The sequence below is a fragment of the Hemitrygon akajei genome, chromosome 6 (genome assembly GCF_048418815.1).
Source record: "Hemitrygon akajei chromosome 6, sHemAka1.3, whole genome shotgun sequence".
Classification (NCBI taxonomy): domain Eukaryota; kingdom Metazoa; phylum Chordata; class Chondrichthyes; order Myliobatiformes; family Dasyatidae; genus Hemitrygon; species Hemitrygon akajei.
In genome coordinates, this window is record NC_133129.1 from 100596483 (window position 1) to 100740661 (window position 144179).

Genomic DNA, 144179 nt, shown 5'->3' on the forward strand with positions numbered 1-144179 from the left:
CCCACACACACACACTGACCCTCACTGGGGGATGGTCCCACACTCACACACACTGACCCTCACTGGGGGACGGTCCCACACACTGACCCTCACTGGGGGACGGCCCCACACACACACTGACCCTCACTGGGGGACGGTCCCACACACACACTGACCCTCACTGGGGGACGGTCCCACACACACACACTGACCCTCACTGGGGGACGGTCACACACACACACTGACCCTCACTGGGGGACGGTCCCACACACACACACTGACCCTCACTGGGGGACGGTCCCACACACACTCACACACACACACACACACACACACACACACACACACACACACACACACACACACACACATTGACCCTCACTGGGGGACAGTCCCAGACACAGACCCTCACAGGGGGATGGTCCCACACACACACACACTGACCCTCACTGGGGGATGGTCCCACACACACTGACCCTCACTGGGGGACAGTCCCACACACTCACACACTGACCCTCACTGGGGGACGGTCCTACACACACACTGACCCTCACTAGGGACAGTCCCACACACTCACTCACTGACCCTCACTGGGGGACAGTCCCAGACACAGACCCTCACAGGGGGACGGTCCCACACACACACACACTGACCCTCACTGGGGGACGGTCCCACTCACACACTGACCCTCACTGGGGGATGGTCACACACACACACACACTGACCCTCACTGGGGGACGGTCCCACACACACACACACTGACCCTCACTGGGGGACGGTCCCACACACACACACTGACCCTCACTGGGGGACGGTCACACTCACACACTGACCCTCACTGGGGAACAGTCCCACACACACTGACCCTCACTGGGGGACGGTCCCACACACACACACTGACCCTCACTGGGGGACAGTCCCACACACACACACACTGACCCTCACTGGGGGACGGTCACACACTCACACACTGACCCTCACTGGGGGACGGTCCCACACACACACTGACCCTCACTGAGGGACAGTCCCACACACACACGACCCTCACTGGGGGACGGTCACACTCACACACTGACCCTCACTGGGGAACAGTCCCACACACACTGACCCTCACTGGGGGACGGTCCCACACACACACACTGACCCTCACTGGGGAACAGTCCCACACACACTGACCCTCACTGGGGGACGGTCCCACACACACACACTGACCCTCACTGGGGGACAGTCACACACACACACACTGACCCTCACTGGGGGACGGTCCCACACACACTGACCCTCACTGGTGGACGGTCCCACACACACTGACCCTCACTGGGGGACGGTCCCACACACACACTGACCCTCACTGGGGGACGGTCACACTCACACACTGACCCTCACTGGGGGACGGTCCCACACACACACACACTGACCCTCACTGGGGAACAGTCCAACACACACTGACCCTCACTGGGGGACGGTCCCACACACACACACACAGACCCTCACTGGGGGACGGTCCCACACACACACACACTGACCCTCACTGGGGGACGGTCCCACACACACACACACTGACCCTCACTGGGGAACAGTCCAACACACACTGACCCTCACTGGGGGACGGTCCCACACACACACACACAGACCCTCACTGGGGGACGGTCCCACACACACACTGACCCTCACTGGGGGACGGTCCCACACACACTGACCCTCACTGGGGGACAGTCCCACACACTGACCCTCACTGGGGGACGGTCCCACACACACACACTGACCCTCACTGGGGGACGGTCACACACACACTGACCCTCACTGGGGGACGGTCCCACACTCACACACACACTGACCCTCACTGGGGGACGGTCCCACACTCACACACTGACCCTCACTGGGGGACAGTCCAACACACACTGACCCTCACTGGGGGACGGTCCCACACACACACACACACACACACTGACCCTCACTTGGGGACGGTCCCACACTCACACACTGAACCTCACTGGGGGACAGTCCCACACACACTGACCCTCACTGGGGGACGGTCCCACACACACACACACACACACACTGACCCTCACTGGGGGACGGTCCCACACACACTGACCCTCACTGGGGGACGGTCACACTCACACACACTGACCCTCACTGGGGGACAGTCCCACACACACACACACTGACCCTCACAGGGGGACGGTCCCACACACACACTGTCACTCACTGGGGGACGGTCCCACACACACACTGACCCTCACTGGGGGACGGTCCCACACACACACACACTGACCCTCACTGGGGGACGGTCCCACACACACACTGACCCTCACTGGGGAACAGTCCTACACACATACTGACCCACAATGGGGGACGGTCCCACTCACACACTGACCCTCACTGGGGGACGGTCCCACACACACACACACACTGACCCTCACTGGGGGACAGTCCCACACACACTGACCCTCACTGGTGGACGGTCACACTCACACACTGACCCTCACTGGGGGACGGTCCCACACACACACTGACCCTCACTGGGGGACGGTCCCACTCACACTGACCTCACTGGGGGACAGTCCCAGACACAGACCCTCACTGGGGGACGGTCCCACACACACACTGACACTCACTGGGCATCGGTCCCACACACACACTGACCGTCACTGGGGGACAGTCACACTCACACACTGACCCTCACTGGGGGACAGTCCCACACACACACTGACCCTCACTGGGGGACGGTCCCACACACACACTGACCCTCACTGGGGGACGGTCCCACACACACACTGAACCTCACTGGGGGACGGTCCCACACACACACACACTGACCCTCACGGGGGGACGGTCCCACACACACTGACCCTCACTGGGGGATGGTCCCACTCACACATTGACCCTCACTGGGGGACGGTCCCACCCACACACACTGACCCTCACTGGGGGACGGTCCCACACACACACTGACCCTCACTGGGGGACGGTCACACTCACACACTGACCGTCACTGGGGAACAGTCCCACACACACACTGACCCTCACTGGGGAACAGTACCACACACACACACTGACCCTCACTGGGGGACAGTCCCACTCACACTGACCCTCACTGGTGGACGGTCCCACACACACTGACCCTCACTGGGGGACGGTCACACACACACACACACTGACCCTCACTGGGGGACGGTCCCACACACACACTGACCCTCACTGGGGGACGGTCCCACACACACACTGACCCTCACTGGGGGACGGTCCCACACACACACTGACCCTCACTGAGGGACGGTCCCACACACACACTGACCCTCACTGGGGGACGGTCCCACACACACACACTGACCCTCACTGAGGGACGGTCCCACACACACACTGACCCTCACTGGGGGACGGTCCCACACACACACACTGACCCTCACTGGGGGACGGTCACACACACACACACTGACCCTCACTGAGGGACGGTCCCACACACACACTGACCCTCACTGGGGGACGGTCCCACACACACACACTGACCCTTACTGAGGGACGGTCCCACACACACACTGACCCTCACTGGGGGACGGTCCCACTCACACACTGACCCTCACTGGGGGACAGTCCCACACACACACTGACCCTCACTGGGGGACGGTCCCACACACACACTGACCCTCACTGGGGGATGGTCCCACACTCACACACACTGACCCTCACTGGGGGACGGTCCCACACACTGACCCCCATTGGGGGACGGTCCCACACACACACTGACCCTCACTGGGGGACGGTCCCACACACACACTGACCCTCACTGGGGAACAGTCCCACACACACACTGATCCTCACTGGGGGATGTTCCCACACACACACTGACCCTCACTGGGGGACGGTCCCACACTCACACACTGACCCTCACTGGGGAACAGTCCAACACACACACTGACCCTCACTGGGGGACGGTCCCACACACACACTGACCCTCACTGGGGGACAGTCCCACACACACACACACTGACCCTCACTGGGGGACGGTCCCACACACACACTGACCCTCACTGGGGGACGGTCACACACACACACACTGACCCTCACTGAGGGACAGTCCCACACACACACTGACCCTCACTGGGGGACGGTCCCACACACACACTGACCCTCACTGGGGAACAGTCCCACACACACACTGACCCTCACTGGGGGACGGTCCCACACACACACTGGCCCTCACTGGGGGACGGTCCCACTCACACACTGACCCTCACTGGGGGACGGTCCCACAAACACTAACCCTCACTGGGGGACGGTCCCACACACACACACTGACCCTCACTGGGGGACGGTCACACACACACACACTGACCCTCACTGAGGGACGGTCCCACACACACACTGACCCTCACTGGGGGACGGTCCCACACACACACTGACCCTCACTGGGGGACGGTCACACACACACACAATGACCCTCACTGAGGGACGGTCCCACACACACACTGACCTCACTGGGGGACGGTCCCACACACACACACTGACCCTCACTGGGGGACGGTCCCACACACACACTGACCTCACTGGGGGACGGTCCCACACACACACACTGACCCTCACTGGGGGACGGTCCCACACACACACTGACCCTCACTGGGGGACGGTCCCACACACACACACTAACCCTCACTGGGGGACGGTCCCACACACACACACACACACACACACACACACACTGACCCTCACTGGGGGACAGTCCCACACACACACTGACCCTCACTGAGGGACGGTCACACTCACACACTGACCCTCACTGGTGGACGGTCACACACACACACTGACCCTCACTGGGGGACGGTCACACACACACACTGACCCTCACTGGGCGACAGTCCCACACACACACACTGACCCTCACTGGGGGACAGTCCCACACACTCACACACTGACCCTCACTGGGGGACAGTCCCACACACACACACACTGACCCTCACTGGGGGACGGTCCTACACACACACTGACCCTCACTGGGGGACGGTCACACACACACACACTGACCCTCACTGAGGGACAGTCCCACACACACACTGACCCTCACTGGGGAACAGTCCCACACACACACTGACCCTCACTGGGGGACGGTCCCACACACACACACACTGACCCTCACTGAGGGACGGTCCCACACACACACTGACCCTCACTGGGGGACGGTCCCACACACACACACTGACCCTCACTGGGGGACGGTCACACACACACACACTGACCCTCACTGAGGGACGGTCCCACACACACACTGACCCTCACTGGGGGACAGTCCCACTCACACACTGACCCTCACTGGGGGACAGTCCCACACACACACTGACCCTCACTGGGGGATGGTCCCACACTCACACACACTGACCCTCACTGGGGGACGGTCCCACACACACACTGACCCTCACTGGGGGACAGTCCCACAAACACACTGACCCTCACTGGGGGATGGTCCCACACTCACACACACTGACCCTCACTGGGGGACGGTCCCACACACTGACCCCCATTGGGGGACGGTCCCACACACACACTGACCTCACTGGGGGACGGTCCCACACACACACTGACCCTCACTGGGGGACGGTCCCACACACACACTGACCCTCACTGGGGGACGGTCACACTCACACACACACTGACCCTCACTGGGGGACGGTCCCACACACACACACACTGACCCTCACTGGGGGACGGTCCCACACTCACACACTGACCCTCACTGGGGAACAGTCCAACACACGCACTGACCCTCACTGGGGGACGGTCCCACACACACACACACACACACACTGACCCTCACTGGGGAACAGTCCAACACACACACTGACCCTCACTGGGGGACGGTCACACTCACACACACACTGACCCTCACAGGGGGACGGTCCCACACACACACACACTGACCCTCACTGGGGGACGGTCCCACACACACACACACTGACCCTCACTGGGGAACAGTCCAACACACACACTGACCCTCACTGGGGGACGGTCACACTCACACACTGACCCTCACTGGGGGACAGTCCCACACACACACACTGACCCTCACTGGGGGACAGTCCCACACACACACACACTGACCCTCACGGGGGGACGGTCCTACACACACACTGACCCTCACTGGGGGACAGTCCCACACACACACACACTGACCCTCACTGGGGGACGGTCACACACACACACACTGACCCTCACTGAGGGACAGTCCCACACACACACTGACCCTCACTGGGGAACAGTCCCACACACACACTGACCCTCACTGGGGGACGGTCACACACACACACACTGACCCTCACTGAGGGACGGTCCCACACACACACTGACCCTCACTGGGGGACGGTCCCACACACACACTGACCCTCACTGGGGGACAGTCCCACTCACACACTGACCCTCACTGGGGGACTGTCCCACACACACACACTGACCCTCACTGAGGGACGGTCCCACACACACACTGACCCTCACTGGGGGACGGTCCCACACACACAAACTGACCCTCACTGGGGGACGGTCACACACACACACACTGACCCTCACTGAGGGACGGTCCCACACACACACTGACCCTCACTGGGGGACGGTCCCACACACACACTGACCCTCACTGGGGGACAGTCCCACTCACACACTGACCCTCACTGGGGGACGGTCCCACACACACACTGACCCTCACCTGGGGAGTGTGACACTCACACACACACTGACCCTCACTGGGGGTCGGTCCCACACACACACACTGACCCTCACTGGGGGATGGTCCCACACTCACACACACTGACCCTCACTGGGGGACGGTCCCACACACTGACCCTCACTGGGGGACGGCCCCACACACACACTGACCCTCACTGGGGGACGGTCCCACACACACACTGACCCTCACTGGGGGACGGTCCCACACACACACACTGACCCTCACTGGGGGACGGTCACACACACACACTGACCCTCACTGGGGGACGGTCCCACACACACACACTGACCCTCACTGGGGGACGGTCCCACACACACTCACACACACACACACACACACACACACACACACACACACACACACACACACACACATTGACCCTCACTGGGGGACAGTCCCAGACACAGACCCTCACAGGGGGATGGTCCCACACACACACACACTGACCCTCACTGGGGGACGGTCACACTCACACTGACCCTCACTGGGGGATGGTCCCACACACACTGACCCTCACTGGGGGACAGTCCCACACACTCACACACTGACCCTCACTGGGGGACGGTCCTACACACACACTGACCCTCACTGGGGGACAGTCCCACACACACACTGATCCTCACTGGGGGATGGTCCCACACACACACTGACCCTCACTGGGGGACGGTCCCACACTCACACACTGACCCTCACTGGGGGACGGTCCCACACTCACACACTGACCCTCACTGGGGAACAGTCCAACACACACACTGACCCTCACTGGGGGACGGTCCCACACACACACTGACCCTCACTGGGGGACAGTCCCACACACACACACACTGACCCTCACTGGGGGACGGTCCCACACACACACTGACCCTCACTGGGGGACGGTCACACACACACACACTGACCCTCACTGAGGGACAGTCCCACACACACACTGACCCTCACTGGGGGACGGTCCCACACACACACTGACCCTCACTGGGGAACAGTCCCACACACACACTGACCCTCACTGGGGGACGGTCCCACACACACACTGGCCCTCACTGGGGGACGGTCCCACTCACACACTGACCCTCACTGGGGGACGGTCCCACACACACTAACCCTCACTGGGGGACGGTCCCACACACACACACTGACCCTCACTGGGGGACGGTCACACACACACACACTGACCCTCACTGAGGGACGGTCCCACACACACACTGACCCTCACTGGGGGACGGTCCCACACACACACTGACCCTCACTGGGGGACGGTCACACACACACACAATGACCCTCACTGAGGGACGGTCCCACACACACACTGACCTCACTGGGGGACGGTCCCACACACACACACTGACCCTCACTGGGGGACGGTCCCACACACACACACACTGACCCTCACTGGGGGACGGTCCCACACACACACTGACCTCACTGGGGGACGGTCCCACACACACACACTGACCCTCACTGGGGGACGGTCCCACACACACACTGACCCTCACTGGGGGACGGTCCCACACACATACACTAACCCTCACTGGGGGACGGTCCCACACACACACACACACACACACACACACACACACACACTGACCCTCACTGGGGGACAGTCCCACACACACACTGACCCTCACTGAGGGACGGTCACACTCACACACTGACCCTCACTGGTGGACGGTCACACACACACACTGACCCTCACTGGGGGACGGTCACACACACACACTGACCCTCACTGGGCGACAGTCCCACACACACACACACTGACCCTCACTGGGGGACAGTCCCACACACTCACACACTGACCCTCACTGGGGGACAGTCCCACACACACACACACTGACCCTCACTGGGGGACGGTCCTACACACACACTGACCCTCACTGGGGGACAGTCCCACACACACACACACTGACCCTCACTGGGGGACGGTCCCACACACACACTGACCCTCACTGGGGGACGGTCACACACACACACACTGACCCTCACTGAGGGACAGTCCCACACACACACTGACCCTCACTGGGGAACAGTCCCACACACACACTGACCCTCACTGGGGGACGGTCCCACACACACACACTGACCCTCACTGAGGGACGGTCCCACACACACACTGACCCTCACTGGGGGACGGTCCCACACACACACACTGACCCTCACTGGGGGACGGTCACACACACACACACTGACCCTCACTGAGGGACGGTCCCACACACACACTGACCCTCACTGGGGGACAGTCCCACTCACACACTGACCCTCACTGGGGGACAGTCCCACACACACACTGACCCTCACTGGGGGACGGTCCCACACACACACTGACCCTCACTGGGGGATGGTCCCACACTCACACACACTGACCCTCACTGGGGGACGGTCCCACACACTGACCCCCATTGGGGGACGGTCCCACACACACACTGACCTCACTGGGGGACGGTCCCACACACACACTGACCCTCGCTGGGGGACGGTCCCACACACACACTGACCCTCACTGGGGGACGGTCACACTCACACACACACTGACCCTCACTGGGGGACGGTCCCACACACACACACACTGACCCTCACTGGGGGACGGTCCCACACTCACACACTGACCCTCACTGGGGAACAGTCCAACACACACACTGACCCTCACTGGGGGACGGTCCCACACACACACACACACACACACTGACCCTCACTGGGGAACAGTCCAACACACACACTGACCCTCACTGGGGGACGGTCACACTCACACACACACTGACCCTCACTGGGGGACGGTCCCACACACAGACACACTGACCCTCACTGGGGGACGGTCCCACACACACACACACTGACCCTCACTGGGGAACAGTCCAACACACACACTGACCCTCACTGGGGCACGGTCACACTCACACACTGACCCTCACTGGGGGACAGTCCCACACACACACACTGACCCTCACTGGGGGACAGTCCCACACACACACACACTGACCCTCACTGGGGGACGGTCCTACACACACACTGACCCTCACTGGGGGACAGTCCCACACACACACACACTGACCCTCACTGGGGGACGGTCACACACACACACACTGACCCTCACTGAGGGACAGTCCCACACACACACTGACCCTCACTGGGGAACAGTCCCACACACACACACTGACCCTCACTGAGGGACGGTCCCACACACACACTGACCCTCACTGGGGGACGGTCCCACACACACACACTGACCCTCACTGGGGGACGGTCACACACACACACACTGACCCTCACTGAGGGACGGTCCCACACACACACTGACCCTCACTGGGGGACGGTCCCACACACACACTGACCCTCACTGGGGAACAGTCCCACACACACTGACCCTCACTGGGGGATGGTCCCACACACACACACTGACCCTCACTGGGGGACGGTCACACACACACACACTGACCCTCACTGGGGGACGGTCACACACACACACACTGACCCTCACTGGGGGACAGTCCCACTCACACACTGACCCTCACTGGGGGACGGTCCCACACACACACTGACACTCACCTGGGGACGGTGACACTCACACACACACTGACCCTCACTGGGGGACGGTCCCACACACACACACTGACCCTCACTGGGGGATGGTCCCACACTCACACACACTGACCCTCACTGGGGGACAGTCCCACACACTGACCCTCACTGGGGGACGGCCCCACACACACACTGACCCTCACTGGGGGACGGTCCCACACACACACTGACCCTCACTGGGGGACGGTCCCACACACACACACTGACCCTCACTGGGGGACGGTCACACACACACACTGACCCTCACTGGGGGACGGTCCCACACACACACACTGACCCTCACTGGGGGACGGTCCCACACACACTCACACACACACACACACACACACACACACACACACACACTCACACACACACACACACATTGACCCTCACTGGGGGACAGTCCCAGAGACAGACCCTCACAGGGGGACGGTCCCACACACACACACACTGACCCTCACTGGGGGACGGTCACACTCACACTGACCCTCACTGGGGGATGGTCCCACACACACTGACCCTCACTGGGGGACAGTCCCACACACTCACACACTGACCCTCACTGGGGGACGGTCCTACACACACACTGAACTCACTGGGGGACAGTCCCACACACTCACACACTGACCCTCACTGGGGGACAGTCCCAGACACAGACCCTCACAGGGGGACGGTCCCACACACACACACACTGACCCTCACTGGGGGACGGTCCTACACACACACTGACCCTCACTGGGGGACAGTCCCACACACACACACACTGACCCTCACTGAGGGACGGTCCCACTCACACACTGACCCTCACTGGGGGACGGTCACAGACACACACACACTGACCCTCACTGGGGGACGGTCCCACACACACACACACTGACCCTCACTGGGGGACGGTCCCACACACACACACTGACCCTCACTGGGGGACGGTCACACTCACACACTGACCCTCACTGGGGAACAGTCCCACACACACTGACCCTCACTGGGGGACGGTCCCACACACACACACTGACCCTCACTGGGGGACAGTCCCACACACACACTGACCCTCACTGGGGGACGGTCGCACACACACTGACCCTCACTGGTAGACGGTCCCACACACACTGACCCTCACTGGGGGACGGTCCCACACACACACTGACCCTCACTGGGGGACGGTCACACTCACACACTGACCCTCACTGGGGGACGGTCCCACACACACACACACTGACCCTCACTGGGGGACGGTCCCACACACACACACACTGACCCTCACTGGGGGACGGTCACACTCACACACTGACCCCCATTGGGGGATGGTCCCACACACACACTGACCCTCACTGAGGGACAGTCCCACACACACACTGACCCTCACTGGGGGACGGTCACACTCACACACTGACCCTCACTGGGGAACAGTCCCACACACACTGACCCTCACTGGGGGACGGTCCCACACACACACACTGACCCTCACTGGGGGACGGTCACACACACACACTGACCCTCACTGGGGGACGGTCCCACACACACACACTGACCCTCACTGGGGGACGGTCCCACACACACTCACACACACACACACACACACACACACACACACACACACACACACACACACACACACACATTGACCCTCACTGGGGGACAGTCCCAGACACAGACCCTCACAGGGGGATGGTCCCACACACACACACACTGACCCTCACTGGGGGACGGTCACACTCACACTGACCCTCACTGGGGGATGGTCCCACACACACTGACCCTCACTGGGGGACAGTCCCACACACTCACACACTGACCCTCACTGGGGGACGGTCCTACACACACACTGACCCTCACTGGGGGACAGTCCCACACACACACTGATCCTCACTGGGGGATGGTCCCACACACACACTGACCCTCACTGGAGGACGGTCCCACACTCACACACTGACCCTCACTGGGGGACGGTCCCACACTCACACACTGACCCTCACTGGGGAACAGTCCAACACACACACTGACCCTCACTGGGGGACGGTCCCACACACACACTGACCCTCACTGGGGGACAGTCCCACACACACACACACTGACCCTCACTGGGGGACGGTCCCACACACACACTGACCCTCACTGGGGGACGGTCACACACACACACACTGACCCTCACTGAGGGACAGTCCCACACACACACTGACCCTCACTGGGGGACGGTCCCACACACACACTGACCCTCACTGGGGAACAGTCCCACACACACACTGACCCTCACTGGGGGACGGTCCCACACACACACTGGCCCTCACTGGGGGACGGTCCCACTCACACACTGACCCTCACTGGGGGACGGTCCCACACACACTAACCCTCACTGGGGGACGGTCCCACACACACACACTGACCCTCACTGGGGGACGGTCACACACACACACACTGACCCTCACTGAGGGACGGTCCCACACACACACTGACCCTCACTGGGGGACGGTCCCACACACACACTGACCCTCACTGGGGGACGGTCACACACACACACAATGACCCTCACTGAGGGACGGTCCCACACACACACTGACCTCACTGGGGGACGGTCCCACACACACACACTGACCCTCACTGGGGGACGGTCCCACACACACACACACTGACCCTCACTGGGGGACGGTCCCACACACACACTGACCTCACTGGGGGACGGTCCCACACACACACACTGACCCTCACTGGGGGACGGTCCCACACACACACTGACCCTCACTGGGGGACGGTCCCACACACATACACTAACCCTCACTGGGGGACGGTCCCACACACACACACACACACACACACACACACACACACACACTGACCCTCACTGGGGGACAGTCCCACACACACACTGACCCTCACTGAGGGACGGTCACACTCACACACTGACCCTCACTGGTGGACGGTCACACACACACACTGACCCTCACTGGGGGACGGTCACACACACACACTGACCCTCACTGGGCGACAGTCCCACACACACACACACTGACCCTCACTGGGGGACAGTCCCACACACTCACACACTGACCCTCACTGGGGGACAGTCCCACACACACACACACTGACCCTCACTGGGGGACGGTCCTACACACACACTGACCCTCACTGGGGGACAGTCCCACACACACACACACTGACCCTCACTGGGGGACGGTCCCACACACACACTGACCCTCACTGGGGGACGGTCACACACACACACACTGACCCTCACTGAGGGACAGTCCCACACACACACTGACCCTCACTGGGGAACAGTCCCACACACACACTGACCCTCACTGGGGGACGGTCCCACACACACACACTGACCCTCACTGAGGGACGGTCCCACACACACACTGACCCTCACTGGGGGACGGTCCCACACACACACACTGACCCTCACTGGGGGACGGTCACACACACACACACTGACCCTCACTGAGGGACGGTCCCACACACACACTGACCCTCACTGGGGGACAGTCCCACTCACACACTGACCCTCACTGGGGGACAGTCCCACACACACACTGACCCTCACTGGGGGACGGTCCCACACACACACTGACCCTCACTGGGGGATGGTCCCACACTCACACACACTGACCCTCACTGGGGGACGGTCCCACACACTGACCCCCATTGGGGGACGGTCCCACACACACACTGACCTCACTGGGGGACGGTCCCACACACACACTGACCCTCGCTGGGGGACGGTCCCACACACACACTGACCCTCACTGGGGGACGGTCACACTCACACACACACTGACCCTCACTGGGGGACGGTCCCACACACACACACACTGACCCTCACTGGGGGACGGTCCCACACTCACACACTGACCCTCACTGGGGAACAGTCCAACACACACACTGACCCTCACTGGGGGACGGTCCCACACACACACACACACACACACACTGACCCTCACTGGGGAACAGTCCAACACACACACTGACCCTCACTGGGGGACGGTCACACTCACACACACACTGACCCTCACTGGGGGACGGTCCCACACACAGACACACTGACCCTCACTGGGGGACGGTCCCACACACACACACACTGACCCTCACTGGGGAACAGTCCAACACACACACTGACCCTCACTGGGGCACGGTCACACTCACACACTGACCCTCACTGGGGGACAGTCCCACACACACACACTGACCCTCACTGGGGGACAGTCCCACACACACACACACTGACCCTCACTGGTGGACGGTCACACACACACACTGACCCTCACTGGGGGACGGTCACACACACACACTGACCCTCACTGGGCGACAGTCCCACACACACACACACTGACCCTCACTGGGGGACAGTCCCACACACTCACACACTGACCCTCACTGGGGGACAGTCCCACACACACACACACTGACCCTCACTGGGGGACGGTCCTACACACACACTGACCCTCACTGGGGGACAGTCCCACACACACACACACTGACCCTCACTGGGGGACGGTCCCACACACACACTGACCCTCACTGGGGGACGGTCACACACACACACACTGACCCTCACTGAGGGACAGTCCCACACACACACTGACCCTCACTGGGGAACAGTCCCACACACACACTGACCCTCACTGGGGGACGGTCCCACACACACACACTGACCCTCACTGAGGGACGGTCCCACACACACACTGACCCTCACTGGGGGACGGTCCCACACACACACACTGACCCTCACTGGGGGACGGTCACACACACACACACTGACCCTCACTGAGGGACGGTCCCACACACACACTGACCCTCACTGGGGGACAGTCCCACTCACACACTGACCCTCACTGGGGGACAGTCCCACACACACACTGACCCTCACTGGGGGACGGTCCCACACACACACTGACCCTCACTGGGGGATGGTCCCACACTCACACACACTGACCCTCACTGGGGGACGGTCCCACACACTGACCCCCATTGGGGGACGGTCCCACACACACACTGACCTCACTGGGGGACGGTCCCACACACACACTGACCCTCGCTGGGGGACGGTCCCACACACACACTGACCCTCACTGGGGGACGGTCACACTCACACACACACTGACCCTCACTGGGGGACGGTCCCACACACACACACACTGACCCTCACTGGGGGACGGTCCCACACTCACACACTGACCCTCACTGGGGAACAGTCCAACACACACACTGACCCTCACTGGGGGACGGTCCCACACACACACACACACACACACTGACCCTCACTGGGGAACAGTCCAACACACACACTGACCCTCACTGGGGGACGGTCACACTCACACACACACTGACCCTCACTGGGGGACGGTCCCACACACAGACACACTGACCCTCACTGGGGGACGGTCCCACACACACACACACTGACCCTCACTGGGGAACAGTCCAACACACACACTGACCCTCACTGGGGCACGGTCACACTCACACACTGACCCTCACTGGGGGACAGTCCCACACACACACACTGACCCTCACTGGGGGACAGTCCCACACACACACACACTGACCCTCACTGGGGGACGGTCCTACACACACACTGACCCTCACTGGGGGACAGTCCCACACACACACACACTGACCCTCACTGGGGGACGGTCACACACACACACACTGACCCTCACTGAGGGACAGTCCCACACACACACTGACCCTCACTGGGGAACAGTCCCACACACACACACTGACCCTCACTGAGGGACGGTCCCACACACACACTGACCCTCACTGGGGGACGGTCCCACACACACACACTGACCCTCACTGGGGGACGGTCACACACACACACACTGACCCTCACTGAGGGACGGTCCCACACACACACTGACCCTCACTGGGGGACGGTCCCACACACACACTGACCCTCACTGGGGAACAGTCCCACACACACTGACCCTCACTGGGGGATGGTCCCACACACACACACTGACCCTCACTGGGGGACGGTCACACACACACACACTGACCCTCACTGGGGGACAGTCCCACTCACACACTGACCCTCACTGGGGGACGGTCCCACACACACACTGACACTCACCTGGGGACGGTGACACTCACACACACACTGACCCTCACTGGGGGACGGTCCCACACACACACACTGACCCTCACTGGGGGATGGTCCCACACTCACACACACTGACCCTCACTGGGGGACAGTCCCACACACTGACCCTCACTGGGGGACGGCCCCACACACACACTGACCCTCACTGGGGGACGGTCCCACACACACACTGACCCTCACTGGGGGACGGTCCCACACACACACACTGACCCTCACTGGGGGACGGTCACACACACACACTGACCCTCACTGGGGGACGGTCCCACACACACACACTGACCCTCACTGGGGGACGGTCCCACACACACTCACACACACACACACACACACACACACACACACACACACACACACTCACACACACACACACACATTGACCCTCACTGGGGGACAGTCCCAGACACAGACCCTCACAGGGGGACGGTCCCACACACACACACACTGACCCTCACTGGGGGACGGTCACACTCACACTGACCCTCACTGGGGGATGGTCCCACACACACTGACCCTCACTGGGGGACAGTCCCACACACTCACACACTGACCCTCACTGGGGGACGGTCCTACACACACACTGAACTCACTGGGGGACAGTCCCACACACTCACACACTGACCCTCACTGGGGGACAGTCCCAGACACAGACCCTCACAGGGGGACGGTCCCACACACACACACACTGACCCTCACTGGGGGACGGTCCTACACACACACTGACCCTCACTGGGGGACAGTCCCACACACACACACACTGACCCTCACTGAGGGACGGTCCCACTCACACACTGACCCTCACTGGGGGACGGTCACAGACACACACACACTGACCCTCACTGGGGGACGGTCCCACACACACACACACTGACCCTCACTGGGGGACGGTCCCACACACACACACTGACCCTCACTGGGGGACGGTCACACTCACACACTGACCCTCACTGGGGAACAGTCCCACACACACTGACCCTCACTGGGGGACGGTCCCACACACACACACTGACCCTCACTGGGGGACAGTCCCACACACACACTGACCCTCACTGGGGGACGGTCGCACACACACTGACCCTCACTGGTAGACGGTCCCACACACACTGACCCTCACTGGGGGACGGTCCCACACACACACTGACCCTCACTGGGGGACGGTCACACTCACACACTGACCCTCACTGGGGGACGGTCCCACACACACACACACTGACCCTCACTGGGGGACGGTCCCACACACACACACACTGACCCTCACTGGGGGACGGTCACACTCACACACTGACCCCCATTGGGGGATGGTCCCACACACACACTGACCCTCACTGAGGGACAGTCCCACACACACACTGACCCTCACTGGGGGACGGTCACACTCACACACTGACCCTCACTGGGGAACAGTCCCACACACACTGACCCTCACTGGGGGACGGTCCCACACACACACACTGACCCTCACTGGGGGACGGTCACACACACACACTGACCCTCACTGGGGGACGGTCCCACACACACACACTGACCCTCACTGGGGGACGGTCCCACACACACTCACACACACACACACACACACACACACACACACACACACACACACACACACACACACACACACACACATTGACCCTCACTGGGGGACAGTCCCAGACACAGACCCTCACAGGGGGATGGTCCCACACACACACACACTGACCCTCACTGGGGGACGGTCACACTCACACTGACCCTCACTGGGGGATGGTCCCACACACACTGACCCTCACTGGGGGACAGTCCCACACACTCACACACTGACCCTCACTGGGGGACGGTCCTACACACACACTGACCCTCACTGGGGGACAGTCCCACACACACACTGATCCTCACTGGGGGATGGTCCCACACACACACTGACCCTCACTGGAGGACGGTCCCACACTCACACACTGACCCTCACTGGGGGACGGTCCCACACTCACACACTGACCCTCACTGGGGAACAGTCCAACACACACACTGACCCTCACTGGGGGACGGTCCCACACACACACTGACCCTCACTGGGGGACAGTCCCACACACACACACACTGACCCTCACTGGGGGACGGTCCCACACACACACTGACCCTCACTGGGGGACGGTCACACACACACACACTGACCCTCACTGAGGGACAGTCCCACACACACACTGACCCTCACTGGGGGACGGTCCCACACACACACTGACCCTCACTGGGGAACAGTCCCACACACACACTGACCCTCACTGGGGGACGGTCCCACACACACACTGGCCCTCACTGGGGGACGGTCCCACTCACACACTGACCCTCACTGGGGGACGGTCCCACACACACTAACCCTCACTGGGGGACGGTCCCACACACACACACTGACCCTCACTGGGGGACGGTCACACACACACACACTGACCCTCACTGAGGGACGGTCCCACACACACACTGACCCTCACTGGGGGACGGTCCCACACACACACTGACCCTCACTGGGGGACGGTCACACACACACACAATGACCCTCACTGAGGGACGGTCCCACACACACACTGACCTCACTGGGGGACGGTCCCACACACACACACTGACCCTCACTGGGGGACGGTCCCACACACACACACACTGACCCTCACTGGGGGACGGTCCCACACACACACTGACCTCACTGGGGGACGGTCCCACACACACACACTGACCCTCACTGGGGGACGGTCCCACACACACACTGACCCTCACTGGGGGACGGTCCCACACACATACACTAACCCTCACTGGGGGACGGTCCCACACACACACACACACACACACACACACACACACACACACTGACCCTCACTGGGGGACAGTCCCACACACACACTGACCCTCACTGAGGGACGGTCACACTCACACACTGACCCTCACTGGTGGACGGTCACACACACACACTGACCCTCACTGGGGGACGGTCACACACACACACTGACCCTCACTGGGCGACAGTCCCACACACACACACACTGACCCTCACTGGGGGACAGTCCCACACACTCACACACTGACCCTCACTGGGGGACAGTCCCACACACACACACACTGACCCTCACTGGGGGACGGTCCTACACACACACTGACCCTCACTGGGGGACAGTCCCACACACACACACACTGACCCTCACTGGGGGACGGTCCCACACACACACTGACCCTCACTGGGGGACGGTCACACACACACACACTGACCCTCACTGAGGGACAGTCCCACACACACACTGACCCTCACTGGGGAACAGTCCCACACACACACTGACCCTCACTGGGGGACGGTCCCACACACACACACTGACCCTCACTGAGGGACGGTCCCACACACACACTGACCCTCACTGGGGGACGGTCCCACACACACACACTGACCCTCACTGGGGGACGGTCACACACACACACACTGACCCTCACTGAGGGACGGTCCCACACACACACTGACCCTCACTGGGGGACAGTCCCACTCACACACTGACCCTCACTGGGGGACAGTCCCACACACACACTGACCCTCACTGGGGGACGGTCCCACACACACACTGACCCTCACTGGGGGATGGTCCCACACTCACACACACTGACCCTCACTGGGGGACGGTCCCACACACTGACCCCCATTGGGGGACGGTCCCACACACACACTGACCTCACTGGGGGACGGTCCCACACACACACTGACCCTCGCTGGGGGACGGTCCCACACACACACTGACCCTCACTGGGGGACGGTCACACTCACACACACACTGACCCTCACTGGGGGACGGTCCCACACACACACACACTGACCCTCACTGGGGGACGGTCCCACACTCACACACTGACCCTCACTGGGGAACAGTCCAACACACACACTGACCCTCACTGGGGGACGGTCCCACACACACACACACACACACACTGACCCTCACTGGGGAACAGTCCAACACACACACTGACCCTCACTGGGGGACGGTCACACTCACACACACACTGACCCTCACTGGGGGACGGTCCCACACACAGACACACTGACCCTCACTGGGGGACGGTCCCACACACACACACACTGACCCTCACTGGGGAACAGTCCAACACACACACTGACCCTCACTGGGGCACGGTCACACTCACACACTGACCCTCACTGGGGGACAGTCCCACACACACACACTGACCCTCACTGGGGGACAGTCCCACACACACACACACTGACCCTCACTGGGGGACGGTCCTACACACACACTGACCCTCACTGGGGGACAGTCCCACACACACACACACTGACCCTCACTGGGGGACGGTCACACACACACACACTGACCCTCACTGAGGGACAGTCCCACACACACACTGACCCTCACTGGGGAACAGTCCCACACACACACACTGACCCTCACTGAGGGACGGTCCCACACACACACTGACCCTCACTGGGGGACGGTCCCACACACACACACTGACCCTCACTGGGGGACGGTCACACACACACACACTGACCCTCACTGAGGGACGGTCCCACACACACACTGACCCTCACTGGGGGACGGTCCCACACACACACTGACCCTCACTGGGGAACAGTCCCACACACACTGACCCTCACTGGGGGATGGTCCCACACACACACACTGACCCTCACTGGGGGACGGTCACACACACACACACTGACCCTCACTGGGGGACGGTCACACACACACACACTGACCCTCACTGGGGGACAGTCCCACTCACACACTGACCCTCACTGGGGGACGGTCCCACACACACACTGACACTCACCTGGGGACGGTGACACTCACACACACACTGACCCTCACTGGGGGACGGTCCCACACACACACACTGACCCTCACTGGGGGATGGTCCCACACTCACACACACTGACCCTCACTGGGGGACAGTCCCACACACTGACCCTCACTGGGGGACGGCCCCACACACACACTGACCCTCACTGGGGGACGGTCCCACACACACACTGACCCTCACTGGGGGACGGTCCCACACACACACACTGACCCTCACTGGGGGACGGTCACACACACACACTGACCCTCACTGGGGGACGGTCCCACACACACACACTGACCCTCACTGGGGGACGGTCCCACACACACTCACACACACACACACACACACACACACACACACACACACACACACACTCACACACACACACACACATTGACCCTCACTGGGGGACAGTCCCAGACACAGACCCTCACAGGGGGACGGTCCCACACACACACACACTGACCCTCACTGGGGGACGGTCACACTCACACTGACCCTCACTGGGGGATGGTCCCACACACACTGACCCTCACTGGGGGACAGTCCCACACACTCACACACTGACCCTCACTGGGGGACGGTCCTACACACACACTGAACTCACTGGGGGACAGTCCCACACACTCACACACTGACCCTCACTGGGGGACAGTCCCAGACACAGACCCTCACAGGGGGACGGTCCCACACACACACACACTGACCCTCACTGGGGGACGGTCCTACACACACACTGACCCTCACTGGGGGACAGTCCCACACACACACACACTGACCCTCACTGGGGGACGGTCCCACTCACACACTGACCCTCACTGGGGGACGGTCACAGACACACACACACTGACCCTCACTGGGGGACGGTCCCACACACACACACACTGACCCTCACTGGGGGACGGTCCCACACACACACACTGACCCTCACTGGGGGACGGTCACACTCACACACTGACCCTCACTGGGGAACAGTCCCACACACACTGACCCTCACTGGGGGACGGTCCCACACACACACACTGACCCTCACTGGGGGACAGTCCCACACACACACTGACCCTCACTGGGGGACGGTCGCACACACACTGACCCTCACTGGTAGACGGTCCCACACACACTGACCCTCACTGGGGGACGGTCCCACACACACACTGACCCTCACTGGGGGACGGTCACACTCACACACTGACCCTCACTGGGGGACGGTCCCACACACACACACACTGACCCTCACTGGGGGACGGTCCCACACACACACACACTGACCCTCACTGGGGGACGGTCACACTCACACACTGACCCCCATTGGGGGATGGTCCCACACACACACTGACCCTCACTGAGGGACAGTCCCACACACACTGACCCTCACTGGGGGACGGTCCCACACACACACACTGACCCTCACTGGGGGACGGTCACACTCACACACTGACCCTCACTGGGGAACAGTCCCACACACACTGACCCTCACTGGGGGACGGTCCCACACACACACACTGACCCTCACTGGGGGACAGTCACACACACACACACTGACCCTCACTGGGGGACGGTCCCACACACACTGACCCTCACTGGTGGACGGTCCCACACACACTGACCCTCACTGGGGGACGGTCCCACACACACACTGACCCTCACTGGGGGACGGTCACACTCACACACTGACCCTCACTGGGGGACGGTCCCACACACACACACACTGACCCTCACTGGGGAACAGTCCAACACACACTGACCCTCACTGGGGGACGGTCCCACACACACACACACAGACCCTCACTGGGGGACGGTCCCACACACACACACACTGACCCTCACTGGGGGACGGTCCCACACACACACACACTGACCCTCACTGGGGAACAGTCCAACACACACTGACCCTCACTGGGGGACGGTCCCACACACACACACACAGACCCTCACTGGGGGACGGTCCCACACACACACTGACCCTCACAGGGTGACGGTCCCACACACACTGACCCTCACTGGGGGACAGTCCCACACACTGACCCTCACTGGGGGACGGTCCCACACACACACACTGACCCTCACTGGGGGACGGTCACACACACACTGACCCTCACTGGGGGACGGTCCCACACTCACACACACACTGACCCTCACTGGAGGACGGTCCCACACTCACACACTGACCCTCACTGGGGGACAGTCCCACACACACTGACCCTCACTGGGGGACGGTCCCACACACACACACACACACACACTGACCCTCACTTGGGGACGGTCCCACACTCACACACTGAACCTCACTGGGGGACAGTCCCACACACACTGACCCTCACTGGGGGACTGTCCCACACACACACACACACACACACACTGACCCTCACTGGGGGATGGTCCCACACACACTGACCCTCACTGGGGGACGGTCACACTCACACACACTGACCCTCACTGGGGGACAGTCCCACACACACACACACTGACCCTCACTGGGGGACGGTCCCACACACACACTGTCACTCACTGGGGGACGGTCCCACACACACACTGACCCTCACTGGGGGACGGTCCCACACACACACACACTGACCCTCACTGGGGGACGGTCCCACACACACACTGACCCTCACTGGGGAACAGTCCTACACACATACTGACCCACAATGGGGGACGGTCCCACTCACACACTGACCCTCACTGGGGGACGGTCCCACACACACACACACACTGACCCTCACTGGGGGACAGTCCCACACACACTGACCCTCACTGGTGGACGGTCACACTCACACACTGACCCTCACTGGGGGACGGTCACACTCACACACTGACCCTCACTGGGGGACGGTCCCAGACACACACTGACACTCACTGGGGGACGGTCCCACACACACACTGACCGTCACTGGGGGACAGTCACACTCACACACTGACCCTCACTGGGGGACAGTCCCACACACACACTGACCCTCACTGGGGGACGGTCCCACACACACACTGACCCTCACTGGGGGACGGTCCCACACACACACACACTGACCCTCACGGGGGGACGGTCCCACACACACTGACCCTCACTGGGGGATGGTCCCACTCACACATTGACCCTCACTGGGGGACGGTCCCACCCACACACACTGACCCTCACTGGGGGACGGTCCCACACACACACTGACCCTCACTGGGGGACGGTCACACTCACACACTGACCGTCACTGGGGAACAGTCCCACACACACACTGACCCTCACTGGGGAACAGTACCACACACACACACTGACCCTCACTGGGGGACAGTCCCACTCACACTGACCCTCACTGGTGGACGGTCCCACACACACTGACCCTCACTGGGGGACGGTCACACACACACACACACTGACCATCACTGGGGGACGGTCACACACACACACACTGACCCTCACTGGGGGACAGTCCCACACACACATACACTGACCCTCACAGGGGGACGGTCCCACACACACACACACTGACCCTCACTGGGGGACGGTCCTACACACACACTGACCCTCACTGGGGGACAGTCCCACACACACACACACTGACCCTCACTGGGGGACGGTCCCACTCACACACTGACCCTCACTGGGGGACGGTCACACACACACACACACTGACCCTCACTGGGGGACGGTCCCACACACACACACACTGACCCTCACTGGGGGACGGTCCCACACACACACACTGACCCTCACTGGGGGACGGTCACACTCACACACTGACCCTCACTGGGAAACAGTCCCACACACACTGACCCTCACTGGGGGACGGTCCCACACACACACTGACCCTCACTGGGGGACGGTCCCACACACACTGACCCTCACTGGTGGACGGTCCCACACACACTGACCCTCACTGGGGGACGGTCCCACACACACACTGACCCTCACTGGGGGACGGTCACACTCACACACTGACCCTCACTGGGGGACGGTCCCACACACACACACACTGACCCTCACTGGGGGACGGTCACACTCACACACTGACCCCCATTGGGGGATGGTCCCACACACACACTGACCCTCACTGAGGGACAGTCCCACACACACACTGACCCTCACTGGGGGACGGTCACACTCACACACTGACCCTCACTGGGGAACAGTCCCACACACACTGACCCTCACTGGGGGACGGTCCCACACACACACACTGACCCTCACTGGGGGACAGTCACACACACACACACTGACCCTCACTGGGGGACGGTCCCACACACACTGACCCTCACTGGTGGACGGTCCCACACACACTGACCCTCACTGGGGGACGGTCCCACACACACACTGACCCTCACTGGGGGACGGTCACACTCACACACTGACCCTCACTGGGGGAAGGTCCCACACACACACACACTGACCCTCACTGGGGAACAGTCCAACACACACTGACCCTCACTGGGGGACGGTCCCACACACACACACACAGACCCTCACTGGGGGACGGTCCCACACACACACACTGACCCTCACTGGGGGACGGTCCACACACACACACACACACACACACACACACACACACACACACACACACACACACCCACACACACACACACACACACATTGACCCTCACTGGGGGACAGTCCCACACACACTGACCCTCACTGGGGGACGGTCCCACACACACACACACTCACACACTGAACCTCACTGGGGGACAGTCCCACACACACTGACCCTCACTGGGGGACGGTCCCACACACACACACACACACACACTGACCCTCACTGGGGGACGGTCCCACACACACTGACCCTCACTGGGGGACGGTCACACTCACACACACTGACCCTCACTGGGGGACAGTCCCACACACACACACACTGACCCTCACTGGGGGACGGTCCCACACACACACCGTCACTCACTGGGGGACGGTCCCACACACACACTGACCCTCACTGGGGGACGGTCCCACACACACACACACTGACCCTCACTGGGGGACGGTCCCACACACACACTGACCCTCACTGGGGAACAGTCCTACACACATACTGACCCACAATGGGGGACGGTCCCACTCACACACTGACCCTCACTGGGGGACGGTCCCACACACACACACACACTGACCCTCACTGGGGGACAGTCCCACACACACTGACCCTCACTGGTGGACGGTCACACTCACACACTGACCCTCACTGGGGGACGGTCACACTCACACACTGACCCTCACTGGGGGACGGTCCCAGACACACACTGACACTCACTGGGGGACGGTCCCACACACACACTGACCGTCACTGGGGGACAGTCACACTCACACACTGACCCTCACTGGGGGACAGTCCCACACACACACTGACCCTCACTGGGGGACGGTCCCACACACACACTGACCCTCACTGGGGGACGGTCACACACACACACACTGACCCTCACTGGGGGACGGTCCCACACACACACTGACCCTCACTGGGGGACGGTCCCACACACACACTGACCCTCACTGGGGGACGGTCACACACACACACACTGACCCTCACTGGGGGACGGTCCCACACACACACTGACCCTCACTGGGGGACAGTCACACACACACACTGACCCTCACTGGGGGACAGTCCCACACACAGACACACTGACCCTCACTGGGGGACGGTTCCACTCACACACTGACCCTCACTGGGGGACAGTCCCACACACACACACACTGACCCTCACTGGGGGACAGTCCCACACACACACACACTGACCCTCACTGGGGGACGGTCCCACACACACACACACTGACCCTCACGGGGGGACGGTCCCACACACACTGACCCTCACTGGGGGATGGTCCCACTCACACATTGACCCTCACTGGGGGACGGTCCCACCCACACACACTGACCCTCACTGGGGGACGGTCCCACACACACACTGACCCTCACTGGGGGACGGTCACACTCACACACTGACCGTCACTGGGGAACAGTCCCACACACAAACTGACCCTCACTGGGGAACAGTACCACACACACACACTGACCCTCACTGGGGGACAGTCCCACTCACACTGACCCTCACTGGTGGACGGTCCCACACACACTGACCCTCACTGGGGGACGGTCACACACACACACACACTGACCATCACTGGGGGACGGTCACACACACACACACTGACCCTCACTGGGGGACAGTCCCACACACACATACACTGACCCTCACTGGGGGACAGTCCCACACACACACTGACCCTCACTGGGGGACAGTCCCACACACACTGACCCTCACTGGGGGACGGTCCCACACACACACACTGACCCTCACTGGGGGACGGTCCCACACACACTCACACACACACACACACACACACACACACACACACACACACACACACACACACACACACACACACACATTGACCCTCACTGGGGGACAGTCCCAGACACAGACCCTCACAGGGGGACGGTCCCACACACACACACACTGACCCTCACTGGGGGACGGTCACACTCACACTGACCCTCACTGGGGGATGGTCCCACACACACTGACCCTCACTGGGGGACAGTCCCACACACTCACACACTGACCCTCACTGGGGGACGGTCCTACACACACACTGACCCTCAGTGGGGGACAGTCCCACACACTCACACACTGACCCTCACTGGGGGACAGTCCCAGACACAGACCCTCACAGGGGGACGGTCCCACACACTCACACACTGACCCTCACTGGGGGACGGTCCTACACACACACTGACCCTCACTGGGGGACAGTCCCACACACACACACACTGACCCTCACTGGGGGACGGTCCCACTCACACACTGACCCTCACTGGGGGACGGTCACACACACACACACACTGACCCTCACTGGGGGACGGTCCCACACACACACACACTGACCCTCACTGGGGGACGGTCCCACACACACACACTGACCCTCACTGGGGGACGGTCACACTCACACACTGACCCTCACTGGGAAACAGTCCCACACACACTGACCCTCACTGGGGGACGGTCCCACACACACACACTGACCGTCACTGGGGGACAGTCCCACACACACACTGACCCTCACTGGGGGACGGTCCCACACACACTGACCCTCACTGGTGGACGGTCCCACACACACTGACCCTCACTGGGGGACGGTCCCACACACACACTGACCCTCACTGGGGGACGGTCCCACTCACACACTGACCCTCACTGGGGGACGGTCCCACACACACACACACTGACCCTCACTGGGGGACGGTCCCACACACACACACACTGACCCTCACTGGGGGACGGTCACACTCACACACTGACCCCCATTGGGGGATGGTCCCACACACACACTGACCCTCACTGAGGGACAGTCCCACACACACACTGACCCTCACTGGGGGACGGTCACACTCACACACTGACCCTCACTGGGGAACAGTCCCACACACACTGACCCTCACTGGGGGACGGTCCCACACACACACACTGACCCTCACTGGGGGACAGTCACACACACACACACTGACCCTCACTGGGGGACGGTCCCACACACACTGACCCTCACTGGTGTACGGTCCCACACACACTGACCCTCACTGGGGGACGGTCCCACACACACACTGACCCTCACTGGGGGACGGTCACACTCACACACTGACCCTCACTGGGGGACGGTCCCACACACACACACACTGACCCTCACTGGGGAACAGTCCAACACACACTGACCCTCACTGGGGGACGGTCCCACACACACACACACAGACCCTCACTGGGGGACGGTCCCACACACACACACACTGACCCTCACTGGGGGACGGTCCCACACACACACACACTGACCCTCACTGGGGAACAGTCCAACACACACTGACCCTCACTGGGGGACGGTCCCACACACACACACACAGACCCTCACTGGGGGACGGTCCCACACACACACTGACCCTCACAGGGTGACGGTCCCACACACACTGACCCTCACTGGGGGACAGTCCCACACACTGACCCTCACTGGGGGACGGTCCCACACACACACACTGACCCTCACTGGCGGACGGTCACACACACACTGACCCTCACTGGGGGACGGTCCCACACTCACACACACACTGACCCTCACTGGAGGACGGTCCCACACTCACACACTGACCCTCACTGGGGGACAGTCCCACACACACTGACCCTCACTGGGGGACGGTCCCACACACACACACACACACACACTGACCCTCACTTGGGGACGGTCCCACACTCACACACTGAACCTCACTGGGGGACAGTCCCACACACACTGACCCTCACTGGGGGACGGTCCCACACACACACACACACTGACCCTCACTGGGGGACGGTCCCACACACACTGACCCTCACTGGGGGACGGTCACACTCACACACACTGACCCTCACTGGGGGACAGTCCCACACACACACACACTGACCCTCACTGGGGGACGGTCCCACACACACACTGTCACTCACTGGGGGACGGTCCCACACACACACTGACCCTCACTGGGGGACGGTCCCACACACACACACACTGACCCTCACTGGGGGACGGTCCCACACACACACTGACCCTCACTGGGGAACAGTCCTACACACATACTGACCCACAATGGGGGACGGTCCCACTCACACACTGACCCTCACTGGGGGACGGTCCCACACACACACACACACTGACCCTCACTGGGGGACAGTCCCACACACACTGACCCTCACTGGTGGACGGTCACACTCACACACTGACCCTCACTGGGGGACGGTCCCACACACACACTGACACTCACTGGGGGACGGTCCCACACACACACTGACCGTCACTGGGGGACAGTCACACTCACACACTGACCCTCACTGGGGGACAGTCCCACACACACACTGACCCTCACTGGGGGACGGTCCCACACACACACTGACCCTCACTGGGGGACGGTCCCACACACACACACACTGACCCTCACGGGGGGACGGTCCCACACACACTGACCCTCACTGGGGGATGGTCCCACTCACACATTGACCCTCACTGGGGGACGGTCCCACCCACACACACTGACCCTCACTGGGGGACGGTCCCACACACACACTGACCCTCACTGGGGGACGGTCACACTCACACACTGACCGTCACTGGGGAACAGTCCCACACACACACTGACCCTCACTGGGGAACAGTACCACACACACACACTGACCCTCACTGGGGGACAGTCCCACTCACACTGACCCTCACTGGTGGACGGTCCCACACACACTGACCCTCACTGGGGGACGGTCACACACACACACACACTGACCCTCACTGGGGGACGGTCACACACACACACACTGACCCTCACTGGGGGACAGTCCCACACACACATACACTGACCCTCACTGGGGGACAGTCCCACACACACACTGACCCTCACTGGGGGACAGTCCCACACACACTGACCCTCACTGGTGGACGGTCACACTCACACACTGACACTCACTGGGGGACGGTCACACTCACACACTGACCCTCACTGGGGGACGGTCACACACACACACTGATCCTCACTGGGGGACGGCCCCACTCACACACTGACCCTCACTGGGAGACAGTCCCACTCACACTGACCCTCACTGGGGGACAGTCCCACTCACACTGACCCTCACTGGTGGACGGTCACACTCACACACTGACCCTCACTGGGGGACAGTCCCACACACACACTGACCCTCACTGGGGGACGGTCCCACACACACACTGACCTTCACTGGGGGACGGTCACACTCACACACTGACCCTCACTGGGGGACGGTCACACACACACACACTGACCCTCACTGAGGGACGGTCCCACACACACACTGACCCTCACTGGGGGACAGTCCCACTCACACTGACCCTCACTGGTGGACGGTCACACTCACACACTGACCCTCACTGGGGGACGGTCACACACACACACTGACCCTCACTGGGGGACGGTCCCACACACACACACTGACCCTCACTGGGGGACGGTCCCACACACACACTGACCCTCACTGGGGGACGGTCACACACACACACTGACCCTCACTGGGGGACGGTCCCACACACACACACTGACCCTCACTGGGGGACAGTCCCACTCACACTGACCCTCACTGGTGGACGGTCACACTCACACACTGACCCTCACTGGGGGACGGTCACACACACACACTGACCCTCACTGGGGGACGGTCCCACACACACACACTGACCCTCACTGGGGGACGGTCCCACACACACACTGACCCTCACTGGGGGACGGTCCCACACACACACTGACCCTCACTGGTGGACGGTCCCACACACACACTGGCCTTCACTGGGGGATGGTCCCACACACACTGACCCTCACTGGGGGACGGTCCTACACACACTGACCCTCACTGGGGAACAGTACCACACACACACTGACCCTCACTGGGGAACACTACCACACACACACACACTGACCCTCACTGGGGGACAGTCCCACACACACTGACCCTCACTGGGGGATGGTCCCACACACACACTGACCCTCACTGGGGGACAGTCCCACACACACTGACCCTCACTGGGGGACGGTCCCACACACACACACTGACCCTCACTGGGGGACGGTCCCACACACACACTGACTCTCACTGAGGGACGGTCACACACACACACACTGACCCTCACTGGGGTACGTTTCCACACACACACACACTGACCCTCACTGGGGGACGGTCCCACACACACAATGACACTCACTGGGGGACGGTCCCACACACACTGACCCTCACTGGGGGACGGTCCCACACACACACACACTGACCCTCACTGGGGGACGGTCCCACACACACACAGACCCTCACAGGGGGACGGCCCCACTCACACACTGACCCTCACTGGGGGACTGTCCCACACACACTGACCCTCACTGGGGGACGGTCCCACACACACACACACACTGACCCTCACTGGGGGACGGTCACACTCACACACTGACCCTCACTGGGGAACAGTCCCACACACACACTGACCCTCACTGGGGGACAGTCCCACACACACACTGACCCTCACTGGGGGACGGTCCCACACACACACACACACACACACACACACACACACACACACACACTGACCCTCACTGAGGGACGGTCCCCACACACACACTGACCCTCACTGGGGGACGGTCCCACACACACACACACACACACACACACTGACCCTCACTGGGGGACAGTCCCACACACACACTGACCCTCACTGGGGGACGGTCCCACACACACACTCACACACAGACCCTCACAGGGGGACGGTCACACTCACACACTGACCCTCACTGGGGGACTGTCCCACACACACTGACCCTCACTGGGGGACGGTCCCACACACACACACACACTGACCCTCACTGGGGGACGGTCACACTCACACACTGACCCTCACTGGGGAACAGTCCCACACACACACTGACCCTCACTGGGGGACGGTCCCACACACACACACACTGACCCTCACTGGGGGACGGTCCCACACACACTGACCCTCACTGGGGAACAGTCCCACACACACACTGACCCTCACTGGGGGACGGTCCCACACACACACACACTGACCCTCACTGGGGGACGGTCCCACACACACACACTGACCCTCACTGGGGAACAGTCCCACACACACACTGACCCTCACTGGGGGACGGTCACACACACACACACACTGACCCTCACTGGGGGACGGTCCCACACACACACTGACCCTCACTGGTGGACGGTCCCACACACACACTGACCCTCACTGGGGAACAGTCCCACACACACACTGACCCTCACTGGGGGACGGTCCCACACACACACACACTGACCCTCACTGGGGGACGGTCCCACACACACTGACCCTCACTGGGGGACGGTCACACACACACACTGACCCTCACTGGGGAACAGTACCACACACACTGACCCTCACTGGGGGACGGTCACACACACACACACTGACCCTCACTGGGGGACAGTCCCACTCACACTGACCCTCACTGGTGGACGGTCCCACACACACACTGACCCTCACTGGGGGACGGTCACACACACACACACACTGACCCTCACTGGGGGACAGTCCCACTCACACTGACCCTCACTGGGGGACGGTCACACTCACACACTGACCCTCACTGGGGAACAGTCCCACACACACACTGACCCTCACTGGGGAACAGTACCACACACACTGACCCTCACTGGGGGACGGTCACACACACCCACACTGACCCTCACTGGGGGACGGTCCCACCCACACACACTGACCCTCACTGGGGGACAGTCCCACTCACACTGACCCTCACTGGGGGACAGTCACACACACACACTGACCTTCACTGGGGAACAGTCCCACACACACACTGATCCTCACTGGGGGACGGTCCCACACACACACTGACCCTCACTGGGGGACGGTCCCACACACACACACACTGACCCTCACTGGGGGATGGTCCCACACACACACTGACCCTCACTGGGGGACGGTCACACACACACACACTGACCCTCACTGGGGGACGGTCCCACACACACACTGACCCTCACTGGGGGACGGTCCCACACACACGCACTGACCCTCACTGGGGGACGGTCCCACACACACACTGACCCTCACTGGGGGACGGTCACACACACACACACTGACCCTCACTGGGGGACGGTTCCACACACACACACACTGACCCTCACTGGTGGACGGCCCCACTCACACTGACCCTCACTGGGGTACGGTCCCACTCACACACTGACCCTCACTGGTGGACGGTCCCACACACACACTGACCCTCACTGGTGGACGGTCCCACACACACACTGACCCTCACTGGGGGACGGTCCCACACACACACACACTGACCCTCACTGGGGGACGGTCCCACACACTCACACACACTGACCCTCACTGGGGGACGGTCCCACACACACACACACTGACCCTCACTGGTGGACGGTCCCACACACACACTGATCCTCACCGGTGGACGGTCCCACACACACACTGATCCTCACTGGGGGACGGTCCCACACACACACACTGACCCACAATGGGGGACGGTCCCACACACACACACTGACCCTCACTGGGGGACGGTCACACTCACACACTGACCCTCACTGGGGAACAGTCCCACACACACACTGACCCTCACTGGGGAACAGTACCACACACACACACTGACCCTCACTGGGGGACAGTCCCACACACACTGACCCTCACTGGGGGATGGTCCCACACACACACTGACCCTCACTGGGGGACAGTCCCACACACACTGACCCTCACTGGGGGACGGTCCCACACACACACTGACCCTCACTGGGGGACGGTCCCACACACACGCACTGACCCTCACTGGGGGACGGTCCCACACACACACTGACCCTCACTGGTGGACGGTCCCACACACACACTGATCCTCACCGGTGGACGGTCCCACACACACACTGATCCTCACTGGGGGACGGTCCCACACACACACACTGACCCACAATGGGGGACGGTCCCACACACACACTGGCCTTCACTGGGGGATGGTCCCACACACACTGACCCTCACTGGGGGACGGTCCTACACACACTGACCCTCACTGGGGAACAGTACCACACACACACTGACCCTCACTGGGGAACAGTACCACACACACACACACTGACCCTCACTGGGGGACAGTCCCACACACACTGACCCTCACTGGGGGATGGTCCCACACACACACTGACCCTCACTGGGGGACAGTCCCACACACACTGACCCTCACTGGGGGACGGTCCCACACACACACTGACCCTCACTGGGGGACGGTCCCACACACACACACTGACCCTCACTGGGGGACGGTCCCACACACACACTGACCCTCACTGAGGGACGGTCACACACACACACACTGACCCTCACTGGGGTACGTTTCCACACACACACACACTGACCCTCACTGGGGGACGGTCCCACACACACAATGACACTCACTGGGGGACGGTCCCACACACACTGACCCTCACTGGGGGACAGTCCCACACACACACACACTGACCCTCACTGGGGGACGGTCCCACACACACACAGACCCTCACAGGGGGACGGCCCCACTCACACACTGACACTCACTGGGGGACGGTCCCACTCACACTGACCCTCACTGGTGGACGGTCCCACACACACACACTGACCCTCACTGGGGGACAGTCCCACACACACACTGACCCTCACTGGGGGACGGTCCCACACACACACACACACACACACACACACACACACACACACACACACACTGACCCTCACTGAGGGACGGTCCCACACACACACTGACCCTCACTGGGGGACGGTCCCACACACACACACACACACACACACACTGACCCTCACTGGGGGACAGACCCACACACACACTGACCCTCACTGGGGGACGGTCCCACACACACAATCACACACAGACCCTCACAGGGGGACGGTCACACTCACACACTGACCCTCACTGGGGGACTGTCCCACACACACTGACCCTCACTGGGGGACGGTCCCACACACACACACACACTGACCCTCACTGGGGGACGGTCACACTCACACACTGACCCTCACTGGGGAACAGTCCCACACACACACTGACCCTCACTGGGGGACGGTCCCACACACACACACACACTGACCCTCACTGGGGGACGGTCCCACACACACTGACCCTCACTGGGGAACAGTCCCACACACACACTGACCCTCACTGGGGGACGGTCCCACACACACACACACTGACCCTCACTGGGGGACGGTCCCACACACACACACTGACCCTCACTGGGGAACAGTCCCACACACACACTGACCCTCACTGGGGGACGGTCACACACACACACACACTGACCCTCACTGGGGGACGGTCCCACACACACACTGACCCTCACTGGTGGACGGTCCCACACACACACTAACCCTCACTGGGGAACAGTCCCACACACACACTGACCCTCACTGGGGGACGGTCCCACACACACACACACTGACCCTCACTGGGGGACGGTCCCACACACACTGACCCTCACTGGGGGACGGTCACACACACACACTGACCCTCACTGGGGAACAGTACCACACACACTGACCCTCACTGGGGGACGGTCACACACACACACACTGACCCTCACTGGGGGACAGTCCCACTCACACTGACCCTCACTGGTGGACGGTCCCACACACACACTGACCCTCACTGGGGGACGGTCACACACACACACACTGACCCTCACTGGGGGACGGTCCCACACACACACTGACCCTCACTGGTGGACGGTCCCACACACACACTGACCCTCACTGGGGGACGGTCCCACACACACACACACTGACCCTCACTGGGGGACGGTCCCACACACTCACACACACTGACCCTCACTGGGGGACGGTCCCACACTCACACACACTGACCCTCACTGGTGGACGGTCCCACACACACACTGATCCTCACCGGTGGACGGTCCCACACACACACTGATCCTCACTGGGGGACGGTCCCACACACACACACTGACCCACAATGGGGGACGGTCCCACACACACACACTGACCCTCACTGGGGGACGGTCACACTCACACACTGACCCTCACTGGGGAACAGTCCCACACACACACTGACCCTCACTGGGGAACAGTACCACACACACACACTGACCCTCACTGGGGGACAGTCCCACACACACTGACCCTCACTGGGGGATGGTCCCACACACACACTGACCCTCACTGGGGGACAGTCCCACACACACTGACCCTCACTGGGGGACGGTCCCACACACACACTGACCCTCACTGGGGGACGGTCCCACACACACACACTGACCCTCACTGGGGGACGGTCCCACACACACACTGACCCTCACTGGTGGACGGTCCCACACACACACTGATCCTCACCGGTGGACGGTCCCACACACACACTGATCCTCACTGGGGGACGGTCCCACACACACACACTGACCCACAATGGGGGACGGTCCCACACACACACTGGCCTTCACTGGGGGATGGTCCCACACACACTGACCCTCACTGGGGGACGGTCCTACACACACTGACCCTCACTGGGGAACAGTACCACACACACACTGACCCTCACTGGGGAACAGTACCACACACACACACACTGACCCTCACTGGGGGACAGTCCCACACACACTGACCCTCACTGGGGGATGGTCCCACACACACACTGACCCTCACTGGGGGACAGTCCCACACACACTGACCCTCACTGGGGGACGGTCCCACACACACACTGACCCTCACTGGGGGACGGTCCCACACACACACACTGACCCTCACTGGGGGACGGTCCCACACACACACTGACCCTCACTGAGGGACGGTCACACACACACACACTGACCCTCACTGGGGTACGTTTCCACACACACACACACTGACCCTCACTGGGGGACGGTCCCACACACACAATGACACTCACTGGGGGACGGTCCCACACACACTGACCCTCACTGGGGGACAGTCCCACACACACACACACTGACCCTCACTGGGGGACGGTCCCACACACACACAGACCCTCACAGGGGGACGGCCCCACTCACACACTGACACTCACTGGGGGACGGTCCCACTCACACTGACCCTCACTGGTGGACGGTCCCACACACACACACTGACCCTCACTGGGGGACAGTCCCACACACACACTGACCCTCACTGGGGGACGGTCCCACACACACACACACACACACACACACACACACACACACACACACTGACCCTCACTGAGGGACGGTCCCACACACACACTGACCCTCACTGGGGGACGGTCCCCACACACACACACACACACACACACACTGACCCTCACTGGGGGACAGTCCCACACACACACTGACCCTCACTGGGGGACGGTCCCACACACACACTCACACACAGACCCTCACAGGGGGACGGTCACACTCACACACTGACCCTCACTGGGGGACTGTCCCACACACACTGACCCTCACTGGGGGACGGTCCCACACACACACACACACTGACCCTCACTGGGGGACGGTCACACTCACACACTGACCCTCACTGGGGAACAGTCCCACACACACACTGACCCTCACTGGGGGACGGTCCCACACACACACACACACTGACCCTCACTGGGGGACGGTCCCACACACACTGACCCTCACTGGGGAACAGTCCCACACACACACTGACCCTCACTGGGGGACGGTCCCACACACACACACACTGACCCTCACTGGGGGACGGTCCCACACACACACACTGACCCTCACTGGGGAACAGTCCCACACACACACTGACCCTCACTGGGGGACGGTCACACACACACACACACTGACCCTCACTGGGGGACGGTCCCACACACACACTGACCCTCACTGGTGGACGGTCCCACACACACACTGACCCTCACTGGGGAACAGTCCCACACACACACTGACCCTCACTGGGGGACGGTCCCACACACACACACACTGACCCTCACTGGGGGACGGTCCCACACACACTGACCCTCACTGGGGGACGGTCACACACACACACTGACCCTCACTGGGGAACAGTACCACACACACTGACCCTCACTGGGGGACGGTCACACACACACACACTGACCCTCACTGGGGGACAGTCCCACTCACACTGACCCTCACTGGTGGACGGTCCCACACACACACTGACCCTCACTGGGGGACGGTCACACACACACACACTGACCCTCACTGGGGGACAGTCCCACTCACACTGACCCTCACTGGGGGACGGTCACACTCACACACTGACCCTCACTGGGGAACAGTCCCACACACACACTGACCCTCACTGGGGAACAGTACCACACACACTGACCCTCACTGGGGGACGGTCACACACACACACACTGACCCTCACTGGGGGACGGTCCCACCCACACACACTGACCCTCACTGGGGGACAGTCCCACTCACACTGACCCTCACTGGGGGACAGTCACACACACACACTGACCTTCACTGGGGAACAGTCCCACACACACACTGATCCTCACTGGGGGACGGTCCCACACACACACTGACCCTCACTGGGGGATGGTCCCACACACACACACACTGACCCTCACTGGGGGATGGTCCCACACACACACTGACCCTCACTGGGGGACGGTCACACACACACACACTGACCCTCACTGGGGGACGGTCCCACACACACACTGACCCTCACTGGGGGACGGTCCCACACACACGCACTGACCCTCACTGGGGGACGGTCCCACACACACACTGACCCTCACTGGGGGACGGTCACACACACACACACTGACCCTCACTGGGGGACGGTCCCACACACACACACACTGACCCTCACTGGTGGACGGCCCCACTCACACTGACCCTCACTGGGGGACGGTCCCACTCACACACTGACCCTCACTGGTGGACGGTCCCACACACACACTGACCCTCACTGGTGGACGGTCCCACACACACACTGACCCTCACTGGGGGACGGTCCCACACACACACACACTGACCCTCACTGGGGGACGGTCCCACACACTCACACACACTGACCCTCACTGGGGGCCGTTCCCACACACACACACACTGACCCTCACTGGTGGACGGTCCCACACACACACTGATCCTCACCGGTGGAACGGTCCCACACACACACTGATCCTCACTGGGGGACGGTCCCACACACACACACTGACCCACAATGGGGGACGGTCCCACACACACACACTGACCCTCACTGGGGGACGGTCACACTCACACACTGACCCTCACTGGGGAACAGTCCCACACACACACTGACCCTCACTGGGGAACAGTACCACACCACACACACTGACCCTCACTGGGGGACAGTCCCACACACACTGACCCTCACTGGGGGATGGTCCCACACACACACTGACCCTCACTGGGGGACAGTCCCACACACACTGACCCTCACTGGGGACGGTCCCACACACACACTGACCCTCACTGGGGGACGGTCCCACACACACACACTGACCCTCACTGGGGGACGGTCCCACACACACACTGACCCTCACTGGTGGACGGTCCCCACACACAACACTGATCCCTCACCGGTGGACGGTCCCACACACACACTGATCCTCACTGGGGGGACGGTCCCACACACACACACTGACCCACAATGGGGGACGGTCCCACACACACACACTGACCCTCACTGGGGGACGGTCACACTCACACACTGACCCTCACTGGGGAACAGTCCCACACACACACTGACCCTCACTGGGGAACAGTACCACACACACACACTGACCCTCACTGGGGGACAGTCCCACACACACTGACCCTCACTGGGGGATGGTCCCACACACACACTGACCCTCACTGGGGGACAGTCCCACACACACTGACCCTCACTGGGGGACGGTCCCACACACACACTGACCCTCACTGGGGGACGGTCCCACACACACACACACACACACACACACACACACACACACACACACACTGACCCTCACTGAGGGACGGTCCACACACACACTGACCCTCACTGGGGGACGGTCCCACACACACACACACACACACACACACACTGACCCTCACTGGGGGACAGTCCCACACACACACTGACCCTCACTGGGGGACGGTCCCACACACACACTCACACACAGACCCTCACAGGGGGACGGTCACACTCACACACTGACCCTCACTGGGGGACTGTCCCACACACACTGACCCTCACTGGGGGACGGTCCCACACACACACACACACTGACCCTCACTGGGGGACGGTCACACTCACACACTGACCCTCACTGGGGAACAGTCCCACACACACACTGACCCTCACTGGGGGACGGTCCCACACACCACACACACTGACCCTCACTGGGGGACGGTCCCCACACACACTGACCCTCACTGGGGAACAGTCCCACACACACACTGACCCTCACTGGGGGACGGTCCCACACACACACACACTGACCCTCACTGGGGGACGGTCCCACACACACACACTGACCCTCACTGGGGAACAGTCCCACACACACACTGACCCTCACTGGGGGATGGTCACACACACACACACACTGACCCTCACTGGGGGACGGTCCCACACACACACTGACCCTCACTGGTGGACGGTCCCCACACACACACTGACCCTCACTGGGGAACAGTCCCACACACACACTGACCCTCACTGGGGGACGGTCCCACACACACACACACTGACCCTCACTGGGGGACGGTCCCACACACACTGACCCTCACTGGGGGACGGTCACACACACACACTGACCCTCACTGGGGAACAGTACCACACACACTGACCCTCACTGGGGGACGGTCACACACACACACACTGACCCTCACTGGGGGACAGTCCCACTCACACTGACCCTCACTGGTGGACGGTCCCACACACACACTGACCCTCACTGGGGGACGGTCACACACACACTCACTGACCCTCACTGGGGGACAGTCCCACTCACACTGACCCTCACTGGGGGACGGTCACACTCACACACTGACCCTCACTGGGGAACAGTCCCACACACACACTGACCCTCACTGGGGAACAGTACCACACACACTGACCCTCACTGGGGGACGGTCACACACACACACACTGACCCTCACTGGGGGACGGTCCCACCCACACACACTGACCCTCACTGGGGGACAGTCCCACTCACACTGACCCTCACTGGGGGACAGTCACACACACACACTGACCTTCACTGGGGAACAGTCCCACACACACACTGATCCTCACTGGGGGGACGGTCCCACACACACACTGACCCTCACTGGGGGACGGTCCCACACACACACACACTGACCCTCACTGGGGGATGGTCCCACACACACACTGACCCTCACTGGGGGACGGTCACACACACACACACTGACCCTCACTGGGGGACGGTCCCACACACACACTGACCCTCACTGGGGGACGGTCCCACACACACGCACTGACCCTCACTGGGGGACGGTCCCACACACACACTGACCCTCACTGGGGGACGGTCACACACACACACACTGACCCTCACTGGGGGACGGTCCCACACACACACACACTGACCCTCACTGGTGGACGGCCCCCACTCACACTGACCCTCACTGGGGGACGGTCCCACTCACACACTGACCCTCACTGGTGGACGGTCCCCACACACACACTGACCCTCACTGGTGGACGGTCCCACACACACACTGACCCTCACTGGGGGACGGTCCCACACACTCACACACACTGACCCTCACTGGGGACGGTCCCACACACACACACTGACCCTCACTGGTGGACGGTCCCACACACACACTGATCCTCACCGGTGGACGGTCCCACACACACACTGATCCTCACTGGGGGGACGGTCCCACACACACACACTGACCCACAATGGGGGACGGTCCCACACACACACACTGACCCTCACTGGGGGACGGTCACACTCACACACTGACCCTCACTGGGGAACAGTCCCACACACACACTGACCCTCACTGGGGAACAGTACCACACACACACACTGACCCTCACTGGGGGACAGTACCACACACACTGACCCTCACTGGGGGATGGTCCCACACACACACTGACCCTCACTGGGGGACAGTCCCACACACACTGACCCTCACTGGGGGACGGTCCCACACACACACTGACCCTCACTGGGGGACGGTCCCACACACACACACTGACCCCTCACTGGGGGACGGTCCCACACACACACTGACCCTCACTGGTGGACTGGTCCCCACACACACACTGATCCTCACCGGTGGACGGTCCCCACACACACACTGATCCTCACTGGGGGGACGGTCCCACACACACACACTGACCCACAATGGGGGACGGTCCCACACACACACACTGACCCTCACTGGGGGACGGTCACACTCACACACTGACCCCTCACTGGGGAACAGTCCCACACACACACTGACCCTCACTGGGGAACAGTACCACACACACACACTGACCCTCACTGGGGGACAGTCCCACACACACTGACCCTCACTGGGGGATGGTCCCACACACACACTGACCCTCACTGGGGGACAGTCCCACACACACTGACCCTCACTGGGGGACGGTCCCACACACACACTGACCCTCACTGGGGGACGGTCCCACACACACACACTGACCCTCACTGGGGACGGTCCCACACACACACTGACCCTCACTGAGGGACGGTCACACACACACACACTGACCCTCACTGGGGGACGTTTCCACACACACACACACTGACCCTCACTGGGGGACGGTCCCACACACACAATGACACTCACTGGGGGACGGTCCCACACACACTGACCCTCACTGGGGGAATTGTCATTCACATATACACACACAGTCCCAGGGTTCGAACACCTCATCTGGTCTGTGTGTGTGTGTGTGTGTTTCTGTGTGTAGACTTCACACTCTCCCTGCGGTTACGTGTGTTACCCCGGGTACTGGAATTTCTCCCCACATCTCAAAGATGTGCAGGTTCGGTGAGGCAAATTAGCCCCTTTGGTAAGGGGAGGAACGCGGGTGACGGGGGGAGTTGAGGAGTAAACATGGGAATCCTCTTGGATCAGTGTCAATGGCTGAAGGTCAGCACAGCCTTGGCGGGCCGAAGAGCCTGTTCAGCAGTGTGTCTCTCTGTGACTGTTCAGTGATCAGACACTGCAGCACGCTTGTCCTTTGTGCCCACAGCCACAGGGGGGCAGCACTGCACAGAAACTGTCGCAAGACAAGTTCGTTTCATCACAGAGTTTGTATTGGGACGTTGTGGAGGGAGATTCACTCTGTCTGACCCCGGGAGTGTGTGATGGGACGGTATGGAGGGAGATTCACTCTGTGTCTGACCCCGGGAGTGTGTGATGGGACAGTGTGGAGGGAGGGTCACTCTGTGTCTGACCCCGGGAATGTGTGATGGGACGGTGTGGAGGGAGGGTCACTCTGTGTCTGACCCCGGGAATGTGTGATGGGACGGTGTGGAGGGAGGGTCACTCTGTGTCTGACCCCGGGAGTGTGTGATGGGACGGTGTGGAGGGAGATTCACTCTGTGTCTGACCCCGGGAGTGTGTGATGGGACGGTGTGGAGGGAGGGTCACTCTGTGTCTGACCCCCGGGAGTGTGTGATGGGACGGTGTGGAGGGAGATTCACTCTGCGTCTGACCCCGGGAGTGTGTGATGGGACGGTGTGGAGGGAAGGTCACTCTGTGTCTGACCCCGGGAGTGTGTGATGGGACGGTGTGGAGGGAGATTCACTCTGTGTCTGACCCCGGGAGTGTGTGATGGGACGGTGTGGAGGGAGCTTCACTCTGTGTCTGACCCCGGGAGTGTGTAATGGGACGGTGCGGAGGGAGGGTCACTCATGTGTCTGACCCCGGGAGTGTGTGATGGGGACGGTGCGGAGGGAGGGTCACTCTGTGTCTGACCCCGGGAGTGTGTGATGGGACGGTGTGGAGGAAGTTTCACTCTGTGTCTGACCCCGGGAGTGTGTGATGGGACGGTGTGGAGGAAGTTTCACTCTGTGTCTGACCCCGGGAGTGTGTGATGGGACAGTGTGGAGGGAGGGTCACTCTGTGTCTGACCCCGGGAGTGTGTGATGGGACGGTGTAGAGGGAGGGTCACTCTGTGTCTGACCCCGGGAGTGTGTGATGGGACGGTGTGGAGGGAGCGTCACTCTGTGCCTGACCCCGGGAGTGTGTGATGGGCGGTGTGGAGGGAGCTTCATCTGTGTCTGACCCCGGGAGTGTGTGATGGGACAGTGTGGAGGGAGATTCACTCTGTGTCTGACCCCGGGAGTGTGTGATGGGACGGTGTAGAGGGAGGGTCACTCTGTGTCTGACCCCGGGAGTGTGTGATGGGACGGTGTGGAGGAAGTTTCACTCTGTGTCTGACCCCGGGAGTGTGTGATGGGATGGTGTGGAGGGTCACTCTGTGTGCTGACTCCGGGAGTGTGTGATGGGACGGTGTGGAGGGAGGGTCACTCTGTGTCTGACCCCGGGAGTGTGTGATGGGACGGTGTGGAGGGAGATTCACTCTGTGTCTGACCCCGGGAGTGTGTGATGGGACGGTGTGGAGGGAGATTCACTCTGTGTCTGACCCCGGGAGTGTGTGATGGGACGGCCGTGGAGGGAGATTCACTCTGTCTGACCCCGGGAGTGTGTGATGGGAAGGTGTGGAGGGAGCTTCACTCTGTGTCTGACCCCGGGAGTGTGTGATGGGACGGTATGGAGGGATCTTCACTCTGTGTCTGACCCCGGGAGTGTGTGATGGGACGGTGTGGAGGGAGGGTCACTCTGTGTCTGACCCCGGGAGTGTGTGCATGGGACGGTATGGAGGGAGATTCACTCTGCGTCTGACCCCGGGAGTGTGTGATGGGACGGTGTGGAGGGAGGGTCACTCTGTGTCTGACCCCGGGAGTGTGTGATGGGACGGTGTGGAGGGAGATTCACTCTGCGTCTGACCCCGGGAGTGTGTGATGGGACGGTGTGGAGGGAGATTCACTCTGCGTCTGACCCCGGGAGTGTGTGATGGGACGGTGTGGAGGGAGGGTCACTCTGTGTCTGACCCCGGGAGTGTGTGATGGGACGGTGTGGAGGGAGATTCACTCTGCGTCTGACCCCGGGAGTGTGTGATGGGACGGTGTGGAGGGAGATTCACTCTGCGTCTGACCCCGGGAGTGTGTGATGGGACGGTGTGGAGGGAGTTTCACTCTGTGTCTGACCCCGGGAGTGTGTGATGGGACAGTGTGGAGGGAGATTCACTCTGTGTCTGACCCCGGGAGTGTGTGATGGGACGGTGTGGAGGGAGATTCACTCTGTGTCTGACCCCGGGAGTGTGTGATGGGACGGCGTGGAGGGAGATTCACTCTGTCTGACCCCGGGAGTGTGTGATGGGAAGGTGTGGAGGGAGCTTCACTCTGTGTCTGACCCCGGGAGTGTGTGATGGGACGGTGTGGAGGGAGATTCACTCTGTCTGACCCCGGGAGTGTGGGATGGGACAGTGTGGAGGGAGGGTCACTCTGTGTCTGACCCCGGGAGTGTGTGATGGGACGGGTGTGGAGGGAGGGTCACTCTGTGTCTGACCCCGGGAGTGTGTGATGGGACGGTGTGGAGGAAGTTTCACTCTGTGTCTGACCCCGGGAGTGTGTGATGGGACAGTGTGGAGGGAGGGTCACTCTGTGTCTGACCCCGGGAGTGTGTGATGGGACGGTGTAGAGGGAGGGTCACTCTGTGTCTGACCCCGGGAGTGTGTGATGGGACGGTGTGGAGGGAGCGTCACTCTGTGCCTGACCCCGGGAGTGTGTGATGGGCGGTGTGGAGGGAGCTTCATCTGTGTCTGACCCCGGGAGTGTGTGATGGGATGGTGTGGAGGGAGGGTCACTCTGTGTCTGACCCCGGGAGTGTGTGATGGGACGGTGTGGAGGAAGTTTCACTCTGTGTCTGACCCCGGGAGTGTGTGATGGGACAGTGTGGAGGGAGGGTCACTCTGTGTCTGACCCCGGGGAGTGTGTGATGGGACGGTGTAGAGGGAGGGTCACTCTGTGTCTGACCCCGGGAGTGTGTGATGGACGGGTGTGGAGGGAGCGTCACTCTGTGCCTGACCCCGGGAGTGTGTGATGGGCGGTGTGGAGGGAGCTTCATCTGTGTCTGACCCCGGGAGTGTGTGATGGGATGGTGTGGAGGGTCACTCTGTGTCTGACTCCGGGAGTGTGTGATGGGACGGTGTGGAGGGAGCTTCATCTGTGTCTGACCCCGGGAGTGTGTGATGGGACGGTGTGGAGGGAGGGTCACTCTGTGTCTGACCCCGGGAGTGTGTGATGGGAAGGTGTAGAGGGAGGGTCACTCTGTGTCTGATCCCGGGAGTGTGTGATGGGACAGTGTGGAGGGAGGGTCACTCTGTGTCTGATCCCTTTATTTTTAAATAATCTTTATTACAAATTCAGTGTTACAATATATACAAACCAGTGACTAACACAATTACTACACAAACAACATTGAACTAAACTGTTTCCATCTCTGTCAAGGATTGCGCTAATCCCCAGCGGAGCTCAAAGTCCTCACGGGCGCGTGTATTCCTCTCGATGGTTTAGCCAGACACGGACATATCCCCAAACACTGCCCGGGCAGATCCTCCCGCCACCTGTTTCTGGTGGCTGTTTTTGCCAACCTCAGGAGCAAGTTAACAAGGACATCCTCGTCCCTCCATGCCTAACTCCTTACTGGGTGACCTGTGTAAATATGGTGGGGCTAAAATGTAACCAGATATGCGAAAAGGGGCTGAACTCACTGCATATCTCCCATCCCTGAGGACTGAGAGATTGTTATATCTGCGGAGAGAACCCCTGCTACCGTTTACATTTAGACTAGCTATGGTAAGTTTCATGTCGGGAGCACACTAGGCCTCAGCACCAGTCCCCTTCCCACTGAGAGCGGTGGCGCCCTCAGCCACACTATCCCGAGAAAAGCGGGAATGCGCTTTGCTTTCCGGGCCCGACTGGTGCCAACCCTGTGACCCACCATCTCCCGAAGGAGCGAGGCTGCTTCCCACTCTGATGTCCCTCACCAGGTCACCTGTCGCCTGTCATTCCCCGACACAGAATTCCTCTTGCCCTTCCCCTTCTGTCTGAGGACGACACGCACAGACGTAACCAGCCTCGGCACGCTCGACCAGCGAAGGGAGGCTAACTTCGGCCGATGCTTTGCACCCTCAGAGATGAGAATAAACCCTCTGATCTCCTCCGGAGGGTACCAACAGGGACTTCTCGGGAGGGGTAAGGATGTCGATGGGGCACCGGTTTAAGGTGCGTGGAATCAGGTACAGAGGAGATGCCAGGGGTAAGAGAGTGGTGAGTGCGTGGAATGGGCTGCCGGTGGCGGTGGTAGAGGCGGATACCATAGGGTCTTTAAAGAGACTCTTGGAGAGGTACATGGAGTTTAGGAAAATAGGGGGCTAGGTAATTTCTGAAGTAAGCACATGTTCGGCACAGCATTGTGGGCCGAAGGGCCTGTATTGTGCTGTGGGTTTTCTATGTTTCTATGTCTCGCTATCAAACGGGTCTCCCTCCACCCCTTCACAATACACAGAGCCCCCACCTTCCTCCCCGTCTGTACCAATAGCCGGCAGCACTTGTAACCCACACTGCGCAGCAGGTACCTCGCTCATACCTGCCTGCTCCACCGTCACGTCAGCTTTACCCACAGTTTCGACAGTGGGGGGGGGGGGTCATCCCCTGTGAATTGATGGGGTCGGCATGCCGGCTACATTCCCCTCCCCAGGAGCCAGGCGCGAGGAGGACCCCGGCAACTCCGGTTCTTGGGGGTCCACCGGCAGCCTGATCCTGAGTGAGAGAGGCTGGCCTCCGCTCCACTGACATTATTTGATACACTTGCCCCCAAGGAAGACATTAACTCCTAAGTGCTGGGTGGAGGGCTTCAGGGCTCTCTCAGTTGCGCAGCACCTTCCTGCGCAAATACGTCACCCACCGCAGGGCTGGAGGCCAGGTTCGGGGCCGACCTCCGCCCGATTCCCAACCCTACCGGGGATTCCCCGCGTCTACATTTCCTGCCCGCTCCTTCTCCCCTTCAGACCAGAGGAGCTGACAGGCTCAGAAGTAGCCGATGCAGCGGCCCACCGGCGCGCTTCCCCGAGCCCGCCGCTCCACTTCAGGACAAGTGGGCGTGAGCTCTGTGCTCTCGGGGGCCCTTCTCAGGGATTTTTGGATCTCTTCTTCGCCCCCTTGCACGTAGCCTTGAGATTCCCCCACCCGAACCACAAGGGCAGGAGCAGGGAGGGGCTGAAACAGGCGCAGGAATAGGGACATCGGGTAGGGGCAGCTGGGGCACTGGTGGACTCCTTAAGGCGGGTGTTGGGACAGTCCCCCCGAAAGTGCCCCACCTCCCAGCACGCATGTTACCGCGGGCGCTCAGAGCTCCAGTCCAGCTGATCGTCTACCCCCTTGTGCCGGACAGTAAACCGGCCCTCAGCGTCGTCCTCCCGTTCCAGCTGCGCGAACAGCTGGCGCTGGAACGAGATTACCTTCCGGAGTGCGCGTCTCTGAAATGTGTGTCTTGTGGCAGTTACCTGCCGCAAGGGAACAAGGCCTCGTTGGGAATGAAGGGCCTGGCAGATGTCCCGATGCACCAGCTCATCACTCCCCAGATAAAGCGCTACCTTCCCGAACTCTTTCTCGGAGGCCGAAATACCGCCTTCCCCAGCCGAGTCCTCCATGGCCGCCGCGCGTCGTTCCAGGGTGATTCCAGGATGCAAAGTACATTGCACCCCCGCGTTCATCCTCCGGAGACCGCAACAGGGCATTGTCCGAGGGTGGAGAGGCAGCCACCTTTGCGTAACTCACCGGAGCCTCCGTGACTCCGTGGAGACCGCTCCGGCTGGTAGCACTATGTCCGAAGCGACAAATAAATGCGGCGGGGCAGGTGATAAAGTCCTGGAGGGAGTAGAATTACTGAACGGAGACGTCTGCAACTTCCCCGCCGATGCGGCCGGCGTCCGTAATCCTGTCGGACCGGCCGTCCCAACTTTTGGGTCCCGAGAAGCCGGAACGCGTTACAGACGGCTCAGAATCGCCTTAAACAGCTGGAATGGAGAGGGTTCTTCCGTTGCTGGGGCAGTGGGAGGGCACCCAGCGTCGACAGTACCTTACTTGCTCGGCTCCAGAAATCCCAACGCCTGGACAGGCTGCGTCAGTCCCGAAGAACGCAGAGGCTATAAAAGGTCGAGACGTCCAAAAAGCTCCGGCTCCTACCCCGGATGAGAATCACGACGACAAAGGAGGAAGAAATGTTTTACCGATGTCAGTGGGGCAACAACGGCGTCTGTCTCCCTGTTTTCGGACAGAAACGGCTCCTGTCCAGTTGCCAGCGGCCGCAGCTGGAAGCTACACAATGAGCAGCCGCCAACAAACCCAGTCCAAACTGGCAGAAAAGCTCAGAACGGAGCCCCCACTCTAAAACGGCCACTCACTCAGTTGTCCAAGAGACCCTCAGAATCCCCTCCAAATTATCTCGCGAACCTTATGCAGCAGGATTCTCCCAGCTCAATCAGAACAGCGCCACCCCGTGTCTGACCCCGGGAGTGTGTGATGGGACAGTGTGGAGGGAGATTCACTCTGTATCTGACCCCGGGAGTGTGTGATGGGACGGTGTGGAGGGAGATTCACTCTGTATCTGACCCCGGGAGTGTGTGATGGGACGGTGCGGAGGGAGGGTCACTCTGTGTCTGACCCCGGGAGTGTGTGATGGGACGGTGCGGAGGGAGGGTCACTCTGTGTCTGACCCCGGGAGTGTGTGATGGGACGGTGTGGAGGGAGATTCACTCTGTATCTGACCCCGGGAGTGTGTGATGGGACGGTGTGGAGGGAGATTCACTCTGTGTCTGACCCCGGGAGTGTGTGATGGGACGGTGTGGAGGGAGATTCACTCTGTATCTGACCCCGGGAGTGTGTAATGGGACAGTGTGGAGGGAGATTCACTCTGTATCTGACCCCGGGAGTGTGTGATGGGACGGTGTGGAGGGAGATTCACTCTGTGCCTGAACCCGGGAGTGTGTGATGGGACGGTGTGGAGGGAAGGTCACTCTGTGTCTGACCCCGGGAGTGTGTGATGGGACGGTGTGGAGGGAGATTCACTCTGTGTCTGACCCCGGGAGTGTGTGATGGGACGGTGTAGAGGGAGCTTCACTCTGTGTCTGACCCCGGGAGTGTGTGATGGGACGGTGTTGAGGGAGATTCACTCTGTGTCTGACCCCGGGAGTGTGTGATAGGACAGTGTGGAGGGAGATTCACTCTGTGTCTGACCCCGGGAGTGTGTGATGGGACAGTGTGGAGGGAGATTCACTCTGTGTCTGACCCCGGGAGTGTGTGATAGGACGGTGTGGAGGGAGATTCACTCTGTGTCTGACCCCGGGAGTGTGTGATGGGACAGTGTGGAAGGAGATTCACTCTGTGTCTGACCCCGGGAGTGTGTGATGGGACGGTGTGGAGGGAGGGTCACTCTGTGTCTGACCCCCGGGAGTGTGTGATGGGACGGTGTTGAGGGAGATTCACTCTGTGTCTGACCCCGGGAGTGTGTGATAGGACAGTGTGGAGGGAGATTCACTCTGTGTCTGACCCCGGGAGTGTGTGATGGGACAGTGTGGAGGGAGATTCACTCTGTGTCTGACCCCGGGAGTGTGTGATAGGACGGTGTGGAGGGAGATTCACTCTGTGTCTGACCCCGGGAGTGTGTGATGGGACCGTGTGGAGGGAGCTTCACCCTGTGTCTGACCCCGGGAGTGTGTGATGGGACCGTGTGGAGGGAGTTTCACTCTGTGTCTGACCCCGGGAGTGTGTGATGGGACGGTGTGGAGGGAGCTTCACTCTGTGTCTGACCCCGGGAGTGTGTGATGGGACGGTGTGGAGGGAGATTCACTCTGTGTCTGACCCCGGGAGTGTGTGATGGGACGGTGTGGAGGGAGATTCACTCTGCGTCTGACCCCGGGAGTGTGTGATGGGACAGTGTGGAGGGAGATTCACTCTGTGTCTGACCCCGGGAGTGTGTGATAGGACGGTGTGGAGGGAGATTCACTCTGTGTCTGACCCCGGGAGTGTGTGATGGGACAGTGTGGAAGGAGATTCACTCTGTGTCTGACCCCGGGAGTGTGTGATGGGACGGTGTGGAGGGAGGGTCACTCTGTGTCTGACCCCGGGAGTGTGTGATGGGACGGTGTTGAGGGAGATTCACTCTGTGTCTGACCCCGGGAGTGTGTGATAGGACAGTGTGGAGGGAGATTCACTCTGTGTCTGACCCCGGGAGTGTGTGATGGGACGGTGTGGAGGGAGATTCACTCTGTGTCTGACCCCGGGAGTGTGTGATAGGACGGTGTGGAGGGAGATTCACTCTGTGTCTGACCCCGGGAGTGTGTGATGGGACCGTGTGGAGGGAGCTTCACCCTGTGTCTGACCCCGGGAGTGTGTGATGGGACCGTGTGGAGGGAGTTTCACTCTGTGTCTGACCCCGGGAGTGTGTGATGGGACGGTGTGGAGGGAGCTTCACTCTGTGTCTGACCCCGGGAGTGTGTGATGGGACGGTGTGGAGGGAGATTCACTCTGTGTCTGACCCCGGGAGTGTGTGATGGGACGGTGTGGAGGGAGATTCACTCTGCGTCTGACCCCGGGAGTGTGTGATGGGACGGTGTGGAGGGAGATTCACTCTGTGTCTGACCCCGGGAGTGTGTGATGGGACGGTGTGGAGGGAGATTCACTCTGTGTCTGACCCCGGGAGTGTGTGATGGGACGGTGTGGAGGGAGATTCACTCTGTGTCTGACCCCGGGAGTGTGTGATGGGACGGTGTGGAGGGAGATTCACTCTGTGTCTGACAGTGGAGAGTATATTGACTGGCTGCATCACAGGCTGGTATGAAAACAGCAATGCCCTTGAACTGAAAATCCATCAGAATGTATGGCCCATTCTATCAGAGGTACAACGCACCCCCCCCCCCGCCCCCCACTGAGTACAGTCCATTGCATGGAGCACTGTCGTAGGAAAGCAGCGTTCTTCATCGGGGACTCCACCACCCAGGATACGCTCTCTTCTTGCTGCTTTCGTCAGGTAGAAGGCACAAGAGCCTCAGGACTCACACCACCAGGTTCAGAAACAGCCATTGCCCCCTCAACCACCAGGCTCTTGAACCAGAGGAGATAACTTCACTCAGAGTCACTTGCCTCATCATTTAAATGTCACATAACCAATGGATTCACTTTCAGAGATTTCTTCTCGTTTTCTCGATATTCATTATTAGTAATTCTTTTTACATTTGTTTAGTTCGTTGTGTTTTGCAGACTGGTTGAATGCCCAGGTTGGTGCTTCTTTCATTGATTCTATTGTGGTTATTATTCTGTTGTGCAGTTATTGAGAATGCCCACAGGAACATGAATCTCGGGGTTGTACATGGTGACATAGAGGCACTGATAATAAATGTACTTTGAACTTTGCTTTCCAGTCCTGATCAAGTTCTCAACCCAAAATCTCAGTTATTAATTCCCCTCCATAGATGCTGCCTGACCTGCCGAGTTCCTCCAGCACTTTGTGTGTGTTACACAAAACACTGAGGCAGCGAGGGAGTGGGTGGAACTGCCACCCCACAGTGCCAGATACCCAACCTCTGGTCTGGGTGGGGGTCAGGATAGATTGAGGGGACAACATGTCCCCCTACGGGCCAGGAAGTCCGTCAGGCTGCGCTGGAGAAAAGTCAGATAAAGCAGTGGCTGACGTAACGTGGATAAATCTGGAATTGACAGACTCAGCAGTGTTTGCAGACAGCATGGGTGGGTGGAGTTGGAAATCAGATGTGACCTTCACAGTGGCAAGACGGTGTGGAGAGGCTGTGTAGTGCCTGGTCCTATCGCCAACAGGAGCGGACAGCCTACGGCAGGGGGAGCTGTCTGAAGCCCCAGATGCTCTCTGCCCTCCCCTCACACACGAGCACACCTGCATCCTGAGGATTTCGGCTCATCCCCATGAACAGGAAGGTCAGGAGTCCAGCTCCTCACGGAGGAAATTACCCAGCCCTGTGCAGCGGAGACGAGGGCCTCAGTGATTGACAGTCTGTCATTACCAGCATACAGAGAGGGACAGGGAGAGGGAGAGAGAGGGAGGGAGAGGGGGAGAGGGAGGGAGGGGAGAGGAAGGCGAGGGGGAGAGGGAGACAGAAAACTGTGAGGAGACAGACTGTCATTACCAGCATACAGAGAGGGAGAGAGGCTGAAATATACAACTGATAGACTAGAGCTACACACAGAGAGACACAGACACTTAGACAAGGAGAGAGACTGTTCACTTTGAGAGCCACACGTATCGAGAGGCGGAAGGGAAGACACGCTGTCATACAGAGACACACACAGAGACTGAAAGTGTTGAGAATCATGCATCCAGATATCTACAGGAAGCCACAGGCAATGCCGGCATTTACCGCCCATCCCCAGTTGACCCTGAGAAGGTGGGGATGAGCTGCCCTCTTCAACTGCCCCTGCCTTGGTGAAGGTGGCCGTCAGAGGGACTTCCTGGATTTCTATATTTCTCAGTCAGGTCAAGGTGTGACAGGGAGGGAACCTGCGGGTGGTGGCGTTGCCTCTGCAAGCTTCGCCCCTCAAGCAGGGAAGATCAGAGATTGTCCCCTAAGTGTTGCTACTGTGTCTGTCTCCAGCACTCTCCATGTAAAGAACAATCCCCCTCTCACCTTAAACCTCTGAGGCCCCCATCGGTCAAGTCAACCATGGATGTTGTGTCCTAGCTGTCTAGACACACAAGTCAGGGCAGTACGATGTGGAGAGCAAGCTGTTGCCCATGTAGCAGGCTGCCCCTCTCCACTCACCGGATGAACCCAAAGGGATGGCAGTTTGGTGGCAGAGTGCCACAGGAGTTCTCAACTCAACGTAGATCTGCCTCGGGGACTTCAGCTCCGGACTCTTCCTCCGGGTTTACCCATGAGTGGGTACAGCCACAAGGCAGCGGAGATTTAAGGTCAGAGTTTAACTTCTAGATGAATCAGAATCAGAACCAGTACACATTATTAAATTTGTTAACTTAGTGGCAGCAGTTCAATGCAATACGTGATGATTTAGAAAAACTTCAGAAATCGGATGGCAGAGGGGTAGAAACTGTTCCTGAATCACTGAGTGTGTGCCTTCAGGCTCCTGTACCTCCTCCCTGATGGTAGCAATGAGAAGAGGCATGTCCTGGGTGATGGGGGGTCCTTAATGATGGATGCTGATTTTCTGAAGATGTTTTGGGTCCTACAGAGGCTGCTACCCAAGATGGAGCTAACTAACTTTACAATTTTGTGTAGCCTCTTTTGACCCTGTGCAGTAGCATCCCGCCCCATACCAGACAGTGATGCAGTTTGTCAGAATGTTCTCCATGGTATGTTGAGAGGTTTCATGGTGTTTTAAGTAGCAAACCAAATCTCCTCAAACTCTAATGAAGTATAGCTGCTCTCTTGACTTCTTTATAGCTGCATCGATATGTTGGGACCAGGTTAGATCCTCAGAGATCTTGACTCCCAGGAATTTGAAACTGCTCACTCTCTCTACTTCTGATCCCTCTCTGAGGATCGGTATGTGTTCCTTCGTCTTACCCTTCCTGAAGTCCACAATCAGCTCTTTCACCTTACTGACGTTGAGTGCTAGGTTGTTGCTGTGACACCACTCCACTACCTGCTATATCTCGCTCCTGTACGCCCTCCCATCACCACCTGAAATTTTGACCATAGTAGTTGTATCAGCAGCAAATTTATAGATGGCATTTGAGCTGTGCCTAACTACACAGTCATGGGTATAGAGAGAGTGGAGCAGTGGGCTAAACACACACCCCTGAGGTGCACCAGTGTTGATCGTCAGTAAGGAGGAGATGTTATCACCAATCTGCACAGACTGTGCTCTTCTGTTGGGAAGTCGATGATCCAACTGCAGAGGGAGGTACAGAGGCTCAGGTTCTGCAACTACTCAATCAGGATTGTGAGAATGATGGTATGAAATGCTGAGCTATGATCGATGAACAGCATCCTGACGTAGGTGTTTGTGTTGTCCAGGTGGTCTAGTGTGGAGAGCCATTGAGAATGTGTCTGCCATTGACCTATTGTGGCGATAGGCAAATTGCAATGGGTCCAGGTCCTTGCTGAGGCAGGAGAGGCATGACCAGCCTCTCAAAGCATTTCTTCACCGTAGATGTGAGTGCTACTGGATGATCGTTGTTAAGTCTTCTTGAGCCCTGGTGTAACTGTTGCCATTTTAAAGCAGGTGAGGACTTCTGACCGTAGCAGTGACAGGTTGAAAATGTCTTTACTTACACCCACCAGTTGATTGCTACAAGTGTTCAGCACCTCAGCAGGTACTCCACTGGAGCCTGTCGCCTTGTTGGGTTCACCCTCCTGAAAGACGGCCTCTGAGACGGAGATCACAGGGTCACCGGGTGCTTCAGGGATCCTCATAGCTGCAGTTTTATTCTCCCTTTCGAAGCGGACATTAAGCTTGTCTGGTAGTGAATCATCGCTGCCGTTCATGATAAGCTGCCAACCATGGCTGACACACCCCCTCTACCCAAAGCGATGGGTTTTAACGTGCCAATAACCCACCTTTGACCCTTCTCTCAGAAATGGTTCCGCTTGGCTTAGTAGCTAAGCCAGACGTGAAGGCCAGAATCTGGAGTTGGTTGTCAGAGGCTAAATTAAATGCTCCCAATGGTGTGTGTTTCACTACCACCCCGGAAACACCCTCACCCTATGATTTTGCATTTGCACAGTTTGTGGTCTTCTGCACTTGGCTGATCTTGTTTTGATTCTGTTATCGTTACTATTCTATAGATTTGCTGAGTATGCCCGCAGGAAAATGAATCTCAGGGTTGTATACAGAAACAGAGAAAACCTACAGCACAATACAGGCCCTTTGGCCCACAAAGCTGTGCTGAACATGTCCCTACCTTAGAAATTACCCAGGGTTACACATAGCCCTATTTTTCTGAGCTCCATGTACCTGTCCAGGAGTCTCTTAAAAGACCCTATCGTATCCGCCCCCACCACCGTCGCCGGCAGCCCATTCCACGCACTCACCACTCTTTGCGTAAAAAACTTGCCCTTGACATCTCTCTGTACCTACTCCCCAGCACCTTAAAACTGTGTCCTCTCACATTACCTTGTAAACCTTCTCGGGACACTCTCTAATGCCAGCACATCCTTTCAGGGCCAAGAACTGCTCACAATACCCCAAATGCAGTCTGGCCAATACCTTATAAAGCCTCAACATTACATTCTTGTTTTGATATTCTAGTCCTCTCGAAGTGAATGCTAACAGTGCATCTGCCGTCCTTGTCACCGAGTCAAGCTGCAAGTTAACCTTTAGTGAATCACTCACAGTCACCCTGAGATACAGTCAAGGACATAGAAGTTACAATAGATAAATAAATATTTTACAGAGATATTTACACATATAGATAGGTAGTGGGGTGGTGAGGGGGAGACATGTCTTTACCAAAGGTGCTCCTTCCCTCTGCTCGCCTGGGCAAGGTGTAGCACCAGCTTAGCAGGTGGTGGACGGTCGTACGAGCAGCCGGTGTGTATCACAAGTCCTGGTTATGTGACCACTGACACCAGACAGACAATCTCTGAAGAGTATTGATAACGGCTGCAGGTCACCCGTCTTGTAAAGACACTGCCCGGAAGAAGGCAATGGCAAACCTCTTCTGTAGAAACGTTTGCCAAGAACAATCCCGGTGATAGAAAGGGAAAGAACAGAGTGAGGGAGGTCTTCACCAGAAGGGAACGATCCCCTGACTGACGGAAGACCCTGATCGCCCACGCCATTAGCCTCGGCTAATGATGGACGGTGTGGAAGAGGAATAGTGACGTGGATTCAGAAATCGGATGGCGAAGGGGAAGGAGCACGTGAGTTTTGGATCCTGGACCTTCTCCCTGATGGTAGAAATGAGAAGTGACCAGGTCCACCCTCTCCTGGTAGCATCCCCACCACCCTGGACCTTCTCCCTGATGGTAGAAATGAGAAGTGACCAGGTCCACCCTCTCCTGGTAGCATCCCCACCACCCTGGACCTTCTCCCTGATGGTAGAAATGAGAAGTGACCAGGTCCACCCTCTCCTGGTAGCATCCCCACCACCCTGGACCTTCTCCCTGATGGTAGAAATGAGAAGTGACCAGGTCCACCCTCTCCTGGTAGCATCCCCACCACCCTGGACCTTCTCCCTGATGGTAGAAATGAGAAGTGACCAGGTCCACCCTCTCCTGGTAGCATCCCCACCACCCTGGACCTTCTCCCTGATGGTAGAAATGAGAAGTGACCAGGTCCACCCTCTCCTGGTAGCATCCCCACCACCCTGGACCTTCTCCCTTCTCCCGTCAGGCAAAAAACACAAAAGCCAGAAAGCACCCACCCCACCAGGCTCGACGACAGCTCCTACCCCGCTGTTATCAGCCTCTTGAACAGACCTCTCGACCTCACGATCTATGATCCTGTGCTTTATTGTTCACCCCACTGCGACTTTCAAACTTTATTCTGCATTGTGATTGCTTTACGTTAATCTAACCCAGTGGACCATGTAATGACTTGAACAGTATGGCCTGCACACCCCTCCCCTTGCCCCGACCCGGGGGTCGAGCTCCTTGCTGCGACTTTGGAACGCTTGGGAAGTTGGGGGTGGTGTAGAAGTTGGACACAGGCCAGGCAGCTCAAAACACAGGAAGTACAGCTGGCCCGGGCCTCTGTTTCTATTCCCTTTGTCCTGCAGGAACAGCCATGCTGAGCACGCGAGCCGCTCCATTTCCACTGGCTTTTCCTGTCAGAGGACATGGGACTGGCTGTTAACAGAGGAGCAATAACCTGCCCATTACTCAGTAGTCAGCTCCATCTTGGACAGTAATCTCCACAGCATCCAGGACATCTTCGGGGAGCGGTGCCTCAAAAAGGCAGAGTCCATCATTAAGGGCCCCACCACCCAGGGCATGCCCTCTTCTCACTGTTACCATCGGAAAGGAGGTACAGGAGCCCGAAGGCACACACTCAGCGATTCAGGAACAGCTTCTTCCCCTCCGCCATTTGATTTCTGAATGGACATTGAACCCATACCCATACCTTACTACTTTTTTATTCCTATTTTTGCAATATTTATTTAATTTAATATATATAAAGAAAATAATAGAAATAATTATAAAATAACATAGAAAAGTATGAATTATGGTAATTATAAATACTGTACATACTGATTGTAATTCATATATGCTGCCATGAAGACAATCGGCAATATTAAACCCGGAATCCTGTGGACTGCCTTCACCTGGAACACAATGTCTCACTCACACGGTCCAAGCACATACTGCACATTGACAGACACATCCAGCCAGCACAGATAATGTATGTACACAGGCAGACGAATACAGTGTGTTCGCAGCTACTGGTTCAGACGGTGATCAAAAGTAGCCCCCAGCATGTCTGCTTTAAACTTTCCCTCAGTTCAGCTTCAAGGCAAGTTGGACCCTGCGGTTGCCGAGTGTCTGTGCCTTGGCACAGTGTCAGAGTGGAGTGGACTGTACTATTCCGTGCTCTGAGTGAGATTCACCCCGGCGCCAAGGCAGGTAGAGACTCTGCTTCCAGCCCCCGGTTCGATCCCCACCTCCGGCGCTGTCTGTGAGCTCGCTGGTTGGTTTCCCCTCGGCACTCCAATCTCCTCCCACACCACAATCGTGGGCAGGTTGGTGGACTGAATAGTCACCATGAATTCTTCCTTAATGTGTGGGGGAGGGGGGAATGGGTGAGAACGTGGGGAGAATGAAATGAAATAAATGCTTGAAGGCCAGCGGAGACTCACTGGGCTGTAGGTTCTCCTCCATACTCCATGATCCTCAGGGATGAAGGGTTTGCTGACTATGACGTTCCCACAGCATGCCCTCACCCGGCGTAACTCTCCCACCGTACCGCAGTGTGACCCTCCCTCAGTACCACACCTCCCACACTGTGACCCTCCCTCGGTACCACCCTCCCTCAGTGTGACCCTCCCTCGGTACCAACCCTCCCACAGTGTGACCCTCCCTCGGTACCACCTCTCCCACACAGTGACCCTCCCTCGGTACCTCCCCTCCCACAGTGTGACCCTCCCTCGGTACCACCCTCCCTCAGTGTGACCCTCCCTCGGTACCACACCTCCCTCAGTGTGACCCTCCCTCGGTACCACACCTCCCACACTGTGACCCTCCCTCGGTACCACCCTCCCTCAGTGTGACCCTCCCTCGGTACCACCCTCCCTCAGTGTGACCCTCCCTCGGTACCACCCTCCCACAGTGTGACCCTCCCTCGGTACCACACCTCCCTCAGTGTGACCCTCCCTCGGTACCACCCCTCCCACAGTGTGACCCTCCCTCGGTACCACCCCTCCCTCAGTGTGACCCTCCCTCGGTACCACACCTCCCTCAGTGTGACCCTCCCTCGGTACCACCCTCCCACAGTGTGACCCTCCCTCGGTACCACACCTCCCTCAGTGTGACCCTCCCTCGGTACCACCCTCCCACAGTGTGACCCTCCCTCGGTACCACACCTCCCTCAGTGTGACCCTCCCTCGGTACCACCCCTCCCACAGTGTGACCCTCCCTCGGTACCACACCTCCCTCAGTGTGACCCTCCCTCGGTACCACCCCTCCCACAGTGTGACCCTCCCTCGGTACCACACCTCCCTCAGTGTGACCCTCCCTCGGTACCACCCCTCCCACAGTGTGACCCTCCCTCGGTACCACCCTCCCTCAGTGTGACCCTCCCTCGGTACCACACCTCCCACACTGTGACCCTCCCTCGGTACCACACCTCCCACACTGTGACCCTCCCTCGGTACCACCCTCCCTCAGTGTGACCCTCCCTCGGTACCACACCTCCCTCAGTGTGACCCTCCCTCGGTACCACCCTCCCACAGTGTGACCCTCCCTCGGTACCACCCCTCCCACAGTGTGACACTCCCTCGGTACCACCCTCCCTCAGTGTGACCCTCCCTCGGTACCACCCTCCCTCAGTGTGACCCTCCCTCGGTACCACACCTCCCTCAGTGTGACCCTCCCTCGGTACCACCCTCCCTCAATGTGACCCTCCCTCAGTACCACCCCCCCCCACAGCGTGACCCTCCCTCAGTACCGCCCTCCCTCAGTAACACCCCCCCACAGCACGACCCTCCCTCAGTACCCGCCCCTCCCTCAGTAACGCCCCCCCACAGCACGACCCTCCCTCAGTATCACCCCCCACAGCGTGACCCTCCCTCAGTATCACCCCCCCACAGTGTGACCCTCCCTCAGTACCAACCCTCCCTCAGTATCACCCCCCCACAGTGTGACCCTCCCTCAGTACCAACCCTCCCTCAGTATCACCCCCCCACAGTGTGACCCTCCCTCAGTACCAACCCTCCCTCAGTATCACCCCCACAGCGTGACCCTCCCTCAGTATCACCCCTCCCACAGTGTGACCCTCCCTCAGTACCGCCCCTCCCTCAGTACCGCCCCTCCCACAGTGTGACCCTCCCACAGTACCACCCCTCCCACAGTGTGACCCTCCCTCAGTACCCGCCCCTCCCTCAGTACCGCCCCTCCCACAGTGTGACCCTCCCTCAGTACCCGCCCCTCCCTCAGTACCCGCCCCTCCCACAGTGTGACCCTCCCTCAGTACCCCGCCCCGTCCTGTGAACAGCACGCAGGTGCAGTCTCGAAGAAAGCACAGCAGTTCTCTGAAGAAAGCATCTCTCTGAAGTTGGCTTGGATTCAACATGACATCTGAACCTTTGACAAACCTTTATAGATGTTTAGTGGAGAGTCTATCTGACTGGCTGCATCACAGCCTGGTATGGAAATACTGGAGGTGGCCAGGGTATCGCAGGTAGTGACCTCCCACCTGCTGGGTACATCGATGGGAAGAGAGCTGTGGCAGGAAAGCTGCAGGTCCCATTCTCTTCTGGCTGCTGGAGCCTCATGATTCACACCAGCAGGTTCAGGAACCCCTCAACCATCAGGCTCTTGAAAGAGAGGAGATCCCTCTCCCCACCCCACCCCCACCAAACCAATCAAACTCTGGTCTCTGGCAGCTGCCCCCAGCATTTTGCCATCACCTCCCCATCTTCTCAGATGCCAGTGAAGACCATTGGGCAGGAGACAGAGGCTGGAGGAACACTCCTGAACCATACGTCTTGAAGATCAAACTTTGAAGCATACCGACTGGAAGCCAGGCCATCGCGAGCTCCGGAGAAACAATCAGTCATTTCTTATTTTGTAAAAAAAATTATATGTTTATTTTCAAAGATCCTTTGATTTTTTTGCTCAGCAAAACAGTGTAGCAAATTGCTTAAAGCCAAAAAGATAAAATTTCGAGATTTCCTTCACGATGGAAAGAAGCAACTCAAGTTATTCAGAGAAAGCTCAAATCTCAAAGCACTTGGAAGGAGGGGAGGGGGGAGTTGCACGTCGGCGGAGGCCAAGAGGACAGGCGTCACCCACAGAGGGAGGGAAATGGGGGAGCCAGGGCCCTGTCAGCCCTCGCACGGAGAGTGGACAAGGACGACAATGAGAAGGAGACAGGCCAGAGGATTCAGATTCACCTGCGTACAGAGAACTGCCTCCTTCGCATCAACGACCCAGGGTGTGCAGGCCGCCAACTCACCAACCCCAACCGGTGGGAGGAAACAGCAGCAGCCGGGGACACTGGAGCAGTGACGGGGAGGAAGTTCAGACTCCGTACACAAAGCAGCGGGAGTCGAATCACAGTCACCTGCGCTGTGAAGGGTTACACGAGGCACTAGGATACCATGTTGCCCGGTACTTGCAGGTGGAGCTGTCCGCACCGGTAGCCCCTCCCCAGATTCAGATTTATTAATCACGTGTACGTCCAAACACACAGCGCAAAGTATCGTCTGCGTCAACCACCAACGCGGGCACACAGTCCCGTGCCCACCGCGTGAAGCCGTGTCCACGGAGGAGAGATCCAGCTCTCCCCGCGCAGCCCCCATGCACCAGCCGTACGGGACGACACAGCAACTACCGGCTCCTGTATCCGGGGGAGGGGGGCTTCAATCTCTCAAAGCTCCCAAAGGAGTTGGTGGGGGGGGGTTCCACAGAAACAAAACAGGATCATGTTTGGTTTTCCGTAACAGTTCAGTAAACTTGTCTCATGGTATTCGCTTTGCCCATGTACGAGTCCTACAGCAGTTCGGTGACGCGACAGGGAGACGGGAGCTGACGGCACTCAGCTCAGATCCCCGAATGGAGTCACAGCAGCTCCCTCAGCTCCTCCCTGCCCTGCGCTCTCAGCCTACAGTTCCCGCTGCAGCTGCTCACTTCAGTACAGTGGACCTCCTGAGACCTCGATTTGGCCAGCAAATCTCAACTCGGAACAAGGAGCTCCCGCTTTAATGGCCCCCTCCCAGAATTCTTTGGCTTCTCCCGATACTGCGGGTGGGGGTGGGAGGAGGGATCTCAGAAACTGTAGATGTGGGTAATCTGAAAGAGAGGATTGGACAGCACATGGGGGCAAGAGAAGAAACAGAGTTGGCATTTCATGCCACAGACTACAGGAGAGGAAATCTCCCCCGCCCTGCTGAGATTTTGCCACGCCTCACAAACGAGGTGGGATTGACTCTGGTCACCCTCTACGTACACTGCGGCAGACACGTTGCGCCTTAGGGCGACACATCGACAGTGTCAGCGGGTGAGGAGAGGAATTGGCGGGACAGCGGGGGAGAAACTTCTTCACCGGAACATCTCCTATGTGAGTGTTTACGTCCGAAGGGCGGACAAATCACTGGTTTAACAGCTCAGCTGGGGACAGACACCAAGGAGAGGATTCCTGCATGCACAGCAAACGGTGGTGGACGGGGAGTCGAGGGGAAACCCAGCCCCCCGACGGGCTGGGAGAATGAATCATCACGCATGACCGTTTCCTTTAAACCCAGTGCACAAAATAGGCAAGGAACTGGCACCTGAGAGGGTCCACCTCCCTCCCTCCCTCCCCAGACCTTGCCCTTGGGACCCCCCCCCACCCAACCCCTTTGCAAACCCAAACCCTCCCCCCCCCGCAGCAATTCTTCAGCACCCACCTATTAACACAGCAGGTAAGCATTCTCCCCAACCCGACACAGAAGCCCCAGCACCACTCAGTACAATGTCCTTCAGCAAACCCTTCCCAAAACACCTCCCTCCCCCCACCCCCAACACATCCCAGAGCCCCTGGCTCTTGCTCGCAGTCGGAGGTGGACGTGCTGGAGGGAAGGTAGGGCTGCCTCCGCAGGTCGTAGCTGCGAAGGGGACGGCCAGCGAGTCTCGGGGAGCTCCTCCCCTAGCAGGCCTGGAGCTCGGGGATCACCTTGTAACGGACTTTGGTGTTGGTGACAGCGCCGTGCTTCTGCCGCAGGTGCAGGCGCAGTTGGCTCTTGTGTCGGAAGTGCAGGTCGCATTTTTCACACTGGAAACAGAACCGAGGCAGCAGTCAGATACACAGTGCAGCTCCCTCACCGTCCCATCAGACTCCCCCCACACCGTCCCATCACACACTCCCTCCACACCGTCCCATCACACACTCCCCCCACACCGTCCCATCACACACTCCCCCCACACCATCCCATCAGACTCCCCCCACACCGTCCCATCACACACTCCCGGGGTCAGACACAGAGTGAATCTCCCCCCACACCGTCCCATCACACACTCCCGGGGTCAGACAAAGTGAATCTCCCTCCACACTGTCCCATCACACACTCCCGGGGTCAGACACAGAGTGAATCTCCCCCCACACTGTCCCATCACACACTCCCGGGGTCAGACACAGAGTGAATCTCCCTCCACACCGTCCCATCACACACTCCCGGGGTCAGACAAAGTGAATCTCCCTCCACACTGTCCCATCACACACTCCCGGGGTCAGACACAGAGTGAATCTCCCCCCACACCGTCCCATCACACACTCCCGGGGTCAGACAAAGTGAATCTCCCTCCACACTGTCCCATCACACACTCCCGGGGTCAGACACAGAGTGAATCTCCCCCCACACCGTCCCATCACACACTCCCGGGGTCAGACAAAGTGAATCTCCCTCCACACTGTCCCATCACACACTCCCGGGGTCAGAAAGAGTGAATCTCCCTCCACACCGTCCCATCACACACTCCTGGGGTCAGACACAGAGTGAATCTCCCTCCACACCGTCCCATCACACACTCCCGGGGTCAGACACAGAGTGACCCTCCCTCCACACCGTCCTATCACACACTCCCGGGGTCAGACACAGAGTGAAGCTCCCTCCACACCGTCCCATCACACACTCCCGGGGTCAGACACAGAGTGACCCTCCCTCCACACCGTCCCATCACACACTCCCGGGGTCAGACAAAGTGAATCTCCCTCCACACTGTCCCATCACACACTCCCGGGGTCAGACAGAGTGAATCTCCCTCCACACCGTCCCATCACACACTCCTGGGGTCAGACACAGAGTGAATCTCCCTCCACACCGTCCCATCACACACTCCCGGGGTCAGACACAGAGTGACCCTCCCTCCACACCGTCCTATCACACACTCCCGGGGTCAGACACAGAGTGAAGCTCCCTCCACACCGTCCCATCACACACTCCCGGGGTCAGACACAGAGTGACCCTCCCTCCACACCGTCCCATCACACACTCCCGGGGTCAGACTCAGAGTGAAGCTCCCTCCACACCGTCCCATCACACACTCCCGGGGTCAGACACAGAGTGAATCACCCCCCACACCGTCCCGTCACACACTCCCGGGGTCAGACACAGAGTGAATCTACCTCCACACCGTCCCGTCACACACTCCCGGGGTCAGACACAGAGTGAATCACCCCCCACACCGTCCCGTCACACACTCCCGGGGTCAGACGCAGAGTGACCCTCCCTCCACACCGTCCCGTCACACACTCCCGGGGTCAGACGCAGAGTGAATCACCCCCCACACCGTCCCGTCACACACTCCCGGGGTCAGACGCAGAGTGACCCTCCCTCCACACCGTCCCGTCACACACTCCCGGGGTCAGACGCAGAGTGACCCTCCCTCCACACCGTCCCGTCACACACTCCCGGGGTCAGACGCAGAGTGACCCTCCCTCCACACCGTCCCGTCACACACTCCCGGGGTCAGACGCAGAGTGACCCTCCCTCCACACCGTCCCGTCACACACTCCCGGGGTCAGACGCAGAGTGACCCTCCCTCCACACCGTCCCGTCACACACCCCCGGGGTCAGACGCAGAGTGACCCTCCCTCCACACCGTCCCGTCACACACCCCCGGGGTCAGACGCAGAGTGACCCTCCCTCCACACCGTCCCGTCACACACCCCCGGGGTCAGACGCAGAGTGACCCTCCCTCCACACCGTCCCGTCACACACTCCCGGGGTCAGACGCAGAGTGACCCTCCCTCCACACCGTCCCGTCACACACTCCCGGGGTCAGACGCAGAGTGACCCTCCCTCCACACCGTCCCGTCACACACTCCCGGGGTCAGACGCAGAGTGACCCTCCCTCCACACCGTCCCGTCACACACTCCCGGGGTCAGACGCAGAGTGACCCTCCCTCCACACCGTCCCGTCACACACTCCCGGGGTCAGACGCAGAGTGACCCTCCCTCCACACCGTCCCGTCACACACTCCCGGGGTCAGACGCAGAGTGACCCTCCCTCCACACCGTCCCGTCACACACTCCCGGGGTCAGACGCAGAGTGACCCTCCCTCCACACCGTCCCGTCACACACTCCCGGGGTCAGACGCAGAGTGACCCTCCCTCCACACCGTCCCGTCACACACTCCCGGGGTCAGACGCAGAGTGACCCTCCCTCCACACCGTCCCGTCACACACTCCCGGGGTCAGACGCAGAGTGACCCTCCCTCCACACCGTCCCGTCACACACTCCCGGGGTCAGACGCAGAGTGACCCTCCCTCCACACCGTCCCGTCACACACTCCCGGGGTCAGACGCAGAGTGACCCTCCCTCCACACCGTCCCGTCACACACTCCCGGGGTCAGACGCAGAGTGACCCTCCCTCCACACCGTCCCGTCACACACTCCCGGGGTCAGACGCAGAGTGACCCTCCCTCCACACCGTCCCGTCACACACTCCCGGGGTCAGACGCAGAGTGACCCTCCCTCCACACCGTCCCGTCACACACTCCCGGGGTCAGACGCAGAGTGACCCTCCCTCCACACTGTCCCGTCACACACTCCCGGGGTCAGACGCAGAGTGACCCTCCCTCCACACCGTCCCGTCACACACTCCCGGGGTCAGACGCAGAGTGACCCTCCCTCCACACCGTCCCGTCACACACTCCCGGGGTCAGACGCAGAGTGACCCTCCCTCCACACCGTCCCGTCACACACTCCCGGGGTCAGACGCAGAGTGACCCTCCCTCCACACCGTCCCGTCACACACTCCCGGGGTCAGACGCAGAGTGACCCTCCCTCCACACCGTCCCGTCACACACTCCCGGGGTCAGACGCAGAGTGACCCTCCCTCCACACCGTCCCGTCACACACTCCCGGGGTCAGACGCAGAGTGACCCTCCCTCCACACCGTCCCGTCACACACTCCCGGGGTCAGACGCAGAGTGACCCTCCCTCCACACCGTCCCGTCACACACTCCCGGGGTCAGACGCAGAGTGACCCTCCCTCCACACCGTCCCGTCACACACTCCCGGGGTCAGACGCAGAGTGACCCTCCCTCCACACCGTCCCGTCACACACTCCCGGGGTCAGACGCAGAGTGACCCTCCCTCCACACCGTCCCGTCACACACTCCCGGGGTCAGACGCAGAGTGACCCTCCCTCCACACCGTCCCGTCACACACTCCCGGGGTCAGACGCAGAGTGAATCTCCCTCCACACCGTCCCGTCACACACTCCCGGGGTCAGACGCAGAGTGACTCTCCCTCCACACCGTCCCGTCACACACTCCCGGGGTCAGACGCAGAGTGACTCTCCCTCCACACCGTCCCGTCACACACTCCCGGGGTCAGACGCAGAGTGACCTTCCCTCCACACCGTCCCGTCACACACTCCCGGGGTCAGACGCAGAGTGACCCTCCCTCCACACCGTCCCGTCACACACTCCCGGGGTCAGACGCAGAGTGACCCTCCCTCCACACCGTCCCGTCACACACTCCCGGGGTCAGACACAGAGTGAATCTCCCTCCACACCGTCCCATCACACACTCCCGGGGTCAGACACAGAGTGAAACTCCCTCCACACCGTCCCATCACACACTCCCGGGGTCAGACACAGAGTGAATCTCCCTCCACACCGTCCCATCACACACTCCCGGGGTCAGACACAGAGTGAAACTCCGTCCACACCGTCCCATCACACACTCCCGGGGTCAGACACAGAGTGAATCTCCCTCCACACCGTCCCATCACACACTCCCGGGGTCAGACACAGAGTGAATCTCCCTCCACTCCATTCCTTACATGATATGGCTTTTCTCCAGTGTGGATCCTGATGTGGCTCTTCAGTGTCTGAAGATGTCGGAAACGTGTCCCGCACGTTTCACAGGGATACGGCTTCTCACCGGTATGGATCAGGACGTGAGCTCGAAGGTGAGCAACCTGAAGCAAGGCAGAGACACTGTCAACGTCCACATCCTGCTGCAGGGGAATCCCACGGCACGGCACAGGAGTGGTTCGGGGGGACACTCCCAGAGGCTGAGCCAGGCACCAAGAGATGCAAGGGGCATCTCAGCGGGGCAGAAGTCCAAAAGGTTACAGATATACCCAGGCATCCTACAGCTGGAAAGGCAGCACAGGGAATCGGACTCAGGGGCTCAGTCTCAGGCAGCTGTTGGGTGGGTTGAGTGGACCAAGTGATGGTTTGCCAGAGAACACAGGGCTGTGTTGCCTCGTGGGATGTGAGCGGAGACACAGAGACAGACGGGGAGCGGGAGAGAGAGATGTCTCTAACACAGGGTGTCAGTCTCTCTCACTCTCATTTCTGAGCACAAGGATGGGTTCAGATCCTCCCCAGTCGTGGACCCGAAAATAAAATTCAATAGCCTGCCTCACCCCGTGAGGCAGTGAACTTCCTCAGACAGAGGGGACGACGGAGAGGAGAGTGCAATTGGAGTGTGGTGGGGTGCGGGCTGGGTGAGGGAGGGAGAGGACAGACGGGTGGGGGGGTGGAGGGCACTCACCTGCACAAACCTGGCCCCGCACGTCTCACACTTGTACGGCTTCTCCCCAGAGTGGATGCGGGTGTGGGTCTTCAGGTTGGCCGGCCGGTTGAACTGGGCTCCGCAGACGTTACAGCGATAGGGCTTCTCTCCTGGCAGAGAGAGAGAGAGAACGGGCAACGTGACCCACAGGACCACACATCTGGTGCCCAGCAAGTGAGGAAACCCACCCCCCAGTCTAGAACTGGGACTGGTTTACAATTGTCAGATGCACCAAGACACAGTGAAAAGGAGTTCAGGTCATTACACAGTGCACTGAGCCAGAACGTTAACCGAATGCAGAACAGAGTGTAACAGAAAGTGCCGTGCAGGTACACAATATCGTAACTACAACCACTTCTACAATGTCAGCACGACCAAGGAGCTGATTATCGACTTCAGGAGAAGGAAAGCAGAGGGTCATGAGCCGGTCCTCACCAGAGGGTCCTCTTCAAATTCCTGTGTTACTGTTTTAAAGAACCTGTTCTGGGCCCAGCACGCAGGTAACATTATGAAGAAAGCACAGAAGCACCTCAACTTCCCTGGAAGTTAGCAAAGACTAAAATTTTAACTAACTTCCATAGACGTGTAGTGGGGAGTGTATTGACTGGCTGCATCACAGCCTGGCATGGAAATACCAATGCCCTTGAACAAAAAATCTACAAAAAGTTGTGGGCACCGACCGCCCAGTCCATCATGGGTAAAAGCTGTCCTGACCATTGAGGATGTTTGTCACAGGAAAGAAGCATTCATTATCAGAGACCCCCACCAGCCAGGTCACGCTCTCTTCTCACTGCGGCCATCAGGAAGGTACAGGGGCCCCAGGACTCTCACCACCCGGTTCAGGAACAGTTACTACCCCTCAACCATCAGGCTCTCGAACAACTTCACTCAGCTTCTCTTGCCCCATCCCATGACCAATGGACTCACTTTCAAGGACTCTTCATCACATGTTCTCAATACTTATCGCTTATTTGTTTATTATTCTGTCTTCCTTTTTGTATTTGCACAGTTTGTCGTCTTTCACACGCTGGTTGAACGCCCGAGCTGGTGTGGTCTTTCACTCATTCTATGAATGTTATTATTCTATAGATTCATTGACAACCCCCACAAGAAAATGAATTTCAGGGTTCTATATGATATACATGCACCCTGATAATATAAGTGTGTTGGCACGTGGCCAAGTGGTTAAGACGCTCATCTAGTGATCTGAAGGTCGCTAGTTCGAGCCTTGGCTGAGGCTGCATGTGTGTCCTTGAGCAAGGCACTTAACCACACATTGCTCCGCGACGACACCGGTGCCAAGCTGTATGGGTCCTAATGCCCTTCCCTTGGACAACATCGGTGGCGTGGAGAGGGGAGACTTGCAGCTTGGGCAACTGCTGGTCTTCCATTTTAAAAAAAACCTTGCCCAGGCTTGCGCCCTGGAAACTTTCCAAGGTGCAAATCCATGGTCTATCGAGACCAACGGAGGCCTACACTACACCCTGATAATAAATTTACTTTGAACTCGTGAGGTCAAGAATATATCTCATCATACTCGGGGAGTGTTCGATAGTCTTAGAAACAATGGGATGGACACTGTCCTTTAGCCTGGCGTTTCATACTTTCAAGCTTTTGTGTTTTCTGTCCAGTGGGAGAGGGGAGTAGAGAACATCCAGGCAGGGTGCAGTCTATCTCGTGTTTTCATTATTTTCCCCTTACAGAGAGGGTTAGTGCTTCGAATGCACTGTTAGCAGTGGTGTAGAGGCTGACACAACATTTAAAGGACAGTTGAATAGGTACATCAACTAAAAACAGAGGTTTGTGTGTGAAGGGAAGGGTTAGGTTGACAGTGCAAGTCCTAGGAACTCGAAGCTTTCGGTATTAACTCCGCTGATGTAGACCGTCAGGAGGCTTCCCTTCCCGAAGTCCTTTTGCTGTCCTCACCTGTGTGGATGGTCTTGTGACTGGCCAGGTTGCCCTTGTACCGGAAGGCATGGTGACACATGTCGCACTTGTAGGGCTTGTCGTCGCTGTGGACGTGCAGGAAGTGCTGCTGCAGTGACTCCTCGTCCGGCAGCTTCAGATGGCAGGTCCGGCAGGAGAAGAGGCCATTCTCTGCAACCAGAAACCGGGCGGGACACTTAGCGGACCTTCCAAACCCACCTCCCGTGGTTCAGCCCCCCACCCCACCTCTGTCCCCTCTACCCTTTCCCTGAGATCCGCATGCATGCTTTATATCCTCTCACGCACCAGTCTTCTGCAGGCACCACCGACCCCTCAGCTGCGGCCAGCAAACCCAACATAGGGTCCTTTCGCAGATTTGGGGGATATTCCTGCCCTCTTTAACACAGAAGTTACAAGATACAGCACAGGAACAGGCCATTCAGCCCACTACGTTGTTCCAAACCAGCTAAAAAGCAAAAATAAAAACACCCAACACTAAACCCTCCTGCCTACACAATGTCCATATCCCTCCATCTTCCTTACGTCCACGCACCTATCCAAACCTCTCAAATGCCTCTAATGTATTTGCCTCTACCAACATACCACTCACATGCCCTCTAAACCAGGCAGCATCCTTCTGCAGCCTCTCCAAAGCCTCCACAACCTTCCTGTAGCGGGGTGATCAGAACTGTCTGCAGTTCTCCAGAGGTGACGTGACCAGAGTTTGATAAAGTTGCAACATAACCTCCTGACCTTTGAGCTCAATGCCTCGACTAATAAAGGCAAGCGTTCCACAAGCCTTCTTCAAACACCTCATCAACCTCATGACCACTTTCGAGGAGCTATGAACTCGGATTCCAGGATCTCTGTGGTCAGCAGCGCTTAAGGACCTTGCCCTTAACAAGGTCTCCTTGCATTTGCCCTACTGAGGGGCATCACCTCACGTTTATCTGGGTTAAACTCCATTTGCCCTTTCTCACCCCGTAGGCGCACCGTAGAGTGTGCTTCGCCAGTTTTGCGCACGATCCCCAGCTAAGAGAACAATCCAACACAGGAAGGGGCCCCTCGGCCCAGCGCTGGATTCAACTGAATCTCCTCTGCCTGTACATAACCCACACCTCTCCATTCCCTGAGTATTCGTATGGTTAAACGCCACTGTATCTGCTCCCTCCAGCTGCCCTGACAGCCCTTTCTGGGTACCTACCTCTCTCTGTATTTAAAATCTTCTCTTTTGAACATTCACCCTCCCACCTTAAACATCTGCGTTCTAGTACTGAATTTCTACCCTGCGGAGAAAGATTCTCCACACTATCAAGGCTTCTCATTTTTAAATAAATATAAACTTCGATCAGATCTCCCTTCAGCATTTCAGAAAATAACCCAAGTTTGCCCAGACTCTCCAGTTCTCTCGGAGGGAATGATTCCAAATCCTTCCCTAAATGGGGTGACTGGCATTGCATTCCATACCCTAAGTGCAGCTGGAAGAGTATTAGGGGCCTGGTTTAGCACCTCACCCTAAGGGCAGCCGATACAGGGCAGATTTCTGACCTTCACCCCCCACCCCGGCATGCAGCCGGAGCAGACATCCCCACCGCTCACCCTCACCTGATCCGCTGTCAGAGAATTCCGAGTGGCATTCCGGGACCTCCTCCCCGGGCTGCGCGTCCATTATCCGGTGACAGAACTCCGAGGCACGCTCACACACCGAGCAGACGGACAGGCTCTGGGATTCCCGGGAGTCCGATGAAGACCTGAGCAGTTTCGAAGACAAAAATCAGGATGACCCAACGTCGCAGGAGGGGGCTGCGTAAACGACCCACCAGAGAGAAGCCGAGTGATTAGACTCTTCCCCCAGGTCTGTGGTGTGGGGGGGAAGGCACCGGTACCGGTCTGAGGGGAAAGGAACAGACAAGCTGCAGGACATACTGCTGGCATGGTCAAGATGGGCCAAACAGCCTCAATCAGGCAGCAGAGACCCTGGACCTGAGGTGACCGGAATTGTTTAGTACAGGAAATCCCCGAGTACATAAACACCCAACCTTACCGACAAGAGTTCAGAATATTTGATCAAATATCTTATTTGTTACGCCTGCATCAAAACATACAGTGAAATACGTTGCTTGTGTCAACGACCAGCACAGTCCCGGGAGGACGTGCTGGGGGCAGCGCACAAGTGTCACATGCAGCAGGCCTAATCTAATCAACACTAACCCGCAAACCTTGGCTGTCGAGGGAGAACGTACCAACTCCTTACTGACAGCGGCAGGAATCACTGCTGCTGTGACAGTTTTACGCTAACCGCTACACAGAACATGACAGCACAGGCCCTCCGGCCCAGCCCACCGTGTGTTGCCCTTTCACCCTGCTCTATGATCAGTCTAACCCCTCCCTCACACTTCATTCATCATGTGCTGTGTCGTATGACGTGGGTGATCACGGTGACCGGGATTGTTCTGGGCAAATTTTTAACAGGAGTGGTTTGCCATTGCCTTCTTCTGGGCAGTGTCTTTACGAGATGGGTGACCCCAGCCATTATCAATACTCTTCAGAGATTGTCTGCCTGGTGCCAGTGGTCACATGACCAGGGCTTATGAGATGCGCCAGCTGCTCATACGACTATCTAACACCTGCTCCCACAGCTTCACGTGACCCTGACCCCAGGGGAGGGTCTATGCTATACCTCGCCCAAGGGTGAGCTGCAGGCTAGCGGAGGGAAGGAGCACCTCACACCTCCTTTGGTAGAGAGACATCTCCACCCGATCAAGCGCATAGTCCTCCATTTTTCTTTCATCCATGCGCCCATCTAAGAGTCTCTTTAATGTCCCTGGTGTTTCTGGCTCAAACCTACCTGTTGCTCAGGCTACGGACAGTTTTCAGCAACCGGACCCTGTCGTAAGCCAGGGATCTCCTGCAATGGGGATTCCACTGCCCTAAAGGGCAGGGCCGTGAGTGATAGGGCGGAGTTCCCGGGAGCCGAGGGAGGACAATCCCACCATGTCCTGGGATAAGGACAGAGATGCTGAGGGTCACGGTCTGAGTGTGGGAAGGGAAGTTCTTGCCACATTATGGAAGTATTGAATGGTCTCCTGGCCCTCGTACCCAGTTCACTGGACTGGTGTTAGAAACTACCCCCACCTCCCCTACACCCAGAGCCCACGCCTCACTCACCGGCTGACATCTTCACCATGGGCCGGCTCTTCCTCGGCTTCCGCCTCTGGGCTGCTGGGGCTCCGGTCACCGCGGGGTTGAGGCCGAGCCTGGGGCTGGGACCTGCCCACCTGGTTCAGCGAGTTGAGCACGATGAACTTGTACTTCTTCCAGTTGCAGGCCTTGGGGTCGGGCGGGGGGCCCCGGGGTGGGGGCCTGGTCAGCCGGGGGCGGGCTGCGCTCCAGCCCAGCGCTCTTGGACTCGGTGGGAGAGTTGGGCCGGCAGTCGGAGCGCTGCGGGCTGTCGGGGACCGGGGGAGACGGTTTGCCACTCTCCCCGCCCGAGGCCGCGGCCTTCCTGGCGTCCGTCCTGTGGGCGGTGCCCCGGGCCCCCAGCCCGGCACCCGGCCCCTGGAAGGCGCTGACCCAGGCGCCCCGTCCACTGCTGTCCACCGCCGCCTTGTGCGGGGCCTGGCAGCCGGCAGGGAAGTGGAAGGCAGAGTCCGGCAGCAGGCCGCAGCCTCCCAGCGGAGGGGCCAGGGGCCGGCCTGGGAACAGGGAGCCCGGCGGCAGGAAGGGAAGCGGCTGACTCGCATGCGGAGTCTCCAGCGACTTGAGAAATGTGTGAGTGAATGGGGCCCTGCAGAAAAGTAGAGAGAGAAGGAGGGAAAATGGTTATTGGTCAGAACAGTCAATCAGCACTACATCACCCTACGTTCTGCACTCGACTCAATGGAGCTCTGCCTCCCACTGGCAGCCCAACACTGCCCCTCCTCTGCACTCCAGATCACGTCCCTGTTCTGCTTCACACGAGACCACACCTCGCTCCCTCACTGATCACAGCCCTCTTTAGACACTGCCCTGACTCCACCCCTCATGTGTCCTTGCCCACGACCAAGCCCCCTATCCAGCAATGAGGCAAACTCCCTTCCTCACCCTCTCCCCAATGGTCCTACCAACTTCCCCCACCCCAGACAGCAGTCTTCCCCCCTCCCTCGTCCCCACCCCAGCAGTGGGACGGGACCTAGACTGGCATCTGGGGTGGCGAGAGCGCTGTGATGGGTGATGTAGGGGTGGGTCAGGTCTCACCGACCTCTCGCCCCTGCTTGGGGCCGGGGGTGTGGGTACGAGCCTGTCACACCCAGTCAGGGGCGAAGTGACGCCGGGAAGTGCAGGGCTCCTACCTGAAGTGGGCAAAACTCCGGCAGGTCTCCACCACGTGGTCCATCTGCAGGTAGCTGGCAGCGGTGAGGACCTCAGCCACCGAGGCCACGTCCAGCGGCAGGCAGGACGTGTACATGAAGTCGAGCAGCAGGCGGAAGCCCCCCGCCGTCACCCCACGGGGCAGGGTCAGCAGGTTGACGTGCCTCTTCGTCTGCTCCGAAAAGATGGAATAGAAGAAGCCACTGAGAAGAGAAGGGAGAGACAATCAGTGTTCCCGATGCAACATTACTTCCTGTGGGGGGGGGGGGGGAGAGAGGAGGTTGTCCATTCGGCCCATCATTAAGAGACTATCAGTATTCCTGATTCAAAATTACTCCGGGGGGGGGGGGGGGGGGGTGCGAAATAAGCGAAGAACTGTCCATTCAGCCCAACCTCATTCACAAGCTGATTCCCACATTCATTCGCTCGTTACGTGCCTCGTCATATGCCGAGGGCAATCACGGTCTTTCCGTGACCATGATTATTCCCGGCAAATGTTTCTACAGAAGTGGTTTGCCATTGCCTTCTTCTGGGCAGTGTCTTTACAAGACGGGTGACCCCAGCCATTATCAACACCCTTCAGAGATTGTCTGCCTGGCGTATAACCAGGACACGTGATATGCACCAGCTGCTCACACGACCATCCACCGCCTGCTCCCGTGGCCAGCGGGGGGGGGGGGGGAAGGAGCTTTACACCTCGATAGCCTAATCCCCACTTGAGATTCTGCAAACGCTGGAAATCTCCAGTGCTGGAGGGCAGCATAGTATGGCAGCTTAGCGGTGAGCAAAACTCTTTACAGCGCCAGCTGTAAGATCGCGTTTCGATCCCGCTGCTCTGCGTGAGGAGTTTATACGGGCTGCTCTGCGTGTTCCGGGATCCTCTCACATTCCAGTCACAAACGGGTTCGGGTTACCGAACCGTGCACGTGCACGGCACCCGCGTTAAAGACATACCCAGTTGGTAGGTTATTGTCCTGTGATGAGGCTCGGGTTAAATCGGGGGATTGCTGGGTGACGTGGTCCGAAGGGCAGAAAGGGCTTTGTCCTGTGGGGGGTGGCCTGGTTTATTCTGCCTGTCGAAAGTCACTTTGTTGTGCTCGGTTCAGGTTAGAAACTGCAACTGCGTTCCCCCACTGGTTATCCGTCTGGCGTCCAGTTGCAAATATCCCGGATATAAAATGGCACGCGGAAGGGCCTTGCTCTCTTCCTTTAAGGCAGGCGCTGGACATAACCACTGGGAAGGTATGCACTGCTTGTGCCTTTAGCTAAGTACGTTTGTTGACTACTCAGCTCTGTAGGTTGAATTGTTATTGGTTTAAGTAATTGATCAGTATTCTGCCTCGCTCGCCAGACCCGCGAACCTGATTCAATGCTACGGGACTGTTAAAAACCAACTTTCACCGTGACTGAGAGTGCACCCAGTTATTCAGCACTGGCACCCTGATACACCTTTACAGGACCATGGGCAGGTCAGATACAGCTGCATGGGGAGGTATTACAGAGAAGCTTCATGTTACGGCGAATATGAGGTGGCATAACTTTGGAGTAGAGTGTAGGGATCAGAGTGGCTCTGAAATTCATTTCCAGGGATGGTGGGAAAGACAGACACATTGGGGACATTTTGGAGACACAGAGATTGACACATTGATGATAGGAAAAATGCAGGGCGACGTAGGAGGGAAGGGTTAGATTGATCTTGGAGTAGATTACAAGGCTGGCACAAGATCGTGGGCTGAAGGGCCTGTACTGTGTTCACGTGAAAGGGTTGATGCACGAGGACAGGTTGAGCCGCTGGGCAGATGGTTATCGGAGTTTTGTGAATCGGACTGTGCTCTGAAGGGGAGTGGAATGGGCAGATGGTGTGAGAGGATGTCTCCCTTGGGGCATCTAGGGTGTAGTTACAGACAGGGAGGAGGAGGAATTCTCTCGGGGGACAATCTTTGGTGTTCTCAACAGCAATCACTGAGTGTATTCAAGGCAGGCTGACAGCCAGCCATCGAAAGGGAGCTTGGGGGGGGTGGGGGGAGGTCACCAAGGATTTCTGGTCAGCGAGCGTACTCTCCAGGTACCTGCAGGCCACGAGCACCGCCTTGTGCGCCCTGAACTCATGGCCCTCCACCAGGACCTTGACGTCGGTCAGGATCTCCCGCTTCCGCATCTCGTTCAGGTTCAGCATCATGTCCGTGGAATGTCGCGTAAACTCCTTGATGTAGCCGTCTGCCACCGATCCCATCGTTACCTGCACAAGGCTGGGGGTGGGGGGGGGGGGGGGAGAGGCAGAACACATCAGAAAAGCTGTCCGCGCACAGCTTAACCCCACCCCGCTACCGCTTCCCAAACAGGTGGAAGAACAGAACGACCTGGATGCAGAAGGAAAGGATGAGCAGATTTGTTTGGCATGTGTGCAGTGGAATGTGTCAACTGTATCAGTGACCAATACTTTCCAAGGACGGTATAATACACTGGCGAGGCCTAATTCAGGGAATTGTGCACGGTTTCGGTCACCCTCCAAAGATGTGAATAAGTTTGAAAGAGTACAGAGAAAATCTACACAGATGCTGCCCGGTCTGGAAGACCTGAGTAATAAGGAAAGATTTAAAAGGTTAGGACTTACTTCCTTGGAACGTAGAAGATTGAGGAGAGATTTGATAGAGGTATTCAGAATTATGAGGGGTGTCAATAGGGTGAATGCAAGCAGGCTTTTTCCACTGACGTTGGTTGTGGCTACAACCAGAGGTCATGGAGTTAAGCGCGAAAGGTGAAAAGTTTAAGGGGAACATGATGGGAAACTTCTTCTCATGGCGAGAGTGTGGAACGAGCTGCATGCAAGCTCGATTTCAACGTTTAAGAGAAGTTTGGATCGGTACATGGATGGCAGGGGTATGGAGGGCGACGGGAGCAGGCAGTTTAAATGGGTCAGCATGGACTAGATGGGCTGAAGGGCCTGTTTCTGTGCTGTACCTTTCTATGACTATGTGCTGGGGGCAGCCCACAAGTGTCGCCATGATTCTGACACCAACATAGCATGCCCACAGCTTACTAACCCATTCAGGCCCATCTGCACCCAACCAATTTCTTAGGAGGTGGTTGGAGGGTCAGCTCGTCACCAAACTCTAACAACCTTGTGCAGAGGTCCTGTTGAAAGTGTCCTGCCTGGTACCATTCGAAAGGCACAGGAGTTTTATTCATCACACATACATGGAAACTGTACAGAGTAGTGGACTCTGCCCGATACATCACCGGCACAGCCCTTCCCAGCACCGGTCCTATCTGCTGAAGGAACAGCCTCTCCCTCCACGCCACCTTCCCCCTGCTCCCATCGTGCAGGAAGTACAGAGACCCAAAGTCCCACACGTCCGGTTCAGTTCCAGTATGTCCCTTCAACCGCTCACCACTGAACCAACTGGCGCATCCGCGATCCCTGCGGTTTAGCAACACTACGACCACTGCTCCATTGTGCCTTATCTTGATATTAATGTATTGATTTATTGAGATCCAGCACAGAACAGGCCCATTGAGATCCAGCACAGAACAGGCCCATCGAGATGCTCTGCCCAGAAATCCTCCAATTCAATTCTAGCCAGACCACGGGACAATTTACAATGACCAATTACCTACCAACCAGTACATCTTTGGACTGCGGGAGGAAACCAGAGCACCCCGAGGAAACTCACGCAGTCACAGGGAGAACGTACAAACTTCTCACAGGCAGTGGTAGGAATTGAACCCGGGTCCCTGTTACTGTAAAATATTGTGCTACCCTGTCACCCCATTATGTTCTTTCTTGTAAAAATCATTTATGATTATGTTTTTCCCCATGAAAACAGCTTATCTGATGCTACACGAGTGAATCTGCAGATGCTAGAAATAAATAAAAACACAAAATGCTGGCAGAACTCAGCAGGCCAGACAGCATCTATGGGAGGAGGCAGTGACGACGTTTCGGGCCAAAACCCTTCATCAGGAGTGAAGTAACATGGGATGGTCGAGGGGGAATAAGAAGTGGGGGGCAGGTATGAAGTAGAGAGCTGGGAAGTGATAGGCTGAAGGGAAATGGGCTAGGGGGAAGGTGGAGAATTATGGGAAATAAAAGAGAAAGAAAGGTAGGGCTGGGGGGAGATTATAGTGAAGGGGGAAAAAGAGAGACAAAGAGAACCAGACTAAAATAATAGATAGGGATGGGGGGTGAGGGGGGGGGGCAGGGGTATCAACGGAGGTCAGTGAGTTGGATGTTCATGCCGGCAGGAAGGAGGCTACCTAGGCGGGAGATAAGGTATTGCTCAATCGACCTGCGTGTGGCCTCATCTTGACGGTAGAGGAGACCATGGACAGACATGTCGGAGTGGGAGTGGTCTGTGGAATTGAAGTGTGTGGCCACAGGGAGATCCCGCCACTGCTGGAGGACTGAGCGCCGGTGTTCGGCGAAACGGTCTCCCAGTCTGCGTCGGGTCTCCCCAATGTATAAATGGCCACTTTGGGCCATTTATCTGATGCTATGATAGATAGATAGATAGATACTTTATTCATCCCCATGGGGAAATTCAACATTTTTTCCAATGTCCCATACACTTGTTGTAGCAAAACTAATTACATACAATACTTAACTCAGTAAAAATATGATATGCATCTAAAATTACCCTCTCAAAAAGCATTAATAATAGCTTTTAAAAAGTTCTTAAGTAGTTTACTTAAATACATTGAGTCCTAACCCCGGCACTTTAACATATCTTACTCCTGGCGGTTGAATTGTAAAGCCTAATGGCATTGGGGAGTATTGACCTCTTCATCCTGTCTGAGGAGCATTGCATCGATAGCAACCTGTCGCTGAAACTGCTTCTCTGTCTCTGGATGGTGCTATGTAGAGGATGTTCAGGGTTTTCCATAATTGACCGTAGCCTACTCAGCGCCCTTTGCTCAGCTACCGATGTTATACTCTCCAGTACTTTGCCCACGACAGAGCCCGCCTTCCTTACCAGCTTATTAAGACGTGAGGCGTCCCTCTTCTTAATGCTGCCTCCCCACACGCCACCACAAAGAAGAGGGCGCTCTCCACAACTGACCTATAGAACATCTTCAGCATCTCACTACAAACATTCAATGACGCCAACCTTCTAAGGAAGTACAGTCGACTCTGTGCCTTCCTGCACAAGGCATCTGTGTTGGCAGTCCAGTCTAGCTTCTCGTCTAGCTGTACTCCCAGATACTTGTAGGTCTTAACCTGCTCCACACATTCTCCATTAATGATCACTGGCTCCATATGAGGCCTAGATCTCCTAAAGTCCACCATCATCTCCTTGGTCTTGGTGATATTGAGACGCAGGTAGTTTGAGTTGCACCATATCACAAAGTCCTGTATCAGTTTCCTATACTCTTCCTCCTGTCCATTCCTGACACACCCCACTATGGCCGTGTCATCAGTGAACTTCTGCACATGGCAGGACTCCGAGTTATATTGGAAGTCTGATGTGTACAGGGTGAACAGGACCGGAGAGAGCACGGTCCCCTGCGGCGCTCCTGTGCTGCTGACCACCGTGTCAGATCTACAGTCTCCCAACCGCACATACTGAGGTCTATCTGTCAAGTAGTCCACTATCCAATCCACCATGTGAGAGTCTACTCCCATCTCCGTTAGTTTGTGCCTTAAGATCTTGGGCTGGATGGTGTTAAAGGCACTAGAGAAGTCCAGGAATGTAATCCTCACAGCGTTGACTTGAATTGAGGAAAAACTTTTTCACCTATGAGAGTTGTGGATCTGTGGAATGCTCTGCCTCAGAAGGCAGTGGAGGCCAATTCTCTGGATGCTTTCAAGAAAGAGCTAGATAGAGCTCTTAAAGATAGCGGAGTCAAGGGATATGGGGAGAGGGCAGGAACGGGGTACTGATTGTGGATGGTCAGCCATGATCACAGTGAATGGCGGTGCTGGCTCAAAAGGCTGAATGGCCTACTCCTGCACCTACTGTCTATTGACTTTGACGCCACCCACCTTGTTCCAGGTCACTCAGCTCAATATTCACCTACTGAAACTTACCCATTTCCCCAGCAGCCACGTTGGGGAGGGAACCAGACACACCCCTGTTCCCTCCCCACTCTCGATCACACCGAAAGAGAGCCAGGCTCTGATTGAGGGCAACTTCCTGCCCCTCCCTTGTCCGGACTCCCCGCTCTCTCCACCCTATTCCCACCAGAGGAAACTGGCTGCACAGAAGACAGAGACTCTCCGATCTCTGGAAAGGAAGGAAGGCAGACGGAAGCCACGTCTGGGATCAGGGACAGCGGCAACCTCGCGTCACAGGAGCAGCCAGCCTGTCTGCAGCACGGGTTGGGGGGCGGTGGGTGGGGGCTGGAGCGCGTTTCTCTTCCACTGCACCGAACCAAAAGGCTTCAGCGAGCCCACAGCGCGAGAAGCCGGCAGACAGGAAACCAAGAGAGGAGTGGAGGGAAGGGGCCAAGCACAGAGACCAGGACGGGTCACTGGATGGTTAAAAAAGACAGGCGGGATTGGCAAGCCGAGGCAAATGCTGCCAGAAGCGACTGAGGCGTACGTTTGTATCAGAGCAGAAGGGCTTGGCGGCTTGGCACACAGAGGGGTGGGGATGGGCTGAGCGCAGGAAACGGGGACGAGCTGCGTGTAATAACGCTGGCTCTGGGCCAAGGGGCCTTTATCCGCTCAGTATTGATCTGTGACTTTCAGCAGCAAGGCTCTTGGACGGACTGCTGGATTGAAACATCGCGGAGCAAAGGGCTCGGACTGAGACGCATCTTACTGGAACTTCTTCCAGCCCGGCTGAGAGCCGTGCACAGTTCCAGTCACCGTGCCACAGGGGCGCAGACGGGCATTAGGAAAAGGATTTGGTTTCCGAAACTGAGATAGAGTGAGGAGCTTCTGTTTTCCCTGCCGTTCAGACAGAAATAGATTGAGTAAAAAGGAAAGGAGGAAACGGAAAGTCACAGAGAAAGTGCAGTACAGACAAACAGCCCAGTGTGAACACAAGACCCGAGCCGGACTTCACAACTGAGGAATGAATCGACAAGACGTTGCTCCCCGAAGTGCTATATTGTGGAATCTTTCTGTGTACACCCCCCTCCTCCCCACCCCACACACATTTCATTCTTTGCTGCGCTGACTGCAGGTCTGGCGGTCAGGGGCGAGACCCCAGGCCGTGAGGGGTGGTACACAAATGAAGGGGATTCTACCTGCCCTCACCTGTTCACACCGTCGGTTCCAGTTGCCCCTCAGGGATTCACGGTGACATCAGCGGGTCCCAGCGGCACCTGGGGTGGGGTGGGGGGGGGGGGGGGAGAAAGAGTAGAGGGTTAGAGGAGTTTGTCCTCATCCCAGAAACAAGGTGGTAGGTGCTGGTGGTCTCCCAGGTGGGGGCCACCAAACCAAAGACCACCCTAGGAACTGCTCAATGTTCACCTCTCAGTGAACACCAGACCGGACCATCCCCTCCATCTCCTACACCGACTCTGTAACCACCCACTTCCCATCTCCGCGACCCCCTCCCTGTCTCTGTAGACCCCTCATTCTCCCTACACCCCTTCCACCCCTCCAGTCCAAACAACTGTCTCTAACCCCCTCCCAGCCCTTACATTCCTGTCTCTGTAAACCCCCCCGTTCCCCTACTGCCCCTCCATCTCTGTAACCCACCCTCCCCTCTCAGCCCCCACCAGTCCATACACCCCTCCTTGTCTCTGTAAACCCCTCCAGTCCTAACACCCCTCCCTGTCTCTGCACCCCCCTCTCAGGCCCCCACACCCCTCCCCGTCTCTGTAACCCTCTCCATCCCCTACACCCCTCCCCGTCTCTGTAACCCCCTCCATCCCCTACACCCCTCTCCATCTCTGTAAACCCCTCCATCCCCTACACCCCTCCCCGTCTCTGTAACCCCCTCCATCCCCTACACCCCTCCCCGTCTCTGTAACCCCCTCCGTCCCCTACACCCCTCCCCGTCTCTGTAACCCCCTCTGTCCCCTACACCCCTAACCGTCTCTGTAACCCCCTCCATCCCCTACACCCCTCCCTGTCTCTGTAAACCCCTCCATCCCCTACACCCCTCCCCGTCTCTGTAACCCCCTCCGTCCCCTACACCCCTCCCCGTCTCTGTAACCCCCTCCGTCCCCTACACCCCTAACCGTCTCTGTAACCCCCTCCGTCCCCTACACCCCTCCCCGTCTCTGTAACCCCCTCCGTCCCCTACACCCCTCCCCGTCTCTGTAACCCCCTCCATCCCCTACACCCCTCCCCGTCTCTGTAACCCCCTCCGTCCCCTACACCCCTCCCCGTCTCTGTAAACCCCTCCGTCCCCTACACCCCTCCCCGTCTCTGTAAACCCCTCCGTCCCCTACACCCCTCCCCGTCTCTGTAACCCCCTCCGTCCCCTACACCCCTCCCCGTCTCTGTAACCCCCTCCGTCCCCTACACCCCTAACCGTCTCTGTAACCCCCTCCGTCCCCTACACCCCTCCCCGTCTCTGTAACCCCCTCCATCCCCTACACCCCTCCCCATCTCTGTAAACCCCTCCGTCCCCTACACCCCTCCCCATCTCTGTAAACCCCTCCGTCCCCTACACCCCTCCCTGTCTCTGTAACCCCCTCCGTCCCCTACACCCCTCCCCGTCTCTGTAACCCCCTCCATCCCCTACACCCCTCCCTGTCTCTGTAACCCTCTCCATCCCTACACCCCTCCCTGTCTCTGTAACCCCCTCCGTCCCCTACACCCCTAACCATCTCTGTAACCCCCTCTGTCCCCTACACCCCTAACCGTCTCTGTAACCCCCTCCGTCTTCTACACCCCTCCCCGTCTCTGTAACCCCCTCCATCCCCTACACCCCTCCCCATCTCTGTAAACCCCTCCGTCCCCTACACCCCTCCCTGTCTCTGTAACCCCCTCCATCCCCTACACCCCTCCCCGTCTCTGTAACCCCCTCCGTCCCCTACACCCCTCCCTGTCTCTGTAACCCCCTCCGTCCCCTACACCCCTCCCTGTCTCTCTAACCCCCTCCATCCCCTACACCCCTCCCTGTCTCTCTAACCCCCTCCATCCCCTACACCCCTCCCTGTCTCTGTAACCCCCTCCATCCCCTACACCCCTCCCTGTCTCTGTAACCCCCTCCGTCCCCTACACCCCTAACCGTCTCTGTAACCCCCTCCGTCTTCTACACCCCTCCCCGTCTCTGTAACCCCCTCCATCCCCTACACCCCTCCCCATCTCTGTAAACCCCTCAGTCCCCTACACCCCTCCCTGTCTCTGTAACCCCCTCCATCCCCTACACCCCTCCCCGTCTCTGTAACCCCCTCCATCCCCTACACCCCTCCCCATCTCTGTAACCCCCTCCATCCCCTACACCCCTCCCCGTCTCTGTAACCCCCTACACCCCTCCCCATCTCTGTAAACCCCTCCGTCCCCTACACCCCTCCCTGTCTCTGTAACCCCCTCCATCCCCTACACCCCTCCCCGTCTCTGTAACCCCCTCCGTCCCCTACACCCCTCCCCGTGTCTGTAACCCCCTCCATCCTCTACACCCCTCCCCATCTCTGTAACCCCCTCCATCCCCTACACCCCTCCCCATCTCTGTAACCCCCTCCGTCCCCTACACCCCTCCCCGTGTCTGTAACCCCCTCCATCCTCTACACCCCTCCCCATCTCTGTAACCCCCTCCATCCCCTACACCCCTCCCCATCTCTGTAACCCCCTCCGTCCCCTACACCCCTCCCCGTCTCTGTAACCCCCTCCGTCCCCTACACCCCTCCCCGTCTCTGTAACCCCCTCCATCCCCTACACCCCTCCCCGTCTCTGTAAAGGAATGTGAAATCAGCCAGGATTCTTGATTCTGATCCCTGGATACAACAGGGAGACCAGTCCGGAAACCTGTCCCCAATTCCTGGTCAGGAAATTTACAAAGCAGCCAGGATTCCCGATATCGTGTTGGCTAGTTGGAAGGATTTAGACTAATTACATCCCAGGACTGGTTCTAGCTCATCACCTACAGTCGAACATCATAATAACATGAGATTTTGTCCACAAACTCTAAATGTTACGGAACACACTGAACTCTCACTCCAGCCAGTGTTTACAGAGCCCACTGTACGAAACACACCAAGGTAAAGTTACGGGTGACAGAGATCAGAGGGAGCTCTAACCTCGGTATGCCACGGGACAGCTTTAGAACCACTATCAGGCTTATTATCACTGACATACGTCATGAAATCTGTTGTTTTAAAACGGCAGTACAGTGCAATACATTAAAAATCACTAAATTACAATAAGAAATCTGTATTAAAATTAAATAAGTACAGCAAAAGAGAGCAAAAATATTGATCTGCAACCAAATCTTCCTATCGTACAGTGCTTTCCCTGCCCCGGGAGCGTGTGAAGGGACAGAGTAGAGGGAGTGTGTGATGGGATGATGTGGAAGGAACTTAACTCTGTGTCTGACCCCTGGTGTGAGTGATGGTACGGTGTGGTAGGAACATTAATTTTACCCTGCTTGCCTCCGCTCTGTGAGATCTCCCCGGACCTCTAACCCCCAGCTCTGAGGAGGGAATTCTGTGCCCCGGGCATTACCGAGGCAGGTGAAAGCACGGCTTGCTGGCAAAGGCTCTGAGGTTCACTCAGCCCCTCCGTCCACCTCCCACCCTCTGACTCACCCCCTCGGGCCAGAGCCCCACTCTCGGCTGCTGAGAGGCAAAGGCGAGCTCCCTGGCCAGACTGAAGATCCGAGGGTTTCCATACAGCGACAGCGGACAAACCCGGGGCAGAGCATTGACCGAGGGTCCGAGCTTCCAGCTAAACCGCACTGGCGAATCCCGGGATCCAGCCAGGAAGTGATCCTTAAAGGAGCTCGGAAAACCAATGCAGTCATATCCTGCTTCCTCCCCTGACACAGGTGCCGATAAGGAACAGTGTTCAGTGGGAAATATTTTTAGCTTTCAGGAAAAGAAATTCGCTCACCAAGTGTGGCTGCAATCAAAACAGAATCAAACCTGGGAGATCTTTTTTTTAAAAAATCTAAATCTGGAAAGTCCATAAAAAGTTTCCGGCAAAGAAAGAAGTTCTTCAGCCACAGCCGTGTCTCCTCGGTCACTCTCTGCATCTCCCCCCACCACCCCCAGTACCCCTCGAAAAACATTTCAGTGTTACGGACGTGCACGATCTCCGCAGTGGGGTCAGCTTGAGGCTGGGGCGCACACATTCAAATAGCACGCTAAAGGAATTTCGCACCGATGTGTACCCATCTTTTATCGATACACCTGGTTTGGTATGGCAACTGCACTGACAGGGACCACGAGAAGTTGCAGAGAGTCGTGGACGCAGCTTAGCATGTCAGAAACGGAGCCCGGGCAGGCCACGGCCTCAGGAACGGAGCCCGGGCAGGCCACGGCCTCAGGAACGGAGCCCGGGCAGGCCACGGCCTCAGGAACGGAGCCCGGGCAGGCCACGGCCTCAGGAACGGAGCCCGGGCAGGCCACGGCCTCAGGAACGGAGCCCGGGCAGGCCACGGCCTCAGGAACGGAGCCCGGGGCGGCACACTAGTGTAGTGGCTAGCGGCCCCGGTTCAATCCCCGCCCCCGACTGTAAGGAGTTTGTACGTTCACCCCGTGACCACGTGAGTTTCCTCCGGGTGCTCTGGTTTCCTTCCACAGTCCAAAGACCAAGGTTAGTAGGTTAATTGGTCACACAGGTGTAACTGTGCGGTGGGGGCTCGTTGGGCCTGTTACCGGGCTCTAAATAAACAAACAATACGCCAGACGAGCTTTTCACTGCATCTCAGTACGTGTGACACTAATAAACCAATTCCAATAAATGTTATAACTGAACCAGCTCACCATCCCGAGTGAAAAGGTTCCCCTTAAATATTTCATCTTTCACCCATGACCTGCAGTTCTATTCTGAAGCAGTGGGGTCGGGGGTGGGGGGGTAGCCTCATTATCCTACGCTCCAGGGAACAAAGTCCTAACCTAGTCAACATATCCTATCCCTGAAGCTCAACCTCTCAAGTCCCGGGCAACATCCTCGTCAATTTTCTCTGCACTCTTTCAGGCTTAATATCCTTCCTGTAGGTCGGTGACCGAATTCAGGCCCACCAATGTCTTTTCCACCTTCAGCATACCATCTCAACTCCTGCACAAATTTTATCGATGTATGTATCATTTATTTGCATGCTGTTTTCGTTCTACCTCAGCGCAGTGTTTGATCAGTGTGCAGGACAGGCTTTTCACTCAATCTCCATACGTGTGGCAGTAATAAAACAAACCCCAGCCCCGGTCTGCTCAGCCGAGGGGGTGGGGGTTGGCAGCTGCTCTCCATTCCCCGGAAGGCTGCCTGCTTTGTTTTTTCCCCCTGTACCGACCGGTGTTTCAGACCCTTCCTGCTATTGTGGGCCAGCACAGGATGCTGTGACGTCACCTCCCCTCCATTCAGCGCAGCTGCCCCGGGACCCCCACCGCAGCGGTGAGGCACGCTGCACGCGGCCTCCCCTCCCACGGGCAGCTCCCATCCTGTGCAGACCTTCCGTGGGAAGAGAGGCTACACTCTTCCCTGGAAGCCGGTTTCCTTCAGGAACAAGGGGTGAGCAGCAATCATTACGTCATGGACAGATCGCAAACAGTGCCACCTGCAGAAACACTCTGCTCCTGACAACACCGGAAATTCAAGGACACAACAAGAAAAAGTTTTTGTGCGACTTCTCAGCACTTTCCAGGATTTTACTGCCCAGCCCTCCCTGCCCCTGATCTGGAGCTTGCCGGCAATAAACTACTAGAGTCTCAGAACAGGGCACTACTGCATGACCAGGAGCTTGTGAAAGGCATTAGAATCAGGTTTAATAGGGGTAAGACGAGGGAACACACACCAGTCCTCATTAGATCTGAGGCGGAGAGAGCGAACATTCTCAAGCTCCTGGGTGTCAATTCTCTGAAGGCCTAACCTGGACCCAACGCGTCGATGCAACTACAAAGAAGGAACAATAGCGACTATATTTCAGTAGGAGTTGGAGGAGATTTGGTTTGTCACCTAAACACTCGCAAATTTCTACAGATGTACAGTGGAGAGCATTCTAACCGGCTGCATCACCGTCTGGTATGGGGGGGAGAGGAGAGCATTCTAACCGGCTGCATCACTGTCTGGTATGAGGGGGAGAGGAGAGCATTCTAACCGGCTGCATCACTGTCTGGTATGGGGGGAGAGGAGAGCATTCTGACAGGCTGCATCACTGTCTGGTATGGGGGGAGAGGAGAGCATTCTAACCGGCTGCATCACTTTCTGGTATGGGGGGAGAGGAGAGCATTCTAACCGGCTGCATCACCGTCTGGTATGGGTGGGGGGGGGGGGGGGGTGAGGACACCGCACAGGATCGAAATAAGCTGCAGAGAGTTGTAAACTCAGTCAGCCCCATCATTGTCACTAGCCGCCGTAATATCCAGGACATCTTCAAGGAGCGGTGCCTCAGAAAGGTGCATCCATCGTTGAGGACCCCACCGCCCAGGGCACACCCTCTTCTCATCGCTACCATCAGGGAGGAGATACAGGAGCCTGAAGGCACACACTCAGTGTTCTTCCCCTCTGCCATCAGGGAGGAGGTACAGAAGCCTGAAGACACACACTCAGTGTTCTTCCCCTCTGCCATCAGGGAGGAGATACAGGAGCCTGAAGGCACACACTCAGTGTTCTTCCCCTCTGCCATCAGGGAGGAGGTACAGAAGCCTGAAGGTACACACTCAGTGTTCTTCCCCTCTGCCATCAGGGAGGAGGTACAGAAGCCTGAAGACACACACTCAGTGTTCTTCCCCTCTGCCATCTGATTTCTGACTGGTCACTGAACCCTTGGATACTACCTCACTAATTTTATTTCCTTTTTCGTTGCAGGGAAGGGAAGTGCAGAGGGTAGAGACCCGGGTTTAACGCCCGTCTCCAGGCGCTGTTCGTGTGGAGCCGGTACGCTCGTCATTGTTCCCCCTGGGTGCACCGGTTTCCACCTGCACCTGAAAGACAGTGGGATCGCTGCGTTAACTGTGCCTCGTGAGTGGACGTCACCAGTAGGGAAGGTGGGGGAATGGAGTGGGTTACAGTAGCTGATCACCATCACAAAAGTAGTCTCATGGCACATTAGCTTGTACTGGCCTAACCGGTATTTCACATTTCCCATGTAATACAACAGATCCTCCGGCAAAGAGACTCTCACTCCGTTCCCAAGTGTTGGGGAAGGGACGACTACAGATCCTCTGCTGGGGCACAGTGTCACATGAAGGGTCGCAGGCCCAAAGCATTCACCCCATTTCTTTCCCCACTTATGCTCTGAGCTCCTGAGTGTTTCTCACACCATCTGTTCTAGCTAATTGACCTCAGCTTAAAAGCTCCCAATGAGGGAGCCAAGCCTGAAACATCGACTCTTCATTCCCCTCCACAGATGCTGCCTGACCTGCTGAGTTCCCCCAGCATCTTGTGCGCGTTACTCTGGAATATTAAAAAGCCTAGACAGAGGGCACATCCTCAGAATAGAGGGGCATCGCTTTAGAACGGTGATGTTCTTTAGACAGGGAGGGGTGAATCTGCCGAAATCATTGCCAAGGCTATATTTAAAGCGGAAGTTGATAGTAAAAGGTTATGGGGAGACACGGTCCGTGGATATGCTGAGAACCCTCAAGCCACCATGCTTCCAGCTGAAACGTAACATTCCCACGACTTACTAACAATACCACACGCATGTACTCAGAATCTGGGACAAGACCAGAGCACACGGAGGCAGCACAGGAGAAGGTACAAACTCCTCACAGACAGCAGTGGGAATCGGTCCGAGTATTACACTAAGCATGACACTATTGACCCTCTGATGGACAAATGCAGCGGAATTAGTGGCTGTACTTCATTAGGAGTTAGAGGAGAACCGGTCTGTCACCAAAGACAGTGGCAAAGTTCTCCGGTGTACGGTGCAGAGCATTCTAACTGTACGTCACCACCCACTACGGAGGGGCCCACACACAGGATTGGAAAAGGCTGCAGAGTTCTATAGTCAGCCAGCTCCATTGTGAGCGCTATCCTCCACTTCAAAAGAAGGCGACATCCATCACGGACTGCCCTCAGCGTCCAGGACAAGCCACCTTCTCATTGCTACACGCACAGCACGCTGGAGGAACTCAGCAGGTCGGGCAGCATCCATGGAAACTCACTGCTCCCATCAGGGAGGAGATACAGGAGCCTGAAGACGCACACTCAATGGTTCTTCCTCTCCACCCATCACATTTCTCAACACCACCTCACTATTACTTTGTTTGGTATTTCTGACTGTAATTTATAGTAGCATTTTTATATACTGTACCGCTCCTGAAAAACAATAAACATCTGTACTTCAGTGACAATAAGCCTGATTCTGCTAAAATGGATTTCGGAGAGAGGATCGGTATAAAAGTGGGTGGCGGGGTGGGGATTCGTCTCTACCAAAGGAGGTGTGAGGTGCTCCTTCCCTCCGCTGGCCTGCAGGTCACCCTTGGGCCAGGTGTAGCACCTGCTTAGATACCCCCCCCCCCCATCAGGGTCACATAAATCCAGGGGGGCAGGTGGCGGATGGTCACACGAGCAGCCAGTACAGATCACAACTCCTGGTTACGTGACCACTGACGCCAGGCAGACAATCTCTGAAGAGTATTGTTAATGACTGGGGTCACCTGTCTGGTAAAGACACTGCCCAGAAGGCAACGACAGACCACTTCCGTAGAAAAACTTGCCGAGAGCAATCGTGGCTGTGGCAAGATCGCGATCCCTTACATTATATGATGTTGTTGAGATGGGTTCAGGAGAGGACTGGTATAAAAGTGGGTGGTTAATGGTCACTGCAATGGCCTGTTTACACATTTCACAAAATAGGCCGGTGATATTAAACCTGACCGTTTCTTTTCAAATTGAGATACAGTTCGGAATAGGCCCTCCCGGCTCTTTGAGCCACACCGCCCAGTGATCACCCAATTTAATCCGAGCCTAATCACGGGACAATTTACAATGACCAATTAACCTAAAAACCAGTACATCTTTGGACTGTGGGAGGAAACCGGGGCACCCGGAGGAAACTCATGCGGTCACGGGGAGAAGGTACAAACTCCTGACAGACAGCTGCTGGAACTGTAAAGCGTTGTGTTAACCATGCCGCCCCCGTTTATGTGGTGTGTCAAGCTCTGGGTCTGTAACACTTCAACCAGGTGATACCATGACAGCAGGATTGACAGCAGCAGAAACCCCAAAATAAAACAGAGATGAGAGGCTGATGACTCAGCCCTTCGAGTTTCCACCCAATCCTTTGTTAAGGGACTGAGTCACCAGGGCTGGATTAACAGGCCAGAAGAAATAAACAGGATACAGAAAAACTCAGGGCTTGTGCCTGCACTGAGCCTAGGACAGGAGAACTCCAGAGAGAACGAGTGAAGTTTCAGCAGTTCTCTGGGAGATTAACTCAGATCCAGGCTGATGAATTTCAGCACTCCCCGCCCCCCACCCCCACCCCCACCATCAGCCATCATGACAACTGCTGTTGGCAGAATCTGAGGTGGTGACGAGGAGTGGAATAGTGGTGTCATAACAACAACCTTGCCCTTAATGTCAGCAAGACCAAAGACTTCAGGAAGAGAAAGTCGAAGGAACACACACCAGCCCTCTTCCAGGGGCCAGCAGCAGAAAGGATGAGCAGTTTCCGGGTGTCAACATCCCTGAAGATCAATCCTAGGCCCAACATATCGATACAGCCACAAAGACTATACTCCATTACGAGCTTCCCGAGACAGGCTATGTCACTCTAGCAAATTTCTACAGAGGTACCCTGGAGAGTATACCAACTGGTTTCAACACCGCACAGGATCGAAAAAGCTGCAGAGGGCTGTAAGCTAAGCCAGCTCCATCGTGGGCACTAGCCTCCCTGCCATTTTCAAAAGGAGATGCCTCAATAAGGCAGCATCTGTCACAAAGGATCTACACCACCCAGGACATGCCCTCTTCTCATTACCACCAGCAGAAGAGGTATTGGAGCTTGAGGTTTTAAGAACAGCTTTTTCCACTCCGCCTTCAGATTTCTGGATGGAAAATGAACCTATGAACTCACTAATTGTTCTCCTCCTTTTGTACTTAGCTGTATGTCATCAAGGAAGTGGGTGTAAATACATCTCTACTGAAGGAGGTGTGAGGTGCTCCCTCTCTCTGCTACCCTGCAGGTCACCCTGGGCAAGGTATAACACCTGCTTAGCCCCCCGATCGGGGTCAGGTGAAGCCACGGGAGCAGGTGGTGGACGGTCACATTGGCAGCCGGTGCAGATCACAAGCCCTGGTTATGCGACCACTGACGACCGGCAGACAATCTCTGAAGAGTGTTGATAATGGCCGGGGTCACCCGTCTTGTAAAGACACTGCCCAGAAGGTGGCAATGGTAAACCACTTCCGTGGAAAAATTTGCCAAGAACAATCGCAAAAGACGAAGATCACCTACATCATACGACATGGCACGCAACAATCCAGTTATATGGCACAAGTATCCATGATCTAAGTGGATGAATCAGCACTGAACGGTTGAATTTCTACACCCGAGACTGGGAGGCCATTCAACCCCACATGCCAGAACCACGCTAGTGTAACAGAATCACAGCTCCAGCAACCCGGGTTCAATTCCCACTGTTGTCAGTTCTCCCCGTCACCAAGTGCTCTGGTTTCCTGCCCCAGGACGAGGGCTAACAAGTTGTGGGCAGGGCTATGTTTGTGCACAAGCATCTTTGGGGAGGTCGCTTGCAATTGCTAGGGGCACAGTGGGGGACTTCTAAGAACGGTGGACCCCCCCACCCCACGAGAATTGAGTGTGTTGGAGAATGTAGTAACAGTATTTTAATTTGAAATTGGTAAGTTTTGTAATCCCTTCTCACTCGTGATTGAATACAGTTCTGTGCGTGTGTAAAAGAAAACAACAAGAACAACAAAGGATGCAAACCACCCGGGGACAGAGCGAAGGATGTCACGTAATCTTTTCGTCTCTTGGTCTGTCTTTAAGTAAGAAAGGAAAAGACCTTTGTTTGTCACAGTGGACGAGCTTCCTGCTGAGGGGAGAGCTGCAGTGTGCAGACCCCACCAGCAGAGGGCACAGGCCACCCTCAGCAACAGCACCCTCCAGACAGGGCTTCCAGTCTGACCCCCTCCCCACCACAGTACAACAGGAGCCTCACGCCTGCTCGCTCCCACTCAGAACATCGCCGCTGATCCCTCCATTCCTTAGCCTCCCCACTGCGGGGCAGAGAATTCCAGAGACACACCACCCTCCGTGAGGTGGTCAGGCCCTTCGGCTGATCAAGCTAGTCCCCTTTTCCCTGCATTGGGCCCATGCATGAACTTGTCCAAATGGCTCTCAGATGTTATTACTGTGCCTGCCTGGCCAACGCTCACATGCCCACAACCCTCTAAATCTTTCCCACCTCACCCTGAATATTGTACACTCGGGTTTTTAGTTCCCCTGGAAATAAGGTACCCCCACTAGCAATAGCACAAGACACAGGAGCAGATAAGGCCATTTCACCATTGGATCATGGCTGTTTCACTTCCCTCTCAATCCCACTCTACATTCCTAATGTAGGTCTCCACCAAAGGAGGTGGAGGGCACTCCTTCCTTCTGGTAGCCTGCAGGTCACCCTTCTGCAAGATTTAGCTCCTGCTTAAACCCCCCTCACCCCCGATCAGGGTCTATAAATACACAGCTGAGAATATCCCAATGGAAACGTCTACAGAACGTGGTGGGTCCGTCACAGGCAAAGCCCTCCCCGCCACTGAGCACATTCACAAGGAGCGCCGCCACAGGAAAGCAGCATCCGTCATCGCGGACCCCACCACCATGTTAGGCCGTGCTCTCTTCTCACCACCACCACTGGGCAAGAGGTACAGCGCCCACACCACCGGGATCAGAGGCAGCCATTACAGCTCCTGAACCACTGTGAATAACTTCACTCACCTCGCTGAAGGTTTTTGTAAATCTCTAAAGATCAGCTTTATTGTCACACGTACATCAGAACCGTGAAGTGCATTGCTGGTGTCAAATCAAATGACAGGTGTCACCATGCTTCCAGTGGCCACGGCACACCAGGCCCATCTGCAGGTCTTTTTGGAACACGGAAGGAAGCCACAACCTACAGACTCACTTTCAAAGACTCCTCACAACTCACACTCTCAATGCAGAAAAAGCTGCGGGAAGTTGCAGAGACTCAGCACGCTCCGTCGTGGGCACTGGGCTCCCAGCATAACGGACATCGTCCAGGATTGAGCACCATCACCCAGGGCATGCCCTCTTCTCATTACTACCATCAGATCAGAGGTACAGGAGCCTGAACACACACACCCCCCAATGCTTTAGAAACAGCTCCTACCCCTCTGACATCCCATTCCTGAATGGGCAATGAACCAACCCAGAAACACTACATCACTCATTTTGCACACTTATTTATATTTTAATACATTTCATTTTGTAATTCATTATTTTCGTGTAATGTTACTGTAAAACAACAAATTTCATGACAAGTCAGTGATACCAAACTTGATTCTGATTCTAATTCTGATTATTTTTTGCACGTCGACTGTCTTTGCTCACACACAAATTTGTGTAAATTCTGTGATACTTCTATATTGAATCTCAAGGCAGCAACGGTAACATGCATGTACTTCGAGTGTAGATTTGACTTTGATCTTTGCATTTCCATGGCACCTGCCAGAATCTCAAGCTGCCTGACACAAACCCAACGTGGAGACGGGTGGGAACTGCTGACAGCAGCGATAAAATGATCTCACACACAGTGCTGGAGGAACAGCAGGTCAGGCAGCATCTACAGAGAAGATGAATCGATAACACTGGGCGAGGAAAGGGACATCAGCCCCAGGGCACCAGACTAATTTTCCTGCCTGTTGAAATACCAGTTTAACGTAACAGCCCTGTTTTGACACCACCCAGTTAGCATTCTGGGACTCTTTTTTAAAAAAAAGTCAAATCCTTTCAGAATTGGAAGGGGCGGGGAAAAATCTAGCAGGAAATTAAAAAAATTCTCTGAGCCTTTACAGCTGTGATAAAAAGAGGTAGTGAAATCAAATTTATCACATTGGAGAAAAGGGAAATGGAAGAGATTGTGAACAGATATAGTGAATCTGTTTCAGCAGAAGTAATGACTGTTCTACAAACAATGAGAATTACAGTCTCCAATAGTGGGAGATTCTAGGACCAGAGGGCGCAGTCTCAGTATTCAAGGACGTCCCTTCGGAATGGAGAGGAGGAGGAATTTCTTTAGCCAGAGGGTCCATTGCCATGGACGTCTGTGGAGGACAAGTCGTTTAAAGCAGGCGTTGATAAGGTTCTCGATTAGTAAGGGCGTCAATAGATTTTGGGGACAATGGGGTAGACAGACACAATGAGTCAGTCATGATGGAATGGTGGAGAAACAAGGGGCGGAATGGCCTCACTTTGCACCGATGTCTTAAGACCTATAGAGGGCATGTGCCCCTGCGCGAGGGAAATCCCACATTCCCTGCTACGGGTCAGGACAGGGACATTGTTCCAGAGGGAGCGTTGTACAGTTTACAGAGTCGCTGCCCACAGCTTCAGAGGTCCCGGTTCGATCCCCACTTGCGGCACTGTCGGGGGACAATCCACACCCCAAGAGGCTTCAGTGCACTCCCAAGTTCCAAAGACACTCGAATTAGAAGGGTAACCGACTGCTGTTAGTTGCCTCTGGTGTAGGCGGAGAGGGGCAGACCCTGGGGGACAGTTGCTGGGAATGCAGAGAGGGGAGCCGATAGCCAGTGTCAGTAGGCCCCACTGCTCTTCCTTCTCTCACTCCGAGACTAGAGTTGACAAGTCAAACCAGAGCCATGATGAAGGTTCTCGGCCTGAAACGACAACTGTTCACTCCCCTCCGTAGGTGCTGAGTTCCTCCAGCGTTGTGAGTGTGCTGCTCCAGGCCAGGATTAGAGTATTGCGTGTGGCTAGGGCCACCTGCCTACAGGAAACAGAAGCTCAAAAGAGGGCAGAGAAGTTTTACAAGGAGGTTGCCTGGACTTGAGCACTGAAGTGATAGGGAGAGGTTGAATAAGTTAGTACTTTATTCCCTGGAGTGTAGGAGAATAAGAGTAGATTTGATAGAGATATTATGAGGGGGATAGATAGGGTAAATGCAAGCAGGCTTGTCCACTGAGGTTTGGTAAGACTAGAATCAGAGGTCATGGGTTGAAATGTTTAAGGGGAACACGATGGAGAACTTCTTCACTGAGGGAGCAGTGTGAATTGGAACGAGATGCCAGCTGGGTTTGATTGTAACATTTAAGAGGATTTTGGATAAGTACATGAATGGGTCTGTGAATCAACATTTCAGAAATAGAATCACCTCTGAGCAACGCACACAAAATTCTGGAGGAACTCAGCAGGTCAGGCAATCTCTACGGAGGGGAATAAAGAGATGGGGCTGTGGGCAGAGACCCTCCAACAGGTCTCATTATAACATCACTGGTGGCAGTGGAGAGGGGACCCGAGTTGCCAGAGATAGTGGTTGAAGTCGGCACAGTCGAGAGCCATCCAGATTAGTAGGTAAACAGGAGCAGCTGGCTGAGATATCGTGGCCTAAGTCCGTCGGTGAGTCTGCCGGGGAAGTCGGAGGCCAACGTCTGCAGGCGGAGACGTGGCCTGGCCCGAGGTTGCAGGACCGTCCGTGTGTGTGCGGAATGGATGGGAGGGAGGAGAGGGGCTTGCTCTGTTCCTGCTGACCACGGTGGCACTCGCGGGCTGCCCCCGCGACATCCGTGGGGTGTGCTGGCTGTTGATGCAAATGATGCATTTGACTGGCTCTGTGGGTTAGCATGGGCTCAATGGGCTGAAGGGCCTGTCTGCACACGGTGTGACTATGGCGGGAGCTGTCAGGCTGGAAGAGTTTCCCCACTGGCTGCGAGAGCCTTGGGTGTGTGCTGAGGATGGATCAAGCCACCACCGGGTGGGAAACAGGCACAGAGCTCACACCGACGATCCTGCAGCCAGCCGCGATACCGACGCCATGGACAGTCCTGAGCCCGGCTGCAGAATGAGGGCTGGCAAGCCCATCCCGTAAAACAACCAGAGCCTCACTCCCGGGAGAGGAACAAACTCCAGAGATGGTCAAAGACTCTGGCAGGCTACTGAAGCAGCACAGATGGGCCCGATTGGGGGAGGGGGTTCCTCAGTACCCCGACTTCCTCAGCTTCTTACCCCAAGGTACAGTACCCCGAGACAGTACAGATCATGCCCCTCCCCCAGCTGTGCATGGCAATGAACACACACAGAGAATGGTTCATTAAAGAATTTGTGACCACAAAGTAGGTCATATTTCAAAGTTACAGAGAGTATCTGCTTCAGAGAGATATTCTGAGAGCAACCAATTGTAACATTATTCCCCAGCGCCTGCAATCATCACTGTCCCTCGTGCTTTCCAGTAACACTGCCCCGGCTGGGCTGAAATGACTCAGACAGATGCTTCACTCTCTCTCCCTCTGAGCTACGTCACACCCTTCAAGACAGGACGGTTCTGGTAAACACAGGATTGTTTCCTAAAACTTGGTCAGAGTCACTAGTCAGAGTAGGAGGAAAAACAGCTCCAATGCCAGCCCGGTACCGGGTGACCGAGGTTGTGAGCACAACGAGGTAATCCAAGCCAACACCCCCAATGCAATACCGTGCAGACCCTTACATCTCCACTATCGTCGGAGGAGATCTCCAGAAGGCGGCTCTGTCATCAGCAGCAGAATGGGGCCGTTCAGCCCATCAAGGCTGATCTATGACCCGCTCTCCCCAAAACCTTCCACGACCAGACTAATCAAGAATGGATCAGCCTGCACTTTAAACACACTAAATGGCTTTTCCTCCACAGCCACCTGTGGCAATCAATTCCACAGATTGCCCTCGACTGCCTTCGGGGAGGAGGTACAGATCCCTCGCCTCCCCATCAGATTTCCCAACACTACCTCATTACTCCTTCCCTGCTTCACGTTTATTCTTGTGACCTAGTGATTTCTTTTTTAATCTCCTGCCGCCACAAGACAATTAGACATGTGTTTACATAGCAATACAGTGCGGAGTAGGCCTTCCCAGCCCCGGTTAACCCTAACCCGGTAACGTCACAATTCACAATGACCAGTAAACGTGTTTGGACTGTGGGAAGGGAACCGGAGCACCCTCGCATTCCACAGGGAGGACACGGAGAGATTCCTTACAGAACGGCGTCAGAATTGAACTCCGAACTCCGGAACGGCCCAAGCCAAGCCATGCTAACTGTGGAGCCCTGTGCCAATGATAATGAACTTGAGTCTGACTTTGCAAGGCACTGCCCCCCCCCCCCACCGGAATTCTAGGCCCCAGGGCTTTGAACAGCAAGATGGAAAGTTTGACAGGACAGTGGCAAATGGAATTTAATCCTGACAACTGTGCGGTGAAGCATTTTGGGAACGCAGACAAGGAGACACAACACATATTCCTTTTCCTCCAGGGAGCGGGCACCAAATACATAAAGGGCATAGATTTAAGATCCAAGGCAGGATTTAAAAGGGATGTCAGGGGCTGCTTCTTCCCCAAAGGGTGGTGTGTGTTTGGAGTGAGCTGCCAGAGATGGTGGTTGAGGTGGGTACATTTACAGTGTTTAAAAACCACCTACATCAGAACACAGAGAGGGGGCTGGAGGGCCAGATGCAGGCAGATGGGACAACACTCAGTAGGGCTGAAGACCCGTTACTGTATGACTCTATCTGCCACTGCCCCACACCACACGGATGGGCAATCTGAAACAGCAGCATTGCTGGCTCTGAAAGCATCACTCCCTCCCACCAGACAGACCACAGAGAGGAGGCTTGATTGAGCTTGTGAGGGGTATCAGCAGGGTGAATACAGGCAGGCTTTTTCCACTGAGGTTGGGTGGGAGTACAACTAGAGGTCATGGGTGAAAGGCGAGAAGTTTAAGGGGAACATGAGGGGGAGCTTCTTCACTCGGAGGGTGGAACGAACCACTAGCACAAGTGGTGCTGTGAGCTTGATTTCACTGTGTAAGTGTGGACAGGCGCATGGGATGGTAGGGATATGGTCCCGGTCTGCGTTAATGGCAGTTTAAATGGTTCAGCACAGAAGAGATGGGCCAAAGGGCCTGTTTCTGTGCTGTACTTGTCTACGACTTGAACACACAGGGTGCGAGACCTTCAGTAAATTACTCCCTTAGCAACAGCTGCCACTTCCTGGCGGGCTGAGGAAGGGGCGGCTCAGGGACAGACCCTCTCTGGGGTGGGGTTGGGGGAGGCGAAGGGCCTCGGGAACAGGGGCTCACTCACCCCACCCTCCAACCCCCCCAAAAAAAGGGTGCAGAGAGAATCCCTAATTCTGCCTGCTGCCCCTGCCAAGAACAGGAACAATGACTGATGATCACTCTCAGAGCTCCGGAAAGAACACTTGGTTGAAATTAGCAGCAAGGAACCAAAACTGTGAAACTTTCCCCTGTGTTGGAGAAACTAGTTTTGGTTTAAATCGAGAGAGAAAAAAAAAACAACAAAAAAAAAGTTTTGAACGTTCTGAGTCATTCCAGAAGCGCTGGCTTTCATTTGTATCTGGGCAGCACTCCCAACAAGTTTGTCCTGTGGCAGGTCAGGCTGGGGGTATAAAACACCGGGGCACAACTCTACCACAATACACTGACAGTACAGACTTCAGCAATGCCCCAGAATGGCCTCATGTGAGCCAGCATATCTCAGCACAAAGACACAGTTCCCCACCCCCACCCCACAGACTACAGACACTTCATTAATCTATTATAATCTGCTGGATTCATACAGAACGGCGTCAGAATTGAACAAGATAGCCCCAAGACCCAGTACACACTCCCAACTGGTCAGAGCCCCCTCATTCACCCTGATACAACACCAGACCCAGTACACACTCCCAACAGGTCAGAGCCCCCCCATTCACCCTGATACAACACCAGACCCAGTACACACTCCCAACGGGTCAGAGCCCCCCCATTCACCCTGACACAACACCAGACCCAGTACACACTCCCAACAGGTCAGAGCCCCCTCATTCACCCCCGTAGACCCATCAAAACAAAACATTATCTCCCCACCATCAATCCCAACCCTTCCCCCAGGTTTACAGGACTGATGATATCCCTGGGACTCCCAAACACCCGGACCCTGGGACGCTCACCGACTCCCCTCCGGAGTCACAGTCGCCCAACCAGGGCAGTTAGAGACCCGGACAGCACGTTGCGGGACGGCCGGGACGAGAATAATCCCGGCTCAGTGTAAGGTCGAGGGGGTTCAGTCTACCCCGGTCTGTCTAGTTCCCACCCCCCACCCCTCCCCATACTCTCCCCGGCTCCGATCCCCGGGCCGGTCTTCCATAGGAACATCTCCCCGTCCACCCTTGGCCTTCGCCGGCCCGCACCCTGGGCCTGTCCTGGGGACGTCTCCACGTCCACCCCGGGCTGCTATCCTCCCGGCTCCCGAGGATCCAGGACTCCGTCCTGCCTCTTCCTGGGCCTGTCCTCCCCGTGTCCCGTAGCCCCGGCCCGTCCCTATCGCGGCCGCGATCCCCTCTCCCCGGGCTGTCCTCCCATCCACTGACCCCCGCCTCGTCCCGATCCCCCGTTACCCCCCTCTCCCGGTTCCGTTCCCCAACACCCTCTCCCGGCCCGGCCCGGCCCGGCCCGGCCTGCCCCGGCTCCGCGCTCCCCCGGCCCCGGCCCCGGCCCGGCCGCTCTCCCCCGCTCCCTCCCTCCCTGCCCCGGCCGCCGCCCCCCGAGCCGTCACCTGCGCCTTTCCAAGAAGCTGCGCGCGGCGACACTTCGTAGAAAATCTTTTCTCGGAAGCCGCTCGCGGCGTTTCTGAGAATGGAAGGCCGACTCTGCCACCCGCTGGATCACAGTAGGGGAGGAAGCCCACGCTTCCCCATCGCCGATCCTCACCTTTCCCCACCGCAGCCGCATACTATAAATTATACACTTTAATATATTTTTGATAAACCCCTTCATATTTTTCCTGCCTGCTGTTCTCCCCTCTGTCTGCCCTTTTGTTTAATTTTTCTCTCCCTTGGCTCCCCCCGCTCTCTCCGCCAGTTTGGTAGGCTCTGGTCACGTGCACTGTCTTGGCGACGTCAACAATCCGCCGATTCTCAGAATTTCTTCGAGGTCGATTTTGTGGTTCAGGCGCAAGAGTAGAGGGCGGGGCGTGGCAAGGGGGCGGCTCCAAATCCGGATTGGTACACACAACTTTTGGGATCTTGACTTGACTTTCCCAGGAAGGAGCTGGCAGCGCGCCGGGCGCCTCTCACTACAGAGGCCAGAAAGGCTGCTGTAAACCGCGCATACATTTGCGGGGCGAATGATATTCAAAAGCTGCGTGCGTGCACAGCCATTGCAAATTGTCCCAAACCGCTCTGCAATCAGGGAAATAACGTGCGAAGCAGCCAGTTTATCCACAGCAAGTTGTCACAGGCGACAGCACAGGAAATGACTGCATTATCTGTGTTAGCTGATTGCCCTTGGCCGACTCAGGAACAGCTTCTTCCCCTCCGCCATCAGATCTCTGAACAGTCCCGAAACAGGTTTACCATCACTGGCATCTGACGTGAACGTTGTTGTTTGGGGGGAGCACAGTGCCATACATTGAAAAAAAAACTTAATATAAAGTGCAAAAGGAAATCAATGCAAAAAGAGAGCAAGATTGTGAGGTAGTGTTCAGAAATCTGAGGGTTAACTGTGTCTAAAATGCTGAGTGGGGGTGTTCAGGCCGCTGTACCTCCCCCCACCTCCCCATGGCAATAATGTGAAGTGGACACGTCCTGGATGGTGAGGGTCTTTGGTGCCTCCTTGAGGCATCCTCCTCAAAGGTGGGGAGGCTGGCCGAGTGAGCCTGCGACCCTCCCGTGCAGTGTCCCAGACAGCGAGACAACCGGAGCGCTCCCCGCCGTACACCTGCAGCGTCCCAGGCGACCTGCCAAACCCCCCCACACAGAAACCCGTCCAGTCGGCCGGCCAAGAAAATTGACAGCCAAGGCCTTGGGCCGTGACCCTTCACCCGCACAACCGCCGTCACTGACCCCGGGGTTTAATTCTCGCCGCGGTCCTTAAGGAGGTTGTTTATTGAGATAGAGCCCGTCGGCTCCTTGGTGCTTCACCGCCCGGCACTCCCCCGATTTAACCCGGGCCTAATCACGGGACCATTCACAGTGACCAGCTACCTACCAACCTGTGGGAGGAAACCCACGCGGTCACGAGGAGACCCTGCAAACTCCTCACAGGCAGCGGTGGGAATTGCATTTGGCACTGTGAAGTGCTGCGCTAGCCACTACTCTACCCTGCCCCTGCGGGCGCTCCGATTACCTCCCACGTCCCAGAGGTGCCTGGGTCAGGGTTAGAGGTTGGTGCTGGAAATGTGCTGCCCCCTCGCCTCCACACACGCATCCTCAGCCTGTGCTGGTCGTTGACACAAAATACATTGTGACAAATAAAGCTGATCTGTCGTCTACCTGCGCTCCCCCTCCCCTGTAGCTGTCATGTTTTATTCTGCACACTGCTGCTGTTGTGCGTTCTACCTCCATTCTGGTAAAGCTGATCTAATCCAGTCCCTAAACGTCGGGAGGGGGTGGCCAGTGTAAAGAAGTGAGGAGAAGGGGGTTGGGTAAGGGCTGGCAGACGGTGGGTGTTTCCAGGAGAGGAGGGGTGATATGTATGAAGGAAGAGTGGGGTTAGCGACAGAGGCTGGGAAGCTGACACTTCCCTTCAACACCGTTGGTATCTCTCACAATCTCCTTACGAGCTTCACGTCTGCAAGCTCCACGATGTGTGATGAACTGAGACTGTGGGCCTGCTCCATCTGCCCCGGGCTTCGTGTCTGAAGGCTCACTTTCATTCTGATTGCTGTTACTGTTTGCACGATGTGTGTGTGTGTGTGTGTGTGTGTGTGTGTGTGTGTGTGTGTGTGTGTGTGTGTGTGTGTGTGTGTGTGTGTGTGTGTGTGTGTGTGTGTGTGTGTGTGTGTGTGTGTGGAGATTGTGTGTGTGTGTGTGTGTGTGTGTGTGAGTGAGATTGTGTGCCATTCCTCTCCCTGTGCATTGGGTGCTTGCTGGGTTCTTTCGGGTTTCTCGTTTCGTGGAGGAGATGAATCTCCAGGTTGTATGACTTATCCATACCTTGATAATAAATGTACTTTGAACTTTGGGGGGGGGGGAATTGGAACATCTTTTTCCCGCCAAGGATGGCGAGTGCATTGAACAGGCTGCCAGAGGGGGTGGTTGAGTCACTGGTCAGACCCCATTTGGAGTCTGGGAGCAGATTTAGGCCCCTCATCTGCGGGAGGATGTGCTGGCATTGGAGAGGATCCAGGGAAGGCTCACAACAATGATCCTGCGAATGAAAATGAGGAGCCGTTGACGGCTCTGGGCCTGTGCTCAGTAGACTACAGAAGATTGAAGGGTGTAGTGTAGGCCTCCGTTAGTCTCGATAGACCATGGGTTTGCACCTTGGAAAGGGTTTTTTTTATGGAAGACCAGCAGTTGCCCAAGCTGCAAGTCTCCCGTCTCCACACCACCGATGTTGTCCAAGGGAAGGGCATTAGATTGAGGAAGGAGAACCTCATTGAAACTACAAAGTATCGAGTGCCCGTGCAGAAGGGGTTTCTGGTCAGATCAGAGAGCACAGTCCTTTAGGTCAGAGATGAGGAGCAATTTCTTTGGCTGGAGGGTGCTGAATCGGTGGAATTCATTGCCGCAAGTGGCTGTGGAGGACAAGTTTTGGGTATGTTTTATATTTACGTAGAGATACAGCAGGGAACAGACCATTCTGGCCAATGAGCCACACCTCCCAGCAACACGCCTATTTAACCCCAGCCTAACCACAGGACAATTGACAACGAGCAACTAGCCTACTATCCAGTACGTCTTTGGACTGGGGGAGGAAATGGAAGAAGGGCATACAGACTTCTTTCAGATGTTTAGCTCCAACAGCCCGAGCTGTAGCAGTGCTGCAGAGGTCAATAGGTTCTTGTTTAGTCAGGGCACCAATGGCTATGGGGAGAAGCCAGGAGAATCGGGTTGAGAGGGAAAATAATTCACCCATAATCGAATGGTAGAACAGACTTGATGGGCCAAATGGACTGATTCTGCTCCTATGTCTTACGGTAAAACCCCCCCAAGATTGTACCCTTCACTTGCACACTAGGGGGCAATTAAACCACCGATCCCGCACCTTTCTGGGGTCACAAGGCAATGCCCCTCTCTGGAGGGTGGGGCTGAAACTGGGTGTCTGGAATTGTGAAACGGTGGCTGAATCCTCTGTGCCAGGGCAGGGCACTGCCCAGCTCATCTTCCTTCGACAAGGTAAGCAGCTCTGCAGATGCTGTACGGTTGTAGCAAGACTTCTTGCAAGGAACTGCCAGAGCGGTGAAGTATTATTGTGTGGTGCGTAAATTAAATATAAACTACTTTGCCCACAGGCACCTGATCCACTTTTGCCATTTCCAGGGCTGATGACCCCCCCCCCACCCCCCCACTCCCCTGTTCTGCCACCAGGTCACAGGTCGCAAGCTCAAGGCCTAGTGTTCAGGATCCCAGTCCCCGGTGAGTCCAGAGATTGAGGCCTGGCTCTTGGAGCTTCTTCCAGCCATGGCAAGTCCAAGGGTCCAGACTGAAGACCTGAGCCAGAAGGTCCATGGGAGGTCTGGAAGTCAAGGCCTGAGTCTGCGAGTCCAGTGGAGGCTGGAGCGGCCTGTCATGGGGTTGGAGGCTGTGTGCGTGGAGGGCGGGTCAGGGCTTCTTCTGCTGTTGTTGTCTTGTTGCTTGCTGTGTTCTGTTAAACATGTGGACATACTATCTTGGCGCCAGAATGTGTGGAGTCTCTTGCGGGCTGCCCCCGGCACAGCCTTGGGTTATTTGTCTATTTATGTATTGCGGTACAGCGCGGGGCTTAGTAGCCAAGGTCAGGATCGAACCTCGTCGTTCAGCTGCGGGGCAACAGGTCTGTAAACACTGCCTCCGCATTGCTTTAGTTTAAGATTTTGAACTTTATTTAGAGAGGTAATGAGGAGCCGGCCCCTCGAGCGGTGCCAACCAGCAACCCACCGATTCAACCCTCGCCATATCGGGGGCAACTTACAACGGCCAATTGACTTACTTACCATCTCGTCTTCGGATCGTGGGAATACCTGAAAGGAAACCCCCTCACACTTACACGCTCTCTCTCTCTCTCTCTCTCACACACACACACACACACACACACACACACACACACACACACACTCACACTCACAGACACACACACACTCTCTCACACACACACACACTCACATACACACACACACTCTCACACACACACACTCACATACATACACACACACACTCACATACATACACACACACTCTCACACACACACACACTCTCACACACACACACTCATACACACACTCACACATACACACTCACACACACATACACACACTCACACACACACTCACATACACACACACACACTCACATACATACACACACACTCTCACACACACACACACTCACATACACACACACACTCTCACACACACACACACTCTCACACACACACACTCATACACACACTCACACATACACACTCACATACACACACACACTCTCACACACACTCACATACACACACACACTCTCACACACACTCACACACACATACACACACTCACACACACACTCACATACACACACACACTCTCACACACACTCACATACACACACACACTCACACTCACACACACACTCTCACACTCACACACACATGCACACACACACTCATCCACTCACACTCACTCACTCACAGGAAGAACATGCAGACTTTCTCACAGAGGATGCTGGGATTGAATGCCCTGGGCCGGAATAGCATTGCGCTAGCCGTTGCAGTCCGCTGTACTGCTTACGGTAGTTATCTTCCTGTGCTTCCCTGAAGCATAAGGAGATTCAGCTTGCCATCGAAGACTCTGACAAGCTTCTACAAATGTACGGTGGATGAGTCACAGCCTGGTGTGGGAACTGCTGACGCACAGAAAAGCAGGAGGTGAGAGGGAGTGGTAGGACTCAGCCCGTTCCACTCTCCCCACCATCGAGGACACCTATGAGCAGCAACGTCCATCGTCAGCGACCCGACCATCTGGGACATGCCCTCCTCTCGATGCTGCCATCCGGCAGGAGCTACAGCAGCTCCAAGGCCTCCAGCTCGAGGTTCAACAACAGCTCCTTCCTCACTGGAACTACCTGGAAAGCCCTACTCTACCACCAACTATACTTCCCTCCTCAACTTACATTAATGTCACAGAACATAAAACATCACAACGCGACAGGCCCTTTGGCCCATCGTGTTCTGCCAACCTTTCAACCTATTGCAAGAACGATCTAACACTTCCCTCCTACAAAGATTTTCCCAAGTGTTCCCAGTGGATCAATCTCTACCATCAACACTGGCAGGGTGTTCCACACACTTGCCCTTCTCTGTGTAAAAGAAACTTACCTCTGTCATCACCCGGACTTTCCTCCAATCAAAAGTTTGAAAGTCAAAGTAAATTACAACCCTGAGATTCATTTTCTTGTGGGCATACTCGATAGATCCATAATAGAATAACAACCACAATAGAATCAATGACAGACTGCACCAACCTGGGCATTCAACCAGTGTGAAAAAGACAACAAACTGTGAAAATACAAAAAAAAACTAATAAATAAATAAATAAACAAACAAACAATGAGAACATGAGATGAAGGGTCCTTGAAAGTGAGTCCATAGGTTGTGGGAGCAGTTCAGTGATGGGGCAGACCAAGTTGAGTGAATTTATCCCCTTTAGTTCAAGAGCCTGGTGGTTGAAGGATAGTAATTGTTCCTGAACCTGGTGGTGTGAATCCTGAGGATCCTGTTCCTTATTCCTGATGGCAGCGGTGAGAAGGGAGCATGTCCTGGGTGGTGGGGGTCCCTGATGATGGGTGCTCAATGGTGGGGAGGGCTTTACCCGTGATGGACTGGGCCCTATCCACTACTTTTGGTAGGATTTTTCATTAAAGCACATTGGTGTTCCCATACCAGGCTATGATGCAGCCAGTCAATGCACTCTCCACCACTCATCTATAGAAGTTTGTCAAAGTTTAGATGTCATGAGGAATCTTTGCAAACTCCTCAGGCAGTCGAGGCACTGCCACGCTTTCTTTGTAATTGCACTTACGAGCTGAGCCAAGTCAGGTCCCTCGAAATTATAACACAGAGGAATTTAAAGTCACTGACCCCCTGCACCTCTGATCCTCCAGTGAAGACTGGCTCGTGGACCCCTGGTTTCCTTCTCCTGATCAGTTCCTTGGTTTTATTGACATCGAGTGAGAGGTTGTTGATTTGGCACCACTCAGCCAGATTTTCAATCTCCCTCCTGTATGCTGATTCATCACCACCTTTGATTCAGCCAATGACAGTGGTGTCATCAGCAAACTCGAATATGGCATTGGAGCTGTGCTTGGTCACTCAGTCATAAGTGTAAAGCCAGCAGAGCAGGGGGCTAAGCACACAGACCTGTGGTGCTCCTGCGCTGATGGAAATCACGGGGGAGACATTGCTGCCAATCCGAGCGGACTGGGATTTGTAAGTGAGGAAATCGAGGATTCAGTTGCCCAAGGGGGTAATGAGGGAAAGGCCTTGGAGCTCATTGATTAGTTTTGAGGGGATGATATTGAATGGTGAGCTGTAATCAATGAAGAGCATCCTGATGTATGCATCTTTTCTGTCCAGATGTTCCAGGGTTGAGTGAAGAGCCATTGAGATGGCATCTGCTGTGGACCTGTTGCTCTGGTTGGCAAACTGGAGCGGATTCAAGTTGCTTCTCAGACAGAAGTTGATACGTTTCATCACCTTAAAATTATGCGCCCTTGTATTAGCCATTTCCACCCTGGGAAAAAGTCTCTGGCTGTCCACTCGATCTGTGCCTCTGATCACAAGACCATAAGATATAGAAGCAGAAGTAGGCCATTCAGCCCATTGAGTCTGCTCTGCCATTCAATCATGGGCTGATCCAATTCTTCCAGTCATTCCCATTCCCCTGCCCTCTCCCCATACCCTTTGATGCCCTGGATAATCAAAAACCTACCTATCTCTACCTAAGTTTTTCCCCCTTGTCCTAGACTCCCTACCATGGGAAATAACTTTGCCATATCTAATCTGCTCAGGCCTATTAACATTTGGAATGTTTCTATGAGATTCCCCCCTCATTTTCCTGAATTCCAGGGAATACAGCCCAAGAGCCACCAGACGTTCTTCGTATGGTAACCCTTTCATTGCTGAAATCATTCTTGTGAATCTTCTCTGAACCCTCTCCAATGTCAGTATATCCTTTCTAAAATAAGGAACCCAAAACTGCACACAATACTCTGAGTGTGGTCTCACGAGTGCCTTATAGAGCCTCAACATCACATCCCTGCTCTTATATTCTATACCTCTAGAAATGTCTGCTATACTACAGGTGTCTTCCACTGTGAAGACTGATGCAAAATATGCATTCAGTTCCTCTGCTATCTCAGCGTCTCTCATTACAATATCTCCAACGTCATTTTCTATTGGTCCTATATCTACCCCAAACTCTCTTTTACCCTTCATATACTTAAAAAAGCTTCTAGTACCTTCTTTGATATTAGTCACCAGCTTCCTTTCATAATTCATCTTTTCCGTTCTAATGACCTTCTTAGTTTCCTTCAAGTTTTTAAAAGCTTCCCAATCCTCTCTCTTCCCACTAGCTTTGGCTTCCTTGTATGCCCTCTCTTTTGCTTTTATTTTGGCTCTGACTTCACTTGTCAGCCATGGTAGTGTCCTTCTTCCCTTTGAAAATTTCTTCTTATTCAGAATATATCTGTTTTGCACTTCCTTCATTTTTCGCAGAAACTCCAGCCATTGCTGCTCTGCTGTCCTTCCTGCTCGTGTCCCTTTCCAGTCAGCTTGTACATCTCTATCAATTCAGCTCTCAGTGGGTTATTCTTGTTTATTTTGGTGTGTAAATTGTGAACGATTTATGTTAGTTTATGTCATTTGTGCCTGTCAAGAACATTAAAATCAGAGGCAAGGGCAGCTCTTTCACACAATGGGAGGTGTGTATTTGGAATGACACAGTGGTCGAGGCAGCCACGTTAGGGATGTGTGAAAGCCATCTACAGAAGGTACATGAGACACGAGAGCTTCTGCAGATGGTGGGAATCTTGAGCAACACACGCAACATGCTAGAGGAACTCAGCGGGTCAGGCAGCATCTGCAGAGGACTTCTTCTACCCTTCCCCTCCAGTCTCAGCCAAAATGTCAACTGTCTGTTCTCCTGCTGAGTTCCCCCAGTATTGTGTATGTGTTGCTGTGGATTTCCAGCATCTGCAGAATCTTTTGTATCTACGGAGGAAAGAAAGGAGTTCATGTTTTAGGCTAAGACCCTTCAACAGGACTGGAAAGGACCTGGTTAGGAGAAATCTATGGGCCAAACATGACACTAGGAAACACAGATCGCAGGGCAGGGTTGGGCAGAAGGGCCTGTTTTCATGCTGAGTGACTCTGTGTCAGTATAATGTACTGCAATGAAAAGATCATTTGGAGTACAGCATGCTGTTCTGGTCTCCTCACTTGAGGAGGGATAGACCGGCTTTGGAGGCAGTGCAGAGGAGGTTCACCAGGTTGATTCCAGAGGTGAGGGGGTTAGACTATGAGGAGAGAATGAGTCACCTGCGACTGTACTCACTGGAATTCAGAAGGATGAGAGGAGATCGTTTATAAGCATAAAATTATGAAAGGGATAGATAAGATAGAAGCAAGAATGTTGTTTCCACTGGTAGGTGAGACTAGAACTAGGGGACATAGTCTCAAGATTCAGCAAGAAGATTTAGGACAGAGATGAGGAGGAACTGCTTTTCCCAGAGAGTGGTGGATCTGTGGAATTCTCTGCCCAGTGAAGCAGTGGAGGCTACCTCAGTAAATATATTTAAGACAAGGTTGGATAGATTTTTATGTAGTAGGGGAATTAAGGGTTCTGGGAAAAAGTGGGGTTGGTGGAGATGAGTCCATGGTCAGATCAGCCACGATCTTATTGAATGTTGGAGCAGGCTCGATGGGCCACATGGCCTACTCCTGCTCCTATTTCTTACGCTCTGATGTAAAACAGAAACAACAATGAAGAATCCTTCTACACCTGTGGGACTAGGCAGAAAAATGGTTCGGCACAGCCAAGAAGGGCCAAAAGGCCTGTTTCTGTGCTGTAATATTCTATGGTTCTATCTGTGTGCGACAGTCGTTGTTGCCCTAAACGCCAGTGGCAGCAAGTTAGTAAGTGGTATCTGTGGCATTGAACTTGAACTGATGATTCCGTTGAGATTCCAGCACTCTCCCAACGACAAATCACAGCCTTAATCAGATCAGTCAGCAGCCCGAATGAAGGGTCCCGGCCTGAAACGCCAACTGTTTATTTAAAGCTCAAAGTAAATTTATTATCAACCTACATATATGTCACCGTATACAACCCTGAGATTCATTTTCTCACTGGCATTCACAGTAGAACAAAGAACAACAACAGAATCAATGGAAAACTACACACAAAGATGGACAACCAACGTGCAAAAGAACATAAACTGTGCAAAAAAATAACAAATACCTAATCAATTGATTAATTAATTAATTAATTAATAGATAAATGCTAAGAATATGAGTTGTAGAGTCCTTGAAAGCAAGTCTGTAGGGTGCGGAATCCATTTAGTATTGAGGTAAGTGAAGTTATCCACACTATTTGAAGAGGCTGCAGGTTGTAGCGGGTTCCTGAACCCTGTAGTGTGGGACCTAAGGCTCCTACACCTCGTTTCTGATGGTAGCGGTGAGAAGAGAACAAGGCCAGGATGGGAGGAGCTCTCTTTGTGGGCGTGCTCAAAGATGGGAAGGGCTCTTCCTGTGATGGGCTTGGCTGTATCCATCTCTTTTTGTAGGATTTTCCATTCCTGGGCATTGGTGTCTCCGTACCAGGCTGTGATACAACCAGCCAGGATGCTCGCCACTCTGCGTCTATAGAAGTTCATCAAAGTTACAGATGACCTGGCGAACCTGTGTAAAACTCTAAGGAGAGGTACTTTGAAGTGGCACTTATGTGTGGGACCCAGGACAGATCCACTGATACCGTAGTGCCCGGGAATTTAAAGTTATCCACCCTCTACTCTCTCATGGAGTCCCGATTTCTTCCTCCTGTCGTCAGTAATCGGCTGCTTGGCTTTGCTGATGTTGAATGAGAGGTTGCTGTTGATGGCCAGATATCCTATCTCCCTCCCATACTCTGATATATCACCACCTTTCATACGGCCAACAACAGTGGTGTCATCAGCAAACTCAACTGTGGCGTTGGAGCTGTAATTAGCCTCACCGTCATAAGTGCGAAGTGACTAGAGCAGGGGAGTAAGCCCTCAGCCGTGTGGTGTCCCTGTGCTGAGGGAGATTGTGGAGGAGGTGTTGACAATCTGAACAGATGGTGGCCTCCAGCATCCAATCGCACAAGGGAGCACGGAGGCCCGGGTCTTGGAGCAGACTGACTAGTTTGGAAGGGATGTTAGTGTTGCAGTAGAGTTGTGGTCAATGGAAAGTATCCTGATGTGTGCACCTTCTCTGTCCGGATGTTCCAGAGCTGAGTGGAAAACCAATGAAATGACAAATCATAAACACAAGCGATCCTGCAGACGACAGAAATCCAGAGTGGCACATACAGAATGCTGGTGTCGCAGTCCGGTCCGTGAGATCCATGTTCAGGTTCGCGGTCCGGTCCGTGAGATCCACGTTCAGGTTCGCGGTCCGGTCCGCGAGATCCACGTTCCGGTTCGCGGTCCGGTCCGCGAGATCCACGTTCCGGTTCGCGGTCCGGTCCGCGAGATCCACGTTCCGGTTCGCGGTCCGGTCCATTTTCCTTATTCCAGGTTTTCTGGGTTTTCCCAGTTTCTGTTGAGGCAGCTGATTCTTGTTTGTCTGGCTTCATAAATAGCTTCAGGATTCAGCCTCTGGATGCTGTACTGTTCCTGTCCTAACCCTCTGTCTGTATCCCTTCCCTTGACCATCCTGCCTGGAGCCTTGCCTCGCCTCACCTCGCCTCTGCCTGGAGCCTTGCCTTGCCTCGCCTCCACCTGGAGCCTTGCCTCGCCTCGCCCTGCCTCTGCCTGGAGCCTCGCCTCGCCTCGCCTCGCCTCCACCTGGAGCCTTGCCTCGCCTCGCCTCTGCCTGGAGCCTTGCCTCGCCTCGCCTCTGCCTGGAGCCTCGCCTCGCCTCCGCCTGGAGCCTTGCCTCGCCTCGCCTCTGCCTGGAGCCTAGCCTCACCTCTGCCTGGAGCCTTGCCTCACCTCACCCTGCCTCTGTCTGGAGCCTTGCCTCGCCTCGCCTCGCCTCTGCCTGGAGCCTCGCCTCGCCTCGCCTCTGCCTGGAGCCTAGCCTCGCCTCTGCCTGGAGCCTTGCCTCACCTCACCCTGCCTCTGTCTGGAGCCTTGCCTCGCCTCGCCTCGCCTCTGCCTGGAGCCTCGCCTCGCCTCGCCTCTGCCTGGAGCCTCGCCTCGCCTCGCCTCTGCCTGGAGCCTCGCCTCGCCTCCGCCTGGAGCCTTGCCTTGCCTCGCCCTGCCTCTGTCTGGAGCCTTGCCTCGCCTCGCCCTGCCTCTGCCTGGAGCCTTGCCTCGCCTCGCCCTGCCACTGCCTGGAGCCTTGCCTCACCTCGCCCTGCCTCTGTCTGGAGCCTTGCCTCGCCTCGCCCTGCCTCTGCCTGGAGCCTTGCCTCGCCTCGCCTCTGCCTGGAGCCTCGCCTCGCCTCCACCTGGAGCCTTGCCTCGCCTCGCCTCGCCCTGCCTCTGTCTGGAGCCTTGCCTCGCCTCGCCCTGCCTCTGCCTGGAGCCTTGCCTCGCCCCGCCTCTGCCTGGAGCCTCGCCTCGCCTCCGCCTGGAGCCTTGCATCGCCTCGCCTCCGCCTGGAGCCTTGCCCCGCCTCGCCCTGCCTCCGCCTGGAGCCTTGCCTCGCCTCGCCCTGCCTCCGCCTGGAGCCTTGCCTCGCCTCGCCCTGCCTCCGCCTGGAGCCTTGCCTCGCCTCGCCTCTGCCTGGAGCCTCGCCTCGCCTCCACCTGGAGCCTTGCCTCGCCTCGCCCTGCCTCTGTCTGGAGCCTTGCCTCGCCTCGCCCTGCCTCTGTCTGGAGCCTTGCCTCGCCTCGCCCCGCCTCTGCCTGGAGCCTTGCCTCGCCCCGCCTCTGCCTGGAGCCTTGCATCGCCCCGCCTCCGCCTGGAGCCTTGCCTCGCCTCGCCCTGCCTCCGCCTGGAGCCTCGCCTCGCCTCGCCCTGCCTCCGCCTGGAGCCTCGCCTCGCCTCGCCCTGCCTCCGCCTGGAGCCTCGCCTCGCCTCGCCCTGCCTCCGCCTGGAGCCTCGCCTCGCCTCGCCCTGCCTCCGCCTGGAGCCTCGCCTCGCCTCGCCCTGCCTCCGCCTGGAGCCTCGCCTCGCCTCGCCTCGCCTCCGTCTGGAGCCTCGCCTCGCCTCCGCCTGGAGCCTCGCCTCGCCTCGCCTCGCCTCTGCCTGGAGCCTCGCCTCGCCTCACCTCTGCCTGGAGCCTCGCCTCGCCTCACCTCTGCCTGGAGCCTCGCCTCGCCTCACCTCTGCCTGGAGCCTCGCCTCGCCTCTGCCTGGAGCCTTGCCTCGCCTCTGCCTGGAGCCTCGCCTCGCCTCCGCCTGGAGCCTTGCCTCGCCTCGCCCTGCCTCCGCCTGGAGCCTTGCCTCGCCTCGCCCTGCCTCCGCCTGGAGCCTTGCCTCGCCTCGCCTCCGCCTGGAGCCTTGCCTCGCCTCGCCCTGCCTCCGCCTGGAGCCTTGCCTCGCCTCGCCTCCGCCTGGAGCCTTGCCTCGCCTCGCCTCCGCCTGGAGCCTTGCCTCGCCTCGCCCTGCCTCCGCCTGGAGCCTTGCCTCACCTCGCCCTGCCTCCGCCTGGAGCCTTGCCTTGTCTGTGTCTGGAGCCTTGCCTCGCCTCGCCCTGTTTGGAACCGTCTGTCTGTGTCCACACCTTCACTTGGTAGGTCTGGCCGTTTTGCCACTACCTAGCGTTGGGAACTGTCTTGTCGTGTTCTGTGTTCTGTGTAATGAGTCCCGGCCCTATGTTCCTGTACCTAAGGAGGGGTCCCGGCTCTGTGTTCTGTGTAATGAGTCCCGACCCTACGTCCTGTACCCAAGAAGGGGTCCCGGCTCGGTGTTCCATGTTCCTGTCTCTCCCTCGACCAAGGCTCTGGGTTCTCATCTTGTCCATGTGTCTCGCCCAGCACAGGAATACCTTGCCCAGCCCAGTGCTGGGATTCCCTCGTCCTCTCACGTCCAGTACTGTGCCTCTCCTCGCATGGTTCTGGAGTCCGAGCCCGAGTCAAGACTCCGGTTCTGAGTCCTTGTCCAGTTTCTGGCTCGAAGTCCAAACCCAGGCTCCTAGTTCCCAGTTCCATGTCCTGGTTCTGCTGTCCTAGTCAGGTCCTAGCCCAGGCCTGGAATCCTTGTCTCATCTGGGGCCTGTGTCATGTCCAGCGTCCTTTCTTCCCCACTTCCCTTGCTTCCTTCTCACGCCTAGTCCTGTTCCTAGTAGTTCAGTGTCTCTGTCTTGCATTTGGGTCCGTTCCCAATAACCCCCCTCTAAGACAGCTGGAGAAACTCAGCAGGCCAGGCAGCATCAGCGGAGAGGAATAGAGTGTCAGGCCAAGACCCTTCTTCAAGACTGAGAAGGAAGGAGGGAAGGTGCCAGAATAGAAAGGTGGGAGGAGGGGAAGGAGGATAACTGGAAGGTGATAGGTGAGGCCAAGAAGGTTGGAAAGATCAAGGGATGGAGAGGAAGGAATCTGATAGGAGAAAAGAGTGGACCATTGGGGAAAGAGAAGGAGGAGGGGACCCAGAGGGAGGTGGTAGGCAGGTGAGAACAGGTAAAGGCCAGAGTGAGGAGTGGAAGAAGGGGATGTTTTTTACCAGAAGGAGAAATCGATATTCATGCGATCCAGTTGGAATGTAAGCTGTTGCTCCTCCACCTTGAGGGTGGCCTCATCTTGGCAGAAGAGGAGGCCATGGACTGGCATGTCAGAATGGGAATGGGGAGTCGGAATTAAAATGGGCACTTCTATTTTTGACGGCTGGAGCGGAGGTACTCGTGAAGCGGTCTCCCATTTCACTCAATGAGATGGACCCATTGTGGCAAATTGAGCAGATCCAAGTCCCTCTTCAGGCAGGAGTTGACCAACCTGTCAAAGCACTTCACCACAGTGGATGTAAGTGCTCCTGGATGGTAGTCATTGAGGCAAGTTGGCAACTTCTTCCTGGTAAATAGAAGTATGATAAATAGATAAATAATACTGGGAATATGAGTTGTAGGGTTCTTGAAAGTGAGTCTGTAGGTCGTTGAATCAGTTCAGAGTTGAGGTGATTGTGTTCAGTTCTGGTCACCTCATTATAGGAAGGATGTGGAAGCTGTGGAGAGGGTGCTGAGGAGATTTACCTGGATGTTGCCTGGATTGGAGAACAAGTCAAATGAAGCAAGGTTAGCAGAGCTGGGACTTTTCTCTTTGGAGCATAGAAGAATGAGAGGGGACTTGATAGAGGTCTACAAGATTATGAGAGGCATAGATAGGGTGGATAGTCAGTACCTGTTTCCCAGGGCACCAGTAGCAAACACCAGAGGGCATATGTACAAAATTAAGGGAGGGAAGTTTAGGGGAGACATCAGGGGTAAGTTTTTTACACAGAGGGTTGTGAGTGCCTGGAATGACTTGCCAGCGATGGTGGTGGAGGCTAAAACATTAGGGGTATTTAAGAGCCTCTTGGACAGGCACATGGATGAAAGGAAAATGGAGGGTTAGTGTGGGTTTAGTACTTTCTTCTAAGGATTATATGGGTCAGCACAACATGGAGGGCTGAAGGGTCTGTACTGTGCCATAGTGTTCTTTGGTTCTAAGTTATCCATGCCAGTTCAGGAGCCGGATTCCTCTTTGTCTGACCAGCTGAGATCCTGCCGCACTACGTCAGTGTGTTGCTCAAGTCTTACAATCTCACTCGATGGTTAAATGCAGGTGTCACCTCAATGTTAGTAACAGTCTGTTTGTGTGAAGCAATCAACTGGACATGTTGAGCCCTAGAAAGGGCATCAACTTCACAGGACACAGACACATAAACACAAGAGATGCTGGAAATGCAGAGCAACACACAAAGTGCCAGAGAAACTCAGCAGGTCAGGCAGCATCTATGGAGGGGAATAAACATTCAACATTTCAGGCTGAAATTCTTCATCAGGACTGGAAAAGAAGCGGGTAGAAGCCAGAATGTAAAGGTGGAAAGAGAGAAAGGTGATAGGAGTGACCAGGCGAGAGGGATGCAGTAAGAAGCTGGGAGTTGATAGGTGGGTAAGGGCTGAAGAAGAGGACAGTGGACCATGGGAGAAAGTGAAGGAGAAGAGGCAGCAGAGGGAGGGGCAGCTGAGGAGAAGGGAAGAGGTAAGTGTGGAGCCAGAATAGGGAATGGAAAAAGAGAGAAAGGGCAGAGATATAAATTACCGGAAGTTAGAAAAATCAATGTTCAGGTTGGAGGCTAACCAGACACAGTATGAGCTGTTCCTCCTTCAATCGGTGAGTGGCCTGATGGGGGCACAGGTGATGGCTGGTCGGAGAGAAGCTGGGGAGAATAACATAGAAGTTTTTTTAAAATTGTCTATTAATGATAACTGGAACCTGACACAATTTTTGCTTGGTATTACTGTGGCCACATCCAGTAAGTCTTTAGTAATCACCGGGGTTTGGCACTTACTGGAAGTTGCTGTGACAGATAAGAGTGTCTGAGGAAGCTGGTGGGTGTTTGAACATGTCTGATTCCCACACACACTCTGACTCACTGCATTTCACTTCTGTATTTCACAGGACAGCAGCTGCAACATTCAGCAGCTCGTCACACCAGAGCTGACTGCGGCAGGAGGTGGAGGCAACATCACGTCTGTCACTCCCCCCCCAGCCCAGCCCAATAATTCTCAACCCCTCACCCACACAGGATGGCCCGTACTGATTGGAGCTGTTTGTTAATGTATTGTTTTTTCAAATAAATTCTATTGTATTTCTTCATTTCCCTGTAAATGCCAACAAGGAAATGAATCTCAGTGTAGAATGTGGTAACGCACTGTACTGTCTGTATGGGGCTCGGTGCATGAGGATTTTACACAGTGCTGTATTTGTCAACATGGAGCAGAGAGCCAGCTTGTAAATCTGGCAGGAGCAAAGAGTGTTGGGAATGGCAAGGGTGGAGCACCACCGCTGGGGTGTGGGACAGGTGGTAGAGAAGGCGTGCCCGGGGGGTGGGAAGCTGGCACGAGTACAGACACACCCAGCCCTGAGAGACCAGGCAAGGTCATTTGATTCCAAACAATGTTTATTGATCATTACAAAATGTCCCTCTGGTGCTTCCCACTCCCTCCCCTTTTCCCAACCATGATTCCCCTCTCCCTGCCCCCTTCCCGCTCTCAGTCCACAACAGAGACCCAGATCAGAATCCGGTTTATCATCACTTACATATGTCATGAATATTTTTTCAGCACCAGCACAATGCAATACATAATATTACTATATATAGGTGCCAAAGACTCTTCCACAGTATGCAGTATGTACTTTGATAATAAATTTAATTTAATTTGACTTTTGACTTTGACTTTGAAAGTCAAAGTAGATTTATAAACAAAGATACCTCCTGTACCTACTAAAGTGGTCATTGAAAATGTTTGTGGTCTTCTGCTGCTGTAGCCCGTCCACTTCAATGTTCAACATGTTGTGTGTTCTGAGATGCTTCTGCACACCACTGTTGTGTCATGTGGTTATCTGAGTTACTGTCACCTTCCTGTCAGCTTGAACCAGTCTGGCCATTCTCCTCTGACCTCTCTCATTAACGAGGCGTTTTCACCGTCAGAGCTGCCGCTCACTGGATATTTCTTTCTATCTTTTTTTTTTGCACCTTTCTCTGTAAACTCTAGAGACTGCCGTGCATGAAAATCCCAGGAGATCAGCAGTTTCTGAGATACTCAAACCACCCCATCTGGCACCAACAATGAGTTCACGGTCAAAATCTTTTGGGTCATATTCTGATGTTTGTTCTGAACAACAAGTGAACTTCTTGACCGTGTGTGCCTGCTTTTATGCACAGGGTTGCTGCCAGGCTGAGTAAATGTTTGCATTAACGAGCAGGTGTACAGGTATACCTAACAAGGAGCCCACTGTGTGTATGTACTTTGATAAAGAAGTTAATTTAATTTGATTTTCACTTTGACTTCAAAGTAAATTCATTAACAAAGACTGCCCCCAGCTGCTGTGCTCCACACCTGCTAATATGCTGATCTGATTCCAGGGGTTGGGCTGCTCCGGGGTTCCGATCTGAGGAGTCATTTTGGTTCAGAAATGTTGTTCTTCGCTTCTATTGTTTGCATGATTTCTGTTTTTCTCCCCACTTTCTCGATGCATCAGGTGTTGGTCTTAATTGGGTTCTTTCAGTTTCTCGCTTTGTGGCTGCCTGTAGGCAAACAAACCTCAAGGTTGTCTAACTTACACATTCTTTGATAATAACTGTACTTTGAAATCCTTTGAATATACAATACGCCATCATACACCACCTTGAGATTCTTTTCCTTGAAGGCATTCACAGGAAAATACAACAGAATCGATGAAGAACTATACATTAAGACTGACAAATAACGAGTGTGCGAAAGAAGACAAGACTGTGCAAATAAAAAATAAATGATACTGAGAACATGAGTTGTAGAGTCCTTGAAAGTGAGACTGTAGGTGATAGAATCAGGTCAGAGTTTGGGTGAGTGAAGTTATCCACGCTGGTTCAGGAGCCTAATGGCTATAGGGTAATAGCTGTTCCTGAACCTGGTGGTGCAGGACCTAACGCTCCCGTACCTCCTACCTGGGGATAGTAGTGAGAAGAGGGTATGGACTGAAGGTGGGGGTCATCGATGATGGGTGTTGCTTTCTTGTAGTAGCTTGTTTATTTGTTGTGTGCCGTGTTGTATGATGTGAGTAATCGTGGTCTTTCCATGACCATGATATTTCTTGGCAAATTTTTTGATAGATGTGAATCGTTTCTACCAGAGGAGTTCCTTCCCTCCGCTAGCCTGCAGGTCACCCTTGGGCAAGGTGTAGCACCTGCATAGGCTCCCCTTCCCCTCCCCCCCCCACCTCAATCAGGGTCACCTGAAGCCACGGGAGCAGGTGGTGGATGGCCGTACGAGCAGCCGGTGCAGATCACAAGTCCTGGTTATGCGACCACTGACGTCAGGCAGACAATCTCTGAAGGGTGTTGATAATGGCTGGGGTCCCCCATCTTGTAAAGATGCTGCCCAGAAGAAGGCAATGGAAAATCACTTCTGTAGAAAAATTTGCCAAGAACAATCATGGTCATGGAAAGACCGTGATCGCCCACGTCATGCAACACGGCACATAACAATTGAAGGATTCTTTATAATTGTTGAATGCTGTAGTCACACCAACACACCACAGCAAATTCCTAATATGTGTAAATGTACATGGCAAATAAAGGTGCTCCTTGATAATTTTGTAATACTTTGGGTGATTTCTACAGCTATGCTGTGAGGTATTTTTTTATTTTAGCAGTTTTCTGCAAAAGCTGTGTCCTCCTGGTAAGAGTGTTTTGGCTTCAGCTAAAGATAAGGAGCATGTTGTCCGAACTAGGAATGTTGTGTCTTGGCACATTTGTAACTTTCTAGCCAGTGGAAGGTTTGAGAGAGCTGGGCAGGATCAGATGTCTGAAGGACAGTAAGCTGGTTTGGGGTCTTTTGGTGGGAGCTGTGTAGTGGAGTACAAGGGAAGATGCCGACTGAAGGAGAGACCCCGTTGTAAGAAGGCCTTTGTGCATATGAATGGTTCTGAGGAGGAAGTGCCAGTACTCCTGAGTTAGCCAGTTCACTCGAGTTGGTCTCCGAGGACTGCGGCCAGTGTCTTTCATGCAGAATGCGGCTTGGCGCGAGTAAAATGATACACCCGACTACTCCGGGAATGAGCTCCAACGTTTATCTGCACGTCAGACTGATTTACCTGGAATGGACCCTTTTGTTTTCCTGTTAGCTGTTTGTTAAAGTTGAACTACTGGTAAATATACTTGCTCAGTCATTTTATGTCCATGTTTGATCTGTTGTGTTTCTGGTGTTCGATAACTGTATTTATTCAGCATTCACTACGCTTCGCATTCCTCCCTGGAATCCATTTGCTCGAACCCAGATCATGCTGACCCCGGACGTGGTCTCCTCACAGCGAGTCACGTGGCTGTTAGCGGAGTGAGCTATCGAGCCGAGTCTAGGGTTCCATTTGAAAAGAGACTGGAACTGAGGCAGATGGATGTATTTTTATGGGAGACAGGGTGGGAGGACGTTTCGCTAAAGTAACTGCGGGAATTCACAGGTTTAGATAGATATGCACGGGATCAGGAAAAGGGTTGGAGACTCGGCCAGCTCCATCATGGGCACAGCTCTGCCCCGCATTGAGGACATCTTCAAAAGGCCACGCCTCAAGAAGGCAGCATCCATCACTCAGGACCCTCATCGCCCAGGACACGCCCTCTTCTCATTGTTATCATCAGGGAGGTGGTACAGGAGCCCGAAGGCCCACTCAGCGTTTTAGGAACAGCTTCTTCCCCTCTGCCATCGGATTTCCGAACAGTCCACAATTTACAAAAATAAAAGAATAACAATGCAGCATAACGTGTAACAGTCACGGAGGAAAGCTAACGGCACCATAGCACGGCGGGTTAGTGTAGCACCGGCAACCCGGCCTCAGTTCTTTCTGCCGCAGTCTGTAGGGAGCCTCTACGTTCCCCCAGTCATCATGTGGGTCTCCTCCAGATGTTCACGTTTCCTCCCACATTCTAAACTCGGGGGTGTAATCCAGCGGCACGGGCTCGTTGGGCCAGGAGGCCCTGTATCTCGAAATAAATAAATCACTTGAACCCTCATTGACCACTTCTGCTGGCAGTTCACAGCACCCTCTGAGTGAAAAAGCATTCGGGGACAAGGTGGGGTGAAAGGGCTCTTTTCTGTGCTACGGTTTGGATCACAGACCTGTCCTTCACTATGGCTGAGAACAGCTCAGTGGCTCCATGGGACTGGTTTCCCAGCTCGTGCACTGGGGGTTTTGTACCAGAAGCCAAGCCTCTCATCACAAGGCCAAATCCCCTCCCCCTCTCACTTCAGGCGTCCTTCCCGCACAGACCACAGCCCCCGGCAGACATCCAGCACCTGTATATTCGCTTGCCCCCTCACTGAACTGGTCCCACCACCAACTGACTCACTCTCAAGGACTCTTCATCTTGATTCTTATTACTTATTTATTATTTTTATTTAATTATTTTTGTATTTGCACAGTTTGTTGTCTTTTTCACTCTGTTTAGTGTCGTCTTTCACAGATTCTGTTTTGGTTATTATTCTGTTTTGGATTTATTGAGCATGCCTGAAAGAAAATGAATCTCAGAGTGACGTAGGTGTACTGTACTTTGAGAATAAATTTACTTTGAACTTTGGACGGAAAGGTGAGTGACGGGTATCAGATTTCACGCGGGTTGTCCACCCTGTTGGGTGCAGTCATTCAATGGTTCTATTACGGTCATTGAACTTATTCAGTAAATCAGAGTTGTACGTAGTGACGTACTGTATATGTTGTTGTTCCTTTCCGTGCCTTATGGCGCATTGGGTGGCAACCATGCCTATTTGTCTATTGTTTACGAGGCCGAGTCGCCAGCTCGACGCTCAGCCTGGCACGGATGGCAAGCGTGCCCCAGTGTGTTTGCCACTACACCACCGGCCAGCTGATGCACTTTGATAACAGGTTACTCTGAAAATCGAACATGGTCATGGGACTGTTTGAGTTCAACGTCAGATTCAAAACCTCTTCCGAAAGGGGGTGAGAGACTTGGTGATGCTCACATTCTAATGTTTGAAGGTGGCTCGACTGAGGCTGTGAACTGTACACAGGATATCCTGGGCACCATTAACAGAGGCTTTGAATTCAAAGTGCTTTCCTGCTAACCAGTTTGGCCTCTATCAGAGAACTGTAGTTGGTTTCTGGGCTGTGTACTTTAGGAAGGGTCCCGAGGGCTTTCAAAATTATGGAAGGAATTGGAATTAGTTTATTGTCACATGTACAAAGACATGGTGAGAAGCTTTTCTTGTATACTGTTTATACGGTTCAAGTAATTACACAGAGCATTGAGGCAGAACAAGGTAAAACAATAACAGAGTTCAGGGTAACAGCTTCAGAGAAAGTGCAGTGAAGGTGAACAATAGATAGAAAGAAAGAAGCACACACCCAAGATGCCAAAGGAGCTCGGCAGGTCAGTCAGCATCTGTGGAAATGAATAAACATTTGAAGGAGGGCAGAGACCCTCCTTCAAGACTGGGAAGGAAGAGGGAAAATGCCAGGATAGAAAGGTGTGGGTCAGGGGAAGGAGGAGAGCTGGAAGGTGAAAGGTCAGACCAGGTGGGTGGGAAAGGTCAAGGGCTGGAGAGGGAGGAATCTGATAGGAGAAGAGGGTGGACCACAAGAGAAAGGGAAGGAGGAGGGGACCGTGGGGAAGGTGATAGGCAGGTGAGGAGAGGTAGGAGGCCAGAGTGGGGAATAGGAGAAGAGGGAGAGGGGTCGGATTTTTTTTTAACAAGAGGAGAAATGGATGTTCATGCTTTGAGGTTGGAGGCTGCCCAGACGAAATACAATGTGTTGTTCCTCCACAGTCCTCCTCTACACCTCTCCCGCGGCACTCCACCCTCACCATTCCCAACGTCCTTTGCTCCCGCCAGATTCACAAACTTGCTCTTCGCTCCAAGCTAGATTGTGTCACAGATGCAGACACATCCAACCCTGAGACACCAGGCAAGGTCACTTGGCTTATTGATCATTACAGAATGTCTCTCATGCTTCCCACTCCCTCCCCTCTCCCTTCCCCGTTTTCCAACCATGATTCCACTCTCCCTGCCCTCTTCCCACTCTCGATCCGCAATGGAGACCCCTATCAGAATCAGGTTTATCATAAATATGAGGAAGTCTGCAAGGTAACACATTCAAAATGCTGGAGGAACCCAGCAGGCTAGGCAGCGTCTATGGAAAAGAGTGAACAGTCGATGCTTCAGGCTGAGTCCGTTCTTCAGGACTGGAAAAAAGAGATGAGAAGTCAGTATAGGGAAGTGGGGGAGGGGAATAAGAAGTACAGGTGGTAGGAGATAGGTGGGAGAGAAGGAGGGGAGAAGTAAAGAGCTGGGGAGTTGATTGGTGAAAGAGGTACAGGGCTAGAGAAGGGGGAATCTGACAGGAGAGGGTAGAAGACCATGGAGGAAAGGGAAGGGAGAGGAGCACCAGAGGGTGATAGGCAGGTGAGGAGAGAAGGTGAGAGAGGGTAACAGAAATGGGGAATGGTGAAGGGGGGAGGGCAATTACCTGAAGTTCACGAAATCAATGTTCATGCCATCAGGTTGGAGATTACCCAGATGGTTTATCGTCACTCATATATAATCATCAAATTCTTTTTTTTTGTGGCAGTTGTTCAGTGAAGTACATATAATTATTACAGTACCTTGCAAAAGTCTTATGCACCCTAGTTACACATATATGTGCCTAAGACTTTTGCACAGTGCTGTACTAGGGAACCAGTCAGGGAATAGCAGGTTTCCCCCGCTATTCGAAGGTACAGCGCTCCTATGAAACCGTTCGTAAGCTGAAATGGTGTGAAGCGAAGAAGCAATTACCATTAATTTATGTGGGAAAAATTATTCAGCGTTCCCAGACCCAAAAAATAACCTACCAAACCATACCAAATAGCACATAAAACCTAAAATAACTAACATATTAGTAGAAGCAGGAATGATATGATAAATACACAGCCTATATAAAGTAGAGATAATGTACCTACAGTGTAGCTTCACTTATCAAAGTTGGGAAGATGTAGCCAAAACCGGTTTGTACACGCATGCGCACACACCTGCCCGCGCAAGGCTTCACGGTCATGGTCGTCTTTCTCAGGGTAAACACAAGTTTAAAGCGGGCGCCTTTTTTCATAAAAGCAAAATTCCTCTTTGGATTTCTTTTGGTTAGCGAAAACAGGTACTAACGTAGGTCTTTTGTAAAAGCGAAGTGGCGTAAAGCGAACTTTCGTAAAGCAGGGGACACTTGTAGTTTTATAACAACTTGAACCTAGCGGTACATGCTTTCAGGCTTAAGATGCAAGAACAACTAACAGATAAACTATTCAATCCTTTAAACCTTCTCTGCTTGACCCAGCTGATACAAAAAGCCCGAAAGTATGTACCACTAGGCTCAAGGACACCTTCTACCCTGCTGTTATCAGATTATTGAAGGTTCCCTAGTGTGATAAGGTGGAACTGTGAACTCATTATCTATTGGCCCTTGTTGTCTGACTGCACTGCATTTTCCCCGTAGCCTTTTAATCTGTGTTCTTTTATTGCTTTTCTTTGTACTAGCTGGATGAGTTGTCCCGTATGCATGGCTTGCAAAAGCAAAGGTTTCGTACGTGACAATAACTCGGCCTGAAACCTCGATGCTCTAATCATTTCCATAGGAGCTGCCTGACCTGCTGAGTTCCTTCGGCATTTTGTGTGTGTTGCTTTGGATTTCCAGCGTCTGCAGATGTTCTCCTTTTAATAATAAACGGATACTTAAAATTTATCAGCATGTCAGACTCAGGTTTATTGTCAGTGACAGCTTTACTAGGCACCTTCTGTAACCAGGAAAGTGGCCACTGAGTGTGTGTTCCTGGTCCTCTGCTGCTGTAGCCCGTCCACTCAACGTTCAACATGTTGTGTGTTCGAAGCAGCTCTTCTGCACACCACTGTTGTAACGTGTGGTGATTCGAGTTACTGTCGCCTTCCTGTCAGCTCGAACCAGGCTGGCCATTCTCCTCTGATCTCTCTCGTTAACAAGGCGTTTTCACCCACAGAGCTGCCATTCACTGGGTTATTTTTTAGCCTTTCCCACCATTCTCTGTAAACTCTAGAGACTGCTGTGTGTGAAAATCCCGGGAGATCAGCAGTTTCTGAAATACTCAAACCACCCCATCTGGCACCAACAGTCGTTCCACAGTCAAAGTCATTATACACCACGACAGTAATGATTGGGGTGACACCATTACTGCTCGGGGAATCAGAATTCGGTGTTCAGTTCTGGCATCGTCTGTAAGTAAATTTGTACGCTACTGCGTGCGTGAGTTTCCTCCTGCAGACCAAAGCCGTACCAGTCAGTGGGTTAATTGATCATTGTAAATTGATTAGGCTAGGGTTAAATCAGCGGGTTGCTATGCTCAGTGGGCTGGAAGGGCCTGTACTGTATCTCTAAATAAAGATCACGGTTCTTTCCCATTCTGATGTTTGAGCTGGAACTCCTGACCATGTCTGCATGCTCTTATGCATTGAGGTGATGCCACGTGATTGGCTGATTAGATATTTGCATTACCAAGCAGGAGAAGAGTTGTACCTAATAAAGTGGCCACTGAGTGCATGTTGCGAAATCTGTGGTTTTCTGGCCACAGTACTGTGCAGTACATAAAAAGTACTACTATCTACAGTAATAATAATTAAATATTGCTGAAAGACAGCAATATAGAGAGGTTATGTTTACTGACAGTTCAGAAATCTGATGGTGGAGGGGAAGAAGCTGTTCCTAAAACATCGAGTGTGTGTCTTCAGGCTCCTGTACCTCCTCCTTGATGGTAGCAATGAGAGGAGGGAGGTGTTATGTTTTGTAACTTTAAAACATCAAACTAATTCAAAGGAAGACACAGAGTTCGCAATATGTCTTTCCTTTAAGCGAAGTGTGCACGTATCAGATGGTAGCGCGGTAATGTATGCAATTGACATATTTTTACACATACCCTGTGATAAATTATTTAAACCAACAAGAATACTTAATCAACCAATACGTATACAAAATTACTGAAACATTATTGATGTATTAAATGGTCATCATTAAATTAGTTTTGCTAAGAGAAACACTATTTACCATCTCCAAGCCTTCCTGGATTTAATGTCCCTCGATACTTTGCAAAATGTCTATAAATGCAGAGTGGAGAGAATCCCGACTGTTTGCGTCATGGCCTGGTATGGAGACTCCAATGCCCAGGACTGGAAACGATTACGGAACGTGGTGGATGCAGCCCAGTCCATCACAGGCAAAGCCCTCCCCACCACTGAACACATTTACAACGAGTCCTGCCGCTGGAATCAGGATCCATCATCAAGGACCCCCATCATCCAGGCCTTGCTCTCTCGCTACTACCATCAGGCAGAAGGCACAGGAGCCTTTAGGTCCCACACCACCGGGTTCAGGAACAGTTATCACCCAACAACCATCAGGCTCCTGAACCTGCGTGGATAACGTCACTCACCTCAAATATGAACTGATTCCACAACCTACAGACTCACTTTCAAGGACTCTACAGTCATGTTTTTAATTTTATACATTTATTTGCACAATTTGTCTGTTTCTGCATGCTGTTTGCTTCAGTCTTTATTTAGTTCAATGGTGCAAAAGTTCCACTTAATATCAGAGAACTGCATACAATCTACTTCCTGAAATTCCTGTTCTTCACAGACGTTCACAAAAACGGAAGAAAGAGTGACAGTAAAACAGTTAGAAATCCAAAGACCCCCAGCTCCCCCTCCCACGCACAAGCAGCAGCAAAGTGATGACCCCCCCCCCCCCATTCAGCAAAAACCATCAGCACCTTCCAGCCTCCAAGCAAGCGATAGCAAAAGCCCAGGAAAGACCATGATCTGCAGTAAAACAAAGAAAATCCAACAACTCAACACACCACGGCCATTCTCTCTCTAATAAAGAAAATCCAACAACCCAACACACCACGGCCATTCTCTCTCTAATAAAGAAAATCCAACAACTCAGCACACCACGGCCATTCTCTCTCTCTAATAAAGAAAATCCAACAACTCAACACACCACGGCCATTCTCTCTCTAATAAAGAAAATCCAACAACTCAACACACCACGGCCATTCTCTCCCTAATAAAGAAAATCCAACAACTCAACACACCACGGCCATTCTCTCTCTCTAATAAAGAAAATCCAACAACTCAACACACCACGGCCATTCTCTCTCTAATAAAGAAAATCCAACAACTCAACACACCACGGCCATTCTCTCTCTAATAAAGAAAATCCAACAACTCAACACACCACGGCCATTCTCTCTCTCTAATAAAGAAAATCCAACAACTCAGCACACCACGGCCATTCTCTCTCTCTAATAAAGAAAATCCAACAACTCAACACACCACGGCCATTCTCTCCCTAATAAAGAAAATCCAACAACTCAACACACCACGGCCATTCTCTCTCTCTAATAAAGAAAATCCAACAACTCAACACACCACGGCCATTCTCTCTCCCTAATAAAGAAAATCCAACAACTCAACACACCACGGCCATTCTCTCCCCAATAAAGAAAATCCAACAACTCAACACACCACGGCCATTCTCTCTCTAATAAAGAAAATCCAACAACTCAACACACCACGGCCATTCTCTCTCTAATAAAGAAAATCCAACAACTCAACACACCACGGCCATTCTCTCTCCAATAAAGAAAATCCAACAACTCAACACACCACGGCCATTCTCTCTCCAATAAAGAAAATCCAACAACTCAACACACCACAGCCATTCTCTCTCCAATAAAGAAAATCCAACAACTCAACACACCACGGCCATTCTCTCTCCAGTAAAGAAAATCCTACAACTCAACACACCACGGCCATTCTCTCTCTAATAAAGAAAATCCAACAACTCAACACACCACGGCCATTCTCTCTCTAATAAAGAAAATCCAACAACTCAACACACCACGGCCATTCTCTCTCCATTAAAGAAAATCCAACAACTCAACACACCACGGCCATTCTCTCTCCAATAAAGAAAATCCAACAACTCAACACACCACGGCCATTCTCTCTCCATTAAAGAAAATCCAACAACTCAACACACCACGGCCATTCTCTCTCCAATAAAGAAAATCCAACAACTCAACACACCATAGCCATTCTCTCTCTCTAATAAAGAAAATCCAACAACTCAACACACCATAGCCATTCTCTCTCTCTAATAAAGAAAATCCAACAACTCAACACACCACGGCCATTCTCTCTCCAATAAAGAAAATCCAACAACTCAACATACCACGGCCATTCTCTCCCTAATAAAGAAAATCCAACAACTCAACACACCACGGCCATTCTCTCTCCAATAAAGAAAATCCAACAACTCAACACACCACAGCCATTCTCTCTCCAATAAAGAAAATCCAACAACTCAACACACCACGGCCATTCTCTCTCCAGTAAAGAAAATCCTACAACTCAACACACCACGGCCATTCTCTCTCTAATAAAGAAAATCCAACAACTCAACACACCACGGCCATTCTCTCTCTAATAAAGAAAATCCAACAACTCAACACACCACGGCCATTCTCTCTCCATTAAAGAAAATCCAACAACTCAACACACCACGGCCATTCTCTCTCCAATAAAGAAAATCCAACAACTCAACATACCACGGCCATTCTCTCCCTAATAAAGAAAATCCAACAACTCAACACACCACGGCCATTCTCTCTCCATTAAAGAAAATCCAACAACTCAACACACCACGGCTATTCTCTCTCCAATAAAGAAAATCCAACAACTCAACACACCACGGCCATTCTCTCTCTAATAAAGAAAATCCAACAACTCAACACACCACGGCCATTCTCTCTCTAATAAAGAAAATCCAACAACTCAACACACCACGGCCATTCTCTCTCTAATAAAGTAAATCCAACAACTCAACACACCACGGCCATTCTCTCTCTAATAAAGTAAATCCAACAACTCAACACACCACGGCCATTCTCTCTCTAATAAAGAAAATCCAACAACTCAACACACCATAGCCATTCTCTCTCTCTAATAAAGAAAATCCAACAACTCAACACACCACGGCCATTCTCTCTCCATTAAAGAAAATCCAACAACTCAACACACCACGGCCATTCTCTCTCCAATAAAGAAAATCCAACAACTCAACACACCACGGCCATTCTCTCTCTAATAAAGAAAATCCAACAACTCAACACACCACGGCCATTCTCTCTCTAATAAAGAAAATCCAACAACTCAACACACCATAGCCATTCTCTCTGTCTAATAAAGAAAATCCAACAACTCAACACACCACGGCCATTCTCTCTCTAATAAAGTAAATCCAACAACTCAACACACCACGGCCATTCTCTCTCTAATAAAGAAAATCCAACAACTCAACACACCACGGCCATTCTCTCTCCAATAAAGAAAATCCAACAACTCAACATACCACGGCCATTCTCTCCCTAATAAAGAAAATCCAACAACTCAACACACCACGGCCATTCTCTCTCTCTAATAAAGAAAATCCAACAACTCAACACACCACGGCCATTCTCTCTCTCTAATAAAGAAAATCCAACAACTCAACACACCACAGCCATTCTCTCTCCAATAAAGAAAATCCAACAACTCAACACACCACGGCCATTCTCTCTCCAGTAAAGAAAATCCTACAACTCAACACACCACGGCCATTCTCTCTCTAATAAAGAAAATCCAACAACTCAACACACCACGGCCATTCTCTCTCTAATAAAGAAAATCCAACAACTCAACACACCACGGCCATTCTCTCTCCATTAAAGAAAATCCAACAACTCAACACACCACGGCCATTCTCTCTCCAATAAAGAAAATCCAACAACTCAACATACCACGGCCATTCTCTCCCTAATAAAGAAAATCCAACAACTCAACACACCACGGCCATTCTCTCTCCATTAAAGAAAATCCAACAACTCAACACACCACGGCTATTCTCTCTCCAATAAAGAAAATCCAACAACTCAACACACCACGGCCATTCTCTCTCTAATAAAGAAAATCCAACAACTCAACACACCACGGCCATTCTCTCTCTAATAAAGAAAATCCAACAACTCAACACACCACGGCCATTCTCTCTCTAATAAAGTAAATCCAACAACTCAACACACCACGGCCATTCTCTCTCTAATAAAGTAAATCCAACAACTCAACACACCACGGCCATTCTCTCTCTAATAAAGAAAATCCAACAACTCAACACACCATAGCCATTCTCTCTCTCTAATAAAGAAAATCCAACAACTCAACACACCACGGCCATTCTCTCTCCATTAAAGAAAATCCAACAACTCAACACACCACGGCCATTCTCTCTCCAATAAAGAAAATCCAACAACTCAACACACCACGGCCATTCTCTCTCTAATAAAGAAAATCCAACAACTCAACACACCACGGCCATTCTCTCTCTAATAAAGAAAATCCAACAACTCAACACACCACGGCCATTCTCTCTCTAATAAAGTAAATCCAACAACTCAACACACCACGGCCATTCTCTCTCTAATAAAGAAAATCCAACAACTCAACACACCATAGCCATTCTCTCTGTCTAATAAAGAAAATCCAACAACTCAACACACCACGGCCATTCTCTCTCTAATAAAGTAAATCCAACAACTCAACACACCACGGCCATTCTCTCTCTAATAAAGAAAATCCAACAACTCAACACACCATGGCCATTCTCTCTCTAATAAAGAAAATCCAACAACTCAACACACCACGGCCATTCTCTCTCTAATAAAGAAAATCCAACAACTCAACACACCACGGCCATTCTCTCTCTAATAAAGAAAATCCAACAACTCAACACACCACGGCCATTCTCTCTCTAATAAAGAAAATCCAAAAACTCAACACACCACGGCCATTCTCTCCCCAATAAAGAAAATCCAACAACTCAACACACCACGGCCATTCTCTCCCTAATAAAGAAAATCCAACAACTCAACACACCACGGCCATTCTCTCTCTAATAAAGAAAATCCAACAGCTCAACACACCACGGCCATTCTCTCCCCAATAAAGAAAATCCAACAGCTCAACACACCACGGCCATTCTCTCCCTAATAAAGAAAATCCAACAACTCAACACACCACGGCCATTCTCTCCCTAATAAAGAAAATCCAACAACTCAACACACCACGGCCATTCTCTCCCTAATAAAGAAAATCCAACAACTCAACACACCACGGCCATTCTCTCCCTAATAAAGAAAATCCAACAACTCAACACACCACGGTCATTCTCTCTCTAATAAAGAAAATCCAACAACTCAACACACCACGGCCATTCTCTCTCTAATAAAGAAAATCCAACAGCTCAACACACCACGGCCATTCTCTCCCCAATAAAGAAAATCCAACAGCTCAACACACCACGGCCATTCTCTCTCTAATAAAGAAAATCCAACAACTCAATACACCACGGCCATTCTCTCCCTAATAAAGAAAATCCAACAGCTCAATACACCACGGCCATTCTCTCCCTAATAAAGAAAATCCAACAACTCAACATTTTATGATTGGTATAGAAAGGGCATTAGGTATTTTGAAGATCTTTTTATCGATAATCGCTTCGCATCCTTTCAACAGCTCTCTGCTAAGTTCAATCTACCTAATGCACATTTCTTTAGATATCTCCAAATTAGACATTTTATCAATCCTTTATTTCCCAACTTCCCTGAAATGCCCGAGAAAAATGCTATGGACTTATTTCTCTCTATTAATCCATTGGGTAAAGGCTTAATATCTTTTATTCGTAATAAATTAGTATCCTTACGGCGTGCCCCTGTGGATAAAATCAGAATGGCTTGGGAGAATGATTCAAATATCCCGTGGTATGTTGAGTTGTTGGATTTTCTTTATTAGAGAGAGAATGGCTTTAAATATCCCTTTATTAAATGAGGTTTGGGACTCGATTCTCAAGTCGGTTAATTCAACTTCTTTTTGTGCTCGCCACTGTCTTTTACAGTTTAAGATTGTTCATAAGATTGTTCGGATGCTGTTTGTGGATTTCATTTCAGCGTTTAACACCATCGTCCCTCATACCCTCTGCTCCAAATTGTCTCACCTTACTGTGCCACCTGACCTCTGCGATTGGATTTACAGCTTCCTGACCAACAGAAGTCAGCAGGTAAGGATGGGACAGGTCACCTTGGATATTCGAATCACCAACACCGGCGCCCCCCAGGGGTGTGTCCTCTCTCCACTGCTGTTCTCCCTCTACACCAATGACTGCACCTCCTCCAACCCCTATGTGAAGCTTTTGAAGTTTGCAGACGACACTACCGTCATCGGACTCATCCAGAATAGTGATGAGTCTGCATATCGACAGCAGGTGGACCAACTGGCGCTCTGGTGCAGTCGGAACAATCTGGAGCTGAACACGCTCAAGACTAAGGAGATGATAGTGGATTTCAGGAGACATCCCCTCACAGTCCTCAGCAGCCCTGTGTCCACCGTGGAGAACTTCAGGTTCCTGGGAACCACCATCTCTCACGATCTGAAGTGGGAGCAGAACATCAGCTCCATCCTGAAGAAGGCCCAGCAGCGGATGTATTTCCTGCGGCTCTTGAGGAAATACGATCTGCCTCAGGAATTGCTGCTGCAGTTCGACACTGCAGTCATTGAGTCTGTCCTGTGCACCTCCATCATTGTGTGGTTTGGAGCCGCCACCAAGCAGGATAGAACCAGACTACAGCGCACAGTGAGGACTGCCGAGCGCATTATTGGAGCCTCCCTGCCCTCTATTGTGGACCTGTACTCTTCCAGGTTGAAGAAGAGGGCGGGGAACATCATAAAGGACTCCTCCCATCCTGCGCACAGACTGTTTGATCTGCTTCCATCTGGTAGGCGCTTCAGATCCCTCCAGACTAAGACTAATAGGCACTGGAGAAGTTTTTTCCCTACTGCGGTCACTTTGCTGAACAGTTAACTGCCGGTTAACTGTCGGCTAACTATTACTTGGATTGCACTACCTGTATGTATAATCTATATTTTCATTTATATTTATCATTATTATTGTTATGAGCAGAGAGACAACATCTGCCGGAAGTAAATTCCTTGTATGTGCATAGGTACTTGGCGATTAAAGTCTGATTCTGATTCTGATAGAGCCCATATGTCCAAATCTAAACTATCTCGATTTTATCCTAATATTAGTCCTCTTTGTGATAAATGCAAAAGTGGCGAGGCTTCTCTTATTCATATGTACTGGACCTGTCCTAGTCTAGAGAAATTCTGGAGAGATGTTTTTATAACCTTATCCTGTATTCAGAATCACCACATAGAGCCTAACCCTTTAATTGCTCTGTTTGGTTGCTTGGGTGAGACAGATAAACGCTTCAGTTCAACTAAATGTCGAATATTATCTTTTGCTTCTCTCCTGGCTAGATGTCTAATTCTTCTTAGATGGAAAGATGTTGCCCCCACCCACACATGCTCAATGGCTTAACAATATCCTGTCCTGTTTAGACCTTGAAAAAATTCATTATTCAGTTCTTAATTCGGATATAAGGTTTCATAAGGTCTGGGGACCTTTTATTGAGTATTTTCAAAACTTTCCTTTTAATTAAGTTTTTTTTTTCAGTCCCTTGCTTCCAGCTTTTTTTTGGTAGTAGGCATTATTATCTTCTGTTTTCAATTGTATTTACAGTTTTGAGGGTTTGAATGTTCTGATTTACAATTTCTACATCTTGCTTTGGTTGGTCTGGAGTTTTTTTTGTGGGGTTGGGGGTGGACACTAACTTTATACGACTTCAACTTGGGTGCTTTTTCAATTATTTTATTTTGTATTATATTACTATTGTATGTTTATCTTGCACTGTACTAATTTCCTATTTTGTTTTTGGGTTTTTTTTTGTTTTGTAGTGTTGTAGAAAATGCATTAAAAAAAATTAAAAAAATAAAGAAAGAAAATCCAACAACTCAACACACCACAGCCATTCTCTCCCTAATAAAGAAAATCCAACAACTCAACACACCACGGCCATTCTCTCCCTAATAAAGAAAATCCAACAACTCAACACACCACAGCCATTCTCTCCCTAATAAAGAAAATCCAACAACTCAACACACCACGGCCATTCTCTCCCTAATAAAGAAAATCCAACAACTCAACACACCACGGCCATTCTCTCCCTAATAAAGAAAATCCAACAACTCAACACACCACGGCCATTCTCTCCCTAATAAAGAAAATCCAACAACTCAACACACCACGGCCATTCTCTCCCTAATAAAGAAAATCCAACAACTCAACACACCACAGCCATTCTCTCCCTAATAAAGAAAATCCAACAACTCAATACACCACAGCCATTCTCTCTAATAAAGAAAATCCAACAACTCAACACACCACGGCCATTCTCTCCCTAATAAAGAAAATCCAACAACTCAACACACCACGGCCATTCTCTCTCCCTAATAAAGAAAATCCAACAACTCAATACACCACGACCATTCTCTCTCTCTAATAAAGAAAATCCAACAACTCAGCACACCACGGCCATTCTCTCTCCCTAATAAAGAAAATCCAACAACTCAACACACCACGGCCATTCTCTCTCTAATAAAGAAAATCCAACAACTCAACACACCACGGCCATTCTCTCTCCCTAATAAAGAAAATCCAACAACTCAACACACCACAGCCATTCTCTCCCTAATAAAGAAAATCCAACAACTCAACACACCACGGCCATTCTCTCTCCCTAATAAAGAAAATCCAACAACTCAATACACCACGACCATTCTCTCTCTCTAATAAAGAAAATCCAACAACTCAGCACACCACGGCCCATTCTCTCTCCCTAATAAAGAAAATCCAACAACTCAACACACCACGGCCATTCTCTCTCTAATAAAGAAAATCCAACAACTCAACACACCACAGCCATTCTCTCTCTAATAAAGAAAATCCAACAACTCAACACACCACGGCCATTCTCTCTCTAATTTTGAAAATCCAACAACTCAACACACCATGGCCATTCTCTCTCTAATAATGGAGTGTTAAAGCCAGCCATGGCACTTTTATCCCCAAGTTCTCAGACTCAAAAGTTGGCAACAAAGTTGAGAAAAAGAGAGAGCGTGATCTGAGTGCAGAGCCCTGACAGCTGGTCCATTGTTCCCGATGTTCCAGTCTCTTCCATGACACTTCAGTCGGTGGCACTGGCACGGACTGGCTCCTCTCCGGGGCCGCAGAGCCTCAGAACCCTGAAGGTGCAATTGTCTTCTTGGCTGCATCCTCGGGATATCGAAAAATTGCTGGCCAGTGAGCCCTTGGGTTGGGTCCCGTCACTGCACAGAACCAAAGTTTGCTTGTAGCTCTAGGTCAGGGTGTCTGACAGGACCCCCTCCACCTTGAAAAGGTGACATTAAAGATAGAAATTAAGCTGTTTCCACAGATAAGCTCGAAGAGGTCACTGTGGACTGCGGTCGTAGCTCTGCCCCTCATTCAGGTTTTTCATATATTATATTGTATGTCTTTATTTTCCTGTAAATGTCTGCAAGAAAATGAATCTCAAGGTGGTTTATGGTGACATGTACACACTTTGATGGTAAATTCACTTTCAACTTTCACTTGAATCTCCCCTCAGTTCAAAATAAATCAAACCCCATCTCACCGTCTAAATCTCTGTTCTCACGTACCTCTGCTAACAATTACTTTAGCTTTCACATCCTTCCTGCAGCAGGGTGACCAGGATGTGGTTTCAGTCTAACTAATACCGATACACCTTCCTGCCCTTGTGCACTGGGCCGATACACCTTCCTGCCCTTGTGCACTGGGCCGATACACCTTCCTGCCCTTGTGCATTGGGCTTTGACCAGTGAAGGCAAATATCTGAGATAGCAACACGTACATCGTGCTGGAGGAACTCAGCAGGTCGGGCAATATCCGTGGGAATGAGCAGTCAACATTTCGGGCCGAGACCCTTCGTCAGGACCAAAGAGAGAGGGGGTAGGGGCCCTATAAAGAAGGTACGGGGAGGGTGGGAAGGAGAAGGCTGGTAGGTGTCAGGTGAAAAACCAGTAAGGGGAAAGATCAAGGGGTGGGGGAGGGGAAGCAGGGAGGGGATAGGCAGGAGAGGTGAAGAAGGAATCTAAGGGGAAAGCACTCTGGGTAGTAGAAGGAGGCGGAACCATGAGAGAGGTGATAGGCAGCTAGAAGAGGAGGCAGATTGAAAGTGGGATGGAGAAGGGAGGGGGAGGGAATTACCGGAAGCTGGAGAATTCGATGTTCATACCAAGGGGCTGGAGACTACCCAGACGGTATATGAGGTGTTGCTCCTCCAACCAGAGTTTGGCCTCATCATGGCAGTAGAGGAGGCCATGGATAGACATATCTGAGATGCCTGACCTGCTGAAGTCGAGGGTCTGTAGACGTGTGTTCTGAGAGCTTCGGCTCTCCAGCTTTTTAGCATTGAGCCATGTATCAACCATGTCCTCCCCTCGTTTGTCCTCTGCAAAGGCACCGGACAGGAACTGCCACTGTTACAATCAACAGAACATAAACACAGGAGATTCTGCAGGTGCTGGAAATCCAGAGCAACACACACAAAATGCTGGAGGAACTCAGCAGGTCAGGCAGCGTCCATGGAAGGAAATAAACAGACGACAGAACATTGATTTCTCTAACATCTGGTATTTCTTCCCCCCCCCCCCCCACCTTCTCTCTCTGGTCCCCTCTCATGCTTCTCATCTCTGCACCTCCCAATCACCTCAGCTTAGATAGATGATAGATAGATAGATACTTTATTCATCCCCATGGGGAAATTCAACTTTTTTCCAATGTCCCATACACTTGTTGTAGCAAAACTAATTACATACAATACTTAACTCAGTAAAGAATATGATATGACAATTACTTGGAGACTCTCCTCCTTCCCTTTCCTCCAGCCCACCTCCTCTTCAAAAAAGTTCCAAGTAATTCTGTTATCAAAGTACATATACAGTATGTCACCAAATACTGCCCTGAGATTCATTTTCTTGCAGCCATTCACGTTAAATACAAAGAAACACAATAGAATCAATGATAGACACGCAACAAGACCAACAACCTGTGCAAAAGGCAACAAACTGCGCAAATACAAAAAGAAAAAACAAATAATAATACTAATAATAAATAAACAAGCAATAAACATCGTGAGCATGAAATGAAAAGTCCATGAAAGTGAGTCCATATGTTATGGGAACAGTTCAGTGATTCGGTGAGTGAAGTTATCCCCTCTGGTTCAAAGCCTGATGGTTGAGGGGTGATAACTGTTCCTAAATCTGATGGTATGGGACCGGAGTCTTCTCATCCTCCTCCTTCCTGATGGCAGCAGTGGGAGGAGAGCATGTCCTGGGTGGTGGGGGTTCTTGATGGATGCTGCTTTCCTCTGACAACGCTCCATGTAGATGTGTTCAGTGGTGAGGAGGGCCTTACCTGCGATGGGCTGAAACATGTACACTACTTTTTGTAGGCGTTTCTGTTCAAGGACATTTCTTTTTCCATACCAGGCTGTGATACAACCAGTCAATGTACTCTCCACCCTCCTCTATAGAAATTAGTTAAAGGTTTAGATGACATACAAATTCTTCGCAAACTTACAAGAAAGTAGAGGTGCTGTCGTACTTTCTTTGTAATGGCATTTAAATGCTGGAGCCCGGACAGATCCTCTGAAATGACAACACCAAGTAACTTAAAGTTGCTGGCCCTCTCCATTTCTGATGCTCCGATGAGGACTGGCTCGTGGACCTCTGGTTTCCTCCTCCTGAAGTCAATAATCAATTCCTTGGTCGTGCTGACATTGTGAGAGGTTGTTGTATTGACACCACTCAGCCAGATTTTCAACCTCCCTCCTAATTTGTCACCATCTTTGAATCAGCCTACAACAGCAAGCTTGAATATGGCATTGGAGCTGTGCTTAGCCACACAGTCACAGGTGTAAAGCGAGTGGAGCGGGGGCTGAGCGCGCAGCCTTGTGGTGCCCCTGTGTTGATGGAGATCGTGGAGGAGATGTTGTTGCCATTCCAAACTGACTGGGGTCTGCAAGTGAGGAAATGGAGGATACAGTTGCTCAAGGAGGAATTGAGGTCTAGGACTTGAAGATTATTGATCAGTTTTGAGGGGCTAATAGTGTAATGCCCTGGTTCACATTTTTACTGTAATGCTGTCAGTATTTCACTTAGCAGTTCTGTGAGAGCAGTCTGTTCTGCTGTCAGCCTGTTTAGGTTATTGTTGAAGATAAGGGACGATGAGGAAAGTGTGTCATCTAATTAGGATGGTGAAATGGGGGGAGATTTTCTTGGTGAGGGACACTAAGGTTGGTCAGGGTTTTTTGGTTCAGGGGGGAGATGAAGAGAGAAGACGCCGGGGAGAGCCGGTCATGGGATACGACCCAGTGGGTGACCCGTTTGTTCGAGATGGATTGTGAGTGACGTTCGGAAGGTGGTGTGTGTTTTCACATTGACTGAGGGCCCAGTCCGTGAGTGACAGAGAAGTTCAAGATGAGCTCCAGTTTACGCACATTTGACTGTTTAATTATAATGGGCCCTTTTCTTTCTGTTTTTCTTTACTAACCCTTCAGTTAAGAGTCATAAATATAATTCCTTTAATCGTATGTAACTTATTGTCTGTTATTTCATGGCATTAATTTGTAACAGGGTAATGAATTACACAGTGTCCACACAAACCGGGCATTGGTGGGGGAAGCTCACGAGTTTGGAACGGCCAGGGACTGTCTCCCTAGACCTAGGCAGCCAAGGGAACCAGGGTATTTCATTGCGGGGGTATCATCCAGGATTGATTTTGTTGGATGCTGTGTGATTGCCCTGAGCATTGATTCCGTCTGTTGTGTGTTTAAGTCTGTGTTAAACTATTGTTTGGTAAAGTGATTACGATAGGTGGTTATGGATGCTGTAGGGGTGGAGTGGACGTTTGATAAAATGGTGGGTGGGCAAAGACTTTTCTGGTACAGACTAAGTGATGTAATGGCTGTAGAACTGCTGGTGCTGTTGGGGCCCAGGAGCCAGTGGGGGGGGGGGGGTGCATGGGCTGTCCATACTTCCCGGGAGGAGAGGAGTGAAGGCGAGCATGCCAAATCAGAAGCAGAGTTCCCCGTAGCTGGGGACGGAGACTTTAAAGACAATTTACACTCATTTCTGCGGAGCGAGGGAAAGGAGTGGTCTGATGTAGAGGGTCTAATGAGTCCTCCAGCGAGGGGTGAGCATTCTGAGTTGGTAGTGGCTCCAAGAATAGGCACCAAGTCACCGGACCTGATTCACGGGGTCTCCGAATGTCTCGTAGGAGGCGCTCCCCCCCCTTGTTTGTCGAGCTGATCTGAGAAGACAGGAGGAGAATGCGACGGAGGCGCGGGAGACCTCCGTCAACACGTCCTCAGTAGTAATCCCCTTGGCTGAGGTGACCACTGATAACCCACCCTGGAGATTAGTAAAGGAGATCGTGGTAGAGTTTGGGACCAAAATGTCCCGGTTGCTATGGGTGGGTGCGGACACCCTGCGCAATAAAGCTGACTGGGAGTCGGACCCCCTGAGTGGACAGACTAAACAGAGGGCTGCAAGTGAGCAGGGTCCCGCGAGAAGGGGTGGCGACCAGTGTTGTCTGATATAACTGTGGTGAAGAGGGACACATCAGGCGGGAGTGTGAAGGGTGGGAAAACCCTCGGAGAGTGAGCCTTCGGGTACCTAAGCTGAGAGACCCAGTGAGGGAACAATTTGGCATTTCGGTGGGGGAGGGGGAACATTTTCCCAGCAATATATCCTGAAGGTTTAGTGGGGCCAAGCTCCAGTTCACCGCTACAAATTGAGGGTATTTATTCTAGAACCATATTTGACACCGGCTCTCAGGTTACTCTGCTGTACCATTCGGTTATTTTACAACCGGTATCTGACACGTTTGCCATTGATACCACTCTGCGCTAGAGATCTGGGGTCTTAGTATGGATGACCATGGTTACTTGTCATTGAAGCAGTTTTTGGAGGCAGATATGGGAGTAACTGAGGTCCTTGATACATTAGTGCTGGTTTGTCTATTCCCGGTCCAGAAGGATGAAGCTTCAATTCTTGTGGGGACAAATACTCCTATTGTGAGGAGGCTAGTGGCAGAAAGTTGGAAAGAACTTTCTGAAAACATTGTCCATTCATCCTGTGCTCCAAGCTGCTTTTGAGGGAATGCGTGGCCACAATGGGCTGAGTGATGAGCATAAACGAGGGGCTGTGTGGTTCACTCAGTCAAAACCAATCATGTTACGGCCAGGGGAAGTAGCGAGATTGACGGGAAACTCCAAATTTCCCGGAATGCCTGATGCTGAGGCCCTCCTGCTGGATGCTCCAGAAGACCACGAAGAGGAGTCAGGCTTACTGCTGGGGTACTGGTGAGGCCCGAACTGCAAAAGCCCTCGGTTGTACTGGTGAGCAGGATGACAGCGAGTGTCAGGAACACTTTGAAGTGGGAGGTCTCCCTCAGCTGGGGAATGACAATGGCGTGCCTCTTTCCAGTGACGCAATGTCTAGTGTCCCTGTGAGATGAGCCGGGGAGAAACTCTGTTCGAAAAAGGGAAAGTTGACTGCCGAGTCATTCAACTTTGGGGACTCCCCAGTACCTAGAAGTTGGAAGAAGAGGTTGATAGAGAAGATGTTGAAGCTGGAAGATGTCTTATCTACTGATGAGTTTGATGTGGGTTGTTCCAAGAGCACTCACTACACCATCCGGGTGACAGAGGACACCTCATTCAGAGGAAGGTCACGGCGACTGGCGCCTGCTGAGGTGGAGGGCGTTCAGCAGCATGTGCTGAAGTTGAAGGAAGCTGGGATCATTACTGAGTCCAGAAGAATGGGAAGGTATGGATGGGTGTGGACTATTGCAGACTGAACAGGTGTACAGTCCCCGACCAGTATATGGTACAAAGAATCAAGGACATGCTGACCTGTGTGAATGTTGTGCTGGGCCTGAGGAGTGGGTATTACCAGATACCCATGAGTGAGGCTGTTAAAGAGAAGATTTAACCAAAGTATGTGTCTGATATGAGAAGGGAGCTGAAAAAGGCTAATGAGTTAGTTGAGGTCTCGGCTACCAAGCAGAATCAAGGAAATAAGAGGAGGTATGATCAGAAGGTTAGGTTCTCTCAAATCTGCCAGGAGACCGAGTCCTCATAAGGAATTTGGGGCTACCTGGGAAGTGTAAGTTGGCTGACCACTGGGCAACTACACCCTATGTAGTGGAGAGTCAGATGCCAAACGTACCAGTTTTCCGGGTGAAACCAGAGGATGGGAACGGGCCTGTCAAGATTCTCCATCAGAACCACCTTCTACCTCTGGGTGCGTGTTGACCCCGAGCCTGACCTGGACCCTACACCTGGTAAGAGGACTTTGCAGTGACTCGGGGAGATTGAAGGATCGGCAGTGGGAATGATTAGACTGGCCCCAGCCCTGAATGGGGTACGGACTTGGAGGATGAGGAAATGGGGGTGTGGTATATGCTGCCTTTCACTAACTCCCCACTAACTGAAGAAGAGATTCCCATCCCTTTTCGCGCTGAGGCAGGTGAAATGGGGGGACTAGCAGTAGACAGGCAGGCTTGCAGCTGGACCATGAAGGGGGGCTGGGCTCTAAAGTAACTGGGAGTGAAGCTGAGCTCAGCCAAGTGGCAGAGGGATCTGAGTTGCTGGAAGGCTCAGGTAATAGACAGGGGGAGGCCTCACCATGTAGACCAGAAGTATCCCAAAGAATGTCTGAAACTGAAAGCGTAGATGATGGGATAAGGAGGTCTCAAAGAGTCAGGAGACCCCAGATAGGCTGGCCTACATAGCTCCGGGGGAATAGAGTGTTGCAACTATCCCCCTAGTGAGGTATGTCACTACCATTTACAAATGAATTGGAGGTCTGACATCACAAAATTCCTTGAGAAACGGTGGTATTGATGATGGGATGACAAATTATTTCAAAGTCACGAGGACATGACTATTTGTTGTGGGGGGGGGGAGTGTGTAATGCCCTAGTTTACATCTTCACTGTTATACTGTCGGTATTTCATTTAGCAGTTCTGTGAGAGCAGTCTGTTCTGCTGTCAGCCTGCTTGGGTTATTGTTGAAGATAAGGGACGATGAGGAAAGTATGTCATCCAATTAGGATGGTGAAATGGGGGGAGGTTTTCTTGGTGAGGGACACTAAGGTTGGTCAGGGTTTTTTGGTTCGGGGGGGAGATGAAGAGAGAAGACGCTGGGGAGAGCCGGTTGTAGGATACGACCCAGTGGGTGACCCGTTTGTTCGAGATGGATTGTGAGTGACGTTCGGAAGGTGGTGTGTGTTTTCACATTGACTGAGGGCCCAGTCCGTGAGTGACAGAGAAGTTCAAGATGAGCTCCAGCTTACGCACATTTGACTGTTTAATTATAATGGGCCCTTTTCTTTCTGTTTTTCTTTACTAACCCTTCAGTTAAGAGTCATAAATATAATTCCTTTAAGTCTATACAGTGTACTGTCTGTTATTTCGTGGCATTAATTTGTAAGAGGGCAGTGAATCACACAGCATCCACACAAACAGGGGGTTTGGGGTGGGGGGGGCTCGTGTCTCAATCTCACTCGTTTGGCGGGGCCGGAGACCTACGCAGCCGAGGAAATCAGGGTGTTTCAACATTATTGGATGCCGAGCTGCAGTCAATGAAGAGCACCCTGATGTGTGCATCTTCACTGTCCAGATGTTCCGGGTTGAGTGAAGAGCCATTGGAATGGCATCTGCTGTTGACCTGTTGCTCTGGTTGGCAAATTGGAGCCGATCCAAGTCACTCCTCGGGCAGGAGTCGATACGTTTCATCAGCAACCTCTCAAACCACGACATCACCGCGGATGTAAGGGCTACTGGACGAATGTCACAAAGGCAGGTTATTACGGTCTTCTTAGACACTGCTATAATTGAAACCTGCTTGAAGAGGGTGAGTTTTTCAGACTGCGAGGCAAGAGGTTAAAGTTACAAGGGGTGATTGATAAGTTTGTGGCCTAAGGTAGAAGAAGTCAATTTTAGAAAACCTAGTGCATTCATTTTTCAAAATAGTCCCCTCCTACATTTACACACTTAATCCAGCGGTCGTGGGGCATACGGATCTTGGACCTCCAGAAGTGGTCAATAGCAGGGATGATTGGTAAGTTCGTGGCCTAAGGTAGAAGGAGATGAGTTATACAGCTCTCGTTACGTGCACGTGCAGTTCAACTCTTTGAGTGAAAATGCAGAAAGTTTAAAGTTAATAACTCATCTCCTTCCACCTTAGGCCACAAACATCAATCACCCCTGCTGTGGACACTTCCTGGACGTCCAAGATCCGTATGCTCCATGACCACTGGACTAAGTGTGTAAATGTAGAAGTGGACTATGTTGAAAAATAAATGCATTAGGTTTTCTAAAATTGACTCCTTCTACCTTAGGCCATGAAGTTATCAATCACCCTGGTATCAGTGAACAATCCAGCCAGCTGATCGGCACTGGTCTTCAGTACCCCCATCTGGGCTGGGTGCTTTCCGTGGGTTCACCCTCCCGAAGGACAGTGAAGACACAGGGTCACCGGGGCTGTGAGAGGTTGTGAAGGTGCCTTCATGATTTGTCGGTCAAAGCGAGTATAGAAGACATTGAGCTCATCTGGGAGCGAAGCCTTGTTGCCCCTTTCGTTGCTTGATATCACTTTGTTGTGGTAGCACTCTACCCCTGTCACATTCTTCAGTGATTCGTTTGGTCTGGAGTTGCCACTTCACACAGGGGGTGGCTTTCGGGAGGTCATACCTGGACCTCCTGTATTTCACTACATCGCCAGAACTGCACGCTACTCGCCTGGGCCTCTTTGCTCGTCCAGGGCTTCTGACTGGGAAGACTCTGAGAGATTTTGTAGGGACACACTCATCTACGACTGTCCTAATAAAGTCCATCACAACCGTGGCACATTCACTCAGACCCTCTGA

At 54.9% G+C, this 144179-nt stretch overlaps 1 protein-coding gene across 1 annotated transcript; it reads right to left on the reverse strand.

The window, feature by feature from the left end:
- Positions 1-63755: 63755 nt before the first annotated feature.
- On the reverse strand, positions 63756-101082 carry LOC140729355 (B-cell CLL/lymphoma 6 member B protein-like). The gene is given in 11 exon segments (XM_073049004.1): positions 63756-64139; positions 68160-68297; positions 68879-69009; positions 70826-70996; positions 72431-72576; positions 73994-74170; positions 74172-74612; positions 75157-75378; positions 77245-77424; positions 82380-82447; positions 100980-101082. Coding segments are annotated over 9 exon segments (1716 nt in total). The 5' UTR covers positions 77409-77424; positions 82380-82447; positions 100980-101082; the 3' UTR covers positions 63756-64013.
- Positions 101083-144179: the final 43097 nt, after the last annotated feature.